This window comes from Gopherus flavomarginatus, chromosome 6 (genome assembly GCF_025201925.1).
Source record: "Gopherus flavomarginatus isolate rGopFla2 chromosome 6, rGopFla2.mat.asm, whole genome shotgun sequence".
NCBI classification, from domain to species: Eukaryota; Metazoa; Chordata; order Testudines; family Testudinidae; genus Gopherus; species Gopherus flavomarginatus.
This window is the reverse complement of record NC_066622.1, coordinates 70,423,682-70,566,676: the sequence shown is the minus strand read 5'-3', so window position 1 is coordinate 70,566,676 and position 142,995 is coordinate 70,423,682. Positions and strand designations below refer to the sequence as shown.

The following is a 142,995-nucleotide window of genomic DNA, read 5'->3' as shown; positions in this document are numbered from 1 at the left end:
GATGGACAATGGTGACAATAATAGCTCATGGTTACTTAGTAAGGCATGTACACACGTCCTCCCCATTCTCACAGTAATAAAGCTGGTAATAATTTCCCAAAGCATCACTAGAATACGCAGCAAACATAATAGGGCCCCATGCTCCATTACCCTGAACCTCATTAGTCATTTACACCTGTGCAGAGTCAGTTAAAACACTACTGTAATGACACCCCAAGAGGGTGGTTTTGAGAACTGAACCCAGGACATCTGCAGCAAAAAGCATTCCCTGCTACTGGCTGAGCTAAAGGACCAAGGAAGCTAGGAGCCTAAATACATTTGAGAATCTGAGTCCAAGTCCATTAGCTCAGAGCAGACTCATAGACCTCTATGCTTCATCTAGCCACTAGAGTGGGACAAAGCCAGTGTGTGTTAGCATGGCTTGTGCTACTCCCTCTAATCTGTTAGACTTTGCATGCGCTTTGCACTCACAGGTGTAAATGATTGAACAAAGTGCAGGGCAAAGGAGAATCAGACCCAACAGCTAACTCCACCCATTAAGAATACAGCTTGAACTTGATGATACTGTACAATGTAAATAGCTGAGCTGATGTATCACAGTTACAGCCATATAATAAGTTCTCTGTCAAATAGGCTTCACTTAGCATTATGTTCTTGGAGCTTTTCATGCTAATCAGTGACAAACACAAGCCTTATGTACATGCACTCTGCTTGGTAGCAAAACTTCCATGACTAATTGTGGTGTTCCCTTTAACAGACTGGTGAGTACAAGATCACCTATTTACAAACGGTTACAGATCAGATATCTTCCGTGCTGATGTGTGATCAGAGCTTGACATGCAGCTGTTAATTAAATATTAGGATTCTAACAAGTGCAGGAAACAAGCAGAATTACTCAAGGCTAATTGGGAGAAACTCTCCTCTAGGAAGAAGCCCAGTCCACTACTCAAATCCCACTTAAGCCCTTGAATAAAACACAGTTTATGCAAGGTTCCGGTAAGTCAAGGAGATCAGTCAGAATGAATATATTTTGTGCTTCTCAGCACTGATTGATAGGACCATTCTGGTTTCAGTTACTGTACCGAGGTTGATCTAGGGATGTGGCCTAGAGCCCACTTGGTCTATAAGGGTACCAAGTCTTCTAGTGGACTCAACCTCTAGCCCAGAAGTGCCATCTTCTACACACTAATCAAAAGAAACAAATTCCCCTCATTGTCATGTCAACTAACATCAGAAGAATATTGCAGAAAGCTCATCGGGAAGGAGCAGAAATGTGTGTCTTTCACAGATTGCCAGATCAATAGGTAAAGATACAAAATGAAATCATGCACAGGTCATCTGACTGCAGCACGCAGAATTCTGAATGGAATCGAAAGGATAGCTGCCGCCAGACAGATAGTTCAGGCATGGTCAAGAATTTGGGGGCTAATCCCGTAAGGTGATGAGCATCTTCAACTTCCAGTGACGTCAATGAGTGAGATTCTCAGCTGATGTAACTTGGCTCCATTGAACTCAATGGGCTGCTCCCATTTACATCACCTGAGGATCTAGCCCACTGGATATTAATGGATCTTGCTATTTTGTAGCATGAGATAGTTTAGCTCCTGTCTTCACAAAATGTGACCTGGAGAAGAGTTCTGTGGCTCCAGAACTTGTCTCTATCACCAACAGAAGTTGGTCCCACAAAAGCTATGACCTCACCCACCTTGTCTCCGTAATACCCTGGACTGACATGGCTACAGATACACTGCAGTCACAAAATCTGTCCCACATGCTGTGATCTGAGGGAAAACATGCATGGGTCAAATTCTGCCCGGACCTACCGCTTTGTCTAGGGAGGTATCTACCTAGCTATTGTATTTCTAGGACTCTGCACTGAATACCTCCCACCATGTGCAAGCCCATTGACTTGGATGAGATTTCACAGGATGTCAAGTCATGACAAAACATGACCCCATATAGGTCTTTTAAATTGACCTAGTATCTTTTATATGAAAGTATTGGTCTCCTTTCTGATTTGCCTTTTACTTTCAGCAGTGCCTAATATTGGCTTTCATCTTGTCAGTACCCGGTTCTTGGTTTCCCAGCAGTATCTGCAGAGCAATGTCTTGATAAAGAGAGTAACTCAGACTCCAGAAGTATGATGTACTGTTCTTTTCTAATGAAGAATGAGTATTATGTTTCTTATGGTTTGCAGGTAAGTTGCCCAGACAAAGGGTAAAAAATATCACTGACATGAGAAAGCACAAAGCTCGCTTCCATGACACAGTTGACAACACACTTGATTTACATGTGGCTTGGATTTAATGTGTGTGACTCAATCTCCTTCATGTATTTTCATTGCTCTTCCATAGACTTTTCACAGTTTTGGCATCACTCCTTCCATCTAGGTCCTTTCTCTTCTTGAGGAAAACCGAAGCCTTGGTGCCTATTTTCAAAATGTGCTTCACTCCTCTGGAAGTGTCACGGCTCATTACAGCTGGCATTTCTATATCAGAAGCTTTTCTCCCCAGCCATTTGGTCCTTCCACATGAGAGATCCTGTGAGCAGAGTGAGATGCTAAACAAAGAACGGGTGTGACACTGGCTAAGTGTCACCTCAGTCCCCCATCTGAGATCTGTCAAAGACTCCAATGATGCAAACATCTTAAAGCACCAGCATTTGTGACTGTACCTTTAGTAGCATAGAGGCTTAGGAGAAGGACAGTCAAGTCAATCTGACCAAGTTCCCATGTAAATCTGAGATTGTTGGTTTTGCATCATCTGAAAAGGGAAGTGATCTGCATAGTCTCTGAGAGGGGTAACAGAGGCAACGAATAGAGTAACACCTCCAACTGTTGTCTGTCATCCATAGATGGCGCTAGGTCTCGATGCACCTTGTTAGTGAACCATGGTTCTGGTTTGTGCTAGTTTAGTGTGCCATGTGGTGTAGTTTTCTGGAATATTGCCATCAAGAAGCTGGCCAAAGGAGGGTACACGAGAAGCCCTGGCATGAACAGAGATTTCCTTGAAGCTCAAGCAGGAGAAGCCTGTGGGGGTTTTGAAGTGACAGGTTCATGGTTGTATCCCCATGCTGCATGGGTAAGTTTAACTGCCACCCCCAGTATCTGTATGTGAGTAGTTACAGATGTGTCACAGATCTGCTGGATATGCACTACTGTGTACCCCATCAGCTGAGAAGATGAGTGTTACCTAACAGTAGGTGAGAGAGGGTTGGTAATGGACCTAGGGCTGGAAGGAACCTCCTGGTCACTGAGTCCAGTTCCCTGCAATTGCAGGCAACCGTCTTGTAATTCTGTTCGTAAACTTAGTGCTCAGCCTATAGCATGTAAGTGTCCTACTAATACTGACAGAGGAGAAGTTCCACTAACTCAAGTGTTTGAGTTGGAATTCCTGGGTTCTATCCTCAGCGATAATGGTGTGCAGCTTAATTGATGACTCTGCTGTCTGTGTGCAACCATAGATGTCTATTAAGTAGTTAGAAACAAAGCAACTTCTTGTGCCTATGTCATGTTTGCGTGAAGTCTGTTTTCAGAGCTGTGCCACCTCATCGATACATACAACATAGTATCTCCTTTGATCTTCCTCACTTATCTATACTGATTATCTTTCCTTGCAGTCAATGACTGTTCTTCCAAAAATTGGACAGCAGCAAGCTATGGTGTATATGTTGGAGTCAGACTATGGAGCCATCTGTGGCTTTTAGCATCCATGTATAATAACCTTCCTGAAGTCTCTTCAGTGAAGACTTCAGAAGCTGTTCCCTGGTGGCTAGATGAATTATGCTGGCAGCTCAGTATCAGCAACTTCACTTCGTTTTTGAAGTTATTGTTTAGGAACCCATAGATAACAGGGTTGACACAGGTGGAAGCCATGGCTACTAGATGGCACAATGAGAAGATCAGGTTGTGGTGGCAAGGGGAAATGGCTTTGTAATCCCAGTCCTCAATGCTATTGAAAACGTGCAATGGTAACCAGCAAACAGCAAAGGCGATCACCATGGATACTAATAAAATGTTTATCCTCCTCAGCTGAACCACCCGGCCATTGTATGCACTCTTCTCAAACATGTCCTTTCTCTTCTGCAGGCGTAAATAGATACGCAGGTAGCAAACCAGGATGACGAAGAGCGGGATGCAGTACTGGAACAGCAGCAAAGTGGTGGTGTAGATGAGTCGGTGCTGGTCAGATGGCCATGAGTCCATGCATATGGCCTTGTCGGCAGAAGAATCCGTAATATAGGAGAACTGCTTGTACAAGTCATATGTCAAGACGGAGGTCGTCAGAAAGGGCAGAGACATGAGGCAAGCTAATGTCCAAATGACTACAATCCCTAGATAGGCTTGGGAGATGCTTGGCCTCCAACCAGTTGGGTTTATGATGAGCTGGTGTCTTTCCAGACCAATGAGGACAAGGGAGAGAATTGACACACTCACAGAAGTACACTGGATGAAGGAGGTCATTTTGCACATGACTTCACCAAATATCCAGTAGTCCATCAGGGTGTAGACGATGGTGAAAGGCAGGCAGACGATGCTCATGAACAAGTCAGAGACTATCAAGTTGGTAATGAGTATGCTGGTGACATTGGTCCTCTCCTTCTGCCTGACTATGACACTAATCAGGCAAACATTTCCCAGGATGCCGAGGATGGTTTCTAAGCTATATGAGGTGACTAGAAAGACAGTAAGGTCAGTTGTGTTTCTGCAATAACCTGGAATATGTGTGAGGACGCCTCGCTCTAAACTCAAATTCTTGTTGAATGGAAAGGGAAGGACCATGTTAAGATCTTCTGTCTTGCTCATGCTGGAATCAGAAAGAGAGCCCAGAAATATGCAAGGAAATGAGTAGGATCTGGGTCTTCAGGGCCCTACCATAAGTTCTTCTGTTCAGTCATGTAGAGAGTCTGGAAATGCCTGCAAAGGAAAGAGAGAGATTAGTTAATCTCTTCTAGCAAAATTAAACAAACAGAATTTTCTGGGGGTGATGAGTGTTTTCTTCCCTGATGAGCACTTTTCCATCTTCCTTTGGTTCACTGAATTAGACCGTAAACTGGAGTAGTTTGCTGGACAGTGAAATGGACCAAATGCACTACTGGAGTAAGCAGGTTCAACTCCACTGGAGTCAGTAGTATTGTGACTGAATGGGCCAATAGGGCGGCTAACCAAAATAATTTCCTGAAAGTCATTAGAACTGCAGAGTTTCACTTCAAGTAAGCCAGGGTCAAATGATGGTTTGGGGTGAAAACCACATGAAACTCATTGGAGTTGAAAAGTTCTGATGCCAAAGTAGGCTGAATTAGTTGGTTTTGGCCATATTTCACCTCTAGTAGTTGAAGTGAAAACCAAGAGGTGCAAAGAGGGCCGGCTCCAGGGGTTTTGCCACCCCAAGCAGCCAAAATAAAAAAAAATCGCCATGATCAGGATCTGCGGCAATTTAGCAGGAAGTCCTTCGCTCCGAGCGGGAATGAGGGGCCTCCGCCGAATTGCCACCGAATACCTTAAAGTGCCACCCCACTCTGGAGTTGCTGCCCCAAGCACCTGCTTGATAAGCTGGTGCCTGGAGCCGGCCCTGGGTGCAAACTCCATCAAGCGGAGTCAAAAATCATGTGGTATGAATTGTATATGAATGGAACACACCATTACATTCTTAAAGCCCCCTATCTCCGGTGTGAACTGGACAGCAGCACCTTACAAATATTCACACCCAAATCTTCACCTGGTGTAAACTGGCCTTGCTCCACCAAAGTCAAAAGGACTATGTGATTTATTCTGACTGCGGAAATGGCCCTTAATTTGTGCAGGGTCTAGTATCAAATCATCCATTTTGTGAGAGTTTCACAAAGATTGAAATTGTCGAGTCACAAAATCCAAATGAAATTATGAATATTTTTTCACGCAGCTTGGTAAAAGGTTCTTAGTCAGTTTTGGATGCTGCAAAGGAAAATTGACCACAACTGAAGTCAGAAAGAAAGAGAGAGGGGATTAATGAACTAATGGATGATGAAGGGATTTTTTTATTATTAATCCAATCAATATTTTATTTTCAAATAAAGGTGGACAATAAAGACCCGATTTTCAGAGGTGCTGAGTATGCATTGCTCCTATTGACTCCAGCAAGAGTTTGGCTGCTTGGTACTTCTGAAAATCAGATCCTAAATCTTTTATTCAAAGGTGGAATTAATTTTTGGCACAGCTGGAGTTCCCATCAGATTTGTTCATCTGAAGGAATAATATACATTAGATTTTCCTTGTCTTTCCCATTGTTATTTAGAGAATAGAAAGAAGCCAATCAAGGTATATTTTTCAGTGAGTTGCACAGGTAATTGGACTCTTGTCTGTAGTAATAAGAGCTGCATTGCTGATTTCATTCTGTCCTTTGCAAATTTCTGTGGGAAAATTTCAATTTTGCCAGAATTTTTCAATGTTCCATCAGGAAAACCAAAATAAAATATCTTTTTGCAGGATGGGCCAACTCAAACTGAAGCATTCCTTTGTCCAATCAAATGCAAACATTTCATTTTGGGGCAATTCTACATTAACCTTTTTCTTCTAGAGCTGTTGCAGTGCCTCCTGGGAGTTTAAGTTCAAGTGCATTATGCCCCCACTCTCCTCAATGAGTTAGGCTCCATGGCTGCACTGCATATCCCATGATGCACAGCAGTCTCCCCCTCCATGATGGATGATCCCATCAGAGTGCATCATGGGAAATAAATTCTAGCTGTGGAGCCCTGCCTATAGAAGAAAAATGGGGGTATGTGTAACTCAAACTAGAACTCCCATGATGCAATGCAGCTACTCAGGCAGTTGAAGTTCAATGTTGACCTGACCTTCCATTATGTGAAAAAAAATGGTATTTTGACTTTTCATCCTGATTTGGAATGACAACAGTTTTCGAGATCTTGGAATTTCCTACCCAGCTTCAGAGGTTTATATTAGTTCCCATTTTGGCACCACGTAATTTGGCACAATGAGAAGTCCCTAATCAAGGGTGGCCCAGCATTGTAATAATTGCATAGACAGGGCACTGTGGTCCTTGACTACTACTAAAACCTATTGTCAAAGGGGAGCTGGGCACACAACACCCATTAAGAGTCAATGGAAATCCCAGCCATAGGCTCCAGTTGTGTCCGTAGCCCATCTCTGCTGATACTCCACTCGCAGCCCTTCCCCCCCAACCCCAGAGCAAGGCCCATTTACCCTGGCTTTGCACAGGGCTGTGCATTCCATTTCTTCAGGCATTTACTCCTATTCTCCACAGAGCCAGTGCCATGGTCCTGTACTGGAGTCCAAAACTTCTGATGCATCCAGGCAGGGAAGGAGCAGACATCACCCCCTCAGGGAGCTCGCCTGAACAAGCAGGCTGCTACATGGAGTACTGAGGCTCGCAACATGCAAGGTAAATATATACTCACCGAAAGCCATTATTTACTGATTGCATAAATCTTTACTCTGCAATAACTGCTACCCAAACAGGCTTGTGAGTTTGAGATAAACTTTTTACAACTGCAAAAAAGCAATCATCGGAATATTACCACGTAAATAAAATGGTTTTGCAAGTTTATCACATTGTTTGAGTAGCATTTATTGCTGAGGAACAGCGTGTGCACAGGTGCCCCACTGTGGTGTAGAGGAGGGATAGTTTTTTTCATCTTTATTCATTGCATCAGTTGTGTCAGAAGTTGCTGCTCTCAAGAACCCAAAAGAAAAGTTTTGATCTAAAATCTAAACCAATCTAAAAGTAAAAGGAGCTTCACTCTCTTTTTTCTCCGCTTCATACGAGAAAATTAAAGCAGCAAAAAAGTGGAATGGTCTATAAGACAAGCACGCAGGAGTGTCTAACTGCGATATTCAATCACACATGTAAGAGTTGGTGTTCTTGATTCTGATTTGGCTTAAAAGTGATGTTAACGGTTGATCTAGATTCCCCTCCTCCCCGCTCTCCTTTTCCTTCTCTCTCTCTCCCTTTCTTTTCTTTGACATATTAGGTGTTTGGATAATTCAGTCTTGGAGTGAGTGGAGAATATGGAAAATGTCCATATTCTTTCTAGGAAGAACACATATGGCTCAGTTTCCCCCCATTCACTTTTGTATTGTTACCGTCTGTATTGTTACCGCCTGTATGAACGGGTTAATTTCCTTTCAGGGATCGTGGATAAAGGAAGGCAGTGATTGGGTGCGAGTCACGACCTGAAGAAGAGCTCTGTGTATCTCAAAAGTTTTTCTTTCACCAACAGAAGCTGGTCCAATTAAAGATATGACCTCACCCACCTTGTCTCTAATATCCTGGGACCAGCATGCTACAACAGCACTGCAAACAGCCTGTGAATGCAGCTCCCTTGTGGATGCAATGGAGGCCAACCATCAGACCACTGATTTTTAACAACTATTGGCCACGGGGGGCAGGACATGTGAAAACAGCATGACTAGGACTTGAGATCATAGAATGGAAGATCCTGCCGTACCAGGGCAGGGATGCAATCGTGGATGTCTGAGCAAGACAGGCAGGTCATGCTTCCAGCATGCACGTGAGTCTGTAGGCCTTGCATTATCATTCTAACCTAATGACCCTAAATACTGTATTCCAGGTGACTAATAGATGACGTCTCGTTTTTGAGAAGGCTGTCCTGTGTCACTGCAGCCATCTGCTGGTTGCATAGCTCCCAAAAGGGTAAGTTTTCAGTGGGGGTCCAGGTTTATCTGGACATGCTGAAAGAGGTATGGTGAGAAACAGGATTGTTGGAGCTAAGGCCCCAATTTTAGAATAGCTGGGACACAGGGCTTCCCCTTGTAAAAAGTGAAGGCCCAGGACTAGCACTAAGGGTATATTTGCAAAGCAATTGGGAAGTGTGATAGCAGCACATGTAGATACACCCTAGTTAGCTTTGTGATTGGAGCATGTGTAGACACTTCTGAGTTACTTACTCAGATACATACCCAGGGCTGGCCCATGCCACTGACTGAGCTGCTGCAGCTTCACTGCAATTGTTACTCAAGCGAGCTTTGAACTAGCTAGATTAAAACTAGCTCAGATGTGTGTATACATGCTGCATTTGCACCTTCTGACTGCAATGCAGACATACCCTATGAGTGGGATGCTCCCAGAGGGGCTATTCAAAGGTCAGAGACGAAGCACCTCCTGTAGATCTGTGACAGAGAGCCTGTAAGGTGGGGATAATGAACGTTATCATGGAGTGTATCAGAAGGCTCTGCAGCGCAGTCTATTGTGTTAAAAGTCCAATATTCTTAATACTTTGAATTTCTACAGCACCTTCCTCTGGAGGATCAAAGCGCTTCCAAGACATTTACTCTCACGACACTCCTTTGAGGTAGGAGGAATCGTTACCCTCATTCACAGAGGTGGGAACTCAGGCACAGGGAGGTGAGAAATTATTTGTCCACTATCCAGAGGGCATCAGTTTCATTCTATCCAGGTTCACATGCCCATCAGCCTGACGTGTGTAATAGAGCCAGGAATAAAACCCGTATCTCTTGCATTCACTGTTCTGTGCATCTCTTCCTCCACTGACCATGATGTAAAAAGTAGTTCAAGGAAAATAAGGGATAATATGGTGACCTTATATTTATATCCTACCTTCTCCCACAAAGGATCTCAAACCTCTATCACCTAGTCACAAGCTTTGCTTCATGCACCACACATGGAATTATAACTAAGCACTCCCGTGCTATCAGAAGCCTGCCTGGACCATTATTTCTTCGTGTTAATAATCGTGTTTATTACGGTAGTGCCTAGGGATCATCCAAGAACATATCCCTGTTGCTCAAAAGTTGCTCAAATAGAGAGTAGCAGACAGTCCATACTGCCAAGACCTTACCATCTAATGAGCAAGACAGACAAAGGCCAGAGGAAAGGGATGTAACAGAAGAAGATGATCTACTGCCATTTTGCCACTCATGTCACTCTCTTGCGACCTGATTCACAGCCAATTGAAGCCAATGAGGGTATTTCCAATTACTGCAATGGACTTTGGATCAGGCTCTAGGAGTGTTTTCACCATGGGTGTCTGGTATCATAGGCTGGGGAAGGCTGAGCCTCCCTAAACTTCTGCTTAACCTTGTTTTCTATTTTTTAAGCATGTTTGGTAAATGGGAAGCTTACTCTTCATGGCATTGTCTTTTAACTGTGTCTGTTTTTATTCTAATATTTACTTCTAGTGTTGGAAGATTTTTTCAAGCATGGTCCACATTCCACCCCACTAGTCCTCCTTCCTGTCCCAGCTCTGCTGCTCGTTTTCCCCTGGTGCCGCACCGCCCACCCTCTGGGTGCTCCAGGGCTGAGCCGCGCCACCTGCCTTCTGGGCACTCTGGGGCTGGGGCCGTGCTACTTGGCCACCCGGTGCTCCAGAGCTGGGGCCACTCTGCTTGCCCTTCTGGGGCTGCAGGAGGGGCTAGGGTTACACTGCCTGCCCTCCCGGCACTCTGGGGTTGGGGCCACGCTGTCCACCTACCCAGTGCTCTGGGCCTGGGGAGTGATGCTATAGAGGAAGCTAGGGCCATGCTGCCTGCCCTCCCAGTGCTCTGGGGCTGGGCTGGGGAAGGGGCCAGTGGCCATGGTAGGGGGATGGCTCTGGGCTCCAGCGGTGGGTATGGAAGGGGTGGGGACTCGGGCAGAAGGGGCAGGACTAGAGGCTAGCCTCTCTGAGCCAGTGGTTCATGCACCACCAGTGGTTTTCACCTTTGCCTCTGGATTGGAGTTGAATCCTAAAAAAACCTGTAACATATACACAAGGGACTAAAGGGCTTCACAAGGATCTTTTGTTTCTGCGAATCTGACATAGTAAACCCTGCATTCCCCAAGCATCTCTTGATTTCAGGCTGCACGCCCCAGCCAGCAAACACGGCTCTGTTTCTAACTGAAATACAAATTGAATTAGACAACTGGAGCAAACTGGCATAGAGGTACACTTGGACTGGTAAAAATGCCACTCACTGGAGCACTGTATTGCAAAGCAGTCTTGACTCTAACATTTTCCATCTAGAGTCTCCTGTTTTAAAATTTTTTCTTTCTTAAAAGCCTCTAATAAAACAATAGCCCAATATGGCAACAACTCCTACTTCTAATCCAAACGTTTCGCTCAGGTAGAGAGATCATAATGCTCGTACACAATACCACTTGCCCGTGGACTTGAGTTTAGATCTCTTGGTAAGTGTTTTCTGATAAGAAATCAGACAGAAATACCTAGTACAAAGAGGAAGATCAGCACAAGTAACAAAATCATAATTACAGCATAAACTGACAGCCTCCCGAGTGGCAGTTTAATAGATCCATCGATTCTAAGGCCAGCAGGGATCAGTATGATCATCTAGTCCAGGGGTAGGCAACCTATGGCACGCGTGTCAAAGGCGGCACGCAAGCTGATTTTCAGTGGCACTCACACTGCCCAGGTCTTGGCCACTGGTCCGGGGGGCTCTGCATTTTAATTTAAGTTTAAATGAAGCTTCTTAAACATTTTAAAAACCTTATTTACTTTATGTACAACAATAGTTTAGTTACATATTATAGACTTATAGAAAGAGACCTTCTAAAAACATTAAAATGTATTACTGGCACACAAAACCTTAAATTAGAGTGAATAAATGAAGAATCAGCACAACACTTCTGAAAGGTTACCAACTCCATATCTAGTCTGACCTCCTGCAAAGTTGAAACAAAGTATTCAGAAAATTCTCACCTGGTAACATCCACACTGATTAAGAAGGTTGCTGCTTGTGCTGGGTATCTGTGCCACAGCAGAATAGAGGAACTCCAGAGCAGCAGAGATTTGCTGTCCTCGCTCTGTTGGGATGGGAGATTTGGAAGGCATCTCTCTCTCTCTCTCCCTCTCTGCAAAGGGAACTTAGCCAATGAGTTTTGTTCTTTGCTGACAGCCCAGCTTTGAAGTGCTAGCTCCCTCTGTTGATTTAGAAATGTATGCATTCTACTGATAGTTAAGACAAACAGCAGCTGTGCGAAAGAGATATGAAACTATTTGAAGTGCGCTATACAGGCTCCTGCACGATGAGTGGCAGATATACTAACACACAAGAAATAAAAATTAAGCTATGGGACCTGATGCTGTGTTCCTTACTGAGGCAAGCCTCTCTTTGGACTCGATGGGGATTTTGCCTAATGTGCATGATCAGGCCCCAGGTATTGGACACATTCCAATTTCACAATCCGCTACTGCCTGGCTGTGTATTCAGACTACAGAGAAACCCAAGCTTCAAAGCCTACATGATTCAGTGTGTATAAAGGGGATTGTTTAGGTAAAGTATCTGTAGGTTTGGGGCCTGAGGAATTGCAAATTATGGGGATTCAGAGCACCTTAGGGACTGAGAGCACGGATCCCACTGACTTCTTTTCATCTTCTGACCAAAAACCAGTGCCAGAGGTGGTACTACATCCAGAGCAGCGTAGTTTGGGCCATCAGAGCTCAGGCATTATGGCTGCCAACTAACCTGGCAACCCTCATAAATGAACATTACAGGAATTGTAGCTATTCTGTGTTTCCATATACAGACCCTGTAGTTTTGCACCAGGGAGTGAACTACAGACTTTCAGCAGCAAACAAACACAAGGTTCTGTTATTTGAGCTAACAGGATAACTGTGGGAGCTGTTATTAAGTTGCAGGGTCTTATGCTTTCTGGGACTGGCCATTAGCAGGGGGCAGGACCATTTACACCAGACCATCACATTACATTCTTCTTCACGACATAAGCCAGCCCTGAATATCTGAAGTTCATGGGTTCGAGTCCGATGGTTGCAAATAGGGTCTGATCCAAACCCACTGAAGTCTGCCGGTTGACTTCAATGGGCTTTGGATCAAATCAATGTACAATAAAGGGAGTATCCTCGAACCTTCTAAGCCAGGCCAATTCAAATACAATAATGCCATGGTTGTGAATTCAGGTCTAGCAGCTGTAGAGTCATGATAAAAATGTCCTAGGATCTTGTCACTGGTTAAGGACAGACCTGTGCTGTAGTTTGGGCACAGTGATAGATAGATAGATACTGACTCTCCTTCAGGCTTTTAAAAAAGCTGAGGTTTCCTGTTTGCCCTGTCCAAAGATACTGAAGCCAGAGAATCTGAGATGGTTTATTTAACTGGCCTGTTCACTTCTGCCCTTATTTATTCACTGTCTGTTTGTTTATCTGTGCTACTGGTCAAAGCCATAAATAAAGTGGAGATATTCTAGAGCAGTGTTCTCAATCTTCTTGCTACCCAGGACTGGCTTGCTGCCTTCCTAAACTGTGTTAGGGAGATCTCTGGGACCAGTGCCAGTCCAGGGACTGGTCCTTGAGAAACACTTCTAGAGCACAGGCTGTCCTGTTATGGGAGTAAAAAGAGACTTTGGAAGCTGGTCTTCAGACATGAGGGTTTCTTTGACTTGTTCTTCTCTTTCTATCCCCGTCTGCTTGAGTTATTCCTTAACTAATCATATCTCACTCCGGGTCCACACCTGGCAAGGTGTTTGCCATGTTGCCTGTATTCTCTGCCATTAGCATCTGCTCTCTTCTTAAAGTCAGCTGCAGGGGACTTAACTCTTAGCAGAATCAAGGTCCATCTCCTGACCACTTATTGGTGAGGCCAGTTGTGTTAACCCTGGTGTCCTGGCCACATTCTCACTGGGGTAATACATCCAACCTCCTCACACACTCCCTTGCGCCTCTCAGTGGAATATGGCATTTTCTCCACTTCCTGCTGCATAGGGTGGCAGTGTGCGTTAAGCAGCTGATGCAGGGCTGTGCTTGAGTGGAGAATGAAATTATTCCTACACTGTATATCGTTTATACAGTCCAACCTTGTACAGACAGCGTAAGAATCATAGGACTGGAGGGACCATGAGGTTGTCTGGTCCAGTCCCTTGCACTCATGGCAGGACTAAGTATTATCTAGACTATCCCTGACTCGTGTTTGTCTAACCTGCTCTTAAAAATCTGCAGTGATGCGATTCTACAACCTCCCTAAGCAATTTATTCCAGTGCTTAACCACCCTGCCAGGAAGTTATTCCTAATGTCCAACCTAAACCACCCTTGCTGCAATTTAACCCCATTGCTTCTTGTCCTATCCTCAGCGGTTAAGAAGTACAATTCTTCTCCCTCCTCCTTGTTACAACATTTTATGTAACTGAAAACTGTTATCGTGTTCCCTCTCAGTCTTCTCTTTTCCAGACTAAACAAACCCAGTTTTTTCAATCTTCCCTCATAGGTCATGTTTTCTAGACCTTTCATCATTTTTGTTGCTCTTTTCTGGACTTCTCCAATTTGTCCTAATCTTTCTTGAAATGTGGTGCCCAGAACTGGACACAATACTCCATTTGAGGCCTAGTCAGTGCAAAGTAGAGTGGAAGAATTATTTCTTGTGTCTTGCTTATAACACTCCTGCTAATACATCCAAGAATGATATTTGCTTGTTTTGCAACAGTGTTGAACTGTTGACTCATATTTAGCTTGTGGTCCACTATGATCCCCAGATCCCTTTCCACAGTACTCCTTCCTAGGCAGTCATTTCCCATTTTGTATGTTACTACAAGCATAATAATGTTTGCAGACTACCATTGTTGTGATACACAGTGAAAGTACCATAGACTTGGCTGTTATAATGCATGCCCTGGGCTTGATCCAAACCTCACTGAAATCACTGGAAAGATTCCCATCAACTTCAATGGGTAATGGATCAGCCCTAGTTGCAGCTGATGGTAAATGTGAAAAAGAAGCCAACACAAGGCAATGAGAACACATCACCCTGGTCCTCTGCACACTGCATGAGTTTCTGGAACCTGAGAATTCAGAAACAGACCCTCTTTCTCTGTGATTTCCTCTGTATGACAGCTGCATTCCCCAGACACTGTCCTGGGGTACAATTTGCATGTTATGGGGAATCAAGCCTTCTTGGCACTGGGTTTGGAACTTCCTTCCGCAAGATGTTAGCATGGTCATGGGTCTTATACTTCCCGAACCAAATGTGCATTTGCTGACATCCACCAACTCCCTGGAAGATAAGGATGACGGCTTGGCCTTTTGGTAACTTTGGCAGTGCTCACATTCTATAGCTATGAGCATGTTATACCTTCAAATACACAGTCTGGATAGTAGCTAGAGCTGGTGGGGAAAATGCTGGAAAAATGTTGTGTGCTGCGTTCTTGTAGCCACGTTGTTCCCAAGATATTAGAGAGATGAGGTGGGTTAGGTGATATCTTTTATTGTAGCAACTTCTATTGGTGAGAGAGAGACGCTTTTGAGCTTACATAGAGCTTTTCAGGTCTGGGAAATGGACTCAGAATGTCACAGCTAAATACAATGACTCGAAGAGAAACTCTACAACCTCAACCACATGAACCCACCCTGGGACCTTCTACATGCTTCCCAAGATACACAAACAAGGGAACCCAGAAAGACTCACCATATCTGTCCACAGCTATCTTACTGAAGCAATATCAGGACTCATAGAAACCCTCCTTAAACCACTCACCACACACAGAACCAGCTTCCTCCAGGACACAACCTACTTCCTCCATAAACACCACAACGTTAACAAGCTTCTTCAGAACGCCATCCTTGTCACCGTGGGTGTCACCTCCCTACACACCAACATCCCTCACAATGACAGTACTGCTGCCTGCCTCAACTATCTACAAGACAATAGACAATCCTCAGCTCTCCATCCCAAACACATCACCAAACTCATCCCTTTCATCTTCACCCATAACAATTTTACATTCAACAACAAACACTTTGCCCAAACCATGGGAACAGCCCTGGATATTAGGACGGCTCCCTAGTATGTCAGCCTCTTCTTAGGCCACCTCAAGAAAGAATTTATGGATAAATGCACCGTGAAAACAATGATACCTGAGATACATCAGTGATATTTTCATCCTCCCCCACAACCATCATCCATTCATTAAACTCTCTCTGGAACACTCCCACACTAGCATCAACTTCCTGGACACCACAATCAACTTCAGTAATGGAACGCTACAGACAACTGTATACAAGAAACCCCCGGATCACCACACCAATCTTGCAGATCCAGTAACCACCCAAATACACTATGAAATCTGTTCTCTACAGCCAGGCATTCAGATACCACAGAATATTCTCTGAGGAGAAAGTCCTGGATATACACCTTAACCCACTTAAAACTGCTTTCACCAAACAAGGACACTCAAGCAGAGAATGATATCATGGAACAGGCTACCCAAAAGAACCTGTTTCAATCTGGAAATTAACCCCTCTCTGACTGCACACCCTGAGTTATCACCTCCCACCCCTCACTGGAACCCCTACGGGATATCATTACTCAATCATAATGCATATTCAATGGGGACCACATCATGAAAGAAATCTTTCCTGGACCTTCAACCTCCCAATCTCTCTCCAAGCTCATTATCAGAAGCAAGCTCCCCACAGACTAGGACACACTAACTCAAAGTGGAACCAGGCCCTGCCAGAACAACAGATGCAAAACCTGTAAACATATCTCTACTGCTATAATGATCAACACCTTGCCCCAACACACTTTTCATGATCCCTGGGTCCTACACATGCCCATCATAACATGTGGTTACCTCATCTAGTGCACTAAATGCCCCAACAACAGCTATGTAGGTGAAACCAGACAATCACCACACTCCCATGAACTCACAAGGAAAATGATAAAAGACAAAAACACCCTGTCACCTGTGAGTGAACACTTCTCACAAAGCAATCATTCTAGATCTGACCTCTCAGGCCTCATTCTCAAAGGAAACCTGCACAACACCTCCAAAAGATGAGCCTGGAAGCGTCAATTCACAACCTTGACAGATACTAAAACTTATGGACTGAACAGAGACATTGGATTTATGGTTTATTACAACAATCTGTAACCCACTAACCACCCCACCCCAGATGCCTTTTCTTTCTTCCTCTCTTCCTTTCCCCCCTGTGACCAGGTGTGCCAGACCCTTTGAGGTCCCATGCTGGAGGCCTTCCAGTCCTGCCACACCCTGTCCTGGGAAAAGGAGCAGTGCAGGTGGGTCCTCCAGGCCTGCCTAGAAAGGCTACAGGGAAGAAGCCTATCAGAGCACAGCAGGTTCACTTTAAAGGTGCTGCAGGGGTTTGAGCAGGTCAGTTGCTGGCTGGGACCAGAAGGGTGAGGAAGGACCGTGGGGCTCTCCAGGAGAGGAGGCCTGGGAGAGACTCTGCTCAAGCAGGGAGCAGACAGAGAACCCTGTGACATGGGTGAGGAGGAAGGGGCTAGGTGGGAAGCAACCCAGGGAATAGCAGCAGTGATGGAGTTAAAGGAAGCAGCAGGGGGCTGCTATTTGTAGGGTCCCTGGGTCAGGACCTGGAGTAGAGGGTATGCCCAGGTCCCCCCTACCAGCCATTGGCAGGGTGGCCAAAGCCCCAGGAAAGGGACAAGTTTAATTTAGAAGCCCAGGGCTAGGGCTGGAGTTTAAAGGGCTCAGGGATGGGGCTGAAGATCCTAGAGAGGGCCAACTGTTCACTGAACTTTGTTACCCTCTCCCCTGGAAGGGGACTAAAGTGAAGGAGTGACTCAGGTGGAGAGCTGGGGACATCACAGAGCCACTAAAGGTCCTGGGGACACTGCTCCATTGCAGGGCAGGGGTGGACTTAAAGCTGGCCCAGAAGAGGCTGAGAACTGAGCCCAGAGACAGGGCTGCAGGTATCAACCAGGGTGAAGTGATAGGCCCTGTTGGACTCTGTTTGTTTGTTCATGCATAGAGACTGTGTGTGACTTGACTGGAGGGCTGGGTCACTGAACACCTGCCTGACAAGGGCAAGAGTCGACAGGGGGCACCAGGAAAGGAAAAGAGTGCAGGATTGCACTTAGCCAACGGGAGGTGCTCATGAGAGGTAAGTGCACCCCCTCTGACTGAAAGATGGTAATGAGCCACTTCACCTTGAATGGTCCCTTGAAATACGTGTCAGCTGTTTATGCTAAAGAAACTATTCCACCTTCTGACACTCTGGGTATGTTTACACAGCAAAGAAAAGCCTGTGCTGCATCCCATTTCTTGGGCCCTCTCACCTCGCAGAGTCCTAGAGCCCAGGCTCCAGCCCAAACTTCTACACTGCAATTAAATAACCCGAGCCCTGCTCCCCCGAGTCAGCTGGTACGGGTCAGCTGCGGGTTTTTCTTTGCTGGCAGGCATACCCTTTGAGTACCTTGTCCAGACCTGAAGAACAGCTCTGTGTGGCACAAAAGCTTGTCTCTCTCACTAATGGAAGTTTGTTGACCAGAAGTTCTTACCTCACCCACCTTCTTATTCAAAAAATTGTTGACATTTTAGAGTTTTAAAAAAATATTCACTACTCTCCAGTAGATATGTAGTCGGCCAGGAGCCAGCCTGAAGTCATCCTGTGGGTTTCTTCTCTACATATCAGAAGAATAATTCCCACATTAAAAGCAGCAAAGAATCCTGTGGCACCTTATAGACTAACAGACGTTTTGGAGCATGGGCTTTTGTGGGTGAATACCCACTTCCTCAGATGCATGACGAAGCATCCGACGAAGTGGGTATTCACCCACGAAAGCCCATGCTCCAAAACGTCTGTTAGTCTATAAGGTGCCACAGGATTCTTTGCTGCTTTTACAGATCCAGTCTAATATGGCTACCCCTCTGATACTTAATTCCCACACTGAAACTGATCTTAACTAGCCATTTCTTCATATGCTATAAATCTGCTCCAAAACAACCACATGTTCCTTGTTATGTTTCAACAGCAAAAGTAACAACCCCATTGTTGTCATCTCCATAGTGGTCTTGTTGTTTCCTTGTGCTCCCCTTCCCTCTGTATCTTCTTCTTTTAGATTAATAATAATTCTGCTGTGATCCACAGATGAAACACAGCAGCACTGGCCATCACTCCCCTCTTTCCTGCCAATATAGCTCCTCACTTACTTGGAAAGAAACTGCATAAGGGAGGATGTGGAATTTGGGCTCCATAATCCACTCAGGTCTTGTCCTTGTTATATGGCCTATACTGCCAGTTATGGTGGTGTTTTTTTGGTGTGCTGTAGACCCTAGGCCAGTGGTCCCCCAAACTTTTGAGCGTCATGCTGTGATGATGCTCCCCTGTACGGCTTTCTGGAAATATGCTTGTGAATGTATATATGACATAACCAGAATATGTTTTATGCTACATATGCCATGTAACACATCTTTATAAAGGTTATGATCTACTGAATCTATTAATCCTACTCGTATGCATGTATCATTTTTGTATTTGAAGTTATTAATATTGGCTGTGTACTGGCTTGACTTTTAAGCAGCCTTTGTAAAGCATTTGGTCAGCTTCTTGAGGAAGGAATGCGCAAATTAAGTGCCCAATCAAGAAGCACTTAAGGGACAATGGATCTTGGAAGGCTCCAATCCACATAAGTCTACATGAGGATGTTCGAGGTAGCAGGTAAGCAGTGGCTGCTGCCTGTAAAAACTGAGGGTATGGCTACACTTGAAATTTCAAAGCGCTGCTGCGGCAGCGCTTTAAAGTGTGAGTGTGGTCGGAGCGCCAGCGCTGGGAGAGAGCTCTCCCAGTGCTGCACGTAAACCACATCCCTTACAGGTGTAGCTTGCAGCGCTGGCAGCTCCCAGCGCTGCGGCACTGATTACACTTAGGCTTTACAGCGCTGTATCTTGCAGCGCTCAGGGGGGTGTTTTTTCACACCCCTGAGCATGAAAGTTGCAGTGCTGTAAAGTGCCAGTGTAGCCAAGCCCTGAGTGATGCATGGACATGTGACTCCAAAACTCCATCTTGGAGCTGGACTTTGCATAAGAGAGAGGAGGGGGTCTCCACCCACAAGAGAGTCTATTTAAGCATGTGGGAGACCTCCATTTTGTCTTCAGCTGGCTAAGGAGAGAGCCTCTTCACCCCCAAGGATACCTGAAAGAAACTGGAACAAAGGACAGTAATTACAGGGTGTGTGAGTAATTGCTGGACCCAGGTTAGAAGGAGACTAGTTTGTAAAAGGAAGCTTACTGGAATTCCTCTAAAGGTGAGGTTTTTATCTGTACTCAGTTTTTCTTACTGTATTAGACTTGCATGTTTTATTTTACTTGATAATTCACTTTGTTCTGTCTGCTATTACTTGGAACCACTTAAATCCTACTTTCAGTATTTAATAAATTCACTTTTTACTTATTAATTAACCCAGAGTATGTATTAATATTTGGGGGGAGGGCAAACAGCTGTGCATCTCTCTATCAGTGTTATAGAAGGTGAATAATTTGAGTGTTTTACCTTGTATAAGCTTTATACAGGGTAAAACAGATTTATTTGGGTTTAGACCCCATTGGGAGTTGGGCATCTGAGTGTTAAAGACAGGAACACTTCTGTAAGCTGCTTTCAGTTAAGCCTGCAGCTTTGGGGCATGTGGTTCAGACCCTGGGTCTGTTGGAGCAGATGGATGTGTCTGGCTCAGCAGGACAGGGTGCTGGAGTCCTGAGCTGGCAGGGAAAACAGGGGCAGAAGTAGTCTTGGCACAGCAGTTGACAGTTCCCAAGGGAATTTCTTTGATCCAATCCGTCACATATGCCCCCTCATAACTCTGTCCATGCCCCCCACTTCCTGGAGCTGGGGCTTGGAGTGGGGCTGCAGCTTGGAGGGCAGGGGAGGAGCAGGATGATACAGGCAGGGGTAAGGGTGCCAAGGCTGAGACCACAACTGGGGGTGGGTCTCAGGCTGGGATCAGGTCAGGGATTAAACTGCAGCCATGGGCTTAGGCTGTGGACAGGGACCAGGAGCACAGCTGCAGCCGGGCTGTGGTGGGGGCCAGCAGCTGGGCCCCAGGCCAGATGCAACTCTGCTCCCGGCCCCACCCCCACTCCTAGCCTGAGCTGGAAACAGAGCCATGGCCAGCAGCTGAGGGTGGGGTCTGGTGTGGGGCCAGGAGTGGAGCTGCACCAAGGCTGGGGTGTGGGGCCGGGAGCCAGGGATGCAGCTGGGGGTGGGACTGGAGCAGAGTTGGGGGTGGGGAGGGGATGGATGGTGTTTCCTCCCCACCTCCCATGAGGGCTGTCCCAGCCCTGCTGCACTCCCCTAGCATTCCTCTGAGCCCCCTGGGGGCACACTCCACACTTTGGAGACCTCTGTCCTAGGCAATAGACTAATCGAATGGGAGATATTTCACAGGCAGGTGCGACTCCAGGCACCAGCACACCAAGCAAGCCACAGGGGGTGCTCTGCCGGTCGCCACGAGGATGGCAGGCAGGTTGCCTTAGGCAGCATAGTCCCGCGGCTTCGGCGGACCTCCCGCAGGCGTGCCACTGAATCTGCGGGACCGGGGACCTCCCACAGGCCAGCAGCTGAAGGCAGCCTGCCTGCCCTGCTTGAGGTAGCAAAATACCTAGAGCTGCCCCTGTTCACAGGGGCCATATACCATAGCTGGTCAGCTTTCCTTAATTAAAATCAAACAAGATGGAAACATGGAATCAGTTATCAGCTGCATCCACTACCTTGGCAGTAGAAAACACAGAATATGTTTCAACTGATCATTGCGTGGAATAACATTGCTCCTGGGGTGGGGGAGGCTTACATACAGCCTAAAGCAAAAGCTCCTACGAAAGCCAGTGCTGAGCAAATGAAACAGCTGCCAAACTGTTCTCTCGTAGAAAAGTATCAGATCTCTTGTTCCCTGGGGCAGCAGGATCTTGCCAAGGCCTGCGGTGCTATTCCAGGTCACACCTCTTGTTGGTGATGAAGACCAGGGAACTTGCAGATATCCGAGGCCATGTGAGCTTCACAAACTTTTTTCAAACCAAAGCTACACCCCCAACCTCCTCCAGTGGTGTGTGGCCCATCGGCGTCCTATGAGAATGGTATGACTTTCCTCACCTTTCTGGGTAAACAGAGGGGCCTGGCTGTGAGGGGAGGAGAGAAGAGGACCCTGGTCTAAAGAAGGAGCATGTTGGGTCTGGGCTGAGGCCAAGGCTAAAGGAGGATCATGATGAGCCTGGGCTCCACACCTGAAGATAGAAAAGACTCTCCATACAGAGTAATAGGGGAAGGCCCTCACTTTGCCTCTGCCTATGATTTGGGCTCCTCAAGGCAGGATCACTTCTCCCATGCCTGGGAGGAAAGAGGGTTGGGCTTTCTGGGTGAGAATCTCCTCTCATTCCAAACTAGAGATGGGCAGATACTGGGAGGCAGGGAGAAAACCCCTGCGAACATTTGTTCTACTAAAAACCTGGAATTTTCCCATGGACATTCATACCAGTGATATTTTGTTTGCTGATAAAGAAAGGAGACTCGCGCAAATGCGATTCTCTGAGAAATGAGAAAGAAATTAAGAGCAAATTATCAAAGCAACAGTTGCAGCAAAAAGTTTGTAGGAAAATGTTTTGGCCTAGGGCCTGATCTAGTGATGTGCCTGGATCCTTAAATGTGTGATTGGCCACTTCTGGCTCCCAAAACTTCTGTTCAAACCACTGCTAGTCCAGGCTTCCAAGCAGGTTGTTGGAAAGCAAGGGTGGCAAGTCTGCTGCAGTTAGATATGGAGCATACTGGGGAACAATGTTATAGCATTTGATTGCGTCCCAAGTCAGCATATTAATACGAGAGAAGCAGCACCAACCCATAACTGCAAACAACTTCTGAGTCGAGGGTGCTCCACCTTGTTGCTCCTGACATTGTACAACATGTGTAATTTCTCCATACTCCACTGGATGCAGGGGGTTGGAACAAATGGGCCAGGCCATGCCAACATTGCTAACATTCAATAGGCTGTCACTGAAACAGAGCAATTGTCTTTAATCAAAATCCTAAATGATTTGTGAGTCCAGCCCAAATGCAGCTTGAGCCTTTTATTGTTGACTTTGTTCTGTCTCAGTGAGCATTATTTGGTCAACTCAGCTCTTGCACTGAAGTCAATGGAAAGACTCCTGTTGATGTCGGGGGAGTTGAATAGGGTTCCTAATCTGTCTCGCAGCCCCACCAGTGCAGAATTCTCCCTCAGCATATTCTCCAGGACTTCTGCCAGTGTCGTCTAAAATGTACCGAGACTGGTTTGTGGCACTTATCCAGAGCAGTTCTTTGTAATGCTGGGGAAGATCATCCCAGTCATCCAGAGGCTTAGTCCATGTTGGTGACAATACCATAATGCTTCCTGGGTTTTTCATCAGAAATCTCAACACACTTTACAAGGGGGACAAGTATCATTACCCCCATTTTGCTAATGAGGAAACTGAGGCACAGAGAGCAGAAATGATGTGCTCAAGGTCACATGGAGTCAGTGGCAGATACTGCTCTAGAACCCAGCTCTTACAACTCCTAGTTCTGTGATTTAACCACTATATGCTACCACTCCTCCTGTTGTTGTTTTCCCAGTGCTCTGAGACCCTGCAATAATGAACCATGCCATGGGCTTCCTAATGCCTCTGCCTCTGCAATCACAGTAATGTTATGTTAGTGGAACAATGCCAGGTGCTAGCAGAAATAACATGCTCTTATCTATAATTTCTTAGCATTGCTTCCCTCCGCACTCTGGAACCCAAGTTAGTTCAAGTCACTCTCTACTTCAGAAGTAATATCTCGTACAGAGCACTGTGGGTGAAACACTCACAAGTCAGGAAACACCAAAGCTGATATTGCATGCACGGCCTTTTCATGGAGTTTTAGGGGTTGGCTACACTTGGAGTTGTGCAGCGCTGGGAGTTACAGCTGTCTTCGTACAGCTGTGTAGGGACAGCGCTGCAGTGTGGCCACACTGACAGCTACCAGCGCTGCAGTGTGGCCACATTAGCAGCATTTGCAGCGCTATTGGGAGTGGTGCATTGTGGGCAGCTATCCCACAGAGCACGTCGTCCCATTTTTGTGCCGTGGGTTGTGGGAAGGGGACGGAAGGGTGCGGGTCATTCTGCTTCCTGTCCCAGCGCCCTGTGGTGCAACGCTTCACATCCCATCAGTCACTGTTTTTCTGTCCACATTTGGTGCCATCGTGAGTCTCCCAACCATTTGTGTGCAGCGCGATTTCTGTGGGAAATGGAGCCCGAGCTGCTGAGGACTTTGCTGATGAGTGTCGCCAGCACATCACGTTTGGCAGTTGAGCTATTGCTTCAGCTCCAAAGTGACAGTGAGGAGTCCGACGATATCAAGTTGCCTGACGCGTGTGACACTAAATTGCTTGTGGCAGTAACAGACATGCTCAGCACTGTGGAACGCCGCTTTTGGGCTCGGGAAACAAGTACTGAGTGGTGGGATTACATCGTCATGGAAGTCTGGGATGACGAGCAGTGGCTGCAGAACTTTCGAATGAGAAAAGCCACTTTCGTGGGACTGTGTGAGGAGCTCGCCCCCACCCTGCGGCACAAGGCCGCGAGAATGAGAGCTGCCCTGCCAGTGGAGAAGCAGGTGGCTATTGCAATCTGGAAGCTGGCAACTCCAGACAGCTACCAATCGGTCGGGAACCAGTTTGGAGTGGGAAAGTTGACCGTTGGAATCGTGTTGATGCAAGTTTGCAGGGCCATTAATCGCATCCTGCTAAGAAGAACCGTGACTCTGGGGAACGTGCAGGACGTTCTGGATGGGTTTGCACAAATGGGTTTCCCTAACTGTGGAGGGGCGATAGATGGGACGCATATGCCTATTCTGGTACCACCCCACCTAGCATCCGAGTACATTAATCGGAAGGGGTATTTCTCTATGGTTCTCCAGGCACTTGTGGATCACCGTGGGCGTTTCATTGACAGTTACACAGGCTGGCCTGGAAAGGTGCATGATGCATGCATCCTTCGGAACAGTGGCCTGTTCAGGAAGCTGCAGGCCAGGACTTTTTTCCCAGACCAGAAGATCCCAGTAGGGGATGTTGAAATGCCCAATCACATGCATCTGAAGAAGTGGGTATTCACCCACGAAAGCTCATGCTCCAAAACATCTGTTAGTCTATAAGGTGCCACAGGATTCTTTGCTGCTTTTACAGATCCAGACTAACACGGCTACCCCTCTGATAATAGAAATGCCCATTGTGATCCTTGGAGACCCCGCTTACCCGTTAATGCCTTGGCTCATGAAACTGTATACAGGGAAGCTTGACAGGAGCAAGGACTGGTTCAACTACAGGCTGAGCTGGTGCCAAATGACTGTGGAGTGTGCTTTTGGCCATTTAAAAGGGTGCTGGCGTTCTCTTTATGGGAAGCTAGACTTGGAGGAAAGCAGCATCCCTGCGGTTATATCCGCGTGCTGTACCCTCCATAATATTTGTGAAGGGAAGAGTGAAACATTCAGTCAGGAATGGACCTCCGAGGTTCAGCGCCTGGAGGCTGAATTTGCACAGCCAGAGAGCAGGGCTACTAGAGAGGCCCAGCACAGGGCTACAAGGATTAGGGATGCCTTGAGGGAGGAATTTGAGGCTGAAAGCCAACAGTTATGTTTGGTGCCTTGCATGGGAGTGAAGTGCAATGGTTACAATGATTTGCAGTGCCTGTTTTTAGCTTGGGGTATGGTATCTTTCACTTTCTGCAATAATAAAAACTGTTTTAAAAGCCAAGAAATCATTTACTGAAAAGCAAGTAAGTAAAAGGGCAGGGGGGTAGGGTGGTGAACTGTACAGTCAGAGGTTTGAATATGTCCTTCCTGGAGTGCTGTGCAATGACTGCTGCACTTCAGGATGAAAATGCTGCATGGTGATGGGGGTTGAGTGCAGAGGGTAAGGGTCGTAGTTCTCAGGGCTGGTGGGTGAACATACAGGTGTTGGGGGCAGCTGGTGGTGGTAAGAACCTGGATGTTGGCGAAGGGGGTTTTGAGCTGACATTGGGGCACAAGGTAGAGAGCTTTGTGACGGGAGGGGGCAGCACGGTAGTGCTCTGCCTGCATGGCTACGAGTGACTGGATACAGTCCGTTTGGCGTGCCAGGAGGCTTATCAGCTGCTTTGTGCTTTTCTTCTTAGCCAGTTCCTTTCTCCTGCTTTCTCTTTCCCTCCAGTGCTGCATTTTCTCTCTCCAGTCCTGCAGCTTCTTACTCTCTCTGGCAGACTGATTCATAACTGCTTTCACCATATCTTCTTTGCTTTTTCGTGGCTTTTTCCTCAGGTTTTGTAGCTTTTCAGCAGTCTATGATAAGGCCAGTCCATTTCCAGCAGTAGTCAAGGACACTGATATTAGAAAAAAGACAAAAATTGAAACATTTAACAGAAAGGCAGCATTATGTATAATCACAGTGAAGGAGTTCACAGTCTCACTTTAGCATAATTTCCACATACCAAACACAGCACAGAGAGCCCACAGTAGCGAAGACATGATGAGTAAGGGGTAATGAGTGCAGGAGTTAGTTAATCCTGGAAGCCGTTTTGCTGCCGTGGCTCACCTGGGAAGGGGAACTTATTGGTTCAGGGCTGCAATGGGGTTTCTGTGCGTTGGGGAAAGCAGAGAGCTGCGGGGGGACCTGCACTGAACACTATCCTACATTTTCCACAGGAGTTAATCCTGGAAGATATCTCATTGCTGCAGGTTATCTGGGAAGCAAGGGAGGGTCTTCTACAGCAATGCGGATTCCGTCCTGGCCCCTGTGCAGCTTGCCTGTGTGCAGAAATGGTCTCCCCACCCCTCGCGGCACAGTGGCGCAGAACGTTAGCCTGACTGGGACAAGGACCACAGGGGCTCTCCCTATAAACTTATGCAAGCGCATTGCCCACGCTCTGGCAGAAACTTTTGAAGAGATTACCGAGGCCGATTACCGCGACGTGATAGACCACATCAATGGGCTATTCCACATCTAGGCATGCATGCATGCAGCCATAACCCCCTCTCCTCTCCCGAAACATTTCCATCCTGAAAATTAAAGCTGCTTACCGGGAACCCGCTCCTCTGCTTCTTCTTCATCAACAAGTTCCAGCTGCTGCGACTAGCTAGCTTCCTCCTGGCTTGAGAAGAGCTCCTGGCTGCATGGCTCCTGGGACTCCAGGGTGTCTCTCCCGACCCCAGTACCCTCACTCTCGGTTTCCTCCCCCCCCCCGTACCTCCCTCTCCTCTCCCTGCTCTGAACTGTCCATCATGGTCCTCGGATTGGCAGTGGGGTCACCCCCAAGTATCACGTCCAGCTCCTTGTAAAAACAACAGGTCGTGGGGGTAGCACCTGAGCAGCGGTTTCCCTCGCGGGCTTTGCAATAGGCACTCCGCAGCTCCTTTACTTTAACCCTGCACTGCACCGCATCCTGGTCATGGCCCCTTTCCATCATGGCCTTTGATATCTGCCCATAGGTATCATAATTCCTACGGCTGGAGCGCAGCTGTGACTGCACAGCTTCCTCACCCCAAACAGTGATGAGGTCCAGCAACTCGCCATTGCTCCATGCTGGGGCTCGTTTGGAGTATGGAGGCATGGTCACTGATTGATTGCATTCCACACCTAGCTGAGCAAACAGGAAGGGGATTTTTAAAATTCCTGGGCATTTAAAGGGCGGGTCACCTGAGGCCAGGGCAGTAGAGTGCGAACTGATGAGCAGAGTGTCTGAACAGGCATTCTGCGATACCTCCTAATACCCTGGAGGCCAATTACAGCGCTTTTGGTGGCCACACTTGACGAGCAGCGCTGCATCACCAGCGCTGCAATCATTATACCCCAAGCAGACCAGGTGTACAGCCAGCACTGCAGCCAGGGAGTTGCAGCGCTGGTTGTGCCTTGTAGGTGTGGACTGTTACTAAGTTGCAGCTCTATAAACCCACCATCAGCGCTGCAACTCTCCAGTGTAGCCAAGCCCTTAGACCTGCTGTCCGCCTTAACGCTGCCCTCTTGTGCACATGCATTAAGATATAGGGTCAGATTTTCTGGCCCACTAAGTCCCCTATGTGCTGCTCCAGGGGAATAAAGTGGATGCAGACTGGTCAGTGGAGGATTCCCACCTCCTGTGCCAGTTGTCCTGTGCACCCACAGCACAAGGGAAAGGAGGGGACATGGCAAGAGCACATTGGGTGTGGGGTGGGAGGGCACGGTGAGCTATGCTATACCCAATCCACCACTGACATAAGATCATGGAGGGTCCCTACTCTTGTACAGCTGTCACTAAGCAGCTCTAACTTACAGCAGAGCTGGGTGGCATAGGATTAGGTAGCTACAATCATTGGTATTTCTCATATGACTTCTCAAACCAGCTAAGTTCCAATATTCCTTTGGCTGGATGGACTTTCTTTAAAATCTGTTTCTTTACTAAGTGAGAATGTGTGTACGTACTTGTATGTTCCTGACCTCAAAACTACCGCTATAGTTTGAAATGGACAAGTACAACTAAATAAGCAGATGTAAAAATGTATCACTGTTTCCAGGTGCAGTTGCATTACACTGTGATGGTGTATTTAGAGTTGCATGGATGAACAAAGCACCAGTGTTGTAATTATTGACTGAAATGATGCTGTAATTTAGTTCTAAAGACTGGTCGGCACCAGCCTATTTTTCACTATTGCTATATACGTTGTTATGTTTCATCATTAGTATATTGTCTACATGGGGTATTTTTCATAAAGACTTTCATGGAGTTTGTTTGGTTTTGAACTTTGTCCCAAACCAGATTATACCATGAGATGCTACACATGTATTTAAGGCTGTAGAAAAAATGAGATAGCATCTTTTCCCCATAGGTTGGACTTAAAGGTGTGGGCTCGCTCCTGCTTTCTAATACACAACACATGTCCTGGCAAATCTGTTTTGCTTGTGTGCACCTGTACAGAGGACCTGGTTTTCACAGGATATGGGAATAGTGTTCAAAGGACTCTTTGTTGCTTTGTTTCAACCATTCTTCTAATACATCCTTGCATATACTGAAGGAAACATCAAATGAGGGAGATACCACAAAGTATCTAATTATCTATCTGGTTTGTACAATGCCTGCCAACATAGTATCTAAGCCAGGGATTCTCAACCTTTTCCTTTCTGAGGCCCCCCCAACATGCTATAAAAACTACATGACCTACTTGTGTCACAATAACTGGTTTTCTGCATATCAAATCGGTCTGATGTTAGGTGGTAGCAAGCAGGGCAATTGCCACGGGGCCCCCTGCAAAGCTACATTGCTCAGGTTTCACTTGCAGCCCTGGGTGGCAGGTTCTCAGGGCTCCGAACTTCAGCCCCATGCAGCGGGGGTTTGGCTTTCTGACCTGGGCCACAGGAAGTCAAATGCTGGCCCTGCTTGTCTAATGCTGGCCCCCCTGAAACCTGCTCTTGGCCCCCCAGTGGGCTCCAGACCCCTGGAGGAGAACCACTGATCTAAGCAACTCCCAAGTAAATTAGGTTTGCATACCTAGGTCCTTAGTGAACTTCACGGATTCTTCTACACGACTGTTTATTAACTGCTTAGAAGGAAAAGAGCTTGATGTTTGTGTCTTTATTTAACCCCCAATTTCATCAGAGATGATGTTACCATAAATGATCTTTGATTAAATCTCAGTCACAAACCTGTACGTAACAAGAGAAGTCACAGGAGAGCATGTGTGAAAAGGGGGACACAAGCTTGTTATTCCTGAAACCACACTGATTCGCTGCTTTTCTCTAAGGGAGTGGTGCTGGGTCTGCTCAACTTGCAAGAGAGCTGCTGAATGAGAAGACCACTTCAAAGCAGTCTTAACCAACTCCAGCAAAGACATTGCAGGGTTCCTGAGGATCGCTCTTCCACACCACGCGCATAGAACAGCTCTTCTTATGGAACATGGCAATGCAGTTCTCTCGGTCGTAGTTGGTGGGTCTGAAAACGCTGTCAGTGAGGAAGACGAAGATGAGATCAGGACGCGAGATATAGGTCAGGAAAAAAATCATATTTACTGGGCCAAATTCATCCCTAGTACAACTCCAGTGACTTCAGGGATGAATTTAGCCCATAGTACTTGCTGGTGGTATTGACTGTTGCTATGGCAACACAGAGCTCTGATCTCCAGTCTTTGCAGGTAAGTAAAAAAATGAACTGATTTCCTTTCAATATTTTTTCACTCAAACGTAATTCTCTGTAGTAGCTTTGCTAGGAATTAAACCTATAGCGCCACATTCACCTCGGACCTGGTGCAAGGCCAGTGTGGAAACAGCCTCTGCTGGCCCTGTTCAGAGATTGCCAGGGAGTGATTCAGCTCTGAGGTCTTTGGGCCACCTCAGGGACAGGGAGCTGCCAGCACATAAGAACTGTCCCGGCATGCCCCCTCCTGCCCTTGCTAACCCCCTCTCCCCTCCAGTGGGTGGAAGGTTGGGGGAATTATCTCTGAGAGGGTCCTCACTTACAGCTAGGGAGGAAATGGTTTTCCCATCCAGTGACTATTTTCCAGAGTTCTAAATTTTTCCTGTGTAGAATCGGGACACAAAGTCGAAATCTCAAAAATATTTGTGCACCAAATCCCCCATTTTTTTTCCATTTTGGGTCAATCAAAACATTTTGTTTCAATCATTTTGAAACGTCTTGTTTTGATGCCAATCTTTTTGTCTTTTCAGTCTTGTTAGCTTACATTTTTAAAGATGATTTGAACTGGGCAACTGGAGTATTTTGTTTCTAAATGCAAAGAGCAACATTTCAAGAGTTTGGAAACTTTTATTCTCGATCTTGTTTTGAGTTGAGAAATTTGTCAAACTCAACCTTGTTTTGCAAACAGTTTTGGTTGCACTAAATCGGCATTTTTCATTTCATTTTTCAAAACGCTTTGTTGAAAAATTCTCAACCAGCTGTGACCTTGGCCAGTATTCCAACCATGAGCACCCTCTAGGGTTTTTTTTCCCACTCACAGGACTTCTGATAGCATCATGAGCCCAGGACATAATCATGATTTAAATTCTGGAGGGTAGGGACTCACAATGGGATCAAGAACATGGGTTCTCAACCTAGGGGCCATTACCACCCTGCCCTTCCTATATTGTGGGGCACAAAGTCTTGGCTACATACTGGCTAGATAGGAAGGTGTTCTGGGTATATGGAAAAGATTGATAAGAACTGATCTAGAACAATTAGGGGCCTGAGAGATGCAAATAGACAGAACCTTGTGCAGTACCCCATAGACTGCAAGAGGCTATACTAAATATCTGTGCTTTATTGCACATTTAGGGCTCCAGAACTGGAGTGATGAGTCATGCATCTCCAGAAATAAGAAAAGCTGCCATCGAGAGGGAGGGTGAAAAATCCGGAGAAAGGGGCTCCAAGATCCTGCCAGTGGCAAAGTCAAGAGGAGGATTAGGAGGAGTAATAGGGAAAAGTTCTGAGCTGTGTGTTTGCAAGTTTGTGGCTGTGTTTTTTTCAAAGCAGCCTAGATAAAAAGAAGATTGTTCTGCTCTGTCAGGGGTAGAGCTGGATGAAAACCCGGAGACAGGATTTTGCTCCAATTTTGTTGAAATGGCAATGCAAATTTTCACTGAAATTTCCAAATTTGGAAAATTTCAACCCGTCCTTATGCTTGGTACAAAAGTAGCCCTAGTCTGCTTGGACTTACAGGCTGCAGCAGATCATTGCTCGTGGCTGACATTCACATCTGAAACAATCCTTGGTCTTCCACACTACACCGAAGTGATACAGCTTTCTGTTTTCAACACAGCCTGGATACACACAACAAAAACAATGCCCGGTAGATCAATGGTGACATTTAGAGGTAAAATATAGCATTTGGGTTGGGTGCTGTCAGTTAAAGCTCTGACTACTTGGGTGGAATTACGCCAGGGACGAATATGGGCTGTGTTCTGTGATGGGATGCAATGCTGTTGCTCCTGCTGTGGCTAGGATGCAGACTAGCAGGGTGAAATGTTATCTGCTGCACACCCATCTTTAGCAGAGAAATGCTGTTCAAAACATGTTGTGAGGCTGAGAAATGCTTTAGTTTATGACTAGTGCTACTTTGAGCATCGTTCTGCTACTATTGATACTCACCTCATAGGGCTAGATGGTGACTTGGATTGCACATCTCAACTGTGCAGCACAGTCCTAGAAATATAGGAATAAGCAAACCTGGCCACATACCCCTGTGCCCTCCAAGCTGGGTGGGGGGATGGACAGATTATTGGCTCTGGGGTGTCATAATTTACTGCTGTAAGCCAGAATCAAATCACTATCTCCCTCCCCTTCCCAGAGCAAAGGAGAAGCAAGGTGGGAATTGGCCTTGGAGGGGTTTCTCCAAGTCACAGCACCTCCCATGGCCACTGTGGGAGTAGTGCAGATTATGCATCCACCCTTGCTCAGAGCTGTGCCCCAAAGCACAATCTAGCCCATAGTGATTTTCAAGTTCTCAAAGCACTTTAAAGACTTTGGATGAGATACTGGCCCCATTGCAGTCAATGGGAGTTTTGATATTGACTTGAGTAAGGCTAGGATTTTACCCACTGGGTAACAGTGGAAAAGCACCTATAAGTGGTTGGCACATAGGTTCAGATGCTTAAAGGTATTTAGGCACCTCTCATCAATGGAAGTTTGGTGCCTACATATTTTGAGAATCTGGGTCTTAAGTCCTATAGCAACTTAATGGGACTTGGACACCTAAGACACTTCAATGTTTTGAAAATCTAATGAATCCTTACAGCAACCCTTGGAAGTAGGTAATACCATGCCCATTTTACAGATGGGGAAACTGAGGCACAGAGCAGTTAAAAGACTCACTCAAGCTATCGCAGCAAGTCAGTAGCAGAGCTAGGAGTAGAAACCAGGTCTCCTGCCATCTAGCCCCCCCCTTGCTCTAACTACTAGGCCATCCCCCCTCCTGACACAATAAGGCAGGCAAGTAGTTCTTCCATTCTGGTTTCCATGTTTGACAATGAGTAGTAATAGAAACAGTGAGGCCAGGACAGAGAGGTGCCAGCTTTTTAGCATCGCTTCCTCTTTCTCCCATGTGATATTCTATTTGGTTAGGCAACAATCTCATATCCAAGTCCATAGGGAACTCTGCCGTGCCTTTCAGTTTGGGATTATGTAGGTAGCTAGCTGTCTGGCTGGAGACACTCTTATATGACTAGCATCTAACTGCCTATGTATCTTCATCACACTGCAACTAACAGCACAATCCCCACATTTCTAAACAAGTGCTCCTTTCAATCCAGTAAATGGAAGTCCTGTGCATGCATGAAGAATTTGTCATTCTTACCGTATTTGTTTGGGGTTCTCATGTAACACTGGGCAGTGCACAGGGACCCAAAGGTGAGAAGGACGAGGAAGAGGAACAGCAGGAACTTCTGGAAGAGAAAGGGAAACTCGCTGCAAACTTGGCTGGTTTTTCACTGGTAACGTTGATCAGTTCATTCACACAGATTTAAGGAGGACAAATCTCATTATTTGCAAATAAAGAGGAGAACTGCTCCCAAGCACACAGTCTGCAGTTACACAGTCAGGTAGCACCAGCCACTGACTTACCATGGCATAGGCAAGCTTCATGGGCTGCTGGCGGGTTGCTGTGAGGAGCATTGCGTATTTATAGTCCATGCAGAAACAATGGTTGCTTAAGCGTAAGCAATGAAAATGTGAGCCTCCTGCTGAGACCAAATCATGCCAATGGCCGCTCTAACCTGTCCCAATCACTGATCAGAAGGTCTAGCTTTGAGAGGTGTCTTTGGACATGAACTTGAAGGCAAGTGTTACCCATTTACAAATACAGCAGGGGCTCAATTCTGAGCTCCGTTACAGTGGTGTAAATCTGGGGTAACGCCAATGGCTACAACAGAATTACTCTGCAGTGACTCTGGTGTAACCAACAGAACCTGTTCCTGTCAGCTATGTTCCCAGCCCTGGCCAGCCAACAAGAAACAGGGGGGAAAGCACATATTAAGCAAGGTGGTTTATTATTGTTCTGTTGACCTGTCACAGTGAGAGCTTCACCGACCAGCATAGGGAACAGGGCATTCACATGGTGCAGTGGCGTGGAGAGACCTCTGTTCTATGATGGATTTATTGATTACACCTCTCAGGTCTTTTATATATGGTGCTTCAGTGGGGTTGTCTCTGAAAGGCCAGCCACCGCCAGGGCCTGGAAAGGTGGCACCTGGTACTGCTAGGTCACTGATTCAAAGCCAGGCTGGGTTGAGAGTAGCTGACAATTGTTACCAGTTGATGGCTATGAGATGAGCCAGTGAGTCTCAGTTTAGCCCGTCATAGACAGGGGACTACCTCAGTAGAAACAGCTGTCACAATTAGGGTGACCACCCATTCCTAAATGGGTGGGACAGTCACAAAATGTACATTTCAAGTCCCAGTCCCCAGCTGACTGACTCCAGAACACCATTTGTCTTGGATTCCCTCTCATGCTGCTCCACACCTACCTGAGGCTCAGGAGTGGCACCAGCCTCTTCCCAGCGGGGGGAGGGTGCTGAGGTGGGCCTTACCCCTCCCTTGCCATGAGGTTCTGCCCCCTACTCCTCCTCTCCCCCCGAAGCCCTGCCCCTGGCCAGGCCAGAAGCCAGACCTGAGCAGTAGGAGCCACCCAGAGAGCCCAGGCTGCTGTGGGGAGCCCCAGAGTCCCAGACCCTCCACCTGCCCCAGGCAGTGCACCCTGTGGGGCAAGGACACAGGCCCAAGGCTGCTCTTGGGCATTTCAGCACCCCACCCAGGGCAGGTGGAGGGTCCAGAGATTCCAACAGCAGCCTGAGCTCCTTGGGCAGCTCTTACCATGGCCCAGTTCTGACTTGCAGCCTGGACAGGGGGTAAGGCCTCGGGAAAGAGGAGGAGCAGGGGCTGTGGCCACAGAGGGGGCAGAGCTCCTGCATGTGCCCTGTTTTGCATTTTGAAAAGGTGCTCACCTTAGTCACAATGGGCTCTCTTCCTGCCAATCACAGCAGAGAGATGGAGCCCAAATTCCCAGTTCTCTCCTATAGAGCTGGTCATTCCAGAAGCAGATACCAGTATGTTGGCAGGACTCTTGTACTGGCTGTGGGATAAAGGGAGGCCTTCACCCTGCAGGGCGAGTGCTCTGCTAGCTGCCCCTGACAGACACTCATGTTGAACATTTAACCCCAGTCATTTTTGTTTTCTCTCCTGAACTGAGGTGACCCCAGTTCCTTTTAGGCACCTCCCACCAGCATGGGAAAGCATATGGCAGCCATGCTCCAGAAGCTGTGCTGGCTACTCATCACTGCCTGGTAGGGTTGCCAACTTGGTAATACTTAAAAACTGCACACTCCAGCAGGAGTGCTGGAACCTCCTCTGACCCACCTCTTCCCCTCTAGGCCTCACCCTGCACTGCCTCTTCCCCTGAGGCCCTGCCCCTCATCCACTTCTCTTCCCTCCTCCCCCATCAGTTGCTGCTTTTCCCCTCCCACCCCGGGTCAGAAGGGACTTGCCTGTGGGGCCTGGAGCTGCAGCTGCCTGACGAAGGTAGGAGGCGGCCCCGGCTGAGTAGGGGCTGGTGCAGGTGATGACCCAGTGCCTCCCTGCCTCCCCCACCTGCAGTAACCAGACTTTGGGTGTCTGGTCAGATCCCCTGTTCCCTATGCCAGTAGATCTAATCGGACACTGCCAGGTCCCCTTTTCAGCAGGACATTCTGGTCAAAATCCAGGCATCTGGCCACCCTAGTCTCTGGATGGAGTTGAAGGTGTTAGTTGCAATCTAGAGAGCTCTAAATGGCCAGGCACCAGCCTGGCTGTGGGATCACTACTCTCCCCAGGCCATACTGCCACAGCTGTGGTCAGCAGCGGTACGTGAGCCAAATCCACCTCTTTATAAAAAAGAAGGGGCAGCTGGCAAGGTATCCGCTGGGAGGGCTCCCCAGTTCTGGAACATAGGATCATAGAATCACAGACTATCAGGTTGGAATGGACCTCTGGAGCTCATCTAGTCCAACCCCCTGCTCAAAGCAGAACCAATCCCCACGTGTTCCCCACCCCTGGGTTTGAAATAGCCTGGACTGGATGGCTTTCTGGGTGCACTGCAGAAGACACTTGTGCTAGAAGGAGGTTGGAGAGGGCCAAGGTGGTAATTCCCAGACAATGAAGGGGTGCAAAGGAGTTTTGTAGGTGGCTGGCTGACTGAGCTTCTTCTGAATTGATCATCTGAATGCTGCTGGGATAGATAATGTATTGATACTGGTGTGTCAGCCTAGAGCCTTGGCTAGGCTTTTTATTCATTTTTAAATAGAAATAAAAATTCAGCACTATGTTTATGACATTATTGCCTAAGGGCCAACCAGGGACAGGGCCCCATTCTGTGAGGCACTAGCACCTAGCTCTTATACGGTGCTTTTTACCCATAACTCTCAAAGAGCTCAGTATCATTACCTTCATTTTGCACATGGGGAAACTGAGGCACAGGGCTGTGACATGACTTTCCCACAGTCACTCAGCAGGCCAGAGGCCTTGAACCCATGTCTGCTGAGTCCATAGGGCTCTAGCTAGTCCCTTATCCAAGGACCTTGCAGGTTAAATAGACAAGACAGGCAAAGGGGGCAGGGGGCAGAGTGATCAGCATATTAGTGCCGCCATTTGGGGGCAAAGTTGAAGGGTTTGGGGGGATTTTTGTTTGTTTGCTTTTGGTTTTTAGCTTCTTTGGGTGGGGGTTAGCTCGGAGGAGATTAGCTGAAGACAAAGGAAAGGAGCGGGATAGGAGAAGTGAAGGGGCAGAGCAGAGAGGGCACTCTGCACAGGAGAGAGGGATTGCAATGGAGTCTGTGTGGCTGCTAGGGTCAGTCAGCTTGCTGGACTGAGGCTTTGGTGCAATACATTATCCCTAGTACTCAATAGCTCAAGGCAGAATGACTTGCCTTCCTCCCATCAGCCTGTGTTGCCCAGCAGGTCTGGGGGGCTTTGATTGAAGCACCTGAGCTCATTAGAGCCCATATGACTGACAAAAGATTAGGCCAACCTGTGGTTCAGGGGAGAGGTGAAAGAGCTGTGGTGGAGGTAAGACTTTAGATAAACCCAGTGACTGGGGGCAGGTGTATATCTGCTAGTGGACCTGGAGCAGAGAGGAGGACAGAATTGTGATAGGAGCTAGTGGTGAGTGGAGCTTTTCTAAGTCTATCAAGAGGATTAAAGCAAAAAACTCTAGTTCCTTTATGTTATTTGGCTTTTTATTCTTGCAGTGTGTGGTGAGGCCACCAGCTCTTTAACATGCTGGTGGTTTGTGGCTTGTTCTCTGTGCTTGGCTTTGTTCTGAGAAATAGCTCTTCTGAAGGTCATTGTCAGTTCTTGTCTCTTTGTAGAAACTGTAGAGGGACAACGTCAGTTCAACTTGGTGCAAATATTGTGGTGGTTGGTGGATGGATGGGTTTTCAAATCAAGCTCTCTATAGAGCCAAATGCTTGGTGAAATATCTTTACAAACTGTTCTTGAAATGTTCCAATGCAAACAGTCCTCTCTGCAGAAAAGGTTTAATTTAGTGTTTCACACCCCGATGTTGCAGCACTAAGAAATTGGTTACTTATGGACTTGATTACTTAAGTGGAGAGAAATGCAGATGGTGATCAAAAGTAATGATAGAGAGCTAAAAACTCCTTCACTATCAGCAGCCTAAGACAATGGCTCACGCCACAACTCTGCCTGAAGTTGTCCTCCTTTAAAATATAAAATGCTTGGATAGTTTTTTCTTTTGGACTGTGATCCTCTGTGTCTGCGAGCTGGTGTAAGTGGAGGTTCTTTTGACTAACTTCTCCTTTCCAGGTACTTTCCACCTCTTTCCAAAACTTGTGGTGCTGTCAGCCACCACGGCATGGGAGTCATGCTAGGTAACAGCTGTAATTAAGAGTAACTCTCTTTTGACATAAAGCTAGCTTTTGGCATGGTAGGCTTAGGCATGGTGTGTTAAATACCCTAGCTAGAAGAGAGTTAGTTGTACCCCATTATCATGATATCTGAGTACCCTAATCTTCACTGCCAATGCTCTTGTGAGGTAGGGCAGAGGCAAAGGCTCACTCCTCAAAGGGCCTGAGGCGTTGACATCCTTTTAGGCACCTAAAAAATCACAGGAACAACACTTGAGGGTATGGCTACACTTGCAGCTATACAGCTCTGGGAGTTACAGCTATCTTCATACAGCTGTGTAGGGAAAGCGCTGCAGTGTGGCCACACTGACAGCTACCAGCGCTGCAGTGTGGCCACATTTGCAGCACTGTTGGCAGTAGTGCATAGGCATTCTGGGATACCTCTGGAGGCCAATTACAGTGCTTTCGGTGGCCACACTGGCAGAGCAGCGCTGCATCCCCAGCACTGCAATCATTATACCCCAGGCAGAGCAGGAGTACAGCCAGCGCTGCAGCCAGGGAGATGCAGCGCTTTATGTGCCTTGCCAGTGTGGACGGTGAGTAAGTTGCAGCACTGTAAACCTACCACCAGCGCTGCAACTCTCCAGTGTAGCCAAGGCCTGTGATTCGCCAGTCCTGAATTAGGCACCTTGGCTCCAATACAGTGACTGGGGGGGAGAGAGAAGCTTTGGACTGTGAGCCACCAAAGCAGCATGCTAGGTGGGGCACAGGCTGCCTAAAGTAGGCACTGGGGGGTGCTGCTGAGAGAAATGTCCTAAGTAGCTCCAGGAGAGTGGCAGAAATTTGCTCTGCAGGGAGGCATCTGAGGCAACTCGCTCTATGTAGGGAATGGGAATTCACCCTCTGGGCTTAGGCACCTCCTGCATTTCCTGTGGGAATAAATTAGGAGCCTGCCTTGCCCCACACAAAACAGCAGGAGGTGGAGGTGGCAGTGCTCCCTTATAAAGCTTATCCCAGTGGTTAGAGCACTCCCATGGGATATGGGAAACCCAGGTTCAAATCATCTCCCCCACCACCCCACCCTCCTCAGGGAGATGTGGGAGACCTCTGTTCAGATCAGCTCAGGTGGCTGCTCTGGTCAGTGAGCCAGAGAGAAATAGTGATTCTGTATCCCAGTGGCTAGGGCGCTTGGGCAGGAGACCCAGCATCCATGCTCCACACTTAGTGCACACCAGCAGGTCTTCACAGACCAATTAATGGGTGACACTTCAGAAATCACACCCCCTACAGTGTCAAGTATCAGAGGGGTAGCTGTGTTAGTCTGGATCTGTAAAAGCAGCAAAGAATCCTATGGCACCTTATAGACTAACAGATGTTTTGGAACATGAGCTTTCATGGGTGAATACCCACTTCGTCAGATGCCGTACAGTGGGCATTTGTGCCATGTGTAGACAAGCCCCTAAATACACGACCTCAGGACTGTGTGTGTTAGCTGACACATGATCAATCCTCTGATCAAGAAACTAGTCAAAACAGGATGCCCTGCGGCACCAGTGTAAATACACTGCACCTTCTTCCCCTGGGGTGCATGAGTGAGCTGGCAATGCACCCTTTGTAGTGCTCATTGTTAATGGAACATGGCTTGAGTTAAATGTTTGTCTCAACCAACAACTCCTCCTGACACAGCTTGCCTAGCTGCTCCCTGCTGCAAACTGGCTGTCATGTGATGGCCAAGCAACCTAAAGCTGCTTCTCCTTTTATTTGCGATATTCCCACCTGCCTGCTGCTACTCTTATGCTTGCTGGATGTGTAGTATTGGAATGGCTCCTAATGAATCTCTCTAGATAAACCTTGACTTAAGCTGCCTGCTGCTTCAGTTCTAGCAAGCCTGCTAGATTAGGGTGCAAGGGAGAATAGTGGCATTTCTTCAGGTCTGGCTCTAGTTTCCCCTTACACAGCTACTGTATTTATCATTGGAGCTGGTAAACCAACTTTTAAAATAGCATAATTAAAATGCTCCTCTTTCCAGCTTAGAGCAGGAGGATTAATTCTCAAATAGGCACAAACTTTGCAAAACTTTTCACTATGAGTTCCAGGGCGGTGAAGTAGAGAGGTGGCTGCTGCTATGCATTCATCTCTTAACCAATGGAGCTTTGTACCTGATCCTCCTTAGACCCCAAACTCCCAAGATTTCAATGGCAGTTAGATTCCTAAATATCTCTTGCGGATCTGGGCCCATGACACCAGAGATGAACTCAAGCTGTAGAACTCTGATGCTGGCCTCTAAGGAAATGTCTAGCCTTCAAGCTGGGGGTGCAGTTCCCAGCTCAAGAAGGCTACATGACTTTCTGAGCACCTTGCTATCACCTGCCTTTAATCTGGGACCTGCCGTGGGTCAGCTCCACGGGCAACACAAGCACACCCCTCTAAGCCTATGCAGGCTGCACTGTTACTCTACAGGTTAGTGATGGGCACACCCCAACCTCTGAATGTCCAGTCCCTGGCATAGACCCTGGTGAACACTTGTAGCATATACAGATTCACTGCTTCCAAAGAAACCATTCATTGCAGCTTACCACTTCCACCTCAGATCACTACTCCACTTAACACGCAGCACTGAGATATGCTTGTAGTGAAATCAAGTATGTTTATTTAGCAAAGCATGTAGATTCAAGTAGAAGTATTGGAAACAAATGGCTACATATCACACAATCATAAAGAATTCCAGAACAATTTAATTGGTTACTTAATGATACTCTGGGTAGAGTATCACTCACCGAAAAGCCTTGCAGTGCTTTACAGACAGGCTCGTCGGGAACCTCCTCTCATGAGACAGACATGCCGTCTGTTTGCCTCCCAGGCATAGGATTCAGTGTGTCTCTTTGCACTCCAAGATATACCAGACCAATCCTTCCTCTTCATTCATAAACATAACACACCTAGCCCTGCTGTTTATTTCTTCTTGTAGATACCATCTCATGGGCTTTGCACTCAATTCACCCCAGCTCTGTATGCAGACAACCTCACAATGTGAAGTGTACAATACACAAATAGCCAGAGATGGAGATAGGTGTCTGTTACCTTGGAGAAATCTCTTCCAGACAGGGGATATGTGCCCTCTGGTGACTTGCTTTAACTTCAAGACCTTAAGAATACTATTTGCCGAATAGTATTAAACTCTTTGCAAAATGTATTTTTGGATAATAGTTACTATGATTGACAACCAGAACGCTGCTGGCTCTTGATAGAAACCTCCCATGTCACTCTTTGGTGAATGACTATGCAGATATCTGACCCAGGGATCCCTGTAAACACAATGCACCCTCTCTGCCAATTGGTACTAATGGGTTCCTGAGTCAGAGGCATATCCATGTTCTCTCTGATCAAGCCGTGCACTAAAAACTGACTCTACATGTGGCAGCATGAACAGCACAAGGGGCTAACCATGTAGAGTGTGGCTAAGTACTTATGGCGGCTAGCCCATGCTGCAGTGGCTCAATGTTATTTTTAGCACACTAGCTTAAGCAACATGACTCAAGTATGGCACCTTGAGCTGGGAATTGTGCTCCAAGTATAGATGTCCCCTGACATTCTGAAGTCGCGTGTGGTTCGGCTTTGAACAGCACCTCACGTTGCTGGTCTTTAAATGCAGACTTGGTTTGCTAGTTGCTTGTCACTGGACTTGATACTCCTTGATTTCAAACCCTTAGCACACTATTTTAGTTAATAGTAAGTACAATGGTGGGACTCTGCTCTTTGCCTAAAATGCATGAATAAGATCTGACCTGGCACAGAAATGGTTCTACCAGATCTAAGCAGAACCTGGAGGAGGATGGGAGGGGAACTCTAATTCTGTAGCTGACTTTGGTCACTGACTGTCTCCGTCCATTTCTAGACCATTCATACAAGGGAGCCTAGGTCCAACACTCCATCTGTCCGGGGCCAAATGTGGGAGGTCCGACATGAAGGATAGATGAGTAACTATTCACTCAGAAAAAATAAAATGCAATTGGATTTTTGCCTCTAGGATGAATATCTTTCTGCTATCTTAGCATCGTGAGCATCTGACATAGTTTGCATAAGTGAAAGGGCACCAAATTTCTATGGAATGCAGGGGACTCTGGGACTAAAATGAGCAACAGCGGAAAGTAATGACCAGAACATGCCTTGGAAACATCATCTGCCTATGAGTAAATGACTCTATTGCTTATGCCTTTATAACTATAGTGAGTGAGTCTGGCAGAACAAGAGTGAAGCCGTTCATGGGTAGATCTCTTCCTGGCCTCCTCAAATGATCCCTTCCAGCGACATGACTCTGTTCTCTCATTTCAGTTGAGTCTCATATCTTCACCACACAAGGCCGTGGTGCCCCTTGGCACCAGAAGATCATCGGAAGCCCCCGTAGCAACAATGGACGTCTTCTTGATGATCCGTCGCCACAAAATGACCATCTTTGCTGATGCCAAGGAGACGACTACCGTGCAGGAGCTGAAGAAGATTGTGGAGGGCATCCTGAAGAGGCCTCCAGAGGAGCAGCAGCTATACAAGGATGACTGGTTGCTGGAGGATGGTGACAGGACCTTGACAGAATGTGGGTTAAGCAGTCAGACTTCCCGTCCCCAGGCGCCAGCCATGGTGGGCTTGGCCTTATTCAGAGCCAGCGAGGGCTCCTTTGAGCCATTGCACATCGACCCCTTCTCCAGCACCCCCGAGCTGCCTGATGTCTTGAAGCCTCAAGATTCTGGCAGCAGCTCCGGTGAGCAGCCTATGCAATGAAACCAAGGTCCACTGCTCCATCCCATAGATGTAGTGCTGATCATGCACGAGTCACAGCTGTGTGCTCATTTCACTTGCAGCACTTGAAAACATTATGACTTCACTAATAAAGCTTTGCTGTTAAACTTCTCTGGGGTGTCAACATCTTCTGTCTCAGTCTCTAGAGAGCCAGTTCACAATGATTGTTCACTGGGTTCCCTGCATCTTAACTTTTGTGCAGAGGTGGTGGGGTGTGTGACAGTCTATGAAGCAAACTCTTAAACCTCCTTGTCCAGCCCAATGTCTGTAGACGTAACCTCAACATTTACTTTTTCCAAGAACAGTGACATGAATAAACTACAGACAGCCAGTGAGGTCAGCTTTCCTATAGAGTCTTGTTATATTTAGTGTCTTTTCCTAAAGCCTCAGCTTCTGGAATCATGTGACTCCATCACAATCTTGGCTTGCATTATTTGTCTTCTAGAACTCAAATTGTGTAAAGAAGCCTGAAAAAGGTTAAGCCTGATGGCTGAAATAATAGGCAAACCTCATTATTATTTTCAAGCCAATCTCCTGACCAGATTCTGCAAGCTGACTCAGGACTCATGGAACACCCACGTGGCAATACTGTGCCAGTACAATGTATGTGGCAACAAATAACTCTTCACTCTAAAGATCTGCTCCTAACTGAGAGGGAGCTGTGAGACAACATTATTCAACACTTGAAGAGGGAGCAGCTAGCATGTTAATTAACAGGGGCTGTTAAACTTCAAGGATAGGAAAAACAATTCACGTGCACCCACCCACCCTAGAGACATAACAGGAGATGAGCCTCTGAAAGATGTGCAGCTATTCTAGCTTGGTGCTGATCTTGGGGAACAAGAAAATACTGGCATTCAATGAGAGAGCTAGGGATGACAGATTGTAACGATGGCAGCAGAAGGGTCAGTACAGCTGGGGGCTCATGGTCATGAGTCATCGCCTGGTGTGACGGAGTAAGAGCATCTCCTAAATGGCTTGGGTAGAACCACCTCTGGAATGACATTCTTGGTATCTCATTGGCCAAAGGAAGGAGCTCCGAGGAGACAGACAATTCATTAGCAGGTTGTAGGGAATCACTTGTACATCCCTAGCTCTTTACTCGGAGAAGGTGTAAAGGAATGCTAGGTGGTAAATCTCTACAAGGGGGGGAGGGGGAAAGAAATTGTCTAAAGTTGTCTGAAAATTGGATTAAAAGTTGTCTGGAGCCCCCTTCTAATAGAAGGATCTGGGTGTAAAAGCTCTGGGGTGAGAGAGGGAAGACCTTTTAGCCAGGGGGAAAAGGAGACCTAACTAGAAGCAGACTAGCTTTCTTAGAAAGTCCCTGATTGGGAGGCTGACTGAACTATGGAACTGTCTCTAAAGGCAGCAAAGAATCCTGTGGCACCTTATAGACTAACAGACGTTTTGGAGCATGAGATTTCGTGGGTGAATACCCACTTCCTCAGATGCATGTAATGGAAATATCCAGGGGCAGGTATATATATGTGTGCTAGCAAGCAAGCTAGAGATAACAAGGTCAGTTCAATCAGGGAGGATGAGGCCCTGTTCTAGCAGTTGAGGTGTGAAAACCAAGAGAGGAGAAACTGGTTCTGTAATTAGCAAGCCATTCACAGTCTTTGTTCAATCCTGAGCTGATGGTGTCAAATTTGCAGATGAACTGAAGCTCAGCAGTTTCTCTTTGAAGTCTGGTCCTGAAGTTTTTTTGCTGCAGGATGGCCATCTGAGCTGCTGAGCTTCAGTTCATCTGCAAATTTGACACCATCAGCTCAGGATTGAACAAAGACTGTGAATGGCTTGCCAATTACAGAACCAGTTTCTCCTCTCTTGGTTTTCACACCTCAACTGCTAGAACAGGGCCTCATCCTCCCTGATTGAACTGACCTCGTTATCTCTAGCTTGCTTGCTAGCACACATATATATACCTGCCCCTGGATATTTCCATTACATGCATCTGAGGAAGTGGGTATTCACCCACGAAAGCTCATGCTCCAAAACGTCTGTTAGTCTATAAGGTGCCACAGGATTCTTTGCTGCTTTTACAGATCCAGACTAACACAGCTACCCTCTGATACTTGTCTCTAAAGGAAGTGGTGACAGCCCTATGACTTGGTACATTTATGCCTAGAGGAGACGAAACACTGGAAACTACACCTCTAGGGGCCTGCATTGGAAGGGGATGGCAGAATGGAACCATACCAGCAATAGCTGTGCCCACTTTAACTAGTATAATGGGATTTCATTATTCTTTTCCATTGACTCAGGTTCTGACATGGTTCTAAAAGCAAATTCCCTGACTCCTCTAATAGTTTTCTGTTAGGCTGAGTTTTGTGCTAATATTTTAATTCCTGAATTACGTGTGTAGCAAGGGAGGGGTGGGGTTGTTTTGTTTTTGTTTGTTTGAAGTAAGATGTTGCTGCTCTGCCGTCCTCCTGCTCCACTCTAAGGTCATTCTTCTGGGATAGAACAGTCATTACAATTCCCCCTATATCTGCTTGGAGGCTTTATTAAGCACAGTAAGCTAAAAGTATCTTTAAAAAAAAATGCAGGCCCTGATCCTGCAAGCATTCATCCATGTCAGTCTATCTAAATGCAAATAAAACTACTCATGTGCTCAAGGTTAAGCTAGTGCATGTTTACAGGAGCAGGGCCTGGATTTGCAAATAGGGTTTGGGAAATACTACAGTACAGAGCTAAGGTGCCATCTAGTGGCTCTGAGGCAAGTAGCTCTCAAACTACGTCTGGGGGGTCAAAAATTCAGAACAGAGACCAGTGAGAGAGTTGTGACCTATTGCATTTGACTCCTGTTTAATCCTTTCTCAGTCTCCCCATAGCCAATGTGTCCTTGTTTGCTGGGATGAAGCAGTCTCCTCTCTCCTATTTCCCTCATGCACTGAAAGGAGGGGTGGACCACTAGCAATAGACTCCTCTACAAAGGAGGAGGTGAGGAAGCAGGTTCACCCATCAGAAGCAAAATAGTGTCATCCAGGACTGATCTCATACATCAGAATTATTACGGCTTAACAGCTATGCATCGCTTTGTTACAATATGATTCTCAAGAGTTGATTGTACTTAAAATTTTAAGGCATGTTTTTGTCACAACAAACATGCCTCAGAAAAGAGACTTGTGGCTAAATCACCCAGCTCTCAACTTCACATCTCTGAAGAGGGTTGATTTTCCCCATCACCTGGTAACTGCAGGATTCCACGTCGAAAACAGACTCGCATTTCTCTTGGTCATAGCCAACAGGGGTGAGAGTTCTGCCATGGGGAAAGAGAACAAACAGCAGGGTGAGAGCAGCAGAGCACCTGGATCATCAGTCTCCCCCAAAGGCTGCGGGAGAAGCTCCTCAGCTGCTGTGCTCTCTGTAGTAAGATTTCAACTCTTCTTTCTCCCCCTCCACCCCAATTCCTTTCCCCCTCCTAACTTTGTGCCCACATAGTGTGTGCGTGTGTGTTGGTTTTTTACAACCAAAACTCCTCTAGCATTCGGGGTAGGGTCACTGTATGTTTTCACAGTTTCTCTTTGATCCCCCACCTCCTCTAATTTGTTCGGCCCTTATCTACTGCCCCCTCTCCCTCTCTGCAATTCAGGTGACTATCAGCTTCTGCACTGGTGCAGTTCAGGGGTGTGGTGTGTGTGTGTATAAACCTACAATGTTTGACGAAAACATTTAACTGGAGTCAGAGCAATTAGTGCAGCAGGTTGGGGCCATGCCCAATTTAGGATCAGTCCCAGCTGAGGGGAGTAGGGTGCCTGCTAAGGGAAGGACTTTAAGGCAGAAGAAGGGAGGCAAGAGAGGAGAGTAGGCTGTAGGATACTCCCCCAAAAACGGGCTCTGGCACAGGACCTGCGGAGCCCCTGGGAAAGGACAGGAGGGGATCCCCCAGATCCTTCTCTTGCAGTGCTCCTTCCTAGGCAGTCATTTCCCAGTTTGTGTGCATGCAACTGAGTGTTCCTGCTTCAGTGGAATACTCTGCATTTGTCCTTATTGGATTTCATCCTATTTACTTCAGATCATTTCTCCAGTTTGTCCAGATCATTCTGAATTTTAATCCTATCCTCCAACCCCTCCCAGCTTGGTATTGTCTGCGAACTTTACAAGTGTACTCTCTATGCCATTATCTGGGCTGGAACCCACAGTAGGGGCAGGGCCTGGTTTCCCCTAAAGGCCACTAGGGATGGTGGTGTGAAAGTGTCCTAATCTAAGTGAGTTAGGGACCAACGTGCTCTGAGTTGGGCTGAAGGCTTTGTGGGAGGTCATTGGACTGTTTTAGTTTTTTGGGGGGAAAGGGGGCCCTGCTACCTCAGAAGTGGTAGAAGAGAGTATAACCTGGCTAGAGGCTGAGTCACAAGAAGCAGCCCACTACTGGCGTGCTGGAGTGGCTGTCAGCAAGGGGAGCCATGATAGGGCAGGCTGGCTGATGAGTCATGCTTCTACTGGGAACCGGAAAAGCTTCATTCTTAGGCTACGTCCAGACTACCCGCCGTATCGGCGGATTAAAATCGATTGCTTGGGGATCGATATATCGCATCTAGATGAGACGCGATATATCGATCCCCGAGCGCGCTTATATCGATTCCGGAACTCCATCAACCCCAACGGAGTTCCGGAGTCAACAGGGAGAGCTGCAAACATCGATCCCGCGTGGTGTGGACGGGTGAGTAATCCGAACTTAGATATTTGACTTCAGCTACGTTATTCACTTAGCTGAAGTTGTGTACCTAAGATCGATTTTTCCCCCCCCCCCCCCCCATAGTGTGGACCAGCTATTAGAGTGGAAGCACTGGTGGGAAAGAGAGCCTAACATAGTAAGGGTATGTCTACATAGCAATGCAGGTATTTCTTTGCTGAGTCTGAGCCCAGGTCAATTGACTCAGGCTTGCAGAGCTTGGGCTGCAGAGCTAAAAATAGTAGTGTAGATGCTCCCACTCAGGCTGGAGGCTGGGCTCTGAAATCTTGCTTCCTTGTCAGCTTGAGTGGAGAGCCTGGACCAGACCCAACAGGGTACTCTCTGGCTCATGGAGTTTCTGTAACTATGCACTAGAGCAGCCTGGCTTTCTCCCCATGCTGTGACTGGGGGACTGCATCACAGTAGAGGCTCCCAGCTGAAGGGCTGTTTGCAACATCTCCCTTCCTGTGACACAGAGGCTATCATCTGGTTGCAGATCCTGGATGTTGACCCTGCATATGAGAAGCAGGGGGCTATAGATGGAAATCCATGTCTGAGTTGAGATGTGGGAGTCTCACGTGACCATCCGTCCTTAGTCAGCCAGGCCTATGCAGGATGAAGAGCCTAGGGCTTGAAGGTAGCTGAAACCCCTTGCAGGTGATCATCCCCCATGAGGGATGAACAAGCCTGGGCAAACTCTGGGATGGCATTTATTACCAGGGTGATGGGCCACATGATTATGTATGTACAGCACCTTGTGCAAAGAAGCCTGGTCCTACCAAGGGCCTCTTGGAGCTATGATAATACAAATACCAAACAACAATGGTTCAGATCTTGCTGTTCTGACCAGGCTGTGATTCTTGAAAGTGGGGACACAGCCAGAATCACACGGGACTCTGAGCATATTTCAATCTGCTGGCCCATCATGGCATCGGTTTGAAGTGATTTTCCATATTCTTCACTTGAGATGGGTCTGAGCCATAAAAGTTGGATCTGGACCCAGTTCTGGGGTTTGGACCCCTGATGTTTATGGCTGTTCTAATCCTGGGTTTTGGCTCAGCCTTTTATGAAGAAAGAAGCCAATTGTGAAATTCTGGTCAGGAACTTTGCTTCTGAGTCTGAGCCACTCCTGCATAGTTCAGGGTTGGTTTAGTCTCTTTTCTCTATTCTTTGAGGGCAGAGAGGAAGGACAGTCCAGGGGCTTGGGCTAGGATCTTTGACTTTGTCTGTCTGTGCCACCATTCCCCATCTGTAAAATGGGGATAGTAGTATTTTCCTACCTCACTGGGAGCAGAAGGTAGATATACTAAAGATTGTGAGATATTTAGATACTGTACTTATCTGGTCCTATTACTGTAGTATGTTAAATAAGCAGTAAAGCTGTATTCTTTGGGGTTTTGTGTGTGCTATGAAGTGTTTTGTCCAAACCAAATAACCCAGTAATTTTTTTTACTTTTATTTTTTGCACTCACATGTTGCAACAGGACACTACTTCTCGGGTGCAATAACAGCGTAAGCAATCCTTGGTGTACCAGTAGACACCAAAGTCATGCATCTCTCCATCCCTAAAGCAGCCTGGATAGATGAGACATAATACAACTTGTGAAAATACAGAATTAAAAATGTATATTAGTATGCATATGCCTTGAGCTCAAATTTTGTGCCAAAATCTGGGTGCAGACTGGTGCATTAATAAGAATAACTTACCTGGAAATAACTTCACCCTCTGTCCTAGCCCCAACTACCTTCCTCAAAGGGCTTCCACTGTAGGTGTTGCACACCTCTGACCACTTAGCAGCAAATAAGTTTACTAAAGTGTGATGTGACGTGACATGACATGGCATGCCTATGAGCCAATGTAAGCAATGTATATTGTGGTAAACATACTAGTCCAAATTCACCCCTACTGGCACAGACCCTTGTTAATTGCCCAATGGAGTCCTCAGCTAGCATAGTGGCTCCTACACCAGCCCCTTCTGGGCCACGAGTTTCCCTGTGTCTAGGGATCCCTTGGCTGCCAGAACAGCAGTTGTAGACAACCTACACAAATTGGGGCAGCCTTCAGGCATAGCCCAGGACAAGTTGACCCCAGATCGGAGGATAGCAGAAGTGGCTAATATCTCACCTTTGCCCCTGTCCATCCTGAGCAGTACCAGGAGCTCCATGGATGGTCCTGAAGATCTTGGGCTTCTGCTTTATGTTTCCAAGTTTGCTTTCTGTCTCCAGGAAATTGCAACACAGTGGATTAGCTCCAGTTAATATGGAGATTGTTACTGCCAGTGAACCAAAGCTAGGCTCCTGAACCAGACCCCCTGAGAGTTTAACATCCTTCATTAAACTGAAGGGAGGAGAAACCTTTCTGAATGCTTGTCCTGATGCTCCCTATTTTTCCCAGGGTAAATTTATTACCCTGCACTCATTCCATCCTATTGTTTCATGCCCCTCCTTCCCTCCCCGCCTACAGTGAATAGACAGTGACTAAAATGGACAAAACCAGTCTGGCCTTGTATTCTATTGTAAGTGCCTTCTACAGTGCTGAACATGGAATAGTTGAGGGTTTGCGTTTCCTACCTTTTTCGTTGGATACTTGCTTGTCTGGGATGGGTTCATAAAAACACTGGGCACTGGACAGGGTCATTGCCATGACAAAGGTAAGAAGAAAGCTCAAGAAGTGCATCTCTATAAGAGAAAGAAGCAGCCGCAGCATCATAACTAGGCAGAAGCTAACAAGATAATTAGTAGAGTTGAGTAACTTGCAATGAATAATTTGTCTGCTTAAAATAATTCTTTCTGCCAACAACATATCCATGACCAGACCTTCACTTCCTCAAATGCACTTGTTATGAAACTATCCAACAATGGGTTTGGTGATTTATTTATTATCTTTAGGAGCTCTCTGAATTTATTCTCTATTTGATCTGCATGGGCTAGTCACGATGGGCTAGATAAGGCACTTGATCTTGTTTCCGGTCCCTGAGCCAGAAAGTATAGCAGAAGAGCAGGTTGCTGTGCACAATTGCATTGGATTTAGCTAATCACTGGAGTAGTGAATCCCTCTGTGCTGGGTAAAAGTGATCAGTCAAAATGACAAACTCTGAGTTCAGTGGGTGTAATCCTTTATTTAAAGAAGAACTATGGGCTCCTTTTAAAAAAGGAACATGACATGTAACTTTTTTTTTTCTAAGAGTTCATTGTGTGGAAAACAAAACCATGATATCGTCCTGAAACCCCCTGTTCCTGAGTCCTTGTAACTCCACGTGGGGAAAAGGAGATCCCATTTCTAGTGAGAGAAAGCTGAAGACATCTTGGGCAGTCACAGGAGCAAGACGGTTGTAAGACAGCCACTAAAACCCCATTGCTCAGAGCCAGTGTCAGCAGAGACCTCACTGATAGTTACCCCCTCCTCCAACTGATATGCAAATAGTACAAATTCAAGGTGAATTACAATCTATTTTCTAGCTGAACAGGTCCTGCTGTCTCAAAAGGTTGCCCCACGCTCTCCAAGGAGGTACAGTCATCTGCTTGGCATGCCTACCAACTTTCCTGCAAGAACTACCTTACTTTGACCCAGTGAAAGCAGGATGGAAAAGATCTCCTGATCCAGAAGATCTAACAGGCATCCTACTTGTAACTTGCCAGATTTGGCTTAAGACTGATCACAGAGGCATATAATACATTTAGTGGCTCTTCACTGCCCAACCAACAGCCTGAGAACTAACCAGCTGACCCAGGATCTCAACTGCACCCAGCTGAGCGTGTTCCCTCTCCTGAGCACGTGACTTCTACATGTGCACACTAGTGCAAGGTGTCCCAGTCTGACTAGGCCCTTTTCTACAGCTCAGGGAAGGAAAGGTGTGTGCGATGGAATAGGCCAATACCAGGTTTGACCAGTGAAATTCATAGCCTTCACAACATCCCCTGGCAAAAACTACAAGGGGGATCAAAAAAGAACTAGATTAGTTCATGAAGGATAGCCTTTGATGGATCTATTAGTGAAGGTGGTCAGGGGTGCAACCCTATGCTCTGGGTGTCCTCAGCCTCTGACTGCCAGATGCTGGGAATGGATGAATCATTCAAAAATTACCTGTTCTGTTCATTTCTTCTGAAGCACCTGGCATTGGCCACTGCTGGCAGACAAGTTATTGAGCTAGATGGACCATTGGTCTGACCCAGTATGGCCAGTCTTGTGTTCAGGAGAAGTTAATGAGTGTCTGAGAACTTGCCCTGCCCTGCCATACATGGGGTCTGGACCGAGGAGTTAAAAGGTATTAACTGGCTCCAGTGGGGGCTGACTGGGAAGGAGAGCAGATGGTTGGCTATCAGTGCCAAGATAGGGCAAAGTAGGAAGCGGTCCAGAGAGGCAGCAGAGCCAGGCCTCAATGGCCTCCACAACAGTCCCTGGGTGGGAACCCAGAGGAGAGGGAAGGCCTGGGTTCCTCTATGGGCCCACCAAGGAGGGTGAAGCAGATCCTCTTGGCAAAGAGCATGGTCTATTGGAAACTCCTTATAGCAGGGGTGGGGTAAGGACTAGTGAGTCTACTGTGGACCCAGCCTGAAGCAGGCAGGCTATTGTTTGTTGGGCTATTTGTTTACCCTGGGAGGGATGGGACACTACCTATGACCTGGCTGTAAGGCTGAGCTGCAAGAAGAGGTGGGTGACTGCAGGGCTGGAGTGGCTGTCAGTGTGGATGCAAAAGGAGGAGAGCCTACTCTGGTATGCTCAGCCACAAGGGGGCATGCCCTGTGGGGGCTGCACAAGCACTAGGAATACTTGTGTATGGCTTTAAAATCCAGTGTGTGTGATTCTGACTTGCCCTTTCTCTGAATGTTCCTGCCAGTTAAACTCAACAGCCCAACTGTTCATGCCCAGTTAACCCAGGCAGGGTGAGATCACAGCCAAAGTGAGTCCATTTGCAGGCAGGGTGAAGCCTTAGGTGAGATGTGGCATTGCCAGCAACTGCACCTTAAACAAAGAAGTGCCCGGTCACAACTGCAGGTCTGCGTGTCTGGCTCTTCCTGGAAGCTGTCTGGTTCCCCAACGGAGCTCCTTCTGATGTGCCCCAAGGTGACTGAGAGCAGATCCAAGTTCAGGGGGCTCAGATTTTGCTTTTCATTTTGCTGGTGCAAATCTGGACTGGCTCTACTGAAATCACTGTTATGGAGATGAGACTCTGGCCCAATGGAATTACACTGCTGTCAAACTAAGATCAGAAACAGACCCATTCAGTGCAGTCATGGAATCCCAAGTCAGTACAAACACCATTTAAAAAGAAAACCAGGGCATTCAATGATGCTAATGCACGGTTAAGATTGAGGATGTAAATGCATAAGGGACAGGAATTTAAAATTATGGGAACATAACAGCCACAGTACTGCATGACAGAGCTTTATTAAGGCATAAAGGGAGGAAAGATAGTCCGATGGTGAGGGCTCTACCTTGGGATTTGGGGGACCTGAGTTGAATTTCCTGATTTACCACAGAATGCCTGCATGACCGTGGGCATGTCATTTATTCTTTCTGTGCCTCCATTTCCCATCTGTAAAACAGGAATAATAGCACATCCCTACATCACAGGGGTGTTGTGCGGATAAATACTTTAAAGGTTGTGAGGTGCTCAGATACTATGGGAATGGTAGTTCCTAAGACAGATAAAATTTCATGTCTCAGATTTTCAAATCTAAAGTTAGGCTCCTAAATTTATATTTGGGGTCCTACATCAATGTTCTGATTTTTTCATGAGTCCCCCTGCAGCTCCTATTGAAGTAAATGGAGTTGTTCCTAGTTACTTCCAGGGTTTAATTTGGCCCAATATGCGCAAGGTGCGGTACTGAATCACTGCTGGTGAAGCTGCTGTGCTTGTAGCTTTGAACTGCCTACCTTTTTTAAAGTTAAATTCTCAACCTTATTGTTACGGTGATTGTGTGAAAGGTTCCATAGCAGTCAGTACTGTGGAAAAGTTGTGTCTGCTTGAAAAGTCCTGCGGACTATACGCTTAATAGCTGTTGCGCATAATAGATACTTAAAGCAAAAAGTCTGATTTTTTTTGCTGATGTATGACAGCTGCATTTCCCTTGACTTCCATTACAGATTTTCAGCACCTCTAAATTCAGGCTATAAATGAATGGCGGTGAAAGAAGTAAATTTTAGCCTTGCTGTTGAGACTGCCAATCATGATGGTGTCTTTCAGTTATGTGGATCCTTGTCTACTAAGAAATGGACAGAGGTCACCCAACATAGAGACAAACTGCCTATCAAATGGTGGTGATTTTCATCATACTACCTCATCTAGGATTGAATTCAAACCAGTAACCAAGAGAGAAGATACCCCACATTTTGTTAAATGTGCGCATACACTTGCATTCATATTCAGGGCCAAATTCTCCCCTCACTTGTGTGTGCAATTTCCACCAAAGGCAGTGAAAGTTGTACATGTATAATCAAAGGCAGACTTTGACCCTTTGTCTTCCATCAGACCTAGCTGCATTGACTCAGAGTGAATATGCCCTAGATCAATATATGCTAATGTTACAGTAGCCAGTCTGTAATTAGCCCCCTATAGCCTTCTAGATCCTTCTTTTGAGAATCAGAGAGAATTTTAGCATCCTAACATCTCCCAAAACCTGTCAAGTTGCACACACAATGTATATACTGCAGTAAACACTTTTTAAACTGTGGTAAGATATTAAATACATTAGCTTTCACTAATAAATCCATATTGAAACATTAAAATAAATAGCAGCATATGCCTCCCATCATACCTTTAAAATCTGGAGTGCACACTTTGACTTCCCTCTGCAAAGTGCTTCTCTTCCAAAGAGTACACGTTGTGTTTGCAGAGTCTATTTCAAGGACTTCCCTTCTTCCCACCCCCATCGCTCATTTTGAGCCACCTGACTCTTAATCCACACTTGTACAAAATCACTTACCTTTGTACTAAGAGGTGTAGCAACCAGTCCCCAGGAACACCACTGTGCTCCAGGATTCAGGGACAATTTCAGGGTCTCTAGTAACAGTAGTCAGGAGGAAAACCCTTAGAGTTATTGGTTCATTTCTTTCCATACTCTCATCCACCAAGAACAGCAGTCGCAAGTCAGAATCGAGGCAGAAAAAAGTCAGGTGGCTGTTTCATGACTTGATACAACATTTAATTAAATGTTAGCTCCCAAACCTAGAGTAAGAGTAGAAATGGGTCACTGTTGCCAAATTCAAATTGAGATCTGGAATCTCCCAATGTTTAAAGGGTGTTTGGAGTTGGGGACTCATTGAGCTAGAAAACAGCTGTGAATTTCAGATCTTGGCCTGTTTTCTGAACCATCCTCACCTGCACCTTCCAGGTTTGAGTCTGGGGCTTTGGTTTAGGTTCTAACAAAAGCCAGTGTCTCTTTTATTCATCATTGTTCAACTTTCTGTGCTCCTGATCTTGGGTTTTTGACTGTCACTTCCTATCATTTCACCAAAATCCAACAACCCCCAGTTATCTAAGCAGTAGAGAGATACACCCTCTCCTACTTGCTTGCACTTCACATCATCAATTCATTCATACCCTTTGGAGTAAGAAGAGGGCCTGAAACATAAGGCCTTATACCAGGCCTCTGAAACGAGGCCTGAACTAAAGTAGTGGTCAAACTTTTCTGAAGCAAAATCAGGTTGTGAGCAAGAGGCAGGCCCTGATCGCAGAAGTTGACAAGCACAGGGCTGATATTGCAAAAACATATATTCCTAAGAGGTGCTGGGCACAGAGCACTCAGGTAAGCACAGTCCAGAAGGGTGGTACCAGAATGCCTTGATACCAGCACATTCCCCAAAGATAACAGGAACACATTGACCCATCCTAATTATAAGGTCAGGATGATAGCATGATGGATAGAGATGTTTTGATCAAACCAACAAATACATCAGAGAGTGGTACCTAGAGATGTCGGGTGATATGTAACTTGTTTGTATTTGTGTATAAAGATGTCTTTCAGAGGGAGTGTCTTTGGCTGGTCTCGAGGATAATGGATAATGGAAAGTCCCACCGTTAACTGAGCTAGTCCATTGCAATGGGCATACATGTTAGTGTACCTGTCACCATTGAGCCAGGACATTAGGACCGTGCTTCATTGATGATAAACCTGGCCAAGTTCCTTTGATACGAACCAAGCCTGTGGATCTACTGGGCCATTTGACTGGGGCCTGCTGTATAGGCTATCTGACCAGAGTCAGTACAGTATGCAGAAGAAACACACACAGCCAAACATCTGACTACACCCTTCTGTATCTGTAGCCATAAGGCCAGCCCACCATCAGAGCATAAAACTCCTTCAGTTACGATCTGTGTGTTCAGGAAATGTTCTTTTCTACCACCCCACCGCCCCCCAGGCCTCAGCCATCAATTGATCTTGCTGCAAATACCGATGTGTCCTGTCCTGATCCTGTTGTCTAGCTTGCCATCCTATGACATGTCTCAGGTGGAAAGAATATTTTAACTTTGATGTTTTGTCATCTGGAGCAGTTTTATGCTCGCAGCTCCTCCCATTCTTTAGTAAAGCTAAGCTTCCACTTTTTGGTTTGTGCAATTATAAACTGGGTTGTCCTTTTTAAGAATCTGAATTTTGAGTTTAAAGGGTTCCCTTTAATCGATTTCTTGGCTTTTGTGTCCATTGACACCTAAATTAACCCTCTTCCCTGGGTTCTGGAAGAAGAGTTTTGTTCATACAACCCATTGAAAAGGTCTTTCTTTGTCTCCCCCTTTAAGGCTATACACAGTTAAGGCAAAATTTCTTTGCTAGACTAAGTTTTCAGCTGTCCGTTTGTTCTCTCTCGATGGATTGATGATCCTGCAGTCTTGTAAGCATGCTTTGAATTCAGAATTGTTTGGCTTTCCAGGAAAAGGTTTTAATACTTTTGTCCTTATGCTATTATTACTAACTTGCAAATTTATCTGTCTTCCCATCCATCGTCTGTTTGTCTGTCTGCCTGGCAAATGCTTCCGTCACCGGGGTATCTATGTGCCAAAAAAGTATTAGTTTTTTTTATTTTTAACAAGGATTTCCTTAACTTTTTCAATATTTTTTTGTGTAAGAATTGCTATTACCAGCCCACCAATGTACTTTACAAGTCAGTGGATGCAGAGCTGTAGGTCCAGTGGAACCTCTGAGGCATACCATATCCCGCAGCATGTCTTTTACCCTGTATATATTAAACAAGTACTTGCTCAATTGTTTTATTTAATCAATTGAGTCTTTTGTTAATTTAATTTTCTGCTCTTGGACCAATGATTTTAGCACAGTTAAGGAATGTAATAACCTGGACTCTTATGTGTTAGTCTGCCAGACTTAGAGAGACCTTTGTAAATGCCATCAGATGTTTGGCAAATTCAATAAAGTTAACCAGACACAACAAAGCACATAACTTGAACCATCAGAGGAGTCCTGTTGACTTCAGCTGTTAATCATGGGCTTAAGTATACACTTGGTCCTTTTTTGGAGTGGAGCACTGGTGAACTTTGTAAAGTCTGTCAAAACTTGATGGAGCATTCAGAGATTCAGAATGCAGAACTTCTAAATAGGTAATCCAGGCTTGCTAGAGCTAGCCCCATGCACTACATCTCAAAGACTCTTGACTGATACATGTTTGACATTTCTAGGCTTAAGCATTTTTGAGAACTGTAACTGTTTGTTCATGGTGCGGAATGTTATTGCTGCAACGTTGCTACAGCTGCTCAGTTTCTAGCACTCCGATGTCAGCTGTGCTAGCAGTGCATGCAACTGCTGATTCGATGTTGTTCATAAAGAGAGACCACAGGCTCAGTTCAGTAGCAGAGGCACTTGGCCAGGTTTATGGTCTATGAAGCACAGTCTTAGCACCCTGGCTCTAGGGTTACAAGTAGACTAGGGAAGTGGATCTCAGTCAGGGCACGAGTACCCCTGGGGGCATGCAGAGGCCTTTCAGGGGTTACACCAACTCATCTAGATACTTGCCTAGTTTTACAACAAGCTACTCAAAAAGCACATACGAAGTTAGTACAAACTACAATTTCATACACACAAAATGAGTCAGCATTTTTTCTGTAACAATATACTGTGACACTTCTTTTTGTATTTTTATGTCTGATTTTGTAAGCAGGTAGTTTAAGTGAGGTGACACTTGGTGTATGCAAGACATCAGATTCCTGAAAGGGGTACGATAGTCTGAAAAGATTGAGAAGCACTGCACTAGGGTGACCAGGTGTCCTGATTTTTATAGGGATAGCCCCCGATATTCAGGGCTTTGTCTTATATAGGTGCCTTACCCCCCTCCCCCACCCCATCCGCTATCTGGTCACCCTAAAGTACGCTAACACATGCTTCTCAAAGCTGGGCTGCCGCTTGTTCAGAGAGAGCTCCTGGCGGTCTGGGCCAGTTTGTTTACCTGCTGCATCTGCAGGTTTGACTGATTGCCGCTCCCACTGGCCGCGGTTCACTGCTCCAAGCCAATGGGGGCTGCGGGAAGTGGCGTGGGCCAAGGGATGTGCTGGTTAACACTTCCCACAGCCCCCATTGGCCTGGAGCAGTGAACCGCTGCCAGTGGGAGCTGCAATTGGCCGAACTTGCGGACGCAGCAGGTAAACAAACCAGCCCGGACCACCAGGGGCTTTCCCTGAACAAGCGGCGGATCGGCTTTGAGAAACACTGTAGTAACGTGTGCCTGCACCAATGGTACCCACTCAGTCAGCGCACCAGGATGCTGCTCCCTCGGTGAGTGCAAAGATACCCCTCTAATGTCTTCTCCTTTTATACATCAATACAAGCAAGTTTCATATTACATTCCATATACTTTGTTACTATCCTGTACCTGCTAATTTGAGCAAAACATCCTCCCTCCCTTATCTAGTCATCCCCTCTTTATCTTACAAGGGGTCTGTGTGTCCCTGTACCATCTCCTAGGAATGTGTTTACGCAGTTACTTGAGAGCTCTGGGTGTTCCTGTACCATCCTCTCAACTTGGGAATGTGTTTGCTTGGCATTAGCTAATACCTGATGGATTGCTACTTTGCCAAAGCCAGGCCTTCTTTGGTTCATACTGTGACTTATGCTTAGGGCTCGAGCAAAACCTCAGTAATAATAAACAAGAATGACAAGGACTTTCATGGAGAATTACATTTATTTTTCCTAAACCTCAGAAGTGGCTTGTCTGCTTGGCCTCCAGATTTGCCCCCAAAGTACTCTGGGGGCTGCAAGCAACACATGAAAACTTTTAAGCACAAATGACAGCGGTGAAGAATTAAGAGGAGGACCTAAAAATAGCTTGTAATGGGAAACTAGTTACAACCTTAATGATCAAGTGACTGATACTGGTAGTGACAAATTGTAATTTATTTATACCTGTGGCTGTCTATAGTCATTACTGCAAAACAATTAGATCCATCAATGGAGCATAACTGTTCCTGAGGCATGGACAGTCTGTTAGCTCTGGGACAAGTGAGTCAGAAAAGTTCCTAATGTTCTTTTCCTTCATGATTTGGGCATGAAATGTCCTCACCGCAAAGAAATAATGTTGCCATACTCCAGTCCCAGTCTGGCTGCCTCCTACAGTCTTAAGGTTTAAGGCCTGAAGAGACCATGAGGTTATCTAGTCTGATCTAATATCACAGGCCGCCACCACCTACCATCCGCGCACTCAACCCAATGACCAAAATTTAGATGAAAATATTACATCCCACATGAAACTACGCTAGTATGAGTCACAAGCAGAGACTAGGTGGGACTGAGGTGTACCAGTGCTTGAGGCCCCTGCAATAGCAGGGAAATAATTAAGTGAGACATAGCCAGATAATCCTGGCAAGTGACCTATGCCCTGCAGAGGAAGGAGAAATTCCCGCCAAGCTCACTGCCAATATGACCTGGATGAAAATTCCCTCCAACCCTACCTATGGTGATCAGTTAGATCTGGGACATGTAAGAAAGAACCAGCCAACCAAGCACCTGAGAGAGAGAGAGAGAGAGAGAGAGAGTGCTCAGAGCCCCAGCCCAGCCCACCCTACCCTGTGTCCTATCTCTAGCTGTGACCATCTCTGGTGCCTCAGAGGAAGTAGAACAAAAAAAAAACCCCAAAATACAGTAGGGGCAAAAATCTCTTCCTGACCTCTGCATGTGACCAGCTAAAATCCTGAAGCATGAGTTTTGGAAACAAAACATTAATGGGGGGAACTCCCAGGGCTTTGGAGCCATTTCCTCCTCAAAGCACAAGCAACCCCATCATATAATCCCACTCAGACATTTGTCCATCTCTTAAAATAAATCAAGTTCTTTACCCCCACCACTCTTATTGGGAGGCTATTCCAGAACCTTACCCCTCTGCTGGTTAGTGACTTAGAACATTCCCTACGTATTATCCCTTTCATATACCCCCAGAGCTCTGCTACCCACTCTCTGGTGCAATTTGAATATTCAGTGGTAGAGCCAAGACAGAGCCATGCCCTTTGCTCAAGGATGACTGAATGCAGCTGTGGCATCCATCGGGGTCTCATTTTATTCAGCCAGAGTTACTGCTGCTGGATGGCAAGAGGCTCAGGAGTTCCTCGTGTTGCTTTAGAAAACCTGACTCCCTTGAGCCAGAGTGAAATAAGAAACAAACCTTTGTTTGAAAAATCACAGCCCTGCTGGCATGGGGCATTTTTACAAAATTCCAGTTCCCTTGGCATAGACTCAGCATGCTTCCTTTATCAGCAGCCAGCACCATAACGGTAAAAAGTGGGGTGTAGCTTGGCAGTGGTGCTCATCTGTCATCACAGTGCATTTATTGCATAGGCTTATTTCTATCTGACTTGACAATTTGCAGTGCAATAAAAGTGAAATAAATCAAAAAATACTAGGGCAGTCTTGGATCTGGGACTGGCTGCTTGGGCCCAGCTCTGCTAAACCCACAGGAGAACTCAAGTGATCTAATGGAGTGAGCTACCCTGGGAAACAGTAGCCACTGAGTACATCTTTAGGCTTGGTTTAGGCTTGGTTTAATCTATGATCTATTTACCTCTAGGCTAGGACAGGCCAAGGCCTGGGGAAACAGTAAACAGGAACTAGCATCTAAGGGTCATGACCCTAGTTAAAGGTCTCCTGGATTTTCCAGGGGTTTACAGCCCCATCCTGTTGTGGCTGTAGGGATTTTTCCTATAGTTCTGACCTTCACCCAGCTGGGGGTTGGGTGGAGAGGACAGGCCTCTGTCAGGCCATGCTGCTACTGGTCTAGGGAGAGAGATGGGCTAGTTGGGCTCAGAGGAAGTAGCTGCTGCCATGATTCTGGGAAAGATGGTGGAGTCCGTGTGAATCAATGGGGGAAACGTGATCTTTGGGGCAATGGAAGAACACCCAGAGTTTGAACAGGGATTGGGGGCCAGGTCTTCGGTGGCATTTCAACTGTAGGGGGCCCTTCAGTGCTGCCAAAGACGCAGAGTGACTAAAGGACCCCCCACAGCCAAAATGCTGCCAAAGACCCAGATCGCCACCAGATGAGCACAAAGCGCCCCAGGCCCCCTGAATCCTCTAGGAAGCCCTGCCTACAACTCCTGACATGCATACCCACCTGACTAACTGGGCGGCTTTTAACTAGTTTCGGACAGCCCCTAATTGGCTTCAGGTGTCCCAATCAACCTAGCATCCTCCCTGCCTTCTGGAAAGATTTTAATTGGCCCTAGGTGTCTAAATTGACCTGGAGCAGCTGCCATTTGCTTATCCAAGCAACAGGGATTTGTTTAGCCTGTTTCCCATTACTTTACTATAGCCATCTGGCCTTGCCCCATCACAGTGGATAGAAAGCTGGCTAGATTGTCGGGCTCAACAGGTAGTGATCAGTATCTGTGTCTAGTTGGCAGCCAGTATCAAGCAGAGTATCCCAGGGGTTGGTCCTTGCTCCAGTTTTGTTCAGCATCTTTATTAATGATCTGGATGATGAGATGAATTGCATCCTCAGCAAGTTCACAGATGACACTAAACTGGAGGGAGAGAGAGACGCTGGAGGGTAGGGATAGGGTCCAGGGTAACCTAGAGAAATTGGAGTATTCGGTCAAAAGAAATGTGAGGTTCAACAAAGGCAAGTGCGGAGTCCTGCACTTAGGATGGAAGAATCCCATGCACTGCTACATGCTGGGGACCGACTGGCTAAGCAGCAGCTCTGCAGAAAAGGACATGGGGATTACAGTGGACGAGAACCTAGATATGAGTCAGCAGTGTTCCCTTGTCGCCAAGAAGGCTAATGGCATATTGGGCTGCATTAGTAGGAGCATTGCCAGCAGATCGAAGGAAGTGATTATTCCCCTCTACTCGGCACTGGTGAGGCCACATCTGGAGTACTGCATCCAGTTTTGGGCCCCCCACTACAGAAAGGATGTGGACAAATTGGAGAGAGTCCTGCGGATGGGCAACAAAAATGATTAGGGTGCTAGTGCACATGACTTCCGAGGAGAGATTGAGGGAACTGGGCTTATTTAGTCTGCAGAAGAGAAGAGTGAGGGGGTATTTGATAGCAGCCTTCAACTACCTGAAGGAAGGTTCCAAAGGGAATGGAGCTAGACTGTTCTTAATGGTGTCAGATGAGAGAACAAGAAGCAATGGTCTCAAGTTGCAGTGGGGGAGGTCTAGGTTGGATATTAGGAAACACTATTTCACTAGGAGAGTGGCGAAGCACTGGAATGGGTTACCTAGGGAGGTGGTGGACTCTCCATCCTTAGAGGTTTTTAAGGCCCAGCTTGACAAAGCCCTGGCTGGGACGATTTAGTTGTGTTTGGTTCTGCTTTGAGCAGGGGATTGGGCTAGATGATCTCTTGAGGTCTCTTCCAACCCTAATCTTCTGTGATCCTGAACTAGGGACTCTTATAAGAGGCTTAGAGGGGTGAAGTAGCCACAGGGAGTGGAGAAAGTTCCCAGAGACAGGCCGAGAGAGAGAGAGGTGGGGTAAAAAGAAGCTCAGGGAGACAGCAACAGGCTCTGAGACTGAGCAGCCCTAGGTTGCTAGTCTCAGGGTCACTGGGCTGGAACCTGGAGTAGCTGATGGGCCTGGGTTCCCCTACTAGCCCCTGGCAAAGTGACACTGCACCTAGATTTGAAACAGAAGACTGCCTGAGATGACAGATGGATGGCTTGTTACTCTGGCTGTGGGGGGCTATACAGTGACGAGGCTGGACGGCAAAGTCATGAACATGGAGCCCCCTGATCCTGGAGACAGAATGGGGCCACAGCATGAGCAGACAGAATGGGGTGCTAAACAGAGTGAGTTGAGAGCTAATTCCCAGGCCCAGCCATGAGGAGGTGCACTTGTGGTGAGCAGAGCCTCTTTAGAAAGGGACCCTTGTGTGCTCGTGGTCTAACTCCCTGTCCTCACTACAGTTCCACTGGGAAAATACAGCCATTTGCCATCCCAGTTAGTGTGCAGAGTGGTGCTACAGAGAAGCTGATGGCATCAGGCATAGCACAAGCCCCTGAGAATCTAACAGAGAGATATGTCAAAGGAACAGTCTTGAAACATTTAAAAAGAGGCTGTGATGTCACCTCCTGGTCACCAGAGATGTATCTGTGAGGTATGAATGATGTAGAAAGAAACCTCTATGGGAATTGTTGCTGCTGATCAGGGCAGGAGTCTTGCTAGTGCTTTTGGTCCCTGCAGGGTTGGGTTTATAATTTCTGTAAAATCATATACAACTAGGTGACCATGAGATTCCTGCCCTGAAAGAAGGGAACATAATCACATCTCAAAACAGGGTTGGAGGTGTCACTCAGCCATGTCTCACTGAGATTTCAGTGGCCATCCTAGAATGCTCAAAGATTAGTGTGCACATGAGATCTCATGTAGCTCTGACATTCCCCAAATCCCTATTGAACAAGTTTATAATTGGCCAGCCAGCCTTCCCTAAAGTTCCAGCCAGTCCTTAAATGAAACATAGTTGGGGCTTCTGGGCCATGATGTGTTTGAGAGTTGAGGTTCTGAAAGAAAATCTTCCAACAATCTTATGAAATTGAAAGGGCAGTTTGAAAAATTGAGGTTATCTGTCCAACAAATGCTGAGTCCAGTCCCTCCCCACGTTCCAAACAAATTCTGCCCCGCAGTAGACCACACGTGCTGAACATCAGGTCAATTGATTCAGGCCAATGTAGAATGTCAACTCACATGTGCAACAAAGTTCACTTAAAAAATCAATGTTTTCTCCCTTCTCATGTGTTTCACAAACCCATGCAATTTCTTGCTGTTTAGTGTTTTGAGGATGGATTTTCTTATGGACCCTTACAATAATGCTGTATGTTTTAAAATGCTGTATCTGAACTTCAACACTTTGAGCAGCTAGGCAAGGGTACGAGGCACTTTAAGATTTTTTTTTAATGTTTTATTATCCCCCTTTGAGTGTCAAAATGGAAGCATATTGTTTGAAGATGTGGTCAGCTTTCTGTAGGCCAAAGATCTGTGGCGGGCTAGGAGATATATAGACGTCAGTGCTCAGCAAGGAAAGGGTCTATTTAAACCTCTCAGAGCTGTGAAAATTACCCAGTCTGTCCTCAGTGAAGTAATGGAGCAGTGAAGGAGTGAATTACCTGATTTCCTGGCTAGGATGAATTATTTGATCCCTCTTAAGATGGGTACACTCTACTGCTACAAGCCTTCTATGTGAGAAAGGGGAAACTGGCTAGTAGGCAGGCAGGGAAAGCTCTCGCTTGTGCATGCTCTTTCTCACCCACACTAGAATTGTTTTTGCTGGGCAAATCTCTTCTGTTTTAATAAGTTGAGTGGGCTGAAAGAAAGCACTTCCTGAGTGACTGAATTGTGCTTCAGCTGCATAAAGTCTCCTTGGAAAAGCCCATTCTCTTTGTGAGACAAGATGGAGGAGGTGATATCTTTTATTGGACCAACGTCTGTTGGTGAGAGAGGCAAGCTTTCCAGCTTACATAGAGCTCTTCTTCAGACCCATCTTGTCTGAAGCCAATGACATGACTCCAACACCACCTTTTTCGGTGTGTCTGGTCATCTGGAAGATTGGCCCTAAGAGAGAGTTCTTTTCTCTCCATGGTGTGGAGCTGGCGTCACAGCAAGCTGTATCAGTCACGGCTTGATATGAAAACTCATATAAGGGGCTGATGCAGACATCAGCACCAACAAAGTTACAGCTGTTTATATCGTAGTCCATTACATGCTGCCAATATTTTAGCAAATCACCTCCATTATCTTCTGATAAGACCCCTGGCCTGGGTCTGTATGTTCTTACACAGAGTAGGAGCTGAAGGAGTGGGGAATCTCTCTAATTTCTTTTGTTTGCCCATTTTAACATATTCCTCTTCTAACTATAGGAAAAAAGGCAGCACTATTTGGGAAACCTATCTATGAAGGGCCACTACTGGAAAAACAGAGTCCAGCACAGTGTTCTGAGAGGGTGAGCAAAGGGAATTGAAGACCTTGTGAGAAGGGAGAGGCTGTTATGGGTTTTGTTTTTAATGGTATTAAATCTGATATTTGTTGCACAATCTGATGCACTGAACAGGCAAACAAACATTTTAATGACCCCCAAGGCATCCTACTGTCTGACAAGGATTATTTAGCAGATGGGGTGGCTCCTTATGCCAGGAGAACCCCCCCAACTTTTGCTTCCTAGTGGTGGAATTCTAAAGCGAGTCAATAGCTGAAATCATGAAATTTACTATTTTAAAAATCCTATGACTGTGAAATTGCCCAAAATGGACCATGAATTTAGTGGTGCCCTAGAAATAAAGAAACCAGTTGCAAAAGAGATTGAGGGCATAAGCCTAAAATAGGGGCTAAGAGTGTATTAAATGCCATGGGATGCACACTGCTTGTAGTGTCCAGGTTATCCATCCAACTATATCTTCAAATAATGGTACAAAGATATGGAATCTCCTTCTCTGGAGGTTTTCAAAAGAAGACTGAATAGTCATTTGTCTTGGAGGGTTTAGGCACAACAAATCCTGCATCTTGGCAGGGGGTTAGACTAGATGACCCTTGCGGTCCCTTCTAACCCTATGGTTCTGTGATTCTAACCTTGCTTAGTACTTGTTGGAAATAGATATGACTTTTAACCAGTCACTCGACCATGTACTGCCAACACTTTTTCTTAAACTTGCCTCAGGTATCTGAAGTATTTAATTTGCAATATATTCTGATTTCTCAGAACAGATGCATACTTAAGATCTATAAATGCTGCACAAGGTTTATGTATAAAGCAGAGATTTGGTATGGAATTCCCTTCTCTAGCCCTGTCTTGGGCTTTGCTAATAAATGACTTTGCACAGTGCTACTTCTGTCGGTGACTTAATAATATCTCTACTTTTGATTAGAAATAGCTTTAGTTAAAGTAGTGGTTCTTGCCCTGTTTACCATTGTGAGCCACATATGTGGCCCACAAAGTGTTACCTGTGCCACAGGCTGAGAGCCACAGTGCCCTCCACCTAACCCCCCCCTGCAAAGGTGTGCAGACTCACCTGGCGGCACCTCCTGCTGGTTGTCCATGGGAATTAGCTCTCCAGCCATCAGAGTGCCCCCTGTCGGCCGGTGATCCGCCACTGCTGGGCCCCTGTGTCCCTCCCAGACCCTGGTGCCCCTTCCTCTGGGTTGCTGCCCCCCTGGCAGTACCCCCACCCTTTCAGGTTCTGGGTCTCCCCACTCAGGGGAACCCTCACCCACTAACCCCATCTCACCTCAGTTTGGGCTACTGCCAGTCACCATCTAGCCCCAGTCTTTGGGGCAGACTGCAGTATAAGCCACTCATCTCAGGCAAGGGGGTTCGGACCTGCTTCCTTCCTCTACTGCCCAGTACCATTTTACGCCTTAAACCAGGCCTTGCAGCCTGGGGAGTTGCCAGCCAGGAGCTCCCCTAATCCTCTGGCTTTCCCCAGCCCTGCTTCACTCCTAGTATCCTTTCAGCTAGGCAGCCAGGCCCTGCTCCCAGGCCCTTTAAATCTGATTCATCTTAGCTCATGGCTCATCATCCCAGCCCTACCAGGTTGGACTTGCATTTACATCATAATCAGGGGATCAAGAGAGAGGAAAAATCACACCCTTTATTTCACCTTGTGTGCAGCTCTCTCTTCCACTGTCTTGGCCAGCCTTGCATTTGTCATCTCCCACTGGGTACTTAGAGTTCGTCATCCACAATTCTGAAGCACCATGTTGTACATCACAAGGTTGTCATCCTTGAGTCCACATCTGTCCTCTCACAAAACATCTTTGCACAAAGAGAACCATCTCTCTTGCTGTTGACATTTTTTCACCTCGATTTAACTGCAGTGGCCAGAGGGTGCTGAAAGGTGAGGCGGAAGGGGGCAGATGGGCCAAATCTGAGTGGTGCTGTGATTCTGCACATCAGGTCGCAGTGCCACTCAGTTTCACAGACTTTAAATTCACAATTTGCATGATCTGTTACAAAATCACAGCCCTATTCATAGCGAACCCTAAACAACACCCCCTGCTCTGTGAAATCTGTATGTTGATTTCATCCTTCCAAAGCCCAGCATCCTTATTACTTTGCTGATGAGAATGTGGCCTGGGCACAGGCTTAGAGCTCCTGGCCTCCCAGATTGGCCCAGCATCTACATTATGTCCTGTAGGTGGGAGGCAGTTCTGAAACCCAGTGCTACAACAGTGGCCTATAACAGAGTCAGGCACATCCTGTCCAGACTCCTAAATACCCCTCTGGGCCTCCACAGCTCCACTCTCTGGCTCAGCATCATGTCCATGGAGCTATTCTACTCACAGCATCTGAAAGAAGGGGGTTTTAATTCTCCAGGACACCTCCAGGCCACAGAGCCATAAATCCCATCTTCAAAGGAATCCTAATCATCAGCATCGCTGTGAGAGTCCATCATGGGCTTGTCTCATCAAACCCTACATGCAGGAGATAGGAAAAGCCCTTGATATCCCTTCAGCCATCGCCTCTACCCTCTCTCTAGACAGGCCCAGGGCTGGATTAACCATTAGGCTAATAAGGCTATAGCCTTAGACCCTAATATTTTTTAGGCCCTACTGGTGAGGCAGGGGACACAGCCAGAGAAGGGTGAGGTGGGGAGCGAGCTTGCTCACACAGCCCTGCTGGAGCGCTCCTGCCAGCAGGAAAGGCAAAGAAGCCCTCTGTAGCCTGGTAGGAGCTCAGCTGGTAGCCAGCTGCTTCCCCCCACCCCTTGCTGCAGGAACACACTACCAAGTATCTGGTTAACACTGGTGACCGGACTCTAAAAATCCGGTTACCATGGGAACTTGTGCCAGCCATGGGTGTAGTTTGAGCAGACACTGTCATCCGCCCCCCTAATTTCTCCAGGGCTCTGTTTAGCTGTCAGGGAGGGAAGAGGCTCCCTCTGTCCCTCTCCTGGGCTGAGGCTGGCAGGCAGCTCAATGACACTGCCTCCTAGGTCCTAGTGACTGTCAACATTATCTTCTATGTGTGCTGGGTCCCGTTTCTGGACAACTGGTGAGTGCCTGTGGGGGGCAGGGCAAGAGAGTTGTAGGGGAAGAGGCAGTACCGAGGCAGTACCAAAGCAGTAGAGTGAGAAGCTTGCACAGAATCTGCACACACTCTATGCAGCTCCAGCCAGAATTACTGCCCCTCCCATGTATACGGAACGAATTCCCACACATTTGTAGGAAAAACAAAACAAAACATCCCATTCTGGATACCTGTACTTTAACTTTTACAGTACCTTTCATCGAGGGGCTTCAGATTTATGATACACTGTGTTCAGTACATGAACCCACTGGCCAAGCTTTGGCAGCTGAGAGCAGATATTACCCCTTCTTTATGCAGCCCTCTGAAGTATTTTAAAACTCCTGTGTAGTGCCAATGTAAGGGCGAGGAGCATGCTGTCTCCTGCTATTTACTTAAGTTCCACTGTGATACAATATTGTGCATATACACCGCGAGCCTCTAACAGTGAGCCTGTGAAGCAGCTGAGGTTGTGGAAGGTGGCTGAATAGATGAAAGGTCACTCCGTGTTGGAATGGGGGCCAAGCAGCTGCTGATCTGAACAGAGAGCTGCAGGCTACAACTACTGGTGGGCTCTGGAGTCTGTTTGTTTGTGTTTCTGGGGCTGTGTGTAGCACAAGAATTGTTCAATACAAAGTCTCTTTGCTTTGAGAAAAACAATAGAAGGAGAACTTTGAGGCATAGAAGCCAACTCGGTTCTCTGGGGCTGGAGCATCCACGGGAAAAATTAGTGGATGCTGTACACCCACCAGAAACCAAGATCCCCTCCCCTCCCAATTTGACAGGAAACCATTGATAACTATTCCGAGTATGATCTTTCAACCAGGTGTGCACTCGCCGTTAGTAACTTCATTTAGACTGCATTTCCCTAGTTTGCTTATGAGAATGTCAGGTGGGACTGTGCCAAAAGTCTTAATAAAATCAAAATATGCCACATCTACTGCTTTCTTCCTATCCACTAGTCCGGTAACCCTGTCAAAGGAATAAATTAGAACATGATTTGTTCTTGACAAATCCATACTGGCTATTCTTAATAACCCTATTGTCCTCTACAAATTAATTGATTAATAATTTGTTCCAGTATCTTTCTAGCATCAAAGTTAGGCTGACTGATCTATAATTCCTCAGGTTTGCGTTGTTCCCCTGTTCAAAATTAGGTACATTTCCCCTTCAGTCCTCTGGAACCTTACTTGTCCTCCAGGAGTTCTGAAAGATAATTGCTAGCAGCTCCAAGATTGCTTCAGCTAGTTCCTTAAATACCTTAGAGTGAATTTCATCAGGCCCTATTGACTTGAATACATCAAATTTATCTCAAATCTGTTCTTTCCCTACTTCTAGTATGCATTCCTTTCCCCTTGTTAATATCCTGTTGAATATCTGGTCACCTTTTAAGCTTTTTAGTGAAGCAAAATAGGCATTAATGACGCTTTGATACATAAACCCTCTTATTCTTCATGTTCCGTTTCAGAACAACTCCATTCTGCCTTCTGCTGTATATTAAAAGAACATGACAAATTACTGGAGTTCATAGATTTAATGGCCATGTGATAAGGTGGCATCCTGCTCCAGTCTTTTCTAGCCACAAACCATTCAGCAACCTCATTCTGATCAAACCCCTTGGGCAATTTGTTTAGTGTTCTCCCTACCACCTTTACAAATTTTGTGTAGCTCTGTCGTTACACTAGCATACGCTCCTTAGTTCACTCAGCCGAGGAATGGGGAGCCAGAAGGCATCTTCCCCCTGAGAGAGCTTTCCTGGCGCTGACTCTGAAGAGCCTCCCAGCCTCTCTCTTCCCCCAACCGCTTCCTTCCTGTGCCTTTTCTACTTTCTAGGCTTAATGGGTTGACTAGCCTGGCAGCTCTCTCCTGCCGGCTCCAGGCACCAGCTCGAGCAAGCTCATGGTTGGGGTGGCAGATTCTAAGGGGCACTATTCCCTCAAATCCTCTTTTAGTTCACAGCTCTGGCTGCCCTGCAGGGGGCGGAGGAGGGGAGGGCCCTGCTGGGAGCCGGCTGCACACTCCGTCTACCCCAGCTGGTGCCAGGTCTGTAGCAAGCCCAGCAGGGCAGCCCGCGTCCTTCCCTCCCCGCTGACCGGAGCAGCGCAGAGCCCTCCCGGCAGGCGGCGCGGCGGAAGCCCTAGCCACCCTCCTTCTCTCTCCCCCCCCCCGCTCCTTCCCCCCCTCCCCCCTGCTGCCCGGGGCACGTCTGCAGCGCTGGGAGTCCCCCTGCACTCACGTTCCAGCTGCCCTGCACGATTTTTTTTGCTCTGCCACTCCGGCCGCCCCACAGGTTTGCTGCGTGTTTTTTTTTTTTTTTTTTTTTTTGCTTGGGTTGGCAAAAAAGCCAGAGCCGGCCCTGCCCATAGCTATCAATTAGGCCAAGCTTTGCCCCACAGATTTAATTGATGAGCCAGTGATCAGAGTGCTGATACAGCTGCTGTTGCCCAGAACTCTGCCATGGGCCAGAAAGGACCATTGCAAGCAGGCCATAGAATGACACCTAGAAATTCCTGCAGTGTTAAACTAAATCTCCCCTCTTTCTGCCTTGTTTAAAACAGGCCTAACAATCCTGCGCTCCTGTATCCCCAGTTACTGCAGAGCTACCGGTGATGAAGGTGTTTCTCAGGGAATGCTGAGGGAAGAGACTCGGCTTCATTTCCTGGCTCCAGCTATGTGAGAGCAGGTGTGGGAGGCTTCCATCAGCATTAGGCTGTGTCTTGGACATAGCAATGGGCTGCTGCTACTTAGTCATTGGCTGAGTCTGTTCTAAAGAGTGCATTAGACAACACCAGCCCACGGAGAGGACAGACGTGTCCATAAAATATCCCCTCTTCAGGCCTGAACGGGCAGCAGCAGCTCAGAGGTGTTGTAATATATGGGTCTATTTTAATTGTTAGCCTAACTAGTGAAAAGTGAGTGAAGGTTTTGTGAATTGTCCCAATGATCTGTAATAGAAAACTCTTTAAGAAAAGATGGACAATGAAGACAGAAGGACCACATTTAATTTAAGTAGTAAGCATTGACTGATACCACTCAAGGGCCATGTTAAGATTATGGTTGGTAAACAAGAGGAGTAGAAGACTGGAAATTAGACCTAATTATTTGCCCACTCCCAGCTTATGGCAACAGGGGATGGCTCACTCTACGCTTGCCTGTTCTGTTCATTCACTCTGAAGCACCTGGCATTGGCCATTGTCGGAAAACAGGACACTGGGCTAGATGGACCATTAGTCTGACCCAGTATGGCCATTCTTATGGTGGACAATGAGTGGCTGGATCATTCCACTCATTGCCTTATTGAGGCCTTTTAAAAAGAGATTTTGGAGGAGGAAATAGTACAGTTGTGGCAGAAGGATTGTTGCCACGACACCAGACCATGATACTCCAGTGGGGATGCTTGACTATGATCACTGCACCAGCAAGGACCCAGCCTGATACATGTGAAATCCTGCTCTGTCTTCCTCTCCCTCATGTCCTCCTTTCTGTCCCGCACAATCTTCCTCATATCCTGTCTCTTGGCTTTTCACCTGATTCCGAAACCAAATGTACCGCACAGCACCAGCACAGCAAGATGAAACTGTCCACCCAGCTTGGCCTCAGAAGGACCAGTGATGGAGAGGGATCTGACCAGATCAACCAGATGATGTCCCTGACCAGGGAGGTGACCTGGGGTCCAGAACCAAGATGTTGTGGTCTCCTGCCAGCCTAAAGCATCAGTCCATAACTAACCAGATGCCCTGTATCACTGAGAACATCAACAAAAGCGTATTTCCTCATCTTTACTATCCTATCTCTTCTCTCCCTTCAGTGCCTGTCTGTTTTTGTCTAAACAGAAAAGTGACTTTGATTCCCAGATTAACAACGCTAACCCCTTTCTTCCCTACCAAGAAGGACTGTTTGAGCCAATAAGAGATTTTAACCAGTATTCAGTGTCTCCAAAAAGAAAAGAGACTTTTAATAGGCTCTGATTCAATACCAGTTTTAGGGTTGTTTACCTTATTTTGATTCTTTTCCTTTTATGCGTTTGTCAATACATTTCTAACCTTCGGCATGAATGTCCTCGTGTGTTTGCCATGGCACTAAGCAGGCTGAGCTCCCTGTATCTCAAACCCTGAACCCTTGTTGAAAATGGATTAATGTTGGACAAGGACTGGGTTAAGTTAATAGCTTTGACTTTTGGGGCCCATGTATTCCATCTCAATTATTACAACAGTCCCTGCTGGAAAGAAAGTAAAGGTTCTTGTAGAGCAACGATTCTCCAACGTTTATATTGGTGATCCCTTTCACACAGCAAGCCTCTGAGTAAGACCCCCCCATATAAATTAAAAACATCTTTTAATATATTTAATACCATTATTAATGCTGGAGGCAAAGCAGGGCTTGGGGTGGAGGCTGATAGCTCATGAGCCCCCATGTAATAACCTTGTGACCTCCTGAGGGGCCCCAACCCCCATTTTGAGAACCCCAGTTGTAGAGTTCTTTACTGTAGGTGTGTTCCCATCATGTGGGCCCTGGGCTCTTAGTGACAGTGATGGCATAGAAGGCAGGAGAAGGCTTCTCACCACTTTTTTAAATTAAAAAACACAGATTTTTATTAAGATGCCTCATGTCTAAGTTTATTTTGATCCACTGATCATCAGAAAAGAATTTACCAGATCTATGCTCCTAGCTGGACAATGCTGACGGATTAGTAATAGAAATACTCTAGAATCCAACCCAGCACAGGCCTAGTATTCTCCTACATTCAGTTGCTACACAATTAACATGGAGAGGAAAGGGAGGAAGCTGGAGTAAAATGCTGAGTTAAACGACACCACGAATGTGTGTAATCCAAAAGAAATCACACAGAGGTTGATCACGCTTTTGAAAGGAGGAGAGCTCAGCAGGGCATCGACTCTGAATGGGTTGGCTGTTAAGCCACTCAACCCTGGACCTTGCAGGGTTTGGAGGGGTTAGCCTTCTCCACCACAGTGTAGCGGCAGGTCTTCGCATGGAAAATGTGTTTACACTTCCATTGATCGTAGGAAGTGGGTATAGCTAAACTGTCATTGGGAAAGACAAACCAAACACAGGAGCATGAGATTAGTCATGGTAACATGGACAGAAGACAAATATAGAGCCTGGTTCTCAACTCAGTCACTCTGGATTTGTGCCAGCATCGATTCATTGATATCAACAAGTCAGGGAACTATGCATGTGGAAAACTCAAGTAACAGAGTGGAGAATCAGGCCCTTAACAGTATAACAGTTTGAAGACCAAATGAATTAGTGGTTAACACAACAAGAATCCTAATCACTTCCTCTTATGTCCTGTCTCTGCTACCAGCTTGAGCAAGGGCAAAGATAGATCTTTAGTTAATGATCCTAGTTTGTATGTGTCATTCCTGTGCCTTGCTGAGTGTTAGGCTCCTTTAAGTCTCTAACGATCAGAGCATCTAGAATGCTTCCCTTCCAGGTCTGTGGGTGTCGCAACTATCAGGGATGCCAAGCTCAGAATGGGTGACGGGATGGATCACTCCATCATTGCCCTGTTCTGTTCAGTCTCTCTGAAGCACCTGGCACCGGCCACTGTCGGAAGACAAGATTCTGGACTAGATGAACCATTGGTCTGACCCAGTATAGCCATTCTTATGTAAATTCCTGCACACCACTGATCATGTGCTTTCATCAGGAAGGTGGCTAATTACAATAGTCACTTACATCTCATATTTCACTTGGGTGCTGTGAGGGTTAATAGGCACTTTATAAGTAGGAGCCATTATTTTTTATAACTAGATACCCACTGAAATGAATGTGAGGTGTGCTTTTAAAAAACAACCTGCGCTGAAATGCATATTTACATATATGCATCTGTGTGATTAGATGTTTAAAACATTTCATCTGATGCACTATGTCTGAGAAGTCCTGTTCATGCCAGATGTCTGTCTGTTATCGAGAGTGTTCCCAAGGGATGCCTAAAGAAATGACCTTTGAAAATATGGCTTGCACACGGGGCAGCTTCACCTACAAACATAGGGCTCCTCCTGGTTCCCTGAAGAAATGAACAAATTTTTTCATGCAAATAGTTTTTTTTTGTTTGGGTTGGGGGGGGCATATTTTGCTGAAATATGCAGATTCAGATCAACCAAAGCTATTTGTAAATTCCAGTCAAATTTGGCAAATAGTTTCAGCTAAAAAAAAAGATCAAGGGAAGAAAAATTGGAAATGTCAAAATCTTCTGTTTCAGAAAGATCTTTTCATTTTGGGATTTGCCTAAATTTAATTTAGAAGACTGCTAAACCCAAAAAAGAAGTGAAATGAAAAAGTAAAAAACTTTATTTCAGAAATGTTTTGTTCAATCCTGAACAAATGTCTTTTTGGTTTGACGCCAAACTGAAAAAATCAGTTATTTGCCCAGCCCTGATTCCATAATTCAAAGATGGCTGGAATAGCAGAAATTAAATTTGGGCTCAGACCAAGCAAAGAATATTTCACTCCACTCACAAAAGAAAAAGTATTTTAAAGAACTCTGGCAACTAAAAAAAAAGTATGTATGGAGGGGAGGAGGGAAATGGAGGTGCATTCTCTACCTCAGCTATTTCTACCATGAACTGCAACTACCATATAGTGTAAATTAGAGCATTATAGATAAGGTAGGATAATCTAATGTTTTGAAACAAGAGACTATTTAAATCAGGGTGTTTCGAATCTGATTCTTGATCCAAATTTTTCAGTTGGTGCTAACTTTGAACCAAAATCCCAGAGTAAATACCTCATGAAGTTTGGAGGGTTATAAATCTGGGTCTGGTTCCAAAGTTCATTGTTTAAAAACCCTTTTAATTTGTTTCTTCATTGATCTCTTCTGGCCTTGGAATCTTTGATCATCTAGTCTGACCTCTGTAAAATAGAGAACTTCATAGAACTTCCCCCAAATTATTCTTAGAGCAGGTCTTTTAGAAAAACATCCCATCTTGATTTAAACATTGTCAATGATAAAGACTCCACTATGACCCTTGGTAAACTGTTGGCTAATGGCTAATTACCCTCACCCTTAAAAATTTGTCTTATTTCCAGTCTGAATTTGTCTAGCTTCAACTTCCAGCGATTGGATTGTGTCATACCTTTCTCTGCTGCACTGAAGAGCCCATTAATAAATATTACAGATTGTAATCAAGTCATCCCTTAGCCTTCTCTTTGAGTCTATCACTACAAAGCATGTTTTCTAATTCTTTAATCATTTTCATGGCTCTTCTCTTATCCCTCTCGAACTTATTAACATCTTTCTTAAATTGTGGGCACCAGAACTGGACACACAATTCCAGCAGCAGTTGCACCAGTGCCAAATACAGAGGTAAAATAACCTCTCTCCTCTTACTTGAGATTCCCCTTTCGATGCATCCTGGGATCACATTAACTCTTTTGCCCACAGCACTGCACTGGGAGCTCATGTTCAGCTGATTATCAGTTATGACCCCCAAATCTTTTAGTATTTAGTTTACGGTTAAAGATCTGTAGATCATCTACCAGGATAGCAGTGAAAATGTGTCTTGAGACAGCTGTGTTTTCAGGGTATTATCTGGGGTTTTCCAAAGAAATCTAACATTGTGGTTTTGAATCCTGCAAAAAAAAATTCTGTGTATTTAATTTGTACTCACAGGCTGCAGCACTCTATTGTTTGCTTGCTACAGGTACAGCGGAAGCAATCCTTGGTCTTCCATCTCGTATTAAATTTATGAAAGACTCCATCCCTATCAATGCAGCCTATAAGCACATAAGCAATGTTGAGTTAAATGCCCTAAACCTCTGACTGCCAAAAGCGGAAGCCGGGAGTGGAACACTCCAGAATTGTCCTGTTCTGTACACACTTACAGAAACTTTGTATGGGACACTGTCAGAAACTGGGCAAGATGGACCATGGTCTGACCCAGTGCGTCAGCTGTTATGCTTTAAGGATCTGGGCCTTAGCCTCTCAGTGCCTCAGTTCCCCACTGTAAAGAATAGCGCCGCCCTACCTCACACGGGTGTTGTGACGCTAAATCCATCAATTACCATGTGGGACTCATATTTTTATCACTGCAAAAAGATCTGTTCAGAGCCAGAGTTTAGTGCCTTATAAACACCACAATTTGGTTCTGCTTCTCAAAAATCACCCACAGGATTTTCTTACCTTTTTGCCTTTGGATCAATCATTTCCGCATAGGATTGTGCATCACATAATGTGGTGGAGAGGACAAAGGCCAGGAGGAAACTCAAGAAGTACTTCTATGAAACATGGAGAAGGCTCATCATGGTAACTAAAGGGTTAATAGCTAAACTAGTTGACTTGCTATCATAACCTTAGTCCCAGATTTGGACCTTAGCGTCCAAAATATGGGGGTTAGCATGAAAACCTCCAAGCTTAGTTACCAGCTTGGACCTGGTACTTGCTGCCACCACCCAAAAAATTAGAGTGTTTTGGGGCACTCTGGTCCCCCTGAAAAACCTTCCCTGGGGACCCCAAGACCCAAATCCCTTGAGTCTCACAACAAAGGGAAATAATCCTTTTTCCCTTCCCCCCTCCAGGTGCTCCTGGAGAGATACACAGACACAAGCTCTGTGAATCCAAACAGAGTGACTCCCCCTCTCCGTTCCCAGTCCTGGAAACAAAAGCACTTTCCTCTTCACCCAGAGGGAATGCAAAATCAGGCTAGCAAATCCAACACACACAGATCTCCCCCTGATTTCTTCCTCCCACCAATTCCCTGGTGAGTACAGACTCAATTTCCCTGAAATTTCCCAGTAAAGAAAACTCCAACAGGTTTTAAAAAGAAAGAAAAAATACATACAAATGGTCTCTCTGTATTAAGGTGACAAAATACAGGGTCAATTGCTTAAAAGAATATTGAATAAACAGCCTTATTCAAAAAGAATACAAATCAAAGCACTCCAGCACTTATATTCATGCAAATACCAAGAAAAAAAACCATATAACTTACTATCTGATCTCTTTGTTCTTACACTTAGAAACAGAAGATTAGGAAACAGAACTACTTCTCCAAAGCTCAGAGAAAGCAGGCAGACAGAAAACAAAGACCTCAGACACAAAATTCCCTCCACCCAAAGTTGAAAAAATCAGGTTTCCTGATTGGTCCTCTGGTCAGGTGCTTCAGGTGAAAGAGACGTTAACCCTTAGCTATCTGTTTATGACACTTGCATCAAAATAATCAAGAAAAATCTTGTTACTTGTGAATAAATTCAAATGGGAAATCTGTTCCCCAGCATGCCAAATACCCAGTCATGAAGTCAGCTGCCTTTTCCACAGTAATCATGTTGAATGCTGTGCACCACTGGAAACCATTTAGAGTGTGGACAGATTGGATATTAAAGGCATGCTGCTAGAGAATCAAGCACTTAGCATGACAGATTTCTCTAGTGTAAACAAGGCCAAAAAGGTGTCCTTAGTTCTGGAGTTAAAAGGCAACATTTCACATGCACAACCACCTCAGGTGCCTAGGCTAGCAGTGATTAAAGGGCCATATGCTATTGTTTCTTTGACCTTCCATACCAAGTTCTCTCCAACCCGAATGCAAGTACAAGTCATTCATACAGTGCAGCAGGGTGGAGAGTTCGCAGACTGATTTATTATTCTAGAATCAGGTCCTTAATCCATCTTTTGAGGAACACTCACATGGCGCTGGCTTTCAGAATGTCACCGAGATGGACGTAAAGAGGAACACAGCAATTTGGCACATCAGTAGGCCTTAGAAGGTTCTAATGTGTCTAGCAAGACAAGGTGAGAGAGGTAATATCTTTTATTAGACCAGCTTCTGTTGGTGAGAGAGACAAGCTTTTGAGCTATACAGAACTCTTCCTCAGGTCTGGGAAAGGTACTCAAAGTGTCCCAGCTAAATATAAGCTTGAACAGATAGTTTAGCGCAAGTAGGTGGCACATATTCTAAGGAACCATTCAAGGTAAAGCGGCCTGTTAATACACTTGTCATAGGATAAAAAGGGGGATTAGTGGGTTACAAGTTGTTGTATTAAACCATAAATCCAGTGTCTTAAGCCCGTGATTTTTAGTGTCTAGCAAAGTTATGAATTAAAGCACCTGGGTTTGTCTTTTGTTGTGCAGGTTTCCTTTGAGGATGAAGACTGATTGGTCAGATATAGAGTGATCACTTTGTGAAAAGTTCTGACTGCTACCCACCTCCCCGAATGAAATGGCAATGTAAGAAATAGTTACAGAGCAAAAGGAGAGACATTCAAACTGAAAACAGGGTGGAGATAATTATAAATTCAGAGCAAAATCAGGCACCTGATGGAAAAGAATTTCATGTAAAAGTGATTTGAAATTGCAATAAATTATCATTTCTTCCTTGTCTGGGTTTCCTCTGCTGTTCCTGTAAATACAGGAACTTGGATTCTGCTTTTATTTAATAACCTATTTATTAAAAAAAAAATCACTTAAAATAGTGACACATCTTTTTCTTAGCATAGTAATCTGAAATGTCAAAAGGTAAGAGCTACCTCTGCATGAACAATCCATGAATCATATTTGAAAAGACCTCTCTAAGCTACAGTTAGAGTTTCTCGCGTTAGTGCTAGTGCTAATTTGCTGAACAAGAAATATTACAGGTGACATTAGCAATGTGTGGTTCCCACAGTCTGCAGAGCCTAGCTTGGCATGTTTTAATACTAGGTTACAGAATAGGTGACCGTTCACGGGAACTTTAACAACTTCCTAGGTTAGACAGAACTCTGCTGACATAGCATTGGAGATAGCGATGCTGTAGCTAAAGTTGATATGGTCCTTCCATTCTAAGGCGTCTCTTTTTTTATTTGTTCATAGCTTTTCAAAGTATTTTTGAACCAGCCAATATCCAGCTAAACCAAGGTTTGCTCTTGCTCCCTTATTCCATTACCATCTTCACCACTACAGCTGTTAGTAGCTGGTCTGCCCATCAGGTTTGAAACACTTATATTTGTTGTGCAGAGGCCTGAGCTTTAGGTTGTCCAAGGTAACAAAAACCCAACTCAGCCTGTTACATCAAACTATTCATAAAAGTTGTCGAAAGTTGAAACAGACTGGGACAACCTGAATTATTTAGGTTAAAGAACTGTGCTAAGGGAGCTTTAAGGGTCTGGGTAAAGTTATGGGTTGGGCATGACAATGAGCTAAAAGATTCTAGAAACCAGAAGAAATGTGTATCCTTGAACTCACCAAAATGTATTTCAATTGGCTAATGTTGCTGGAATGAGAGAGCCACCCGTTCTTGAATACTGTTGATCTGGGGCTCACGAAATCAGAGCATTGGGGTTGATGAACTGATCCATTAGAACTCTTTACATCAATGTGTAGAGAGTGATTCTAAATTTCTCTAGAATCAGAGACTTTTATAGCATTGGCTTCTCCCAGCAGTAAAAGATCACTTGGCAAAACACTCACTAAGTTGTATACACGCACAGTGTGAGAGAGAACCTAGCAACTCTCTTTTTTAATTTCATAGTCATGGTATAATTAAATTAACATGCATAGACTCTTATTCTCCTTAGACTCCTCTCAGTATTTGGTAAGAAATATACAAGTTGCACAACTAGTTCTGTAGCAGCTGGTAAGCTTTCACTAAGAAAATCTAAATCTATATTTTTAAAAGAGCAATGTGTACCTCCTATTTTTACCAGTGGAAAAATGTGTATTGACTTACCATTTCTACAAAGTGTGTCCCTCCTGCGTAGGTATCCAGCCTGTAGGATGCCGCTTTTGGCTGCAGTGAATTTTTATATAGTGCAAAGGCAAATGTGTTACAAAGTCAAACCTTGAGCAAACAGACCACATGGAAGCAGTTCACTTACCTATTAATACAGACTGACCTCACATATATAGGTGCTACTAAGATTTGGACAATTAATAACTGCGCAGCAGTCCCAGCTCTGTGCTCTGTGGTGATTGCTCATCATGCCAGGAAATGAGTCCTCCTCTCCTGTATGCAGAAGCAGAACAGGCTCTTCCTGCCTCCGCCTCTGCCCAACCTCTGCTTCTTACCTCTTCCTACATATAAGCTGGGTCATTCTTAATTACTGCACACAGCATCAGTCCTACTGAGGTGGAGTTGCTGCCAGGGGGGTTTCAGACCACCCAAAGTTCTCAGCAACAAGTATGGCAGCCTTCAAGGGAAATGGGGGGTGGCAAACCATTTCCCCTCTCTCCTCCATGACCGCTGGCAGAACAACTGCTCGTCTCACAGTGAGGGCACCATCACCCAAGGATTCAGTGCTGCTGCCAGTCACACCCTATTCCCCTGCCTGCAGCTAGCTTGGGACCATAAAATCCAATTAAGTCCTCCTGGGGCTGCATGGTTCTGTCCACATATCTGAAACTAAATGCATTCTCATTCCTTACCAGAACTATTTTGTGTAACTGTCCTGTCATCTAGCTGATGATCTCACATTACCAAGCCTCATCTGGCCAGATAGTGCAAGCCTAATATTAACTATCAGGATACCTCTTGGGATTGCCTCTTCTCACTTTGTAGGGCAGGCTGTGTTTGATGCTTTTCACTCTGTGGTGTGCAAATCATTTTCCAGGTAACATTCTGGTGTGATTCCAGTCTCTGGTGCGCAGCACGTTTTTCACGCACCTTTTCCTAAATGGAGAGTCCTGTTGCTAATAAAGTTAGATCACTTTTTTTTCACAAGGCAAGCAGGCCCATTCTATCAGAGCACTAATACAAATATAGGACTGGAGGGGACCTCAAGAGATCATCTACTCCATCCCCACTCCCTGTGCTGAAACAGGACCAAGTATACCAGACCACCCCAGATGGATGGCTAACCTGTTCTTAAAAACCTCCAATGACGGAGATGCCACAATCTCCCCAGGGAACCTATTCCAGTGCTTAACTAGCCTTAGAAAGGTTTTCCTATATCTATCCTGAATCTCCCTTGCTGCTAACTAAGCCAATTACTTCTTGTCCTACCTTCAGTGGACATGAACACTTGAGGTGTCCTCTTTATAACAACTTTTTATATATTTGAAGACTGTTGTCAGGTCCCTCCTTGGCTTTCTCTTCTCTAGATTAAGCACGCCCAGTTCTTTTCTCATAGGTCATGTTTCCTACACCCGTTTATCATTTTTGTTGCTCTTCTCTGGATCTCTCCAATTTATCCACATCTTTCCTAAAACCTCAGTACTCCAGCTGAGGTCTCAACAATGCTAAGTAAAGCAGGACAGTTACCTCCCGTGTCCTCTGTCCTCTTAATACACCCCAGAATGAAATTAGCCTTTTTTTGCAACAGCATCACACTGACTGATGTTCAATTTGTCATCTACTATAACACCCAGATCCTTTTCTGCAGTTCTACTGCCTAGCCGTGTATTCCCCATTTTTTAGTTGTGTATGATGTGACCTTACCTGCCAATAAATAGTTGAACTTTTAACTGCAGGGGGGGCAGACCGGCTCTGAGAGCAGGGTTCAGGAGAACATCACCAACATCTACCTGCAGTTGTACATTCCTCCCTCCAGCTCCTGGGATGATGTCTAAGTTAAGTGTACAGTTAGGATAATGGTTTGGCATCTTGCTGCTGTGGCAGTGCATGACTTGTTCATTTAGAATCTACCTACTATCCCAGGCACTTTTGTCACTAGTACTTAGGGACAGATCTGACATGTCAGTACACTTTCCAAGTCACTTTACCCACCCACATGGGGACTTTCCTAAGCCCAGAAGGACCATGTCCCACCACATGGGACAGGGACTTAGACTCATAGACTTTAAGGTCAGAAGGGACCATTATGATCTTCTAGTCTGACCTCCTGCTGCCTTCACCGTGCATGGATGGATTTTCTGGAACCCCACAGAGTGCTTTGCTTGGGGCTGCTGAAGGTGTCATGAGCACATTCTGCTGGCCAAAGTCACCCAGGCATCTAGACACTGCTGGAGGCCCTAGGGGCTGGGAACATTTATCTGTTGCCTCTGTCCCTCACTGTTTCCAGATTGGAGCCATGATGCAAACTCCGTTATTGTACTAGCCGAGAAATGGAGGCTGCCCTCCTGGCATGCCAAGGATCAGTGTGATCTCTTGGTGTGCAGCACTCTGCCTGCATTGAACAGTTTCCTGGCACAAAGCACAACCACCAGACGAACTGATCCTCACAGATGGGCACGCTCCTCTGCTGCCTCCTCATCCTGCACCTGCACACATCTGTTGCAGCAGTGTAGAACTGAGCTGCGGTGCCTAGGCTCCTGGATGCATGACATTCTCTTATTGGATACTTACCCAGATGAATGTGAGAGCAGGTGTGGAAGGCTTCCATCAGCGCTGTGCTGTGTTGTGGATATTGTAATGGGCTGCTGCTACTTACAGACCATTCACTGAGTCTGATCCAAAGAGTGCTATAGCATTGGACAACACAGACCATGCGTTCAAGGAGGGTTTGGGAAGGACAAACTTGTCCATCAAATATCCCCTGATCACTCGTGAACCTGCAGCTGCTTGAGTTCCCTGCTGGAAAGAAAGCAAATTCTCTTCCAGAGTCCTTTATAGCATGCATGCTTCCTCCGCATGTGTCCAGTGGTTCCAGCAACAGTGATGGCAAGGGAAAAGATTAAGAAGATTCTCTGACAAATCTTTGATGCTGTATCAGAGTTTATTTTAATCAAATGATCATCAGAAAAGAATTTTTACAAGACCTGTGCTCATAGCTCGATTATGCTACCGCAGATAGTAACAGAAACACCCTAGAATCAAATACAGTGCTGGTATTGCTTAAGGATGCTTAAAAACAACTGTGATCCAAAAGGATTTGCCCAGATGCCAAGCTTGATTCTGAATGGGTTTATTGTTAGCCCACATAACTATGGACCTCACAGAGCTTAGAGGGGTCAGCCTTCTCCACCACTTTGTAGCTACAGGTCTCCTCGTAGAATATACTTTCACATTTCTCTTTGTCGTAGTCAACAGGTCTGGTAACGCTGTCAGTGGGAAAGACAAAGCAAGCACAAGTGTGTGAGATATGTCAGGATACCACAGAGAGACAGAAAATGTGGGGTCTGACCCTCGACTTGGTTACTCTGGGTTTATGCCAGCGTCAATTCACTGAAGTTAGGGAACACTTACCCTGGAGTAGTGGACTGGAGAATTGGGCCCTTAATACCTGTTGTGCACCTATGTGCAGGCCAAGAGCTTTATCTATTGGTAAGTCAGAGTTATTAGAATCGTCACTGTGCTATGTGTCCTAGCTTAATGCTATTTCACGTTGCTTAGTGGAACTCAAATGGAGCTGCTCTACGTTCTACCTGACATTTGTCTTTTTATCGTCTCTCTGGCACATCAAGAGCAAAAGTTCATTTTATTTTATGACCCCTGCATACGAGTGTCATGTCTGGGCGAACCCACCCAATGTTAGGTTCTGACATTTGGAGCTTCCTTTGGAGGTTTGTGGGCAGTCGTCATTGCTATGAACACTGCCAAATTTCTGTGCCCCACTGAACAGGGGAAGGGAGCTAGTTACATGTATATACTGTACTTCACTGGGACTGTGTGAGGGTTAATCAGCAATTTAAAAATAAATCATAATAGGTGGTGGTTATTATTAGAGGTAGAACTGCAACTCTATGTGCCAGCACACTGAAATGAATTTAAGAGGGGCTTTTAGAAATGCCCTGTGTGGAAATGTATATTGGGTCTGATTAGACGTTTCAAATGGTTCATTTAGTGCAGTGTATTTTCTTGTTCCAAATTCTCATATATGTTGTTAAGAGTGTCCCTAAGGTGTATTGAAACAGGTGACCTGCAAAAACACTTAAAACATTCGCAGCTTCTCCGACAGCAGATTCTTCTACAGACAAGCATCTCTAGGGGACCTTCATTAGCTCCCAGTGAGACATGGACTACTGAAACTTTTTACTTTGAAAGAGTTACTGACCTAGAGGATGAGGGAAAGCAGTAGATGATATATACCTTCATTTTAGTGAGGCTTTTGACACAGTCCCATGTGATTCTCAAAAGCAAACTAGGAAAATGTAGCCTAGATGAAATTACTATAAGTTGGGTGCACAACTGGTTGAAACACCATACTCAAAGAGTAGTTATCAATAGTTTGCTGTCAAATGGGGAGGGCATGTCTATTGCAGTCCCACAGGGGGTCAGTTCTGGGTCCAGTACTGTTCGGTATTTTCATTAGTGACTTGGATAATGGAGTGGTGAGTATGCTTATAAAATTTGCAGATGACACCAACCTGGGAGTGGCTGCAAGCACTTTGAAGGACAGTTTTGGAATTCAAAAAGACTTTGACAAAATAGAGAATCACTCTGAAATCAACAACAGGAAATTCAATAAAGAAAAATGCAAAGTACTACACTTTTTAGAAGGAAAAATTCAGTGCACAGCTACAAAATGGGGAATAACTGGATAGGTGGTAGTAAGGCTGAAAAAGATTTGGGGGTTATAATAGATCACAAATTGAATATGAGCCACCAATGTGATGGAAAAAAGGCTAATATTCTGGCCTGTATTAAGAAGAGCGTTGTATGTAAGTCATCAAAGATAACTGTCCCTCCGTAGTCAGCACCGGAGAGGCCTCAGCAGGAGTAGTGTGTCCAGTTCTTGGTTCCACATTTTACAAAATACATAAGCAAACTGGAGAGAGTTCAGAAGAGAGCAACAAAAAATGATAAAAGGTTTAGGAAACCTGATCTATGAGGAAAGGATAAAAAAACCTGAGCATTTCTAAACTTGAGAAAAGAAGGCTGGGGGAGAGGGTGACCTGATAGTCTTCAGATACGTTAAGGGCTGTTATAAAGAGGACATTGATCAATTGTTTTCCATGTCCACTGAATGTAGGACAAGAAGTAATGGGCTTAATCTGCAGAAAGGAGCTTTAGGTTAGATATTAAGAAAAGCTTTCTAACTATATGGATAGTTAAGCTCTGGAATAGGCTTCCAAAGGAAGTTGTGGAAACTCTATCATTGGAAGTTGTTAAGAACAGGTTGCACAAACACATGCCAGGGATGATCTAGATTTACTTGGTCCTGCCTCATCATCAAATTCAGCCCTCTTTGTTATCTCAAGATCCCTTCTAGCCCTGCATAGAGGTTTTGAAGGCCTGGCTTGACAAAGCCCTGGCTGGGATGATTTAGTTGGGGTTGGTCCTGCTTTGAGCATAGGGTTGGACTAGATGACGTCCTGAGGTCTCTTCCAACCCTAATCTTCTATGATTCTATGCCCATAGCTCAAAAAGTTCTGGATCAAATTAGCTCAGATTAAATTTTACCTTTGGGCTGAGACCAAGCAAAGAATGTTACATGCGCGTGCACACACACAAGGAACATATTTCAAATGTGGGCAGTTAAAAATGGGTGGTGTGTGGAGTTAGAGTGGCAGTGCCTTCTCTATCTCAGCTTCAGCTACTGTGAACTCTACCATAGGATGTAAATTACTGTATGATGAGTAAGTTAGGGCGGTCTAGTAGTTGGAGAAGGGGACTGTTCATCTTCAGAGTGTTTGAAATCAAAATCGATGCACATTTTACACATGGGTCCATCTTTGAACCCAAATCTGAAATCTGAATCCCACTCAAATTTGGGGGAGGGAAGGAGGTTATAAATCTTACTCTCAATCCAAATTGTTGTGGCTTAAACCCACATTTCATTTATTTATTCTTTAGTATAATGACTTGTTGAGTCGATGTAACTGCAAAAATTTCTCTCGGGAGAGCTGTGCCTTTGGAGTATTTGAATTGAGTGTATAAAACCCATCCTACCATAGCCACTAAGGAGTTAACAGGTAGGCTAGCTACCTCCTGTGCTGCAGCCAATTGCTGGGACATTGACAACTGGAATAAGAAGGCAGCAGATAAAACAAGGAGTGGCTGCTAGAAAGGCTGGGAACTGTGGAGAGGAGACTTCTCAGCAAGCAGACTGGCAAGATGCTACAGCAAGAGTTGGACTTCCAGAATGAGACAGAGAGGGGTCTGGAGGGTGTAATCCTGTGGACAGGTGGAGCAGGTAGGAAGTAGCCCAGGGCAACAGCAAGGGAAGCAGCAAGGGATTGTAAGGAGCAGGTCCTAGCTGCTTAAACACAGAGTTCCTGGGCAGGAACCCTAGAGACAGGGCTGGGCCTAAGTTCCCTCAAAATGGAGATAGTAAAGCCTCCCAGACGAAGAGGGTGTAGGGCTGGGGCTGGGGCTGATGACCTTATACAGGGACACTGGACTGTTAGCCGGTGGGACTCTTTATTACCCTGGAAGGGAAGTAAGCTGGCTGGAGGGCTGGCGTGGTGAGGTGAGACGGACTGTTGCAGGGTCAAACAGCTGTCTGGTGGGGGAAACCTGATGCAGAGTTGCTGCAAAGGCACACAGGGCCACGAGGTGATAGACTGGCTGTGACATCATCCATGACAGCTTTGCATTCCCCCCTCCCCCAGAGGAATCTGAGCGTGTGGCCTGAACCCTGCAGAAAAAATTACTGTGCATTTATTTTATACTCACAGGCTACAGCACTGCATCCTTTCCTTGCTACAGCTACAGCTCTGGCAATCCTTCGTTGTCCATTTGGAGTTGAATTCATGTAGCACTCCGTTCTCATCAGTGCAGCCTGAAAGGACATAACCAACTTGCTGGTACATGCCAATCGTACAGTTAACTTAAAAATTGTTGATCAAATCTGGGTTTGAGCTTGGTATATTTAATATGAGGCTGGAGTGCAATTTCTTTGTCCTAAGTCTTATAAACTCTAAGCCTGCTAAGACCCATTCCCTGTCCAAAGGACGTAACAATCTAAACAAGAAGAGAAGACCAATGTAAGACCCTGGTCAATTCAGGGGACAGAGAGGATTGCAGTTGAGGAAGGATTGCTTGGAAAGCTAATTCTCCTCTCAGATCCCACTGAATCAAATTATTGGCACACATTTTTAAGGCCTGATCTAAAGCCCATTGAAGTCAATGGACAAACTCCTGTTGACTTCAATGGCCTTTGGTTCAATCCCTAGTACATTTCAAATTCTTGTGACTAACGCCCTGGCTTGGGACTCAGGAGAGAAGAGTTCAATTTCCAGCTCTTCCAGAGATTCCTTGTGTGACCCAAGGTAGGTCAAATAATTTCTCTCTGCCTCTGTTCCTTATTTGGAAAATGGGAATTACTTCATCACCGGGAGGTAATGTTTCATTTTTGGGTGAGTTTCCTTATCTTACAAGGGAGTTGTGAAGATAAATAGTGTTTGCAAAGCACTGAAATATTAGAATAATCGGACCCAGCTAGTAGAAATTTTTCTAACAGCTCTATCAATGTGTTTTTTGGATGGAAAAAAACACCTCAAAAGAATCAAAACTTTCCATGGGAAAAATTTAAACTTTGCCAAAAAAAAACCCACTGATTTTATTCCTCACCAAGCTGGGAAAAGCCAAATAGAAATGTTTTAGTTTTCCAAACCAAAATCTTTCATTAATGTCAAACTGACCCAAACCTGTGTCAGCCTTGAGCTTCCGCAGCGCCTCATGGGAGTTGTAGTTTGGATGTTCCTTTGAGCCAGGTGCCCCAGCTGGACTACATCTCCCATACTGTACCTTTGTGTTCCCATTGGTTGAATTGCTGCAGTGGTTCATGGCCATGATGCATCATGGGAGATGTGACCCAGCTGGGGAGACTGGACTACAGATAGAGGTTTGAGGCTCAGTAGTATCTCAGGAGGACACAGGTTAAGGCTGAACTAGATGAACTGAAGTGTTTTGATGTTTCTGAATCATTATCAACCAAATTTGTAATCTCAAACCTGAGTTTATCTGAAAAGACCTATTTTCCAAAAAACAATGTTGAGCGTGGCATTAATTATATTTCTGTCCTCTAATTCTTTTTTGATGGAATCACACATCAACTTTGTTGTTTTCCCTAGCACTTATGTTAGGGTAACTCTGCCTATAATTAAAAGGGTCATCTCACTTGCACTTTATGCATATTAGCACAGCACTTACACTCTTCCAGTCCTCTGGAATTTCCCCAGTATTCCAAGATTTATTAAAAATGGCTCAGATCTCCTCAGCCAACTCTCCTACAGCTCTTGGGTGCCTGTTATCTGGGCCTGCTAATCTTAAAACTTTTATCCCTAGCAGATGCTGTTTAACATTCTCCTTAGTTGTTGCTGTTTATCATTTGTATTACCATGGTGCTTACGCCATTGTGCTAGGTGCTGTACAAACACAGAAGAAAAAGATTGCCTCCATCCCAAAGAGCTTACAATCTAAGACAAGAGACAGCAGATACAGACAGCAGTATAAGGAAACAATGAGACAATATTGGTCAGCATGATAGGCAGTGGTCTCAGCACACCAGCACCCTAACCCAATGTCAAGTTTTTTCTAAGACTCATGGGAAAGGAGAGTTATGAGGAGGGGATTTGCAGGTGGATAATGAGGTAGCATTGTGGATGGTTTCAGGGAGCTCCTCCAAAGTGTGTGGGGCAGCATGGGAGTAAGACAAAGGGGCTTGTTTGCAAATTTAACAAGTGAGCAATAGAAGTTGACATAATGGACCAGTGGGAGTTGACATATTAATAAATAATGAGAGATGAGAGGTAGGGTGGGGACAAATCATGAATGACCTTGAAAGTAGTTCTTCCTCCTAGTAATACACCATCCTGCTTCTTTCCAAATACAGAACAGAAATGTGTATTTAACACCTTCTTTGTATCATTATCAGCAACTTTGCCATTTCATCTATTAATGAACCTGCACAATTGTTAGGATTTCTTTTGTTCCAGATGTAATTTAAAAAATGGCCCTGCCAGCAGTGGACACTTCCCTGATGTGTTTAGCTTTCCATATCAACTTTCTACAATACTTCCAATTTATATTGATTGCTAACTACTTCCCCTTTTTTCCAATTAGTTATATGCATATTTCTAATTGCTGCCTTCAGTTCTCCTTTTGACCAGGATTGGCTTTTTAATTAAAGTTATCACTTTTCACAATTATAAAAGTGTGGCTTACAGGCCATCCAATAAACCCTTCTTAAAACAATTCCTAATTTTCGTTCAAATTTTTCCTCAGAATCAATTTTGTTCATAATTTTCCTCAGCCCTAGGAAATTAGCCTTAGTTCTCATTGCTGTGTATCTTCCCTCCAACATACACACAGGACCAACACTTCCATTAGGTGACCCTAGGCGGTCGCCGAGGGCGCCAGGATTCAGGGGACGGCATTTTGTGCGCTCCCCATAGGGGCGCACGGGAGCTTCCGGTTCCGCTCCCGTCACGCCGCCAAAGAAGGACCTTCTGCCGACGTGCCATGGAAAACAGTGGCAGACAATTGAGCAGCTCAATGACTGCCGCTGTCGCTTGCAGCATTTCGGTGGAGGGTCCTTCTTCGGCGGTGTGATGGAAGAGGAACTGGAAGCTGCCACACGCCCCATGGGGAGTGCACAAAATGCGGCCCCCCGAATTGTGCCTCAGGCACCAGAAACCCTGGAACCACTACTGCACACACAGACACACCTCATACAAAAAACCCTGGAAACTATCCAACCACTGTTCTGGAAGCTCTCTCCCCATCACTTTGCAATGCAGCATGAATTGTCTTCTCCTTTTATGGGTCTAAATGTGTTCCTTCTTGACCCAGATAACATAAAATAGAAGGGTAAATGCCAATTAAAATGGGCTCTGACTGCATGCAATCAGATAAATGAACTCTAAGCTTGTTTACCAGATCAGATCCATTGGGGGCCATGTTTTCAAAGGTCCCGTTAGGACGTTCATTGACACCTTTATCCATGCATTTTCCTGCTACCTTAGAATGATACCTACTTTCAGTAAGCCCATGGACCTGCACAGGCAAGCTGAAAATTATGCCTGACAAGAGAGTGTTCAAGGCATGGCCATAGGCACAGCAGAGAGACTTTTTAAAAGGGGGCTTCAGAATGCGGTGCTGTCTGCTGTCTCTGTATGTGTTCAGGTGCACTGCTCAACCTGGTCCTGGTAGTCATGAGAGCAGCCAGCTTGCAACGTGGCAGGTCTTGGCGCTGCTGGAATGCACCCCTACACAGGCTGGACACAGTGCATTTTAGAACAGTGTTCACCACCAGTACACTGGGCAAAAGGTTTGTGCATGCTACAGCCTGGCTGATTCCGTGATGCAGGGTCACCCAGAGGATTCAGGGGGCCTAGGGTCTTCAGCGGTGGGGGGCCCCTGCTTTGGCGGTAATTCGGCAGCAGGGGCTCCTTCCGCTCTGGGACCTGCCGCCAAAGTGCCCTGAAGACCCGCGGCGGGGGCCCCCCGCCACCGAATTACCGCAGAAGACCCGGCACTTCGGCAGCAGGTCCCGCTTCGGTGGCAGGGGGTCCTTCCGCCACGGGCAGAAGGACCCCCTGCCGCCGAAGACCCAGAGTGGAAGAAGCTCCGGGGACCCGGGCCCCACGAGAGTTTTCCGGGACCCCCCGGAGCAAGTGAAGGACTTCACTCCAGGGGCCCAGAAAAACTCTAGTGGGGGCCCCTGTGGGGCCTGGGGTCTGGGGCAAATTGCCCCACTTGCTCCCCCCTCTGGGCGGCCCTGCCATGATGTCCCCAGTGCTCATGCATCTCTCATCTTCTCTTGCCTCTTCTCCCTTACCCACCAGGGTGCAAACACTTGTTGAACTGATTCTTGTTCTTGGGTGTCCCCCAAGAAAATTGCTAGCCTTCATCTCCCACTAGCCTCTTCTGAACTGCAGTGGAAGCCCTCCATTGGCTGTTGGGTCCTGAACCTTCCTGGTGCCATGACTGGCTTGTGTTTGGGTAAATTACCATAATCTCATCTCATCCAGTTCTGAAAATAAGAGCTGCACAACTCCCAGGAGCCAGCCCCTCACAGTCTTTGCCCACTTGTGCCTTTTATGAACAGATGTCCAGCTATTCCTTTGAAAATCTCTGTACAAACGCCACTTGTGCCCCAAAATCCATATGTGTAAGGGCTTTTTTGGTGGTGTAAAATTTCAGAAAACTATCCTGGAATGTGTAGTATCACTAACACTTCCCCAGTCCCCCTTTCTCTCATGGCCACAGTTTACCACCTTCTCCAACAGTAAATCTGTATTCATGACTCACCAGCCCCCCCACGTCCCTCCCCATCTTCCCTAGTTTCTTGTCCCTGGTTAGGTTTCAACAGACAGGTGCTAAATTTGGCAAACAACTCTGTTCTCAGTGAGGCGCATGGAGAAGGCCAGATTCCACACTGAGATCTGCCAAGGTAGTGCAAAGGGGCCAGAAATGGCTGCATATAGCCAACAGGGAATTGCCCTGGAATAGGGGAACTTTTTGCTGGCTTGCACCAGCCTCCTCCCTCCCCAGGGGACTGTGACACCTCTCCACCAGTGGCTACACTAGAGGGTTAGAGCAGCATCTCAGTTGCTCTGAGCTTTATTGGGGCAGTGGCCAATGAGCTCTCAGTTCCGTTATGTTCCCTCAGAAGAGCTTAGGCACAGACGAGAGTCCAGCCAGCAGGATTTCTTACCTTGTGCATCAGATTCAATTATTTTCAGCCAGCATTGTGCATCGCATAATGTCACTGAGACGACAATGATAAGGAGGCCCAACATCTGCATCTGTAAATGACAGATGAAGATTCATAGCTAAAAAATTGCTTTTTGGCATAGAAATAATCAGGACAAATCTCCTTATTGATTAATAAATTCACAGAGGGAAGCTACTCCTCAGCAAAGCGTTTAAGCATGTGCTTAATTTTAATTTAGCTTAATTAACCTGTTTAAGCTTATGGTTACTTGCTCTTTTGGATCAAAGCCTTAGAATCAGGTGGAGGCCTTTTCTACAGAGGTAGAAATCCCTGGGAGCAATTGTGGGTATGAACCTTATCTTCATATAATTAGTCCATTTATTATAGTGACATCCCATTCTGCCCAGCTTGAGAATTTAACTCCATGCACACTGTTTCTTTATTTAATTATGCCCGACCTTTCCTGACGCCCACACCATGACATCAACTTTCTGTGCTCTTCACTTCCACCTATTAATATTCCAGCAGTTGGCAACACTTCAGAATTCCCCATGGGATAGCACTTGACCATCTAATAAAAAGTATCAGACTGTACTGTTGTACTATAGGAATTATTTATACTGCATTAGGGTCAGAGAGAGCTCATTGCAGCCGGTCAAAGGAATAATAGCACACTGACACCTTGCCTAAAGGGTGTGTTCTTGCCATTTCTTTTCAGCCTGCCTATGCTGAGAGCATCATAGTCTGATGTAGTCATGCCTGAATGCCTTTCAGTTTAGTCCCAGGACTAGATATAACTTTTGGCCTGTCTATATTAGAGAAATTTAGCCCATTAGTCTTTGTTTGGCCCAGTCCCTGTATCAGCATTTTACTTCCTTTACAATCACAGTGAATCACGCCACCCTTGTACAAAAGCCGCTTGATTCTAAGCCTCTTTGCATCACTGAAGGTGGTGCAAAGGGGCCAGAAACTGGCTGTATACGAGCAGCAGAGAATTCCCTTGGCAACAGGCAAACTTTCTGCTGGGGAAAAGATGCTGCAGCCAATTCCTGCAGGAGCTTCCTCCCAACCCCAGTATAGGGCAAATATCAGGATGCTCACATCTGTCCTCCACTAGCGTGGATCTGACACCAGTGTCATAACTTGAGCAGCCCCTCAGTTGCTCTGAGCTTTGAGACTGATCCAAATCAGGGAGCCATAACCGGTTTCCTAGTGCTCCCTCTCCAGAGCTTGGACACAGAGAAGAATCCGACCCTGAGGCAGGATCTCTTATCCTGTGTGTCTGCATGAATTTAGAATTGTAATATCTATTGTTTTTTCCTCTTGTGTCTTTAATCATGAAGGCTGAATTTGATGGCCATTCAGGCTGAACTCCTCCTGGTTCCATTTTAGAAGTGGAAGGCTGGAGGGCTGAGTCACCTTTCATCACCTGAGTGAATTTAGTGCTGGTCAAACAAGGAATACATGTCCTCTGCTGAAATTGCAGAGAGTGACAATCAATGGTGCTTGTAGTGCAGACATTTTTCCACTAGGGGCTGCATTGAGACTAGACCTGGCCTAGTAAGTGACTGCAAACAATATTCTGCACAAATGTGGACGTTTTCCCCCACACAAACAGGTTTTGGTTTTTTTTAATTATTCCAGTAAAGACTCCCAGTTCAGTTCACACAGGCAGTAAACAGCCTTCAGGTGGTATTAGCCATTTGTGATTCCCGACTGCCCTGGGAGGGAGCGAAATCAGCGACCTGGAGAAGACTTCACCTGAGTCTTCACCACGTCTTTATGTAGAGCTGAACAAATGTACGTCTCTGATGTGACATGTCAGCTGCTGAGTTAGAGCCCAATGGTAACTGTTGTAAGTGAGCCTTATTTTAATATGTCTAGTCTACTAGGCATGTTTCAGGGAATCCTCAGTTGAATCACTGTGACTGCAGGCTGTGTCAACTAAAATTCTCACTGGAAGTCTGTGAGCGTATCGAAGCATGTCAAGGCTGCAGAGTTTGGCTCTTTGCTTTCATTTGTAATATGAGCTAATCACCCAGAAGCCTGCCTTTTAGATCCCTTTACATAAGACAGACTTTTACAGTGGTGGCAAAAAAAAACAACCCTGAACGCTGAGTCTCTCTCTCACAGCACCTGTCAGTTTTCTTTTAAATTCATTGTCATTTTATAATTGATTTAAACTTGAAATCCTCTCAGATAAGGAAATACACAAGTCAGACAAGAAGTTCTGTGCAACTGGGAAGCTTTCCCTAAGAAAATCCAAAATCTGTACTTTAAAATTGCAATGTGTCCCTCTTGTTCTTACAGGAGGAAAGATGTGTTGACTCACCATTCTTCCAGAGTGTCTTTCTTCCAAAGCACACATCCAGCCTGAGTAACGCCTTCGTTTGCAGTGAATTATCGTGTAGCACGGAGAGTCTAGAGACGGATGTCTTACAAAGCCAAGCCCTGCACACACAAACCACACAAAAGCAGCTCGGTTGCCTATTATACAAAGACCTCACATATATAGGCATCACTAAGATTTGGCCAATGTTTAACAAGAAGGTTTGGTTCAGAGTAGCACCAGTGGACTGGTCCTGCCCCTTCTCGGTGGCTGCAGAGCCCAGATGTAGTGGAATTGGTGCAGATGGCAACAATATCTAGGGGTTCCTCTTGACAATACAAAACAGAACAAGCTTGAGCCTCCACCCAGCAATCTGGGAAAAGTAAACCCACCTCTTGGCGCCTCTAAGAGGCAATGCATCCCACTGGCGAGCACTGAACCTGTGTATAACAAAAGAAAATGTTTAGTACAATGGAAAGGGAATCCAGCATTAATGTGGGTAAACACTCCAACCATGACTCAACAACGTGTAACCATAAGCAAACGCCCACCCTACAGTACGTTGGGCAGTATCCTTTGCCTCAGTTTCCCACCTTGCACTGTGAAAATCCCTTCAACACAGCACACCCCTTTCCCTGCGCTGCTCCCCACCCACAGCTGATTGTCCTTGATCAGTGAATCCCAAGTGCAGAGGTGGGTTCACCCCACTACCCTGGAAAAAGCAGGGAAAGCTCATTAAGCAGTGATTCCACTGCTACCACCACCTCTGCAAGTGGCTCTCTTTTGCTACTACTCAGCTCCGCTACTGTCTCAACCACTGCTGGTTTCACTGCTTAGCCTAGCTCTTAGTGATTTCTTGGGTAGTATGGAACCTCACTGCTAGTGCAGCCCCTACATTGTCTTTCACTGCAACACTGTCTTTCCCCCACCTCCTCTCTCCTCCGCCCCACCAGACCTAAGGCTTAATGCCTAGACCTGCTTGTCAGTGATTTCAGCTCTGGTAACAGCTGAACAGAAACAAGGATCTCAGGTGAGTCCAATCAGCTCTGTCTATAAGTACTGGAGAGGGGAGGGTCAAAGGATGTCTACTACTCTTTAAGCAGAAGCTCCACTGACTATGCAGGAACATCTGTCCCCATCCCCTTGACTTTCACTGGGATTTGGCACCTCTACCTCCTTAGCAAGTGAGGTTCAGTTGAGGTTGCATCCATGCAAATATGGGCTGCTCCTGAAGTCTCTTCCCCCAGTTCGTCACTAGATGTCAGGGGAAAGTTCATTTGGTCCTGCTAATAACTGCTGTATTCGTGTCCCATTACCCATGAACATGATGCCAAGCCAATGTCATGCCAGCCAATGAACAGAGGCCACTGAGTTACAACATCTAGTGCCGTGGTATAGGAGTTACAAAGTGTGGCTGTGCTGTGTCCCCATCTAACAGGGCTGATCCTGAACCCCAGGCGCTGGTATTTGATAGGGAGGTACCGACCTGAGCTGTACTGATCATGCCTGCCCTGCCTGTCTGTGCATGCAGCGTTGATTTAAACTCCAAGGCCCTTTTCCAGCATGCAGTGGGCATGATCTGAAAGCAGGGATGGATTCTCTTAGTGCAGATGCTGCTTTGGTTGTTTTTTTTTGGGGGGGGAGGAAAGGTGAGAGGGAAGGGTGGTGGCCCCACCCTGGTCATTGACTGCTGAGAATAGGAAAGAAAGCCACCCAGTGTCACCTGAATACACTGGGGATGAGAGAACTGGGTTCCATGCACAGTGTGTGCTGGTAAGTCACGCCTGTGCTCCCTGCCCCTGTACAACCACCTCTGAAGATGATTCAGGTAATGCTGGGCAAGAAGACTTATGTTCCCAGATGGGCTGGTTGTGCATGGGTTTGGCTAGGATCTGCCCTGGTTTGGGCTAGGTTTGGGGTCCTAGCCAAGTTGTTTACACTGCTGACACTGGGCCAGCTTGCTGGTTTGGTTTCTCACTGGTGAATGAGAATAAAATTGCCATTAATTTTTCAAAGCCAGCTCTGTCACGTGCTCTGGGTGCACAGAGAGGATAATGCCAGGACCAGGTCCTGACAGTTCTTGCAGTTAGTTGAATGGAAGTGGTTTTATAGGGAAGCATGATTGCTTTGCAAACTGAGAAGGATGGGTGTGAGTCCGTCATGAACCAATATTATCCTGGACAAAGGGCACAGAGGTGGTTCAGGAAGTGCAGGCTGGTACTTATTGTTTTCCTGACCTGGTTGACCCATCCCAGTTAGACAAACTGCAGAAAACTGTGTGCTCTCAAAGCAAGGTGAAAGGGCCCATTGTTATTTGGGTATAAAACGTGCTTTTATTAAGACACTGAAGGACTTTTGTCTGAGTTTATTTTACTCAACTGATTATATTCAGTTATATCAATGCAGAGGATAACAGAAACAATATAAACTCAGATACAGGGTTGTCCTAGCTTTCCTTCTCAAATCTGAACCTTAGAGTCCAGAAAATGAGATACTAGCATGAATTTCCCTAAGCTTAATTACCAGCTTAGATCTGATAGGCTGCCACCACCCAAAAATATAGTGTTTTGGGGCACTCTGACCTCCCCAACCTTCCCTGGGGACCCCAAGAATCCAGATCCCTTGGGTTCTTAAAACAAGGAGAAATAAACCATTCCCCTCTCAGAACTTCCGTCCCTGGGCTATCCTGAGATACTGATCTAACCTCTTAAATCACCATACAGAGAAGCATCTCCCTTCTCTTCCACAAAGAGGCAAACAGATTCAAGGAAAACAGAGAGAGATTTTCTCTCTCCCCCTCCCGTCTCTCCACTCGTCCTGGTGAGTTATCCCAATCCCCTGGGATAAAACAAAGGAAACAGAGAAAAAACAATCAATCAGGTTCTCTAAAAAGAAATCTTTTAATAAAAGAAAGGAAAAAGTAAAGAATTATCTCTGTAACTTCAAAATGTAAATATTACAGGGTCCTATAGCTTACAGACACCAGAAAGAGACTTCCCCCCAGTACCAATACAAATCAAAATATTCCCAACAACTACACATCTAAAAGTTAACCAGCCAGATCCACAATTGCAAATAGAGTAAAACAATTAAAAAGCCTAAACCGCCTGTTTTACTTACTCTGTGAAAAGAAACTTAGAGAGCCTGTAGTAATGTCTGGTCTCTCTCAGACCCTCCGAGAGAAGAAGCCAAGAACAAAGAACTCACACCCAAACTTCCCTCCACCCAGATTTGAAAGTATTTTGTCTCCTGATTGGTCCTCTGGTCAGGTGTTGCAGGTCACTGTTTGTTAACCCTTTATAGGTGAAAGAGACATTAACTCTTAGCTATCTGTTTATGACAAGGGTAATCTCACAAATTAAGATGCTACTCAGCAAAGCAAAGGAAAGCCAGCTATTAGTAGTGATGCTTAAAACGCCACTCTCTGATCAAAGAACAGACTCATTCCCTGAGTGATCATCTTGTAGAAGGGAAAGAGGAGGTACTACACAGAGAAATTCTGGGTGGGTTTGTTATTAACCCACTCAAGTAAAAGTCTTGCTGGCTTTTGAGGGGTCGGCCTTCTCCATCGAAGCTGCAGGTGTCCATGTTGAAAATGCTTTCACATTTCTCTCTGTCATACCCAACAGGCATAGGAAAAAAGCAAATAGCAGGCCATGAGAGTGGGAAGCAAGCAATCTCCAGTAAAGACGGTATCTGCATTTTTGGTAGGAAAAGATGGTGTTGAGTGATTCAAGCTGGCTGAGCTATTTGAAGTTAATAATTTGATTAATTGAGACCCTTTTGTTGCTCATGAACAAAGTCTGACATTTGCAGGTTGTTTCATTCCTTGTCGTTCGACAAACAATCTGCAAACTAATTTCACCCAATGGGTTGTTCTTGAAACGTGCCTGTTTTGTTTATTTGCAATAAGATTTTCATCCTCACCATTGTCTGGTCACTTGAGTCACATGATGCTGTTTCTGTTCTGTTCTGTTCTGGAACTGCACTTCAGTGGGGGAGTATAGTCAAACCACTGGGCCACGTTTCTCTCTTTTGGAAAGATGGGCAGTGCTGTCTGTGGAGAAAGGAGGACTTAGGCCAGAAGCTTTAGGCAGTGTTTAGAACATTATATCTTCCTCTTTCCAGATCACTTGTGTCAGTCCTTATCTGAGACATCACTGTTAGGAAAATGGAAATCGAACTCCAGAAGTCTTAACTCATCTCCTAAATCTTAAAGCTGTGATTTTTGAACATGTGCTAATTTTGGGCAAAAAAAAAATTCGCATTCCTTTTGATACCTTTTGGCTCTGAGAAGATAGTAGGGTATTTAGGTTCCAGTTTAAATGGACATCATCAATACACACAATTGGACAAATCAACCCAAGCTACTTCTTTGAACCAAATTGAATTGCAGTTTGGTGAGAGTGACGCTTCCTCCTCCCCTCACTGCTCCACCTTGCCAGCTCTCTCCTGCTTTAAACTACAAATCCACAACTCTCCAAATATCCCACTTTCCTCTCACTTGTTTCTTCACCAAAATCCATTCCTGGCTTATGTCAGCATAAATCCCTTAAAATGGGTCAGACCAGATTGATCTGTTCTCAGGGGCATGCACCAAACTGAAGAGAGACAGGATTTCTTGCCTGCAGAGAGATCACCTGGTTCCAATAGTTTCATTGGCTGCATGTAGCAATCTACATTGCATAATGTCACATTTATGACATAGCCAAGAAAGCAGACCAAGAAATACTTCTGCATGAGAGAGGGGAGACTTACTTTAAATCTGTCCCTGTAAGTGATCTTTAAGGTGAATAAAAAGTAGTCGCTCATGCTCAGTTAAATCCAAACCAGCTGTGTTTTGAAAACACAAACTTATCGTGGATCCGTCTACCTTTTTATCCCAGGTCCATCTCTGTGCGTGTGCATGAGAGACAAGTCCTCCTCTATCCACAGAAAATGAGTCTGTTTCATCAGTGTCTAGAGTGGCTTAGCTCAAGATGCAGCAGCTCATGCTTTTAGCTCTAGAGCAGTGGTTCTCAAACTTGGGCCACCGCTTGTTCAGGGAAAGCCCCTGGCGGGCCTAGCCAGTTTGTTTACTTGCCGCGTCCACAGGTTCAGCCGATCGTGGCTCCCACTGGCCACTGTTCGCTGCTCCAGGCCAGTCGGGGCTGCAGGAAGCGGCGTAGGCCGAGGGATGTGCTGGCCACTGCTTCCCGCAGCCCCCATTGGCCTGGAGCGGCGAACCATGGCCAGTGCAAGCTGCGATCGACCAAACCTGCAGACGCGGCAGGTAAACAAACTGGCCCGGTCCACCAGTGGCTTTCCCTGAACAAGCGGTGGCCCAAGTTTGAGAACCACTGCAGAACACCGATTCAGTCCCTGTTCTGTTGGTCAAGATGGCAACCATCACATAAGCGTGTTACACACGTATGTAGTCCTCAAGGCTGAAAGCAATCCTCCTTTTCTAAAGACACTGTTTATTACAAATAGCTCTAATTAAAACACAATCTAATGGATGGATTTAGCCCTTCTTTCTGTGTGCCCTGGCTTTGATTTTTACACACGTGTTTGTTCCAAGTTATTACAAGTTTTTAGATGACAAATTTCATCTTAGTAACTTTTTCTAACATTGGGATGGATGACTGTCAAGCAGATAGGAAATCAAAATTTTAAGCAGGCATCACTCAAGGATTTCGTTTCCTTTAATAAGAAAAAAAAAGGCGTGAGGGAGAATCTAGTTCTGAGTGACACTGAAAATGTCCAGAGATAAAGTTCAGCTCTATTTGAGCTGAGGGTGACTAAAAAAAGCAAAATAACATTTACATAAATGGGGAAAAGTTATCCTCACACTCAGGAGCCACTGCTGGACATGCTGGGCACTTCCAGGAGCAGCACAGGGCCAGGGCAGGCAGAGAGCCTGCCTTAGCCCCACTGCATGCTGCTGCCACCCCGGAGCCTCTCAAGGTAAGGGCGCTGGGCTAGAGCCCGCAACCCAAACCCCTCCTGCACCCCAACCCCCTGCCCTGAGCCACCAATCCCCTACCTTGAGCCCTCTGCAGCACCCCTCCTGCACCCCAACCCCTTGCCCTCCATCCCTTCCTGCACACCTGTACCCCCTCCCACACCTTGCACTCCCTCCCACACCCCAACCCCCTGCCACAGCCCTACATTCATGGCCCTGTATACAATTTCCCCCCCCCCAGATGTGACCCTCGGGCGAAAAAGTTTGCCCACCCCTGTTCTATTTAGAGCTGTGAACTCCCAGCACATATGCAAGGCAGGCCCCTAATATTTACTTTAAAATCAGTAGCAATATACCTTTTGCAATAGGAAACACAGGAACTTACCATTCTTGCAAAGCGTCTGGCTTCCAAGAAGCAGACTCTCCGCAGGAAACTTGTTTGTTTGCAGTGTGCTTATTTTATGCTGTGTAGTTTGCTCAAGAATTGTTACTATACATAGAATGAATGCAAATAGCTCTGATACAGGATTCTGCAGAATGATCTTATATGGGTGAAAACAAAGAGGAGTCTCACAGGCTGGATTGAAAGCCCTGACCCCCCACTAGGTAAGGCAACTCCCATCTTTTCATATACTATGTATATATTATGCCTGCTACTGTATTTTCCACTCCATGCACCTGATGAAGTGGGTATTAGCCCATTAAAGCTTATGCCCAAATAAATGTCTTAGTCTCTAAGGTGCCACAAGGAGTTCTCATTGTTTTTGTTGATACAGACTAACACAGCTACCACTCTGAAGCTTATATGAGTGGACACCATAAATATGTTTAGTCAATTACCAGCAGGAAGGTTTTGTTCGGAAATGAAAGGGCAAGACTTCTGTGTGCCCAACACGGAGCTAGATGGCAGCTGTATGGGGTTTTGAGTCAAGAGTTATCAGGACTAGCAAGTGCGGATAAGGATTCATATCAGACTTTATTGTCAACACCTTCTGGGCCTCAAGGCTTGTATGAAGCACTAACCTTTCAGCCCAAGCAGCAGCAGTTGCATGCAGGAATCCAGTCATACAGCGACTATTCGAAACTGAGCAGAATGGTTATCCCTTGGAAAAGCCTCAGGGGGGGATATTAAGTGGAAAGAAGGATTGCCCCACTCTGCAGGGATCACCCCAAACTTCCCTCCTCCCGGGGCACACATTCGCAAGGCTGGTATTTCTCAGAGCCCCAGAGCCTGGCACGCAGGAAACAGATTCACCTGTGGGTCCAGTGGTGGTATTTTTGTCTCTGGGCTGGTATCAGTGAGAGGGAGAGCCACTGGAGGAATCCAGCTGTTAATGGCAGGGGTATCGTTTGAAAGTGTCTAGCACTGCAAAAGCCACATGTCCTTCTCAGCACTTGAGAACAGCTACAGCTACTAGAGACTTGTTGTCACTAGAGCTGAGAAGCCCTGCAGAGTTGGGCATTACAGAGTGGATTCCGCAGGCTCAGTTCACAGGGATTGGCCCTACACCCTCTTCTGTGGCAGAGACCTTAAGCCACCGCAGAAGCCAAACTCCCAAGAAATCACCCACCCCTTCCTACCCTGTAACAGCTCCACCTAATGGGGAGGGTGGGTCCTCGTGGAAAAGGCAAGGCCTTGCGGACAGTGTGTCTCCTTGGAAGCCTGGATTCTGTGTATGAAACCTAGCTGGCCCCTTCCTCAAACTACTCAGAGGGGGCCAAGTGGCCACATTCCCAGGTTTATAGCTTTGGGAGGCTGTCATGTAGAGCCTCTATCCATCAAGGTCTTCTACAGGGAGTAGCAAGGGCCTGACACCCTCCCCACCATTTTATAGGCAGATGAGGAGAAAGAGTCCATTTTTTGCTGCAGCCCAATATGACAGGGACAAATTCTGCTGCACAAAGCTAAGCACAGTAGTGAAGGAGCCAAGTCACGTACAAGGTAACTGTCACCCAAGGCAGTGCAGTGCAATGGACCCTGCCTGGGACTTCGATCTTGCTCACAGGAGCAAAAGTACAGATAGCGCCAGGGAAGCAGTGTGGTCTAGGGGATAGGGCACTGGCCTGGGAGTCAGGACACCTGACTTCTATTCCTGCCTTGGCCACTGGCCTGCTGGAGAGCTTGGGCAAATTGAGGTGCCTCTTATGCCTCCATTTGCTTTCCCGGCCTGTGTCTGTGTGGAGTGTAAGCTCTTTGAGGCAAGGCCTGTCTCTTTGCATGGAGCCTGGCCCATCTCAGCTGTGGCCTCTATCATACAATGATATCACATACTACTGTTGGATTCCTGCATATAGAAGCTAACCTGGAGATGCTCCTCTGCCTTCCCTGGGGGAGGGACTGCTCCTGAGGTACCGTTTATAACTTGGCAGAGCTCAGGTCAGGATCGTGCCCCTCTGATGCTGGGAGCAAACATTGAGGAAGGAACAGCCAATGCTGCAAAGAGCTGACTGCCTAAGAAGACAAAGCCGGACCCAGGGTGTGGCACTGGGTTACAGCATAGCAGTGGGGAGAGCAGGGTGATGGCAGCACGGGGGAGGGCACTGCCATATCTCTGGTGCAGACAGATGTTGGTTTGTATTTATCTGTCAAGGACGTTGGGGTTTTCCCACGTGGAGGAGGTTGGGGAGGGTTGTTGGGGTAAGAGGAGAGGTAGAGGAAAAGGCAGGTAGAGAGAGTAGTGGGGTGAGAGAGGCTAAGCACAATGGGGAGCATGGGGTGGGGTGGCAGTGGCAGGAGGGTGTGGGGTGAACAGCAGCCCAACTGCCAATGCCAGGGAACTGCCAAGGCCCCTCCCAAGCAGTGGCTGCTCTTTCTCTTTTGGATGGGAGGTTCCTAGGCCTGGTGACCCAGGAGATCCCTCTGGATTCAGCAGAGGGATTTGGGAGTTGGCAGACCCTTATAAATGCCCTCTACCCAGTGCTGTAGCTCATAGGTGCTTCTTCTGTGTATCTAAAGGGAGAGCTTCAGCAGATGCATACAGGCATTATACTATCCCACAAAGGAACAGATTAAGGAAGTCTATGGACAGGACGGGTCTGACTGGAGAGTCCGTGGGGAGGTTCTGTCCCCTGGAGACCAAGCATGGACTATAAACACGCAGTCGCTGATGGACTGAACCCAGTTCTTATACATGGAAGAGGCATGGCATCTTATACCGGACTCCAAAAGCACGCAGCAAGGACTAGCGGGGACTTCTCCCCAGATCCCATCTCATCCCTCGGGCTGTTGGTGGAGACTCCCTGTAAATCAGCATCCACCCGTCCTATCAGTGTTCCTGACCAGCTCTTGCTCGTGCAGACCATGGCAAAAAATCAGCACTGAGCTGAATGTCAGAAAACAAATTCAGGTGCAACTTTGGTAATTTAGGCTTTGGAGGAGCATTTTCACATCCAAAATATATTTTCCACTCCTATCTCCACAGTGTAACTTGTATCTGTGTATTTCTTAAAGGCGTGCAGACAGGCTTGGAATTCAGGAGGTGGAAACTGAGATAAAAGAAACCAGGACTCAATGAAAACTTGCAAAATGTTTCATGGATCTTTATTGGAAATGAGTTTCTGCCCCCTTGTTACCCACTAGTGAGAATGAAGGGCCAGATCCTCAGCGTGATGCTGAGCTAGTCTATACCAGCTGAGGATCAGACCCCAAGACTTTCAACCTTAGGATCTTTCAACTTCTTCTTACCCCTTGGGCAGATTTTAACTCATAGACTCATAGACTCATAGGTCAGAAGGGACCAATCTGATCATCTAGTCTGACCTCCTGCACAAGGCAGGCCACAGAACCCCACCCATCCAATTTTGTACAACCCCTATCCCAGGACCGAGTTATTGAAATCCTCAAAAATGGTTTGAAGACCTCAAGCTGCAGAGACACCACCAGCAAGCGACCCGTGCCCCACGCTGCAGGGGAAGGCGAAAAACCTCCAGGGCACCTGCCAATCCGCCCTGGAGGAAAATTCCTTCCCGACCCCAAATATGGCGATCAGCTAAACCCTGAGCATGTGGGCAAGAGTCACCAGCCAGCACCCAAGAAGGAGTTCTCTGCAGCAACTCAGTACCCATCGCATGCAACATCACCCCGCAGACCATTGAGCAGACCTGTCTGGTGGTAATTCAAGATCAATTGCCCAAATTAACGATCCTATCATAACATCCCCTCCATATACTTATCAAGCTTTGTCTTAAAGCCAGGAAAGTCTTTTGCCCCTACTACTTCCCTCGGAAGGCTATTCCAGAACTTCACTCCCCTAATGGTCAGAAACCTTCGTCTAATTTCAAGTCTAAACTTCCTAATATCCAGTTTATACCCATTCGTCCTCGTGGCTACATTAGTACTAAACTTAAATAATTCCTCTCCCTCCCTAACGTTAACCCCCTTGATATATTTATATAGGGCGAGCATATCCCCCCTCAGCCTTCTTTTGGCCAGGCTAAACAAGCCAAGCTCTTTGAGTCTCCTTTCATAAGGCAGTTTTTCCATTCCTCGGATCATCCTCGTAGCCCGTCTCTGAACCTGTTCCAGTTTGAATTCATCCTTCTTGAACATGGGACACCAGAACTGCACACAGTATTCCAGATGGGGTCTCACCAACGCCGTATACAACGGTACTAACACCTCCTTATCCTTGCAGGAAATACCCCGCCTGATGCATCCCAAAATCGCATTTGCTTTTTTAACAGCCGTATCACATTGGCGACTCATAGTCATCCTGCTATCAAGCAGTACCCCAAGGTCCTTCTCCTCCTCCGTCGCTTCCAACTGATGCGCCCCCAACGTATATCCAAAATTCTTATTATTAATTCCTAAATGCATGACCTTGCACTTTTCACTATTGTATTTCATCCTATTTCTATTACTCCAGTTTACAAGGTGGTTCAGATCTTCTTGAATAGTATCCCTGTCCTTCTCCGTGTTAGCAATACCCCCCAGCTTCGTGTCATCCGCGAACTTTATTAGCACATTCCCGCTCTTTGTGCCAAGGTCAGTAATAAAAAGGTTAAATAAGATCGGTCCCAAAACCGATCCTTGAGGGACTCCACTGGTGACCTCCTTCCAGTCCGACAGTTCACCTTTCAATACGACCCTCTGGAGTCTCCCCTTTAACCAGTTCCTTATCCACCTTACAACTTTCATATTCACTCCCAGCTTTTCCAATTTAACTAACAGCTCCCCGTGCGGAACCGTGTCGAACGCCTTACTGAAATCTAGGTAAATTATATCTACCGCATTTCCTTTATCTAAGTAATCCGTCACCTTCTCAAAGAAGGAGATCAAATTGGTTTGGCACGATCTACCTTTAGTAAATCCGTGTTGCAATTCGTCCCAATTACCATTGACCTCTATGTCCTTAACTACTTTCTCCCTTAAAATTTTTTCCAAGACCTTACATACTACAGACGTCAAGCTAACAGGCCTATAATTACCCGGATCACTCTTTTTCCCTTTCTTAAAAATAGGAACTACATTAGCAATCCTCCAGTCATACGGCACAACACCCGAGATTATCGATTGCTTAAAAATTCTCGCTAACGGGCTCGCAATTTCACGCGCCAGTTCCTTTAATATCCTCGGGTGGAGATTGTCCGGGCCCTCCGACTTCGACCCATCGAGCTGTTCAAGTACGGCCTCTACCTCAGTTGCAGTAATATCCACTTCCATATCCACATTCCCGTTTATCATCCCTCCATCATCGCAAGGTTCCTCACTAGTCTTATTAAAAACCGAGGCAAAGTACTTGTTTAGATGTTGGGCCATGCCTAGGTTATCCTTAACCTCCATTCCATCCTCAGTGTATAGCGGCCCCACTTCTTCTTTCTTTGTTTTCTTCTTATTTATGTGGCTGTAGAACCTTTTACTATTGGTTTTGATTCCCTTTGCAAGTTCCAGTTCAATGCGGCTTTTAGCCTTCCTCACTTTATCCCTACATGTTCTGACCTCAGCAAGGTAGCTTTCTTTACTGATCCTGCCTTCCTTCCACTCCCTGTAAGCTTTCTGCTTTTGTCTAATCCCCTCTCTGAGTTGCTTGCTCATCCAGTTTGGCCTGCAACTCCTGCCCATGGTTCTTTTCCCCTTTCTCGGGATGCAGGCTTCCGACAGTCTCCGCAGCTGTGACTTAAAGTAATTCCAGGCCTCCTCCACATTTAAATCCACTAATTCCTCCGTCCAATCCACTTCCCTAACTAATTTCCTTAACTCTTTAAAATTAGCCCTCGAGAAGTCGAAAACCCTAATCGCAGATCTACATTTGTTTATCCTTCCATCTAGTTTGAACTGAATCAGCTCATGATCACTCGAACCAAGGTTGTCCCCTACCACCATTTCTTCTACGAGGTCCTCACTGCTCACCAACACCAAGTCTAAAATGGCATCCCCTCTCGTAGGTGCTTCAACTACTTGATGAAGAAATCCATCCGCTATCACATCCAGAAAAATCTGACCCCTATTATTCGTGCAAGTACTCGTCCTCCAGTCTATATCCGGGAAGTTGAAGTCCCCCATAATCACACATTTCCCCTTTGTGTTTACTTCATTAAAGACATTAAAGAGGTCTCTATCCATATCCCAATCCGATCCCAGCGGTCTGTAGCACACCCCAAGCACTATCTCAGGGGAAGCTCTAGTTGCTTTTTTACCCAGCGTGATTTTTGCCCAGACGGACTCCGTCTTATCCATTCCATCGCATCTTATTTCGCTACATTTAATTTCATCATTGATGTACAAGGCTACTCCCCCACCTTTGCCTTTCTTCCTGTCTTTTCTGAACAGCACATAGCCTTCAATACCCGTGCTCCAGTCATGAGTACTATTCCACCAGGTTTCGGTAATCCCTATAATATCCGGCTTCACTTCCTGCACGAGTAACTCCAGTTCCTCCATCTTGTTACCTAGGCTCCTCGCATTAGTGTACAAACCTTTTAATTTTCGGCGTTTGGCGTCAGTGACATTCTTTCCCCCGTCGTGCACAAACTGTCTGCCACCAGCATCACCCGTTACTCTGGTTTCTACTCCACTATTCCTCCTTGGATCAAATCTTGGGGCCGCAAGTGTATCCCCGCTCACTTTGTTTACTTCCCTCTCCAGGTTATGTTCTGGCGTGGAGATCTCCCGAACATTTCCCAACCATCTCCCCCAACTTTCTAGTTTAAAGCCCTCTTGATGAGGTCGGCGAGCCTCCATCCTAGAATCCTATTTCCCTCCTTGCTGAGATGAAGTCCATCCTGAGCAAACAGTCGTCTATCCGTAAATGCGTCCCAGTGACCGTACATCCCAAAGCCCTCCTTATAACACCACTCCCTGAGCCATCTGTTGATCGCCATAATCCTGTCCCTCCTTCGTCGCCCCGCTCTAGGAACCGGCAGAATCCCACTGAAGATCACCTGAGCCTCGATGTCTTTAAGCCTCTTCCCCAGTCTGAAATAGTCCTCCTTGATACAGTCCAGTGAGTAACTAGCTGTATCGTTCGTTCCCACATGAAGGATAATCAACGGATTTTTTCCCGCTCCCGGTAAGATCGTATTCAGGCTCAAGTCCACATCCTGTATCTTAGCCCCCGGCAGACAGCACACTCTTCTGTTCTCCCGATCCGGTCTAGTTACAGGCCTGTCTACTCTTCTCAGTAGAGAGTCTCCAATCACGTAGACTTGCCTTTTCCTGGTGACAATGCGATTCTCCGGTCTATCCCCCACAGCAGCTGGCCGTGATTCCTCCTGATTTGTATTGGACCTCACAATCCTCCTAGGGCTCGTACTTGATGTCGCCTCCACTGACTGCTCCCCTCCATCTGCAGGACTAGCTGTCACAGTGACGTACTTCCAGAGCCAGCTCCAGGTACCAGCGCAGCAAGCAGGTCCTATTGGCATGACCAATGGGAAGGGGTGGCACAGCCAGCTCTTCAGAAGCAGGTCCCTCAGTCCCTTTCAGAGGGAAGGACATGTATATAGGGTATATATAAGGGCCTGCCAACTTTTTTTTTTCCCCCACCATTGGGGCAGCAAAAACCCTGGAGCCAACCCTGCGTACTTCTGCCAGCGTTAGGCCAAAAGAACCACAGGATGTACTGTGACAAAGTTCCTTCTCTACCTTGGTGGGTCCTGTGCTTATTGGCAGATTTGCTCATCTCACAGATTCACCCTATGGGTTGGGAAACAGCCCAGAGACGTTCCCCTCTGGTAGAAGCCACAGTCCAGGTCAATTCCTCCGGTGGTTGATCAGGAGTTGGGAGTTTTGGAGGGAACCCAGGTCCTGTGGACTACAGCTGCCTAGAGTGCCTCCTGGTACAGTTGTGCAACAGCTACAACTCCCTGGGCTACTTCCCCATGGCCTCCTCCCAACACCTTCTTCGTCCTCATCACCAGACCTTCCTCCTGATGTCTGATAATGCTTGTACTTCTCAGTCCTCCAGTACTATGCCTACTCACTCTCAGCTTCTTAAACTCCTCTTGCTCCCAGCTCCTCACACACTTCCTCTCCTCTGGCTCCCCTTAGCCTGGCTAGAGTGAGGCCTTTTATAGCATCAGGGGGCCTTAATTAGAGTCAGGTGCTTAACAGCCTCACCTGACTCTTAGCAGGTTAATTGGAGTCAGGTGTTCTCATTAGTGTGGAGCAGACCCTGCTGTGGTCACTCAGGGAACAGAAAACTTCTTATCCAGGGGCCAGTATATCTTCCTTCCACTACTCTGCTGTTCCCAACTGGCCTGGGTCTATCACAGTACATGTAGCTCCGCTAGGAACCATAGAGTCACTTGTAAAGTATGAGGGACTTTGGGATTGGGGAAGCCCAGCCAGGACTGAGGGAATTCTGGGAACTATCTGTCTCATTCTGTGGTCTGTAAAATGTCAGATCTGTTTGCCCTATTGATAATTCCACTCCCCCCATTATTCCCCTTTCTCAATAAACTTCATCCCTTGCACTTTACTCAAGCAGTGGTTCTCTATTCTGAATGCTCCCTGGAAACAATGAACCCCTACAGAGGCGATACTGCATATGCCAATTGCACATGATACACACCCACTCTGTACACACTGGAGGGAATGTGCAAGACACACTCCTGACTCACACCCCTCATACTCATGGTAACAGACCCTGAGGCTAGGTACCATACCAACCCATGAATCCAGTCTTATCATGCACAGCAGGGTTACCAGGGGGGATTTCCAGGCTACAGCTCTAATTCTTATTGGTGCCATAGGCTCCTGCAGCTCATTTGAGCAGAGATGAAGATGCAGACGGATCCTTTTGTACAGAGATCACTAAGGGCTGTAGGCTAGGACCTTTCTGTTTTATTTTAAATACATCACAACAGAGTAGGGGAGCAAATTCCCAGTGACTGAACAGGAAGTAAAGGAGAAGTGGGGCATAGCATAGCTCCATTCCTTAATACTCTGGATAACCCTGTAAACCACTATTATGACCGACTGCTTTCCTACAGTTCTCTCTCTCACACCCTGCTGGTGATAGGAAAGTCAGACTATTCTCTGAGCCCCAAGAGACCTGGAAAAGCACCAGCTTCTTTATGTCCACCGCTGCCATCCTTTGTAAGGCTCTGCGAGATGGGGGAGCAGCCACCAGGAGACACTAGGAAGTGCACCACTGAGTCCCTTACAGACTGGGTGTTGAGGCTACTGGGCCCTCCTCCTCAGAAGACAATTAAGGTAACCTTAGTGTGTGAGCGCAGTAAGGGAGAGGGGCTCAGGGAGTATGGTTGGAGAAGTGGGAAAGGGCCATGCAAACCCCTGAGCCCTGCTCTGTAAACATTCATGGACCTTCAGATCTTTTCTGCCTGTTGTGGCATTTCTGTTCTATGCCCAATTTGGTTTGTGCCTTGTGTTTATCTTTGTTCTATATGTTGTGTATGCCACTGTGCACATTGTGATTTGCATTTCACAGGCTTTGCTATCCTCTTCCACTGCTACAAGCCTCGTGGAATCTGTTTTGGATGATTGTCGGGGGGAAATGGGCTGAAACTTGGTGAACTTGCTAGTTTATGCTTGTGGAGGTAGAATGGGTTTGTTAGTCACTGTCAAAAACAAAAAACAAAAAAAAAAACGTAACCCGGCATCATCTTCCTCCGCTAGCGTTCCAGACCAAGCACCTGCCCCAGCTATCTCCACTGTAGGTACCTTCAGATGTTCTAGGTTCAAGTGGCAAGCAGCACTGGGTCTGGAGAGGTGCAGCTCTTGCAAGCAGCTGTGCAGGATTTGACTTTGGGTGGTGGAAAGGAGTCATCTGACCATGCCATTGTAGTGCACAGGAAAAGGGCAGTATAACAAGAAAGGCATCTTCCCAGTCCACAAAGGAACCACAGCCATACTCATAGACTCATAGACTCCAGGACTGGAAGGGACCTCGAGAGGTCATCGAGTCCAGTCCCCGGCCCTCATGGCAGGACCAAATATTGTCTAGACTATCCCTAATAGACATTTATCTAACCTACTCTTAAATATCTCCAGAGATGGAGATTCCACAACTTCCTTAGGCAATCTATTCCAGTGTTTAACTACCCTGACTATTAGGAACTTTTTCCTAATGTCCAACCTAAATCTTCCTTGCTGCAGTTTAAGCCCATTGCTTCTTGTTCTATCATTGGAGGCTAAGGTGAACAAGTTTTCTCCCTCCTCCTGATGACACAGCCATGCCCAAAGCCTCTTCCAGGCAGCTTTGCTGTCCCTGTCTTAAGAAAAACAGACAGTTCCTCAGCTCAGTCTGGCCTACAGACCCTGGAGGATTTTTCCTCTCCCAGGGATTTCTGGCAGTCCTGCTTCCTGCAGCTCCCTCGCTCTGACTCAGTGTCTTATAAATCCTAATCTGGGTCAGCTGATGCAATACATGAGCACTGGCCCTGCTCCCTCCTAGAGGCTTTGTCATCATGTGACAAGGACTCTCCCTTTAAATTGTTTGAGCCCTCTTATGGCGCCTAGCGTGTTCTGGTTTAGAAGCTGCCAGACCCCAATCAGAGCAGTGTGTATCTAGCTGGGCCTTGCACTTTTCTGTAAGGTTAGTAAACATAGTTCCTTGGGACCCAAGTGGGCCGAGGGGGGTTCCTCATATTGTCCTTTAGTAGGGTAAGCAGCAGTAGTCACGATGGTCACATCAGGAGCCCATGTATCTGGGCTGAAACCCTGGCCCTGTTGAAATCAATGGACATTTTGCGTTGGCGTCACTGGAAGCTGGGTTTCACCTCTGGTTCTTTTACAGTCGGAGCTGAACCTAACAAACAGTGCAGATGATACAGTCTGTGGAATTCTTAGTATCATCTTCCAAACCAGCTCACCAATTATTAAAAATGTTCCAGGAATGCTGGTGCTCCTCTTGTCACTCCTTAGCCATCTAATAGCAAGGAGGGAGAAGAAGGGACCCCCATCATTTCTTAAGAAGGAAAAAACTCAGACTTTTTTGATGCTTTATCTGCCTCTTTTATTTAATCATTCATCAGCCAAGATCTCTGGGCAGAATTCAGTTACGATGACAGACCTAGAATTATATAGAAACAATGCTGATCTCCAAGATACAAGAATAAAGAAGGTTACACAGTTGATAGGGAAAGTACAGCATGCTAGTGGCAAATCTTAAAACACATCTACAATTACTAGGATCCAAGAAAGGAATTATTCCATGAGTGACTTAAACCTGGAAGGTAGGTTCTTCCAAGGATGTTATTCCTCAACCCACCATGCCTGTGAATGGACAAGATTTAGAGGGATTTGCCTTCTGCACCACCGAATAGCTGCAGGACTCCTTATGGAAGGTGAGTTTACATTTCTTTTCATCAAAGCCAAGAGGACAAGAAAAGCTAGCATTGGGAAGGAAAACAAGCATTGGTGTGAGATGTGTCAGGCTAACTCTGACAACAGCTAAACACAATCAATCACCAGGTCATGGGACAGCTTTCCAGGTGTGTCCTTGCTAGCTTTAAACTGACAATTTGTTTTAAACCAAAACGCCCTTTAAATAGAGAGATCCCCTGCCTCAGAAAGTTTACAAGCCTCAGTGTGAGGCTACAGATAATCAGAGGATAAAACAAATAGAACAAGAATGTGATATTAGTTGGCAGGATAGGCAATGATCACAGCAAACCAGCTTTCTAGCAAGTGTTGAGCATTTTGTAGACATTGCAGCAGAGAAGAGATTTACTTCAGTGGGAACTCTAGATGTCCCCCATCACCGTGACATCTGAAAACCTCACAACTGCTAACATTTTGATCTTCCCAACACCCCTGAGAGCTGGGGAAGTGCTACTAGCCTAATCTTATAGCTAGGGAAATGGGGCTCATAGAGACTTAGGTCCAAACCTTCAAGGGTATTTAGGCTCCTAACATCCGTTATTTCAATTGAAACTAGGTGCCTTCTTGAGGATCTGGGTCCAAGCAACTTTGTCCAAGGTCACACATGACATTTGTGTCAGAGCAGGGTATTGAACATGGGTTTCCCAAAGTACTACACAAGAATGCTAACTACTGGACCATCCTGCCTCTATGAAAAATTGAGGTATTACATCCCTTTCCTGGTGAAGGGGCTGCTCCTGAGGTACCATTTATAACTTGGCTAACCCCCAGTCAGGATCATTCCCCTCTTGTGCTGAGGACAAACACCTAGGGAGGAACAAATTAAATCCTGAATGGGGAGATGGACAGGGAGCCTGGAACCAGAGTCTGCCACCGCATGAATGGAGCCTGAAGCCCCGTGGCCGAAGCCTGCCTCTCCTACCCCTGGGGAAAGTGGGGAATTCACCATCTGCTTGCCTGTTTATGTCTCCAGAGGGGAGCAGGGCCCAACCTCTGCTGGCAGCCCTGGGCGGGGGGCCACTACTTTGCCCCCCACCCCATCCATCGAAGTCCAGACGGCTGTGGCCACAAGAAAAGGCCCTGGTGGCCGCATGCCACCATGGTGGCAGCATTTGAAAAATACTGGTCTGGGTACTCAGTAAGCTAGCACCCGCCCCTTCTGCCTGTGTTCATGACGAGGCACTTACAGACCTTAGCAAAAGCCAGCTCTGAGCTGAATGTCAGGACACAAACTCAAGTGCAACTGCCAACTTGGCAGTTTGGGATTTGAAGAAGCATTTGTACTTCTTCAGTGTTAGGCCAAAAGAACCCTAGCACCTACATGCAGCTACTGCTAGGAACAGTAGGGTCACGTTCTACGGTATAAGGAACGTTGGCATCTGGGAAGGCAGGCCAGGGCTGTGGAAAATCTGAGAACTGTCCTTTTCATTTTATACTCTGTAATGTGTCTGGTATTTTGTTTGCCTTGTTGATAATTCCATTCCCCGCCCCCTAGCTCCCTTTCCTCAAACTCTGCCCCACCACCACAGTGTGCTTTGTGGTAGGAGTTCTGTATTCTGAACAGTTCATTGATGTCAGAGAGCATTATGGGACTTGCACTCTGTCAGTTGCACTCTTTGGCATCTATTGTAGATATACTTCCATGGGAACTGGAGACAATATTCAAAACACGCCCCTGACTGATGCCCTCTTGATATATCTGACCCCTGGTAACAGAGCCTGGGCTTGTACCAAGCCAAGCAATGAACCCAGGCCTATCATGCACAACAAGGTTACAAAGTGGGATTCCCTGACTACAGCACTAAGCCTTATTTCATGCTGTTGGTTCCTGCAGCTCATTCCAGCGGAGGATGAGGATGGAGAGGGTTTCCTCTCTCACAGACCTTGTTGAGATAGAGTGGTCAAACTACTTTCTGACCCCCATTCTTTCGGAGACCCTGATGGATTTGCAATGGAAAGGCACTGGCTCTACTTTGCTGCTGCTGCCCTCTGCAAAGCTCTCAAAGATGGGGGCAGGGGAGCAGCTACCTGGCACCTGCTGAAGGCAATGGTCCACTGGGATCTGTACAGAGATGGTGGTGAGGTGCCTGGTCTTTTTTTCTCAGAAGATATCAAAAGTAATGTTAGGGTACTAAGGGTAGTATGGGGGAGGGGGTACATGTGGAGAAAAGGGGAAGGACTGTGGAGACGAGATCAGCCCCGCTCTGCAAACTTTCCTGGATCTTTTGTGCTTGTTGTAGCGTTTCTGTTCTATGGCCAGTTTGATATGTGCCTAGAGACATCTTTGTCCTGGACATTGTGGAAGTCATCGGGCAGAGCGTGGTGTGCATTACAGGGATTTCACAGGATTTGCTTTCATCTGCCACAACTTGTGGAATCTCTTTGAGTGAGTGTCCAGAGGCAAATGTGCTGAGACTTGGTGAACTTGCTAGTTTGGTTTATGCTTGTGGAGGAAGAATGGGTTTGTTAGTCACTTTCACAAGATAAAAACCTAACCAGGTGCTGGCTGTTTCTGAATGCTCCAGTTCAAACATCTGCCCCAGCTATCTACAGTCTGGGATTTGGAAAAGCATTTGTTCATCCAAAATATCTTTTCTGTTCTTCTACCTCTTCTATCTGTGTGCCCATTAAAGATGTACATCTTGGAGGGAGTGAGCTTCACACAGGCTCTGAATTCAGGCAGCGGAAACTGAGATAAGAGAACCGGTGATAAATGACAACTTGTAAGATGTTTCACTGAGGAAATGACTCCCCACTAGTGATAATGAAGGGCTAGATCCTCAGCATTCTTCTGTGCTGGTTTACACCAGCTGGGGATCTGACTTCCAAACTTAGGATCTTTCACTGGCTTGTTACCCGTTGGGCAAATTTGGGCTTCTTCTGGCGCTAGGACAAAAGAACCACAGCATGTACAGGCAGCTTCTGCTAGGCCACTAGGGTCACGTTCTGAGGAATAGGGGACTTTGGCATCTGGGAAGGCCAGCCAGGACTGAGTGAGTTTTGGGAGCTATCTGTCTCATTCTTTGCTTTGTGACGTGCCTGATGGTCTGTTTGCCCTTTTAATTATTCCTTCCTCTTCCTTGTTCCTATTCCACAATAAACTTCATCCTTTGCATTTCACAATAGGTGCTGTTATATACTGAGAAAGGTTTATTGATTCTAGAGGGCATGATGGAAATTATATTGCATACCAGTGGCATGGTGGCACCCACTGTGTACACACTTCCTGGGAACTGGAGACTGCAAAAACAACTCCTAAGTGATTCCTGATCCCTGGTAACAGAGCCGGAGGCTAGGTAGCACATCAACCTATGAATCAGGCCTATCCCTCTCATCAGGGTTACGAAGTGGGGTTCCCTGGCTACAGTACAAAGCTTCAATTGGTGCCGTCGGCTCCTGCAGCTCATTGTAGCAGAGATAAAGATGCAGAGGGATCCTTTTGTACAGAGATCACTCAATGCAACAAAAATAAATCTACTCACAGGGCTGCAGCCTGAGAGCTGTCTGATTTTAGTTTAGCTGCATCGAGTGAGGGACAAACTCCCGCTGACTGAACAGGAAGTAAAGGAGGCATTAGGCATAGCTCCATTCCATAATACTCTGGATAACCTGGTTAATCCCTATCACGACCGACCACTTTCCTACAATTCCCTCTCACATGCACCCCATTTGGGATAGAACACTCAGATTACTCGCTGGCACGCGTGTGCACATATACACAAGACGCCCAATAGATTCGCTGGCTCTACCTGTTTGCTGCTATCCTTTGCAAGGCTCTGGGGGTGGAGGGCTGGCACCTGGCACCTACTGGAGACTCCAAGGAAGGGAGCACGGGATCCCAGACAAGGTGGGGGGGCAGGTGAAGCTACAGGTCCCAACTTCTAGGAAGAAAATGAAGGTATTGTAGGAGTTTGGGAAGGCAGTATGGGAGACAGGGCCGGCTTTAGGCCGATTTGCCCGATTCCCCCGAATCGGGCCCTGCGCCTGAAGGGGCCCTGCGCTCGCTGTCTTCTGGAAGCAAAGTGCTGCGTCTCCCCGAAGCAGCAGCTGTTGCTGCTAGGCAACGAGAGACGCTGGCCGGCATAGGGCTGAGCAGAGGCAGCCGCGTGGGTGTTGCAGTTCAGGAGGGGGAAGGGGAAGGGGGGAGACGGCACACGTGTTTTGCAGCCTTCCTTCCCCTCCCCTCCCCCCAACACTTACCTGGGGGAGACGCCGAGGGAGCTTCTGGTCCGGTGGGAGACAGGAATCTCTGCAGTGGACCTCACCTACCTGAGCAGCTTCTGGGGCTTCCAACGGTGACTGTCTAAGCCTGTGATTCCCCATAGGTTTGTAATATTGGGTTGGTTTTGTGGTTTTTGTGGTGTTGCTGTTTGAGGGTGAGTTTGTGCCTGCCTGTGTCTGTTTCAAAACTAAAGTTGGGATCATGTAATGTAAATCAGGAAAAAAGCGCCCAGCCAGTACTTAGTGCTGTGAACTCCAGGTGAGAGAGAGAGGGAGGTTTGGAGGAGGAAATCAAATTCAGCAAGAGAGGAGAATGCGAAAGGTCTGCAACATGGCACAGCAGGCTGAGACTTTTATCTCCTCCCCCTTACTGGGGGGGAAACTGAGGCATGGCGTGATCTGATTTCCTCTCCAAATTATTTTGCAAAGGAAGGGGACTAGGGCTCCTATCCAAACCAGTTCCCTTCCCATCAACTCTGCTTTCCCTGCTGCAAGATCACTGTCGGGGCTAAATATTTCCATTAAACTATGGCTCTTTCATTTGCCCTGCAACAATAAAATAGACCGGCTTGGGGGGGAGGGGGTGAATAGCCCCCCTTCCCCCCAAAGCTGTGTGGATATTAAGGTTTTTTTGAGGAGGAGCATGATAATATTCTAGATCAATCAAATGCCCAGCTCAGCTTTCTAGCCATCCAGCAGCTCTAGGGCAGGGAAGGAAGGTGCTTTTGGTGCACAGTGGTCGCAAAACATGGGTGAATTTAGCGGGAGGTTGGGGGGGGTCCGCTTGAAATCCCACCCGATGCAGCCACACAGAATCACTGGCAGCTCTGGGAGAGGCCAGGAGTGGAAGCAGGTGGCCTGGGGGTGAGGGGACATTGCCCTCAGTCCTGGGCTCTGGGATGGACTAGGCTGGGTGGTGGGTTCAGTCTAGTCTTCCAACCTGTTGCTCTCACTGGAGTTTGTGGTTTTCATCTGGCTCCACCGAAAAGATCAAACAAGCCCAGTAGAAAAGGGGAGTGAACTAGGCGGGAAGGAGTTTGTAAGGGGTTTAAGTGACCCACCAGCGAAAGAGTAAAACCAGAGTTTGACTGGGTTTCCCCTCAGCCACCACTCCTGCAAACACTGGGGAAGGGGCAGCTCCATCCCCCACTGAGGCTATGGTGAGGGGCATCAGGGGAGGAAGGAAGCCACATGGCAGTCCCTTCCCCCCAGCACCTCCCTCCAGCCCCCAAACTCTGTCCCAAAGCCTGCACCCACCCCTCCACGCACCCTCCCAGAGCCTGCACCCCTCCACCCTTCCTGCCCCCCACCCCGTGCCCCAGCCCGGAGCCTGCACCCAGCACCCAAATTCCATCCCACTCAGCCCTGGGCAAAGCTCCTTGGTCTGGCTCCCAGCCCCTCTCCAAGGGTTGCGGCTGTCTGGAGGTGCCTGCCTTCCACATCTTCCTCATTCTCACCTCATTCATTCAATAGGGCAATTGATTATAAAGTGGAGGAAAGATCTTATTCTACTTCTAACAAAAAGACATTTTTCTTTTACCTTACATACTACCTTAGGGGCCCGCTATAACATATTACCAAGGTTCAATACAAAGTCATGTAAAAGTTATACAAAAATGCATAATGCAGAGATTTTTCTACAAATGCATTGACTGCTGTGTGCAGTAATATAGTGACCCCTGGGTCTCTAAATGAGGCTATATACTCGGGGGAGGGGGGGCGGTGTGGGGGCGAACAGGTGGGCAAGCGGCAGGTGGGCAAAGAGGCAAGCAGTGAGCCAGCAGGGGTTCTAGGGGCAGGCATGGGGGTTTCTGGCAGGGGAGGGAGAAAGTGAAAGGAGGCGAGTGGTGGGTGGGGGACTGACTAGGAGGAACGCAGCAAGTCAGTGGGGGACTAGGAGGTGAAGAGGGGTGTGATGGTGGGGCCGAGCGGGGAGGGGGCAGGTCCTATTTTACTGCTGTGATCTGGTCACCCTGTGTGTGCCAGGTTTCAGAGTAGCAGCCGTGTTACTTTGTATCTGCAAAAAGAACAGGAGTAATTGTGGCACCTTAGAGACTAACAAATTTATTTCAACATAAGCTTTCATGGGCTACAGCCCACTTCTTCGGATGAATAGAATGGAATACTTCTTTTTGTCTATGTGTGCCATTTCTCTCCCCCACCGCCACCACCTTCCTCTTTGGCCCACAGCTGTTTTGACAGGGTGGCGCCGAGGAAGGAGGGTTTGTTTCTGCGAGGCGGGCGGTGCTGGGGGCAAGGAGGGGGCATAAAATAAACATTATTGAAGAAAATCAGTTGTACAACTATCGAAACATAAATTATTTTCCTAATATGAAAGTGAAAATCTATAATTAATATTCTTTTAGAATGTGGTGACTTCTATCAATATGGGCAAGAGATCAAGAGATATTGGTAGAAAGTACCCAAGTGGGAGTAAGAAAAGAGCCATATACAATATGATGTAATGTATGTAATATATAATTTTGTTATTATGTATACAGTCATGGAAAGTAAATAATACATGCAAATAATACATGGAAGAAATGAAAGATTTTTTTTTTTTAGTCATCCCTGCCAGGGTCCCCTCAAAACTGTTCGAATTGGGCCCCGCACTTGCTAAAGCCAGCCCTGATGAGAGACGGGGCATGTGTGGGAAAGAGCTAGACAAACTACATCAGATCTGTTCTGTAAACATTCATGGACCTTCTGATCTTTCCTGCCAGTTCCGTATGTTGTGGAAGTCTTTGTGCACATTGTGATTTGCATCCCAGGACTTCTTTTCCTCTTCCACAGCTACAAGCCCTGTGGGATCTGTGTGAGTGTCAGGTGTGTGGGGAGTCTGGAGCTGAAGCATGGTGCACGTGCTAGTTTGGTTCATGCTTGTGGAGGAAGAATGGGTTCGTTAGTCACCTTCAAAAAATGAAAAAAATCTAACTCGGCACCCTCTTGTTCACTCAGCATTCCAGGCCCAGCGTCATTGCAGGCTCCTTCAGGTTTTCAGAGCACAAGTTGTGAGCAGCGCTTGATCTGGAGAGGTGTGGCTCTTGCAAGCTGCTGGGCAGGAGTTTCTTTGGAGGGTTACAGGGAACCAGCTGATATGGCTAAATTCACAAAACTGGGGCAATTCCCCTTACATCCAGGAGCCCAGCTGACATGTGGGAGACCTATGTTCAAATCCCCACTCAGAAGCAGAGGCTGGGGACCCAGGTCTTTTGCAACCTCAGGGTATTCTCTAACTCCCAGGCTACTGTGTATTCAAGGGTGGGGCTTTCTCAGTCTCTCCTGTTGACACTGTTCCACTCTCTATAAATAAATAGTCATTGGAGTAGGAACTACAGTGCAGGTGTCCCCCATTCCCAAATGAATGCCCCATGTCCCAGCCTGGAGGTACTCACGTGCTCTTTCTAGCCCAAGGAACAGATAAGTGTTTAACCAAAAGTGAAACAGCTTCAGCAGGAGAAATTCAGAGCGGCCACCCGCACAATAGCCTGGTGGCTAGGGCACTCACTGAGGGGTGGGAGACACAGGGTCATATCCCTGTTGCAGAGGGGGATTTGAACCTAGATCTCCCACATCCAGCTAGCTGCCCAGCCCCTCACCCCTGGAATATGGGACAGAAATGGGGCACCTCCTCCCTCTCCTCAGCTCTGTGAATCTAGCTCTGGGTTTCTAAATTCCATTTGCTTTTATTTTCAAAAACACTCAGAGTGGAAGTGAAACACTACATTTGGGGAGTAGCAAACCTTTCATTTGACCCAAAATAAAATAAGTCTGAGGGTTTGAGTCACTGAAAAATCCAAAAAATTTCAGTTTCAGGTTGGACCCAAAATGATTTTTTTCCCCCAGGACTTCCGGTGACCTGAAAATCAGTTACTCACAAAGTTCTGACATGCAGATGAAACAAATAAGTAGGAAGGAGGCGAAGAACTGAGGTTCCTGCTACTACATCACAGGTCACTGGAATTTCATAAGAAGTGTCCTTGTGCAACCCTTCTGCCCATCAGAATTAGCAGCAACAAGGGCTGGGTTCAGTATCTAGGGGTTCCGTTTAAATAACGCAATGCAAAACCCACTCAAGCCCCTACCCAGTGACCTGGGACAATTACAGACCATCCCCCTGGGCGCCTCTAAGAGACAATACTTCCCCTCTCGCAAGCACAGAGTCTGAGTGTAGCAAAAGCCTTTTAATAAAGGCGGGAAGCAATGTGGCATTATGTGGGAAACACCACAAAGAGGACTGATAACAAACCATGAGCAAAAGACCCACCCCCAAGTAGTGGCCTATCCCCTCAGGGTCTTAAGTCCAACAACGCAACAATCACCCCACCCACAGTTTCTGCCCTTGGTTAGTGCAGCCTCAGAGTGGTTCCTGAGTCCAGCAACCCAAAAGTCACCCCCCTAACACAGTTTTTGTCCTTGCTCAGTGTAGCCCCCGAGTTCAGAAGTTAATCTGCAGAGTTTACCTTCTAGCCTGAGGGAAAGGGGGTTGGGGGGAAATATGGGAGCACCTTACATGCTCTGCTGTTCCAGATAGCAAATTGCCACACCTCTCTGTGGGGTTCTGCTGCAGTCTTCACCACCAGCCACACCTCTCTGCTAGCTCCCCACTTAACACAGCTTCCAGTGATTTCAGCTCTTAGTAACTTCAGGTGCTAGTGGGAGAAAGGGGGTAGGCCCCCATCACTTTATTGTTAGCATGCTCAGAACCAATAGCCCAAAATAGGTTTAATACTTAAATCTAGGAATCAGCGATTTCAGCTCCACAGCACCTGACAAGACTTCTAACAGAGTCAAAATGAGTTCTGTTATTATAGCATGGAAAGAAAAAGAGTCAAAATTGCTTTAGAAAACCCTCATAAAGGACCCACATCACCAGACTACTCCCCATCCTCTCTCAACTCATTGGTCTTTGGAACTCATGCCCCTTGCCTAGCAAGTGCTACTTATTTGAGGGCTCGTCCCTCCTTCATAAAATGCTAAGTACAGTTCTACTGTTCTTGATTCACATAACCAGGGTAACTACACTTTATTATTCATCCCCAATAACAAAGAGACTGAGGATCCCACAGCAGCCACAGTGACCATTTGGACAAACAGTCCATCATGGCTGTGCCCAGGCAAACGAGATCAGCCACTAAAGTCCTTTTCCACAGCTCACCACCAGATGTCAGGGTAGAGCTCATTCTGACTGCTCACCCTTTCCAAGACCTCCCTGTTGTCAAGGCTGGCATTAAGGGCTAACATTTCAGCGCAATGAGCAGAGATTGCATGTAGGAATCCAGTTGCCCCAGTCACTCCCCACACAGTGCTGATAGGTTAGCCCTAGGAGAAAGCTTGAGTTAAAGAAGAGATTACCTCAAGAAAGGGAATGTCTTCCAATGCCCTTGATCCTTTCCCCCAGTAGTTTTTCCCTTGCTGCTTTATAATACACTATATTCCAAATAGTGCATTGATTCCTAATACTCAATGTACTTACGTCGTATTACCGGTGATCAGATGATGCCAAGCTAACGCCATACCAGTCGGCGAACAGAGGTTGCTCAGTTTCAAGGGCTAGCACGGCTCAGAGGTACAGCTGTTACAAAGGCTGGTAGTGCTGTGTTCCCAGCTAGCTGGGCGCTCCTGACACTGGAGCACTGTTCCCACTGCTAGTTTGATTTCCTGCTGGTGAATGACAGTGAGGAACCCGTTCAGTGTTCAAAGAATCGTGGGTCAGAAGGAAGCCTGTCATCTGGCATGTGCAAACAGAGTAGAATGCTGGATCTGGGTAGCTGCCGGATCTTGCAGTCAATCAGGTGGCAGCTGTGTGTGAGAGAAGCCTGGCTGCACTGGAAATTGAGATGGATGGAGCCTTCATGGACATATATGAACCTGGACAAAGAGCACAGAGGTGGTTCAGGAAATACAGGCTGGTTCTTCCTGTTTTCCTGAACTGATTCACCCATCGCAGTTAGAAAAACTGCCAAAATCAGTGTGCTATCCTCAAAGGAAGGAGAGGGAGCCCCATTGTTACTTAGCTTTTATAAAGAAAACACTCAGGGACTTCTGATGCTTCATCTGAGTTTATTTAATTCGGGTGATCAAAACTCAGGGAATAACAGAGACAATATAGAATCAGGTACAGTGCATTCTCACACACTGAACTGCTACTCAACAAGAAGAAAAGCCAGCTGTTAGTAGTGATGCTTAAAAGACCATCATGAATCTCTGAAGAACAGACGCATTCTATTGTTGATCATCCGTAGAAGGGGAAGGGTAGGCACTATGCAGAGAAATTCTAAGTGGATTCGTAATTAACCCACCCAAGCACGGACCTTGCAGGCTTTTGAAGGGTCGGCCTTCTCCACCAAGCTGAAGCTGCAGGTTTCCTTGTTGAAAATGCTTTCACATTTTTCCCTGTCATAATCCCCAGGCGAACGGTAGCTGTCATTGGGAGAGAAAAGAGCAAATATCAGGCTGTAAGAATGGGAAACAAACTATTTCCAGTGATGACAGCATCTGCACTTCTGGCAGGAAGAGACTGTGTTGGGAGGCATTAGAGCTGGCAGAGCTGTTTTCTAGCTGATAGTTTGATTAGCTGAGCCCCTTTTGCTGCTCATGAACAAAGTCTGACTTTTGCAGGTTGTTTCATTCTTTGTCATTCAACAAAGGGTCTGCAAACTAATTTCACCCGATGGCTTATTCTCATTCTTACATCTTCTCCTTTTCTAGCCAGTTGAGACAGGCCTGGCCTGAGACATCACTGCTAGAAAAATGGAAATTGAACTCCAGAAGTCTGAGCTCCTATCCTAAATCTGGAGGCCATATTTTTTAACATGAGCTAAATTTGCAAAAGAAATTTTCCTATTCCTAGTAATGTCTCAGGTAGAAGCTTCATATGCTGCTTTCTCTCTCATGGGGGGAACTGTTTGGAGTATGTAAACAACAAGGTGTAGGACATCTTAGAGTATTTATCCTCCTCATGCTTCTGTGAGGCAGAGCAGTGCCATTATCCCCATTTTACAGATAGGAGACTGAGTCAGAGAAAACAAAGTGACTTGCCTGAGGTCACACATGAAATGTGTGGCAAAGCAGTGAATTTAACACAGTTCTCCATGTCCCAGCTAAAATCCTAACCACTGGACTATTCTTCCTCTCTGATCATCGGAAATCCTGTGGCATATTTCATAAAGCTAGGGGTGTTAGTCGCAGTGACCAGATCAGATTTCAGTGAACTTCATTCCCCATACAATTACAGCTGGATAAAGTATTCCCCATCACTTCCTGTCCAGTTCTGTGTGGTGTTAGACACCTGTGACCATATTCTACCCCAGGATATATGCACACTTTCTAGAACTATTGAAGATCCTCTAACTAACATGGAAAGGGACTGTATTAACGTTTGTTGTACAGCACCAAGTTTAGTATCAGCACTAAACAAGGGATTTGTGAGTGTCACAAGCAGCTCTAAAGAAAGCCATGCAGCCAGGCAACTCGATATGTTTCCAGCAAGGCTGCCTCTAATACCAGTGAGTAGGATGTAAGCTAAGGAGAATGCAGCCGTTGACCCAATGGGTGGAAAAGATCTCTTGGTTAAGCTGTGACTTTGGTAGTGTGTTTATTCAAAGTGTAGGTGATGAGAGCATCATGTGGCTTTCACGCTGGAAAAACACTACAGGTTCTGTTGAACTTACAATGAGCAACAGCTTATTCCATCCTGGCTGCAGTGACATCTGTTGCAATTTGCAGTCCAAGAGGTACCAAATCCATGCAGCTTTCCATCTTGACTACAACCTATAATAGAACAAAAACCCAAACCCTTCCCTTAAACACTGACAGATGACTAACAACTTAAATATCTCTATGCATCTTGTAAATGTGTTGTTAGGGTTCAGTTGAAATGTAGTTCTCACCACTCTTGTGTTCACCTGAGTTACCTTTCAGCCTCGTTTACTACTTTGAGAGCACAAGCTGATTTTCTCTTCATTTTCTGCACTCGTGGGGCAAATCTTTTGTGACACTGAGCAGTAAATAACTGAGGCCGTATCCTGCCAGAATAACTCACTTAAAACCACCATCAACTCCAGTGGGAGTCTGCTTAAACAAAATGATGACCTCCAAACCCACTAGAAAACCTATACGTGTGGAATCACTGTACTGGGGCTTCTCTGTCAGCCACTTACATAGAGAAAGTCTTGTGTCTCTAATTTAGAGTTTAGATTCATGTTATTCTTTGATTCTTTGGAATAGAACAGAAAGGGAAATGGATCCAACTAGAATGGACACTGTCACTACGCAGCATCAGAACACACAAAAGCTATTTGCTTGACTCAGATCCATTGGATGTCTGCCTTTTGTGGTACTTTCTGTGCACGCCTCTTGCCCACTGCCTCCCACTCTAAATATGTAATTTGGGAGGTCTCCTACATTCCCCTCTTGATCCCTCTTTCATGCCTTTCCTGGCTATTCTCAATGGCGATCAGCTAACATAGACCAAGTCAGAGAGAGTGTTTGTGGTTCTTACCTTTGGTAGATTCCAATGGGTCATTTCGTACATAAAAACAGAACGCATCGCATAGTGTCACCAAGATTCCAAAGGCAAGAAGTATACCCAGAAAGCACTTCTGTAAGTGGGAGATATGGCAAAACTGAGGTGTCTTTTCAATGGTTACGAGCTAAAAACAATTCATTTGTACAGAGTCAGACAGAAGAAATGCATAAAAACAAAAATCAAGAAGAAATAATTCCAAAGAACAACACAAATTTTCTTTAGGGTGTGTCTTTACTACCGGCTGGATTGACAGGCAGCGATCAATCCCCGAGTGCTCTTCCGTCGACTCCTGTACTCCAGCTCGGAGAGGAGGTGCAGGCAGAGTCGACGGGGGAGCGGCAGCAGTCGACTCACCGTAGTGAAGACACTGTGGTAAGTAGATCTAAGTACATCGACTTCAGCTACATTATTCATGTAGCTGAAGTTGCGTAACTTAGATTGATTCCTCTCCTCCCTCCTTCCCTTCCCCCCACTGTAGACCAGGCCTCGGTCTACGTGACTTTTTTCTGAGTAGGAAAAGCAAAACAAGAAAAGAAACAAACAATATAGACCTGAGTGAGAAAGTGCATAGAGTGTTACTATGAATAGACTGCAGCTGTGATCTCTACTTCCCAGCAGATAGGCAGCAAGACTCATGATGATGAAAGGCACAATATGTAGAAAACTGATTCATAATATCTCCTCTTCATTTTCCAATCTACATACACCAAGGAAACTGCCACCTATTCTGCAAATCCTGCACTCATCAAGAGACTGTCAAATTCTGCCTTTCGTTACACCTGTAACTATCATGGAGTTGCATGGGCATAAACCAGAGCAGAGATTGGCTTCTGTTCTCTTCCCGTCTTTTGAGGGATGCCTAAATGATCGGCTAACCGAGTGCTGGAGAGGACACCTCCTGGTATCTCAGAATAAAAGGGACTATATAAATTTTATAAAGTTTGTGTTTTCCATCTAGAACTTCGGATTTCATGGTTCTAAACAGCTCTAGAATCAGAAAAAGCTTTTTTAAAAGGGGCTGACTTTTCCCAGGATTAAAATGTCAATAGGCAAAAGAGCCACAGAATTACATGTGCAGTTCCTAGCTAACAGTTAAACAAAATCCATTGTTTTCATAAAATTATGGCCATGATCTTAATCTCCTTAGTGACTCCTGCAGGTATTCAGTCAAACAGAGGCAAATCAAATACCTCTCTAGTCAGGCATTTCTCTATAACAGCAAATTTAAAACAAATAGTTTCATCAGGCACTATCAGCTTTTAAAATCTGAAACTGACTTACCATTGTAAAATTGGGTTGTTCCCAGTCTGTGGGAAGTTTTCTGCAGTGAAATTATACACTGCATGAAAACAAGTATTGTGCAAGGCCTTGTACTGAGCAATCTGAATGTATTGTCATTCCAGAGAAGTCATGCTGAAAGTTTCTGCAGAATTTACTGAAATTTGACCTGTTGGCAAGAGGAGATTTTGTCTCAGGGAGGAACAAAATGGAGCGAAAGGCTGTATTGGAGCTCTCTGTTCAATGTTTCACGTCCACATTCATAACAAAAGCCTTTTCTTGTGATATGTAAGCAGTGACAGGCCTTTAAGAAGAGCTCTCATACGAGAAACAAAGACAGACACGGTATAATGCTAAAAAGAGTGGCAGCATTCCACTGCTCATACTGCTCTGCTGTCTCAAAGACCCTAGACACGTCTCATGAGGCTTTGGTGCGAGGCATTGCCTCTTTCAAAGGGTTGCCATAGAATTAAGAGATGGAGTGTGGCCTACTGATTAGAGCATGAAACTGGGAGTGAGGCGTTCTGAGTTCTATTGCCAGCTCTTTAACTGATCCATGTCAGTGATTAGATGCTACAGTGACAAGTGCTATAGTAAAACCTAAGATAATTCAACCTGGTGGATGTTGAGGGCTGTTACTTCTTCCAAGCTCAGAATCAAAGTTAATGGCCAAGTGGCAAGGCCCTTTCAAGGTGATAAAGAAAGGGGGGATCATGGGCTACATGGTCAAACAACAAGGGAAGAAAAAAGGAACACCGAGTTTACTGAAGCCCTGGAAAGCCAAGGAAAACCTTATCTGGAGGGATGAGAGCTAGGACCTGAAGTTGATGACTGCCTAAAAGAAAGCTCAGTACCCCTCGGAAAGAACCTAAACCATTAGTGAAAGCAAGGGCACTCCAACTGTTGGCCACTTTCCCACATATTCTCAGCTATCCCCACGAAAATGTTCCTGGCACAATATCGCATTAATGCAAAACCAGATAAGGTAATACAGAAGGGCTCCAACCAATCCTCAACAATCATGAGGGGGAGGGATAGCTCAGTGGTTTGAGTGTTGGCCAGCTAAACCCAGCGTTGTGAGTTCAATCTGTGCGGGTGCCATTTAGGGATCTGGGGCAAAAATCTGTTTGAGGCTTGGTCCTGCTTTGAGCAGGGGGTTGGACTAGATCCCTTCCAACCCTGATATTCTATGATTCTATGGTACATGTCTGTCATGAATTATCTAAGCCAGGGGTTCTCAAACTTCATTGCTTCACAACCCTGTTCTGAGAAAAGAAATTACTACACCGCTTCAGGAGTGGTGACTGAAGCCTAAGCCCCACCACCCCACAAAGAGGGACCAAAGCCTGAGCCCCACTGCCTAGGTCATAGGGCCAAAGCAGAAGCCCAAAGGCTTCAGCCTCAGGCAAGGCCCTGTAACCTGAGCCCCACCAGGGCTAAAGCTCTCAGGCTTTGGCCCCAGACCCCAGCAAGTCTCATTCAAGCCCTGGTAACCCCATTAAAATGAGGTTGGGACCCACTTTGGGGTCCCAATCCACAGTTTGAGAACTTCAGACCTAAACTAAACTTGAACCAATAAACTCAATATGAAAGGCTCTGCAATAATTAGTTAAGAGGAGAGAAGAGTGTGAGGAAATAAGGAAGAATCTAGATAAGCTTAGTGATTGGACAACTCTACAGCAGATGAAATTCAATGTATGTAAATACAAGAATTTGAACTAATCATACATACATACTAAATTAACTTCTTGGGGATGAGATCTAGGCATTGTTCTGGACTAGAGCTCTGTGAATAACTGATTTTTTGGCTTATTGGCAATTCAAAAAAATAAATTAAAAAAAATTGTTTCGGGTCAAACTAAAAATCGTTTTGTTAAAATTTCAGCTCATCTGATAGTTGAAAAAAATTGTTTGAGGTTGAAGAAAATATTCAAAACATTGTGAATTTTTTTGGAATTTTTAATTTTTTTTAAACTGAAACAATCTGGCAAAGCAGACATGAAGTCACCAGATAATTTGATGTTGCCAAATCTGCTTGCTTGCTTTCTTTGTTAAAAAAAAACAAAAGTTTTGGGTGAAAAAATTTGCCTAGCTCTATTCTAGATCTCTCATTAAAAACATCCACTCAAAGCTTGGTGACTTTAAATAAAGCAAAACTAGATATTAGGTTTCATAAAGTAATAGATAGAAAATAATTCTGACAATATTAATGCTGTTACATAAATTAAAATACCTCCCCACCTTTAATACTGTGCAGTTCTGGTCATGCTGCCTCCAAAATAGTATAGCAAAGATAGAAAAAGCTCAGGGAAAGGAGGATTGATAAAAACATGGAAAGGCTTCCATATGCAGGGAGAGAAAAGATAAGGACTATTTAGTTTAGAGAAGAGAAAATGGGATGAGAAAGTTATGTAAAATGAGAAATGATGTAGGGAAATGAAATCAAGTGCTCCTCTTTGCCCTTTCATAATACAAGAGCTAGGGATCACAGGATTAATTAGAATCAGAGGTGCTTTTACAATGACCATTTCTCTCACAACCGAAAGAAGAGGTTCAGCCCTGTGAGTAACATAGACAAGCTCTACCTAGCAAATGTTCATTGGTATTCTCATAAAATTACCCTCAACCTTTCATTCCCTTTATGAATCCTCCAGGTATTCTTTAAAATGGATGTAAATCAGATACGTGCATAGTTGGGCAGCTGTCACTAGCCCAAAGAGTAACTAAAATAAAGTAAATAGGAACATAGACTGCATCCTTTTAAAGCATGAGATGCACACTCTGACTTACCATTGTGAAAACTTTCCCTGCTGGAGATCACCCAGCCTGTGAGTACTTGTATTTTTAGCAGATTTATAAACCAAATAAGAACACATTTTTTGCAATGCCTAATGCTGAGAAATTTGAATGTATGTAAATAACTCAAATATTTGCTCAGAAATCACATCAGTGGGTATGACTGAAGTCTAGGTCAGTTAGAAGGGGAAACGTTGACTCTGGTAGATAAGGGAGCCAATCCAAAGTCCACTGAAATCAATGGAAAGATTCCCAATGACTTCAGCAGTTTTTGGATCAGCCCCTAGGGCAGGGGTGGGCAAACTTTTTGGCCCTTGGGCCACACCTGGGTGGGGAAACTGCATGCAGGACTATGAATGTAGGTCTGGGGCAGGAGATTGAGGTGTTGGAGCGAGTGCGGGGTCTGGGAGGGGATACAGAGTGCGGAAAGGGCCTCAGGCCAAGGGATTGGGGTGCAGGAGCCATGCAGGATATATGAGGGGGCTCAGGGCAGGGGATTGGGGTGCAGGAAGTGGAGCAGAGTGCAGGAGGGGGCTCAGGGCAGGGGGTTGGGGTGCAGAAGATGTGTGGGGTGTAGCAGGGGTCTCAGGGAAGGGGGTTAGGGTGCAGGAGGGGTGCAACAGGGGTCTCAGGGCAGGGGGCTGGGGTGCAGGAGGGTTGTGACGTGTGGCAGGGGGCTGAGGGCAGGGGTTTGGGATGCTGTGTGCAGGAGGAGTGCAGGCTCTGGCCCGGAACTGCTTAACTTGAACGGCTCCTGAGTGTCAGCAGCTCGCAGTGAGGCTAATGCAGGATCCCTGCCTGCCCTGGCCCCACGCCACTCCCAGAAGTGGCCCTGGGGAGGGGTGCAGAGGGCTCCACACGCTGCCCTCACCTGCAGACATTGCCTGCTGCAGCTCCCATCGGCCACGGTTCCCTTAGCCTTAGCCCCAGGGGTGGCAATCCTGTGGGCCGGATCCAAAGCCCTAACAGTCTGGATCTGGCCTGTGGACCTTAGTTTTCCCACCCTTGCCCTAGGGCCCTGACCCAGTAAAGTCCTGAAGTACAAACTTAGCTTTAAGCATATGAGTAGTTCCGTTGTCTCAATTAAAACTACACCATGTGCTTAATACATACTTGAGTGCTTTGCTGGATTAAGGCGTAAATAAATTTAAAACATGAACTAGCAGCCATCTTGGCCCAGTATCTTCCCATGATAAGTATATATTACATGCTTTTTGGGGTGGTGGGGAAGCAGCATGATTCAGGGGCAAGGGTGCAGAACTGAGATTCAGAAGACCTGGGATCTGTCCCTTACTCTGCCGTGGACCTTGCTTGGGCAAGTCACTTCATCTCTTTGTATCTCCGTCAAGTAGGTGGGACTCCCCAGCCATAGCAGGACATCCATGCAGGAGAAGGAAAGCTCCAGTTGCAAACCAAGAATGTCAGCCCTGGCCAGCCGGTTTGTAAAAGTTGTGTCACTCATACACGCCCTCTGAGTCTGCACTAACAAAGGCAATCAAGCCTTTTTGGATAGTCTTCTAGGCATGATTGCTTACAAAAGGGGGAGCAGACATTATGCTGAGAAGAATGGCAATGCTCTACAATCCCACAGCTATGTGTCACGGGTCCTAGAGCTTTCAGAGGAGGTATCATTGCCAGTAGTTTCTTGTTCCAAAGTTTGCTAATGAATTAAGGGAGAGTACATGGGACTTTTCCTAGCTCTGACATTGACTTTCCGAGTGACCTTGGGCAAATCCCTCACTTACAATTACTTACATACCTTTCAGGGGTGTTGTGAGGTTTAATTAATGATTGAGCTGCGGTAAAAGTGCAATGTATTATTTCCCATACCATGCAGTGTTAGCTTCTGTGACAAAGTATTAATCTGATATTCACCTTTACAGATTCTTTTAAAATGTATAACTCTTATTTTACTCTAGATTCAAGAGATTCCAGGCCAGGTTTTGTTCCATAAGCCTATGGTTTTACACTGATGTGGGTACTTGTGCTCTAGAGCACATAGAGCCAACACAGTTTTATAGTTCAGGAGGCAATGGTGATTCAACAAAGTGGGCATCAGCTGGGTCAGAGTCTTGGTGGTAATGATCATTTTAAAATCTTCCACTAGAAAGCAGGACAAGCGGAATATGTACTATAGGATTTAGATTCCTTGAGGGTCCTTAATAGCCCGGAATGTGTGTTATACAAACTTAAAAGGAAATAGACTGGTCTGTCAGTTGCCATTGAAAGCTATTTTTCCTGCAATCATCTGGGCATATAAGGAACAGTGATGAGTTTAATGAGTCCTAATACAGGGGGGCATTTTTAATTGATAATGTCTAATCAAAATCTGCCTGTCCATGACACGTAGGTCAAATTAAAAAACCCAACTTACATAATTTTGAATTCCTTTCTGATAAACATGATATTAGACCAATGGGTGATAGTCCGTGTTATCCCTTCTTTTTGCATGATGCAACAGACAAACGTAAAAGAAAACACAGTCTTAAATAAAACAGAAAGAGGCCTTTGTGCTGACCTTCTGAAAGTTCTGTCCACAAATAGGGCAATGGTGGGTAGAGGAAATGTTTCAAAAGCTCTGCTGTTCCCTTCAGTGGGCATGAAGTTGGCTTACTGTATTAGCAAATGTTTACACTTTGTGCCTTCAGAGTAAACCAGATTGCACCAAGCGTCAGGTATTTTAAAAAGCATATCCAGGGGTGGACAAGGCTGAATCCTTCTCCACTGGAAAACAACCAGCAAGGCCCCCAAATCTGCAGCTACATGGCGAAGGGATGACGCTGTTGTTCAGGAACAAAGTATGTGATGGTGCCCCCCACAAGGCTGTATGAAATATGCTTCTGAATGTATATATGACATAACTAGAGTATGTTTTATGCTACATATGCCATGTAACATATCTATGTAAAGGTTATGATCTACTGAATACATTCCTTCTATTTGTATGCATGTATAATTTTTGTACTTGAAATTAGGAATATTGGCTGTATACTTGCTTGATTTCTATTGAGAAAGGAATGTGCAAATTAAATGCCCAGTCAAGAACCACTTAAGCCAACAATGAGCTCAAAGATGCCAATCCACATCGGGGCTTTCCCAGGAATGTTGCTTGGCTGGTAAGAAACTCAGTCATGCATGGACATGTGACTGGCGCGTGTGACTCCAAAACTCCATCTTGGAGCTGGACTTTGCATAGGAGAGAGAAGGGGGTCTCCACCCACAAGAGAAAGTCTACTTAAACCCCTGGGAGACCCCTCCATTTTGTCTTCAGCTGGCTAAAGAGAGAGCCTCTCCACCCCAGAGCTGCCCGGGTGGGGTCGGGGCAAGTGGAGCAATTTGTCCCAGGCCTCGGGCCCCACACGGGGCCCCCACGAGAATCCATCAACCTCATGAAGAAACTTACACAAATACAGACAGATATCATCTTCCTTTCCAAATGCAAACGGATGGACATCATACCAAATGGACTAAAGGTAAAAAATCCACTGCTATCTACATACTACACAGACCACAGTGAGAGATTATGCCATACTCTATCAAAAAAACTGAGGAACCACCTGATCAGCATCCTATACAGCAAACAGGAAAACATCAAAAAAGAGCTCTCCAACCTGGAGACTCTCATTAATAACCAAACTTATATGCAAACGGACTTCACTAGAATAAGACAGGAGATCTACATTACTCACTTCATCTTTCTACAAAGGAAAAAGGACTGTAAGCTGTCTAAACTCCTACCTGCCACATGGGGCCACAACCGTGGTACCCCTAACCCACCCAGCAATATCGTCAATCTATCCAACTACACACTCAGCCCAGAAGAAAATCTGTCCTATCTTGGGGACTCTCTTTCTGCCCTGCCACCCCCACCAACATGATACAGTTCTGTGGCGATCTGGAAGCCTAGTTTCGCCGTCTCCGACTCAAAGAATACTTTCAGGACAACACTGAACAGTGCACTGATACACAGGTGCCCTCCCACCAACAGCACAAGAAGAAGAACTCCACATGGACTCCTCCTGAAGGTCGAAATGACAGTCTGGACCTATACATTGAATGCTTCTGCCGGCGTGCACAGGCAGAAATCGTGGAACAACAACATCGCTTGCCTCACAACCTAAGTCGTGCAGAACGCAATGCCATCCACAGCCTCAGAAACCACCCTGACATTATCATCAAAGAGGCTGATAAAGGAGGTGCCGTTGTCATCATGAACAGGTCTGACTACCAAAAGGAGGCCGGCAGACAACTCTCCAATACCAAATTCTACAGGCCACTTCCCTCAGATCCCACTGAGGAATACACTAAGAAACTACAGCATCTACTCAGGACACTCCCTACACTAACACCAGAAGAAATCAACATACCCCTAGGGCCCCGACCAGGGTTATTCTATCTACTACCCAAGATCCACAAACCCGGAAATCCTGGACGCCCCATCATCTCGGGCATTGGCACTCTCACTGAAGGACTGTCTGGATATATGGACTCTCTACTCAGACCCTATGCCACCATCACTCCCAGCTATCTCCGTGACACCACTGATTTCCTGAGGAAACTGCAATGCATTGGTCACCTCCCAGAAAACACCATCCTAGCCACCATGGATGTAGAGGCTGTCTACACAAACATCCCACACACAGATGGAATACAAGCTGTCAGGAACACTATCCCTGATGATGCCACAGCACAACTGGCTGCTGAGCTCTGTGCCTTTATACTTACACACAACTATTTCAAATTTGATGACAATATATATCTCCAGATCAGTGGCACTGCTATGGGCACCCGCATGGCCCCACAATATGCCAATATCTTTATGGCCGACCTGGAACAACGCTTCCTCAGCTCTCGTCCACTCATGCCCCTTCTCTACCTACGCTACATTGATGACATCTTCATCATCTGGACCCATGGGAAGGAGACTCTGGAAAAATTCCACCATGATTTCAACAGCTTCCACCCCACCATCAACCTCAGTCTGGACCAATCTACACGGGAGGTCCACTTTCTTGACACCACGGTTCAAATAAGTGATGGTCACATTAACACCACCCTATATCGAAAACCTACCGACCACTATGCCTACCTTCATGCCTCCAGCTTCCATCCCGGACACATCACACGATCCATTGTCTACAGCCAAGCACTGAGGTACAACCACATCTGCTCTAACCCCTCAGACAGAGACCAACACCTACAAAATCTCCACCAAGCATTCTCAAAACTACAATACCCGCACGAGGAAATAAGGAAACAGATCAACAGAGCCAGACGTGTACCCAGAAGCCTCCAACTGCAAGACAAACCCAAGAAAGAAACCAACAGGACTCCACTGGCCATCACATACAGCCCCCAGCTAAAACCCCTCCAACGCATCATCAAGGATCTACAACCCATCCTGGACAATGATCCCACACTTTCACAGGCCTTGAGTGGCAGGCCAGTCCTTGCCCACAGACAACCTGCCAACCTGAAACATATTCTCACCAGTAACTGCACACCGCACCATAATAACTCTAGCTCAGGAACCAATCCATGCAACAAACCTCGATGCCAACTCTGCCCACATATCTACACCAGCGACACCATCACAGGACCTAACCAGATCAGCCACACCATCACTGGTTCATTCACCTGTACATCCACCAATGTAATATACGCCATCATATGCCAGCAATGCCCCTCTGCTATGTACATCGGCCAAACTGGACAGTCTCTACGGAAAAGGATAAATGGACATAAATCAGACATTAGGAATGGCAATATACAAAAACCTGTAGGAGAGCACTTCAACCTCCCTGGCCACACTATAGCAGACCTTAAGGTGGCCATCCTGCAGCAAAAAAACTTCAGGACCAGACTTCAAAGAGAAACTGCTGAGCTTCAGTTCATCTGCAAATTTGACACCATCAGCTCAGGATTGAACAAAGACTGTGAATGGCTTGCCAGCTACAGAACCAGTTTCTCCTCTCTTGGTTTTCACACCTCAACTACTAGAACATGGCCTCATCCTCCCTGATTGAACTGACCTCGTTATCTCTAGCTTGCTTGCTAGCATATATATACCTGCCCCTGGATATTTCCACCACATGCATCTGAAGAAGTGGGTATTCACCCGCGAAAGCTCATGCTCCAAAAACATCTGTTAGTCTATAAGGTACCACAGGATTCTTTGCTGCTTTTACAGATCCAGACTAACACGGCTACCCCTCTGATACTTGACACGAGAATATAGTAGTCTATAGGAATGCAACTTTTTTTTTATGGAAGGAGCCCCCAAAATTGCTTTGCCCCAGGCCCCCTGAATCCTCTGGGCAGCCCTGCTCCACCCCCAAGGATACCTGAAAGAAACTGGAACAAAGGACAGTAACTACAGGGGGAGTGAGTGATTGCTGGACCCAGACTAGCAGGAGACTAGTCTGTAAAAGGAAGCTTACTAGAACTGGTGAGGTTTTATTTGTATTCAGTTTCTAAACATAGACTTGCATGTTCTATTTTACTTGGTAATTCACTTTGTTCTGTCTGTTACTACTTGGAACCACTTCAATCCTACTTTCTGTATGAAATAAAATCACTTTTTACTTATTAATTATCCCAGAGTATGTGTTAATACCTTGGGGGGAAGAGGGGGTAAACAGCTGTGCATATCTCTCTATCAGTGTTATAGAGGGTGAACAATTTTTGAGTTTACCCTGTATAAGCTTTATACAGGATAAAACAGATTTATTTGGGTTTAGACCCCATTGGGAGTTGGGCATCTGAGTGTTAAAGACAGGAACACTTCTGTAAGCTGCTTTCAGTTAAGTCTGCAGCTTTGGGGCACCTAATTCAGACCTTGGGTCTTTGTTGGAGCCGACGGGCGTGTCTGGCTCAGCAAGACAGAGTGCTGGAGTCCTGAGCTGGCAGGGCAGGAAAGCCGGGGCAGAAGTAGTCTTGGCACACCGGTTGGCAGTTCCCAAGGGGATTTCTGTGATGCAGCCTGTCACAAAGCACATAACAAATATAGGCCCTAATCCTATACTGAAGTCAGTGAGGCTCTCTGCAGGTGCGGGGGTTTACTGACATAGAGGTTATTGGCTCAAGGCCATACTGAATGAGCATGAAGATTAACTGAATTTACCAGAGACAGCCTGCTCCATTACTTAATGCTGGAGAGCATGGAGAGCACTGAAAGCCCATGAGAATGATCTTAAATCAAACACATCTGTCTGGCTTTACATTCTTATTTGCACAAAGCATTATTGTGAAACAATTTTCCACCCCACTATACAAACTAGCTTGGACTGACAGTTTTCTCTCCGTAGTTTGTTGATTCTCTGCTCTATTAACAGTCTATACAAAATCTTTGTTCTATTGAGGTTCAAGTTTAACGCCAATGTGACATTGGTACATTAGGTGTCATTTTGCCCTTAGAAGTTCCTATGGCCTCAGTCCAGAAAACGACTTCAAGAGTGTGAGTAATCCCAGTGAAATCAACACTGGGGCACCTGGAAGTTTCTCTGAGGTATTTGTTTAAATACATTCAGAGTCTCAGAAATGCCTGGCACTTAGATGACAGATGAAAGACAGATCTCTAAGGGCCTTTGGTTTTCTCACAAGACCTTTGGTGGCACTGCTGTAAACAACCTCCTAGATAGAATTACGGCTACTACAAATTGACCTTATTAGTCTTAAGTGCCTCAGTTAATAACTGAAAGAATAGAAGATGTGACTCTCATTTCCTTTCCTGTCAGTACACCCATAATCAAAGATACATGTGCTACATTAGCATCTAGGAGGAGTGGTGGTGTGTTTGTTTTGTGTTCAATGGCCACTTGGAAGGAATTATTTCTGAAAGCACAAGAAATAGAAACAAAGAAAAAAAGTCACCATATGTTAAACTGGTGTCAAAAATTCTGAAGTTCCTGCTAGAGTCCAGGTGGTGAAGATTGTTATTATTGCTATTATGTATTATTTTACTGAATCAAATCCTCACTCAGGTCTAATCCCTAATGAAATCAATGGGAAGTTTCCCTGATTAAAGGACTATGTAAAAGATGAGCAAGGACATGAGGATTTCGGCTATTTAATATATTAGTAATAATATTTATATGGCACTGAACGTCTTCATATCTAGGCACCATGTTCCATTGATGCACAATGTTGTGCAGCATACCCACCACAACTAGCTCATGGATCTTCTCCTGCTGCACTGGAATCTTGTCTCTTGTATGGCATAGGGCCCTTGAAATGCATGTTTGAAATCCTGAGTGTTTTCCTGATCATTCTCCCTAGTTATTCATATGCTTGTTCCAGCAACTGCAGGATTGGGTTCATCAAATGGAGGTGCAGCACACAGGCAGAGCAGCAAGGAATGTAAAGGAAAGAGTCAACATCTCTGGAAACAGATGTAGGGTTGTCAGATGTCCTGTTTTTGATCGGAACACAGGGTTGAAAAGTTACCCAGGTGGCTCTGGTCCGCACCGGACATACCGATAGGGCAGTGCACAGATTTGCCTGGCCACGCCTCCACATAGGAACCAGAGGGGGGACATGCCACTGCTTCTGGGAGACGCCTGAGGTAAGCGCTGCCCGGAACCTGCATCCCTGCCCCCCCCCACACATACACACCTCGCAACCCCCTGCCCGAGCCCTGATCCCCCTCCGAACTCATCAGTCCCAGCCCAGAGCCTCCTCCTGCAGCCCAAATCCTTCATCCCTGGCCCCACCCTAGATCCTGCAACCCCAGATGGAGCCCTCACCTCCTCCTGCATCTCAAGCCACTGCCTCAATCTGAATCCTCCTCCTGCACCCTGAAATCCTCATATCTGGCCCCACCTGGAGCCTGCACCCCCAGCCGGAGCCCTAACCCCCTACTCTTAATGCCCTGAGCCAGCTCAGTTAAAATAAGCAAGTGAATGAGGGTGGGAAGAGTGAGCGGTAGACGGGGAATGGAGAGAACGAGGGGGTGGGGCTTTGGAGAAGGGGCAGGGCCTTAGGGAAGGGGTGGGGTGGCAGAGCTGGGGCAGAGCAAAGGACGTTCAGTTTTCTGCAAGTAGAAACTTGGCAACCCTGAACAGATGTGCACCTTCCAAGGGAGAGTGTGGACACTGCTGCTGTGAAATTGCACCTCTCTGCCATTCAGCCGAGTGTGTTTTCTCTCTCTGAATGCTTAGTGCCGGGGAAGATTTGTTCTGGGTGGGAAGGGCTGTGCTCTGGTAATTGGGCCTACAAAGTACCCTTATTGTAAGCTCAACTGTAAAATGTGAGTGAAAGTTCAGAAGTTGTCACACTGACGGGTTATATAAAATTGCTTAAGAAAAACTGTATGAAGGAGTCAGAAAGACTGAATTATTTTAAACAGAAAAGGTAATTCAAGGACTGTGTTAAGATCATGCCTAGCAAACAAGAACAGCATGAGATTAGAAGTCAAAATTAGTGTGTCAGAAATTAGGCCTAACCAATGGACAAAATAATGAGAGGATGGGCTATTCTACCCATCACTACCTTTGGGGTCCTACAAGAAAGGCTCTGGGGAGCAGGCTGGCTACCATAAACCTGGCTGACTGAAACACAAAAGGGGAGGAAGTGAGTATAACTTTATAGTTGCCACCCCCACTGCGTCTTGGGACCGCAGACCGTCTTCATCCTGATTATGAGAGATGTCCTGACCAGACTGGGAGAAAGAGAGACCCAGGTGACACCATCATCTCCACTGAATCCTGAACACTGGCAGGGATTTGAGACATTAGCTATACACCTATGCTTCCCCCAGTGGGTCCTTTTTCCTTCTGTCTAGTAAAAGTCTGGCTTAGCTGACTAAGACTGTACACATTACAACACTGCTGTGAGCCTGTGACCAGAAAGAGGCAACTAAAAGGTATGTCCTAAACAGCCGGGCGCTGGTACAAGTTTGCCAGGTCTCGGAAGGGTGATAAGTCAGTGTGCTGTGTCCCACGTTTCTCCAGCACTGAGAGTCAACACCAGAGTCAGAAGCTGCATTTTCTGTCTTTGCTGTTCTTTCCTCTCCCATTTTGTGTGGGTTCATCTTAAAGGAAGCAGGATTAGATTTTAACAGCAGCAGCTCCAGTCCATCTCAACTAACTTCTTCTCAATTCCCATGAAGGACAGTTTTTACCACCTAAAAGACTGTCAAACAAGGAAATGTTCTGTATAAAATATTTCTCCAGCTAAATGGAAAGAGAACAACGGATGTTGTTAAAATGAAAGCCTTTATGTAACTCTTTACATTCCAAATGCTTTAACTATTTATCCTTCTTTTCTGTATCTGTAAGAAAAAGTTAAAAAGATTTTTCAAGGTGCATTTGCCATGTATGCCAAACCCTGAAACTTGTTTAACACTATTTAATGTTGGACAGTTTTGGGTCATGTTAAGACTTTGATGCTTTGGGCCCCTTTATTCCATCTAAATTAATACAACAGCCAGCACATCTAAGCGAGATTTTCAAAGGAGATCTGTATGCTGTTACCAGATTTGCCCGTTACTTTGGGGTATGCTCATTTATTAGGGTTACTCTTGGGGGGGCGGGTTCTGTAATTCTGTCAATATACTGCTTGTGTCACGTGTTTTCATATGGGGCTCTACTTTTCCCTTCTACAAGTCCCCTCCCAATAGAGCTATCCTGCAGGACCTAGGTTTCCCAAGGCTGGGCACGCATGCACACACATACACACATACGTACACGTCTGAGCTGACCAGGTCAATCAGCACTTTCAAGTTGTCCCCCCTTATGTGCCCCAGGGCTCAATAGGCTGGGCCAAACAGCACTTTCAAGCTGTCACCCTTATATGCCACAGGTTCAGCACGTCCCTATCCCCACTTTCACATTACAATTGTACTGGTAGTAATCCACTTGATGAGCAAACCCCACCATATTTTGGGCGCCACAGGGATCTTTAGCTTAGGTAGAAGAAGCAGAGTAAATGGGGAAACTAGTGTAAGCAGAGTCAGGATAAGCTCTACCCTGACATCTGGTGGAAAGAATTTCAGAGAGTGTATTTGCATAGGCACACCTACCCTATCCCAGACTGTGTATTTGCATAGGCACGCCTACCCTATCCCAGACTGCCGAGCTGTGGGACTGCTTGGTGACAAATGACTCACCCTCAGTTGGGTGGTACTTGCTAGACAAGGGACATGGGTTCCAACTCCCAGTGAATGGAGAGAGGCTGGGGACAGGTATCTGTGCCTGGTAGTGCAGTCTCCTTGTGGAGCCAGAAGCACTAGTTCCACCCCCTCCTCTCTCCACTGTGGAATGTCAGAGTTGATTTTTTTTATTCCCTCAAGAATTTAAATACTGGTTACTGAGCTGAACTCACTTTGGGCTAATGGTGCACTAGCACTGGGGCTCCCCCACTAAGAGCTGAGATCACTAAGAGTTGAAATCACTAAAGAGCTGAAATAACTGAGCTGAGAGCACTGAGTACTGTGCTAACTAGTGGGGGAGCCTGAAGTTATACTGTGGAACAGAGCAGCTGGTGGAGTGGAGCAGTTGTGGGGACGGCTGGAGCGGATCACGGGACAGCTGGTGGCAGCAGAGCGGCTGGCAGAGCGGAGTAGCTGTGGGACAGGTGGAGCGGCCCACAGAGTGAGCGGAGCCGAGCAGTTTGCAGAGCAGCTCATGGAGCACAGCAGCTGGTGGAGCGGAGCAGTTTCTGAGGACGGCTGGAGGAGCAGAGTGGAGCAGCTGGTAAAGCGGAGCAGTTCGTGGAGAAGGCAGAAGCAGAACCCACGGAGAGGCAGGGCAGTTGGCCCCGGACCACGTAAGGTGCCCCTTTCTACCCAGGCTGGGGGGAGGGACCTCTACAGATAAACTCTCGAACTCTGGGGTGGCATTGACCAGAGACTTTTGGGTTGTTGGACTTTGGGGTGATTGGACTTAAAACCCTAAGGGGAAAAAGGACAGTGCCAAACGTACTTGGAGGTGGGTTTTTGTTTATGGTTTGTGTTATAACCCTGTTTGTGGTGTTTCTCCAATGGGATGCCGCATTGATTCCTTCCTTTATTAAAAAGATTTTGCTACACTCAGACTCCGTGCTTGCGAGAGGGGAAGTATTGCCTCCTAGAGGCACCCAGGGGGGTGTGGTATGTGAGTGTCCCAGGTCACTGGGTGGGGGCTCGAGCCGGTTATGCATTGTGTTACTGAAACGGAACCCCTGGATACTGAACCCGGCCCTTGTTGCTGCCAACTCAGAGGGGCAGAAGGGTTAAACTAGAAACACAAAAGAGTAAAGTTGAGAGAGAGAGAAGCATAACCATAAAAGTTATTTATTGAATAATAATGATAACTACACAAGGAGGGCTAAACAAACATAACAGTTACATTATTAAAAGTTAATACCTGAGGTAGAAACGAAAACAGAGAGAGAGAGAGATCTCACCCACTCCATGAGGCTTGAACTGGTCGGGGTTCCCGGGTGATGGGGGTAGGTCAGGGTCCTGAGTGTTGGAGACAGGCAGAGCCCCCAGCACAATCAGTCAGGAAACGGAGTCCCAGCGGAACTGATACAGAGTTTGGGTCTATGCGTCAGAACACTTACTTGAACATAAGTAAGGGTTTTTGTAGAGAAACAATAATGGTTCAAGGGAGAACACTAGATTTGTTTACGGGTAAACTGCTGACTCAAGGATTTTCTTTAGGCTAGATGATAGGAGCAGATCATTTTTGGCTATGGGTGTTGTTTTCTTCCAGGGAGCTCACAATGCAGTTAGGCTGCTTCAGTTTTTTGGATATCAGTCCAGGATTCATTACTAGAATTGGTCTGATAACTGCTTAGCTGGGTGTGTTAATAGATTCATTAACATCTGGAGCAGGCATCCCCCATGATGCAGTGCTTCCCTGCTTTTCTGGTCCCAGAGTTCTTGCGGTTCTCTGTTCTCCATTCTGTATGCTGATGGAGATGCCTTAATCTTGTCACCCTTGTCAGGAGGGGTCTAGGTATGTCTCCCAATGCCCTTCACTGCTCTCTGCAAGCCTTTTCTCTGATCAGTTTGGTTCAAGCAGAGACTGGTGGGGAGGGGTGTGTCTTTCATGAGTCAAGATAGGCTGGATACTGCGCCCTGCTTCCCCAAGAACACAGAGCTGTCTGGTATCAATGCTGAGCTACTTTACAGATCTGGCCATTAATTTTGGTCCCTAAATGGGAGCTGAGTGTTTAGGAACCTCTGGCCCTAATTCTAGTCTAGGTACTGAGCACTTCTATTGGCTGTTTTTTAAATAGTTGCAGTTCTATGGCAGGCAAAGCAGCCAAGAATCTCCATGCTGAGTCTCCTCAGTTTCTCAGAGCTCACATGCTGATTGTCACTAAAAGCTGTGTGGTGCTCTCCTACTGACAAAGCTAATGCCGCTCGCGGGGCTGGAAGTATTTTGTCCGCAAAATTGTTGACAAAGTACCGACAAAGAGTGTTTACACATGCTGATTGTCACTAAAAGCTGTGCGGTGCAGACAAGCCCTCAGTCTCCTTGGTTTCTCAGAACTTAAAGCTGTAAGGAAGCCCAGCAGATCACTAAGTGGCGGGACATGAGTACGCTGTTGGCTAATAAGTGTTTCCAGGCTTGGAGTCTTGGAATGAAATGGGATCACCTTGTTCAATGTGTGTTAAACATCCCCACCCAGTGGCTGGATCACACAGGACATGAGTCTAGTGCAGCTTCCAGCTATTGACTGATGCAAAGAGCATGAGGATCAATGTAAGAAGTGAGCTGTAGCCCACAAAAGCTTATGCTGAAATAAATTTGTTAGTCTCTAAGGTGCCACAAGTACTCCTGTTCTTTTTGCGGATACAGACTAACATAGCTGCTACTCTGAAACCTTTCTTTCCTGTGACTTCAGGGGTTTTTGGGGTAGGCCATACATTCCGTATGCTGCAGAGGACCATCCTGGCCTGGGGGTAAGGTGGCGACAACAGACTGCAGGACAGCAAACAGGCCTGTCCTCTAGGATTTTGTGCACTTCCCTGCTAAACTGGGCTCTGGCTCCCCCTGCCATTAACAACACCGCTAGCTGCAGAATCCGCCTGAACACCCAGCTGTTGCCTGGCCTCCCTGCTGCCTCTGTGTCCCTCTAGTGGGATGAGAGAGGCCTGGAGGGGCTGTAGAGTGACCAGGTGTCTGGTTTTCACCCAGAACACCTGGTCAAAAAGGGACCCCAGCGGCTCCGGTCAGCAACACCGACCGGGCCGTTAAAAGTCCAGTCTGCAGTGCTGCAGCGCTACGGCAGGCTAATCCCAACCTGTCCTGGCTGGCACCGCGCTGCACTCTAGAAACAGGCATTGGTGCTGGTGCTGCCTCCACCCTGAGCACCGGTTCTGCACTCCCATTGCCCGGTTCCTGGCCAATGGGAGATGGGGGGGCGGTACCTATGGGCGAGAGTGGCATTTGGAACTTCCTGCCCCCTGCCTAGGACCAGGACCTGCTGGCTGGTTCTGGGGCACGCACAGCGCGATGTTAGGACAGACAGGCAGCCTGCCTTAGCCCCCCGCTGTGCTGCTGACAGGGAGCCACCTGAGGTAAGCCCATGCCCCAACCCTGAGCCCCAATCCCCTGCCCTAGCCCTGAGCTCCTCCCAAACCCAGAGCACCCTCCTGCACCCTAAACTCCTCATCCCTGGCCCCACACCAGAGCCCCCTCCTGCACCCTAACCGCCTCCCTCACCCTGCACTGCCTTCTGCACTTGAAATCCCTCAGCCCCACCCCCAGCCTGGAGCCCCTTTCTGCACCCCAGGCCCCTCATCCACAGCCCCACCCCAGAGCCAGCACCCCCAGCCCAGAGCCCTCCCACCAGGGGTGAAAGTAATTTAAAGGACTTATTGGTATGCCACAGTCCTGAGCAGGGGTGTGGCCTCAACCGGAGGAGGCATGGCCACAGCTGAAACAGGCAGGGCCTTTAAATCAAGATTTAAAGGCCCCGGGGCTCCGGCTGGGAGCCCCAGGGCCTTTTTAGATCACCCTTGGAGTACCAGCTGTAGGGGCTATTTAAAGGGCCCAGGGCTCTGGCCGCCGCTACTGCAGCAGAGCTCCGGGCCCTTTAAATCACCAGCAGAGCCCTGTTGCCGCTACTGCTGGGCTCCGGCAGCCAGACTTGGGCGGCGCTTTAAATGGCCTAGGGCTCCAGCCGCTGCGGGTAGCGATGGCAGGTCTCCTGCGATGATTTAAAGGGCCCGGGGCTCCGGTGGTGCGGTATGCCGTAGTGGACTGTACCACCTTA

The 142,995-nt window shown here is 46.3% G+C and overlaps 5 protein-coding genes across 8 annotated transcripts in view; 1 reads left to right on the top strand and 4 right to left on the bottom strand.

Moving 5' to 3' along the window:
- Nucleotides 1-11,791, bottom strand: part of LOC127054225 (neuropeptide Y receptor type 4-2-like) — an 11,947-nt gene extending 156 nt beyond the window's left edge. Inside the window, exons 1-2 of the mRNA XM_050960255.1 lie at nt 11,692-11,791; nt 1-4,915 (exon numbers count right to left, since the gene is read on the bottom strand). The exon at nt 1-4,915 is cut by the window's left edge and continues 156 nt beyond it. Of these exons, the coding sequence (XP_050816212.1) occupies nt 3,656-4,804 (1,149 nt within the window). The 5' untranslated portion in view covers nt 4,805-4,915; nt 11,692-11,791 and the 3' untranslated portion in view covers nt 1-3,655. The remainder of the gene's footprint in view (nt 4,916-11,691) is intronic.
- Nucleotides 11,792-29,300: 17,509 nt separating this feature from the next.
- On the bottom strand, nt 29,301-79,782 carry LOC127054257 (beta-microseminoprotein-like). Of its 4 annotated transcripts, none has more exons than XM_050960331.1 (7): nt 79,278-79,782; nt 49,609-49,716; nt 48,510-48,612; nt 45,552-45,624; nt 33,029-33,116; nt 31,394-31,496; nt 29,301-29,685 (listed from the first exon to the last, which is right to left on the bottom strand). In XM_050960331.1, exons 2-7 carry the CDS (start codon nt 49,712-49,714, stop codon nt 29,556-29,558), a joined length of 603 nt encoding a protein of 200 aa, XP_050816288.1. In that variant the 5' UTR covers nt 49,715-49,716; nt 79,278-79,782; the 3' UTR covers nt 29,301-29,555. The 4 variants fall into 4 exon arrangements, with proteins under 4 accessions (XP_050816288.1, XP_050816289.1, XP_050816290.1 ...); XM_050960332.1 differs by having other exon boundaries at nt 79,296-79,782; XM_050960333.1 differs by lacking the exon at nt 79,278-79,782 and adding an exon at nt 75,101-75,188.
- LOC127054311 (elongin-B-like) lies at nt 40,225-42,353 on the top strand. Its single transcript, XM_050960400.1, has 2 exons — nt 40,225-40,690; nt 41,901-42,353. The coding sequence occupies exons 1-2, from the start codon at nt 40,547-40,549 to the stop codon at nt 42,342-42,344; spliced, it is 588 nt and encodes a 195-aa protein (XP_050816357.1). The 5' UTR covers nt 40,225-40,546; the 3' UTR covers nt 42,345-42,353.
- Nucleotides 79,783-82,067: 2,285 nt separating the features above from the next.
- On the bottom strand, nt 82,068-93,655 carry LOC127054283 (beta-microseminoprotein J1-like). The gene is made up of 5 exons (XM_050960366.1): nt 93,624-93,655; nt 93,235-93,353; nt 90,903-90,993; nt 85,916-86,021; nt 82,068-82,398 (listed from the first exon to the last, which is right to left on the bottom strand). The coding sequence occupies exons 1-5, from the start codon at nt 93,649-93,651 to the stop codon at nt 82,269-82,271; spliced, it is 474 nt and encodes a 157-aa protein (XP_050816323.1). The 5' UTR covers nt 93,652-93,655; the 3' UTR covers nt 82,068-82,268.
- Nucleotides 93,656-120,871: 27,216 nt separating this feature from the next.
- Nucleotides 120,872-125,043, bottom strand: LOC127053886 (beta-microseminoprotein-like). Its single transcript, XM_050959236.1, has 5 exons — nt 124,993-125,043; nt 123,685-123,784; nt 122,855-122,954; nt 121,496-121,604; nt 120,872-121,009 (listed from the first exon to the last, which is right to left on the bottom strand). Exons 1-5 carry the CDS (start codon nt 124,993-124,995, stop codon nt 120,872-120,874), a joined length of 450 nt encoding a protein of 149 aa, XP_050815193.1. The 5' UTR covers nt 124,996-125,043.
- Nucleotides 125,044-142,995: the final 17,952 nt, after the last annotated feature.

Excerpts from the sequence above, each read along its gene's own strand:
- LOC127054311 (XM_050960400.1), top strand. The coding sequence starts at position 40,547 with ATGGGCTTTGCACTCAATTCACCCCAGCTCTGTATGCAGACAACCTCA. Across the intron at positions 40,691-41,900 it reads CAGGGGATATGTGCCCTCTG|TTGAGTCTCATATCTTCACC; the intron begins GTGACTTGCTTT and ends CTCTCATTTCAG.
- LOC127054257 (XM_050960330.1), bottom strand. The coding sequence starts at position 53,911 with ATGGGGGTGGGAAGAAGGGAAGTCCTTGAAATAGACTCTGCAAACACA. Across the intron at positions 49,717-53,796 it reads GTGCACTCCAGATTTTAAAG|AGATGCACTTCTTGAGCTTT; the intron begins GTATGATGGGAG and ends TTTCTCTTATAG. Across the intron at positions 33,117-45,551 it reads TGGAATCCTGCAGTTACCAG|AAGTTCCTGCTGTTCCTCTT; the intron begins GTGATGGGGAAA and ends TTTCTCTTCCAG.
- LOC127054283 (XM_050960366.1), bottom strand. The coding sequence starts at position 93,651 with ATGCATTGCCTCTTAGAGGCGCCAAGAG. Across the intron at positions 93,354-93,623 it reads CCTCTTAGAGGCGCCAAGAG|GGCTTGGCTTTGTAAGACAT; the intron begins GTGGGTTTACTT and ends TTGTGTGTGCAG. Across the intron at positions 82,399-85,915 it reads AGGATGCAGTGCTGTAGCCT|CGTTACCAGACCTGTTGACT; the intron begins GTGAGTATAAAA and ends TCCCACTGACAG.
- LOC127053886 (XM_050959236.1), bottom strand. Across the intron at positions 122,955-123,684 it reads CCCATTGGAATCTACCAAAG|GTTGTAGTCAAGATGGAAAG; the intron begins GTAAGAACCACA and ends GTTCTATTATAG. Across the intron at positions 121,605-122,854 it reads GGAATAAGCTGTTGCTCATT|CTACCGTTCGCCTGGGGATT; the intron begins GTAAGTTCAACA and ends TCCCAATGACAG.